This window comes from Cryptomeria japonica, chromosome 7 (assembly GCF_030272615.1).
Source record: "Cryptomeria japonica chromosome 7, Sugi_1.0, whole genome shotgun sequence".
Taxonomy (NCBI): domain Eukaryota; kingdom Viridiplantae; phylum Streptophyta; class Pinopsida; order Cupressales; family Cupressaceae; genus Cryptomeria; species Cryptomeria japonica.
In genome coordinates, this window is record NC_081411.1 from 825,839,671 (window position 1) to 825,983,849 (window position 144,179).

General features: G+C 37.5%; 1 protein-coding gene across 1 annotated transcript; it reads left to right on the forward strand.

Moving 5' to 3' along the window:
* The first annotated feature begins 25,640 nt into the window (after positions 1-25,640).
* LOC131038972 (U2 small nuclear ribonucleoprotein B'') lies at positions 25,641-118,899 on the forward strand. The gene is made up of 5 exons (XM_057971601.2): positions 25,641-26,018; positions 50,653-50,825; positions 51,523-51,616; positions 82,539-82,612; positions 118,234-118,899. Exons 1-5 carry the CDS (start codon positions 25,946-25,948, stop codon positions 118,522-118,524), a joined length of 705 nt encoding a protein of 234 aa, XP_057827584.1. The 5' UTR covers positions 25,641-25,945; the 3' UTR covers positions 118,525-118,899.
* Positions 118,900-144,179: the final 25,280 nt, after the last annotated feature.

The following is a 144,179-nucleotide window of genomic DNA, read 5'->3' on the forward strand; positions in this document are numbered from 1 at the left end:
AAAAAAATAATTGCATTGATCATGACAAATTTCATTAGATTGCATTTAATTAATTAAGTTCATTTCATCTTTTAAATCATTAGGTTTGCATGTTATCATAATCACCATGTCATTCACTATTCATCATTTATCAGATGCATTCATTTCAATTGCAATAGGTTTGCATTCATCATATCATTATTAGTTAGATTCATTTCTCATTATCATTTTTTTGCATCTAGTTATCATTAGTTTCATTTAGAACCATACACCCATTAGGTTCATTTAATTGCATTTAGAACCATTAACCATATTATTATTTCATCATGATTTATATATCTCATCATTTAATCATTATACGCATTTACATTTACATCCATAATCATAAAAATCAAAAATCAAATGCATTTCAAGTAAATCATTTCATCATCTTATCATCACATGCATATACATCAAGGAATAGAAATAAACATCCATTTCATATTTTCATCATTTTTCATATAGATCATGTCAAGCATATATAAATATCATTATCACATCATATAGATCATTTTCATATCATCAAGATAACATCATGGAATATAAAGGAAGGGAAAGATCACCATTACATCATCCATATAATCACTGCATATATAGATCAGTAAAGCATCATCCATGTAATCAATGCATATAGGTCATTGCCATCAAAGTAGAATGCATAATCAATCATGAATCATAACCATCATATAGATTCCATGCCCGCATATCATCATAAACAATAAACAGTCCAAGTATACAATGATATCAAAGAAATAATCAATAAAATACAATGTCCCATGATACAAATCAATGTCTCATATCAATATGTCAACTAGGACAAAGAGCAACACTCTATTTAGATGTTGTATGCCTCGTTGGTCCTCCTTCTCCCCCCTGGATGAATCAATACATATAGATCCTCCTGCAACATGATATCAACAAAATGTCAATTCTTAATCCAATCAATCGCTTTGATCAATCAATCAGCTATCATATCCGCTCACTTGATATTTCTATCAATCTCTTTGACCACATATTAGTGACGCTCATTCATCATGAGGTTACGCATCTAGTCTATCCAATCTTGAGTTTACATCATTGGCGTTCATCAATCATGAAGTCAATCAAACTTTATCCTATCAGATCATCAAAGCTTCGAGTTTATATCATTGACCCTCATCGATCATGAGGTCAATCAAACTCTATCAATCATCAAATCAAGCAGAATATCAAAGTAATTGAAGGGAAGACATTTTCATCAATCAAAGTTGCAGAAATTTAAATCAATTATCGTCAGATCAATCGCTCAATCAAAAAAATTCAACAAATTCACGATCAATCTCCCGAGGGGGCACACAATCAAGAGTTTTATCTTTGTTAGGGGCATTATCAAGACTTGATTTAATCTTTGAAACAATGTTTTCTCAACATCATTTCAAAGAGGGGCAAAATGTATACACATAAAATTGGCTATGAGCAATTAAATAAATATTTTATATTTATTTAATAATTATTCTTCTATTAAATAGTTAATTTGAAAATATTAATTTATTTAATTCGTTTCATATTCTTCTATTAATTAATTTAATTGAAATATTTTATTAATTAATTCATTTAGCTTTTCTTCTAACCCAATTAATTAAATATCTAATTTTTAATTATACTTCTATCCACTATCCTATGGTCTCATCAATTAAATAATTTTTTAATTATTTAATCTCCCTTTTCCAACTCCCCTCATCTCCACATCACTTCTTCTTTGCCAACTCATCCATCATGTGGCTAAAGATATTAATTTTTAATTAAAAAAATATTAATATGCATCATTATCTTCAACATTCATTCTATTCTTCAAATAATGTGTACGTACACACATTCCTTAATCTTCCTATATTCTCTCCAACCTTCCTACATCTTTGGAGGAGGTTGAGTCCACTTGTCCTCTTATTCCTAAATCTTCTCCAACTATCCTATATTTTCTCAGTCTTCATTCTTAGTCAATGTGAGATTAATGACACTTGACTTCTCTTTCCACCTTTTCCTCCATCATGTAGGTGTAGGAGGAACATCTTCCATCTTTCTCTCTCACATCTCATAGCCATCCAAATTGCAATATTTGATCATGATTGTTGATCTCTGCCACCTAATCTTATGCACTAAAAAATCTATAAATAGAGGTCTCCTAAGCCATTTTTGAAACTAATAGCTAATCACATAGTCTTCATTTTGCATTTGTGAGTTTTGACTTTAAAGTAATTTAGCATTTTAGGAGTTTTATCATAGCATATCATTATCTTTTCATATTAGCTTAATATCATTTAGCATATCAATCAGCAACCAGTTATCTGTCCATTTTTTAGATGCCATCTTGGAAGCTACCAGTGCTTGTCGGAGAGAAAAATCATCTGCAACCAAGAACAATGGGGTCAGGACACAATGAGACATAAATCATGAAGGTATAACAATTTCATTTGCTTTTTCATTTCATGTTGTTTCATTGGTTGAAGCTTGAGTCATATTTGCATGATAGACTAATGAGTTTGCAGGTTTAATCTCCGAGGTGAAACTTAAGTGGATACACATTATTTTCAACTCTAATGCACAATGCATTCTAATGCCACACAATAAAATTAATACATTACTTTTATGAATCATTTAATTCCCCTTTACACATGAAATGATGTATTCTCACAAAACATGATGCTTAATATATGCAATACAAGTGTAATGATTCATAATACATCATGAACATGAATCTTAATCTATCTCTATCACATCTAAATGTAATTCTATGCAGAAAATAATGCATTTCCCAATAAAAGATCAATCATAAATTGCTAATCTAAATCAAACAAAGAAAGAATCATGTCTACCATTAAGGAATACAGAAACAAGAGAGCGGTCAAGGACCACTAAGCATCAAAGATTGCATGAATTGGTCATCAAGGAGATCATCATACAATGGGAACTCCTTGAAACATAAGAGGGTCACATAAATCCAAACAATATACACTCATCAATCTATCATGCTAAGACAACCGGGAAACACCATCATCATCATCACCAAAACCATTCACACACACACTAGACACACAAAGGTCAAGAAAAGCTCACTCCCATGGAATAAGATGCTGACAACTGATACTTATCCTGCCATAATGGCTTTCGCATAGGGGTGTCTATCATTCCTGACTAGCAAAAGTACCTTGGAGGTGCTCTTCCTCAACAAGATGCACTACTTTAGTCCATTCATCTTGAAATCTCTATAACATGTTGAAAAGTGATGAGGGGAGATCAAGTGGAAAGCTTTACTCCCCTCAAGTGAGGGATGAAAGTTTCACAAAGGATTCCCTTCAACTTCTTGGGCACATTACATTTAAAAGAGGGGGGGGGTTGAATTCATTAGATCCAATCTCAAATGGAAAGAGTTTGAACGCGAAATGAATTGACAATGATTTGGAAAGTAAAGTAACCTCGTTTTAAATAGACAAGATGAATTAAATGAATTGAAACTAAGCATGAAGATGACAAAGAAATGATTATAACTTGAGATAGAGATACGGGATGAAGTTGTGCACCTGGAATTAGCAGTAAAATGTCGAGACGAAGCTCCCCTGCAAATTTGAGCAAAATTTGTCGGGACCGGGTTGAAAGTGCACTTGGTCCTCTGAAAAATCCATGCACCGAAAAGGTATTTCCGCCTTTGAAAATGAAGCCTAAACCTACAATTACAACTGGACACCTGCAACCTACACACAAAAAAGAGAGGAAATGTTGTTGGGATTGGGGGTTTGCCTTCAGGTCAAACCTCATTTTGGAATTAACCATATAATGAACAATACTTGCAAGTAAATGAAAGGAAATGTCTGAAGTAGAATTAACCTCAAGAGAGGATGTAATTGAAATGTAGATAGAGTTGTTTTAAAGGATATGTGGAATTGAATGTTTTGAATGTTGGCAGTGATCTCCTCTTTAATGGTTGAATCCTTGACTTGAATGCAACACCTATAATTGAAAGGAGACTCGAGATGCTTGAATGTTTGAACACTTGCACTTGATTTCACTTATCAAACTTATTGAACTTGATCGTACTTATGCAAATAGAAGGGAAAAACACTCCTTGTATACTTGCCAATTAAGGTTTTAAACTGATTTTTTGTCTTAGGCCGTATAGGAAAACTTTTCCCACTTGAAATTGACAAGCCCAATGCAGGAATAGGTCAAGGGAGCCCCAAAATAGGGTAGGGATAGGGGCGCCATGCCCATGTCCTGCCCTAATTCAGGACAAGAAGTGAGAGAAGGCAGTGCGGGGTGCAAGGAAATGCAAGTTTCAGGTGGTATGAGCATGTCTTGGGTCTCCATTCAGACTTAGGGATTTGTCTTCCAATGCAAAGACCCAAATGCAATCGAAAATTGCAGGGTCACAATTTTATGACGCTACACTCTCAAATTCCAATAAGGTACCCAAGAAAAAATCTACAAACTAACTCACCACTCTAACACTTAGACAACATAACACAATAATGACAACTACATGGACACCCATGTAATTAGAGACCCCAGTATTGCAAGATGGGCTCTACCCCCGGGAAGTATCCTTCCTATCACAAATAAGAAATAACCACAAGGCATAAATCTAAAGCCAAACTAAGGCAAACAAGCAATGAGAGATAGGTTCCAAGGAATATAATCCAAAAACACAAATCAGTAAGGATAACATTATGGTCTCATGCATGAAATAGGAGTACCCCGTTTATGAACATGGGCTTTGATACCAGATGTAATGCCCTGCCAAGGAACCTAGTGGAATTACAGCTAAACACTAGAATAATATAACATTTTTTTTTTCAAAATAATACATTAAAAAATCTATCAATACAACATAATGATAAACTATTATATTATTTAGCTGAAGACTTTTAAACTCTATTCACACAAATTCCTCTATGGGTTCCCTAATGTTGCTACTAGCAACATATCAAAACATGAACTAAATAACATTAGGATAATTCAATGAAGATATTGTCATTTCATTTCATTACATCACCAACATAATCATTTATAACTAGGTACATTCTTATTACTAAAATAAGTGGACATCCTTTCATTACCTCCATGGCCTAACATTAAACATTCATCATTGTATTCATTTTAAGCACCAAATTAAATATTTATAAGGTAATCTTTCAACATGAAGTAAACTCATTTTAAACATCACATTATACCTTTCACCTAAATGTTATTTCATCATCACAAGTTAATGAAATATATTAGTTCTAGTAGAATCACCTCCTTAAGGAGTGTTCCAAATATAATATCAAGTATAATTACATTTCCAAATACATTTGCTTCTAGAAGATACATAACAAATAACAACATAACGGTAGATCATCTTGCAATTGGGATATGAAGACACTGAAAAAGAACATGGTTAAGATCCCTCCAGCCACACACAAATAAGTACATCAAAATATTCCCAATGGATAAAAAAGCAACACCACCCAACCATGTGGAACCCATAGGTCCACCCCCTTGTGCTAGGAGATAGACACAAGGCCCCAAACACACAACACTTGACCTAGGCCAACATCTATACATCCAAGGGAATACAAATATACATAAGGAACAAACACATATAAGAACCAAAACATCACAAGGCATAGGCTCAACCACAAAATACAAACTCACCAAAGGCTTCCACACATCACAAAGGTTAAGGTACTAGGAAACATAAAGGGAAGAGTGTCAACACATGCCATCAACATGGGTTTACCTGGTAGTCTAACTCCTCTCCAAACTCTAGACCTCGATGCCCATTTGATGCACATATGGAGTCGAACAATCCTTCCATGGAGGAAAAGAAGTTTGATCTACCATACAAGCCTTCCCAATCTCATCCCAAGCCTAAATGAGCACTCTAGGCCATGATATCTTATCCTCTATCTATACAAGCACAGAGGCATGATTGGAGCACCAACAATTATCTTATTAATGTGTGTTCAACCCAACCCAGTTTATTTAATTTAATATTATCACTTGATTAACCAGCTCTCAATGAGATTCCTTGGCAGACACTTGAGGGCCCCGACACCCACTTAAGAACCACTCCCCCTAGTATGATCCTAAAACCTAGGGTAAAATAAGAGGATCACAACCATACATAAGGAACCATTACAACACCATATCATGATACAAGGATCCTATAAACTAAAATAGGACTTCCATAAGAACCTAATCAACATAGGGGTTAAGTCCCGAATCAACATCATAAGAATAGTCACTAATCCAATATCATCAAACATGGGATTGGGCCTATATACATTAATCCAAATACACAAATCTATACATGATAACATGAAAATCATAGAATCAAAACCATTGGTTCCATCACGTAAACTGAACCATAGTATCACTTTTGACCCACGAATCTTCCCTTAAACCAATAGCTCACAAAGAATCATTAATAAATAAAAAATTAATGAATGTGCACATGCAACTCGAAGAAAATTCATAAGTACTTCCCAACGCAACAATACAAACTCAAAAAATCAAGACATAAAAGCAAACTCCCCAACCCAAGCCTTTGGTCCGAACTAGACTGACATGAACCCCAAAAACTGATCCGAAGGGAAAAAATAGTAAAATAGAACATATGCAACATAAAGTGGTGGATACATTCTCTTTTTTGGCGCATTTACAACAAAAGCAAGATTGGGATTGCAAAACTGGTCCGTAGAGCCAAAATTATAAATTAACGCATTTGCCACCTAAAGTGGCTCATATGTCAAGTCTTTTAATGATTTTGAAACTTCTTTTAGCGCATTTGAAACATCTTTTGACACATTTTTACTCCATTTTAGTGCATTTGCAACATGATCAAGACTGTACACTTGGGTTGACTTTGGGCTCAAATCCCGACACCTAGACGACCAAAAATGAAAAAAATAATGAGGACCCATTTGATACGAGTGAGTTCCTACTCAAAAATGAAATTGGATCATACCCAAGACCAAAAATTAATTCACAAGACATTAAACACTGAAAATAACCCCTTAAAATAGCAAAATGAGGGCACCCGAAACAACCATTCAACAAAATAACAAAGAGAGAACCCAAAACTTTTCCAAAACATTTAAAAAACTATAAAAACATAAAATAAATTTTTTCATCTCACACAACCAAGAAATATTTAAGGATAAGTGCATACAGATTTAAAATCCTACCTTAGGTCCTATGGAGACAAACAAAACTGAAGTAGATTGATGAATAATGAAGACACAGACACAATCCACAGACCACCAGAAGATGTGAAGAAGTCACCGGTGAGGAGGGACCTCAAGAGATCAATCTGGACCAATCAACAAGAGAAAACACAATGGAAACACAAAGATATGATGGAGGCAATGCAGAGCATATTGATTTATTGCATGAAATTTGATTACATCCAACTAGTAACAACCGGGTTACAACATACCCACACACAAGCTTGGTAGAATAGGTCACATCGGGACCTTGAATCAAAAGATCTACCTTCTATGTACAGTCTAGCTATCTGATTCTCTTATTGATTTTAATTGATTGCAAATATATATATCGATCCAAAGGGATCAAAACACGAAGAACAAGACCTAACATGAAAAAAATAACCAAGGTCGGCCTTTGCCAAGAGATTCCTTCGGAAAATCCAAAGGATGAAACATAAAAGGTCAGCCACATGCCAAGGAACATCGAGATCAACATCCAAGGCTTTGCAAGCTTCAGAATGGGTCCTGATAGATCACCATAATAGGTCTCAAGCAATCGAAAACAAAGGAACAATCAGTAACAAGAAATTGTTAAGGAAACAGATAGCGATATCTTGTTAGAAAGAAATCCAAATGCGATGCCATCTGAAAGCAAGAAAGATGATCAAGTCTTCAAGTAGAATCCAACTCCACAGGATCCGGTGAGCTAAAACTGGGACACACAGAAAGGAAAACTGAAACTGCACACAGAAAATAAAACAGAAAGGAAAATGTTTTTTTTGGTTGATGCAAGATTGTTGTGAACCGAGGATACTCCTACATCAAGATGTCAATCAACATCAATCAAATTCAACAAAATAATTTCCCAACCAAACTCCCATTCATAATCCAAGCAATCTTTAGTGAATGATTAACCCACTCAACCACAGGTTCAAATCCTTAAGTAATTTTCATCTTCAGAATTCTCGTACAATTTCTAAAAAAAACTTTCCAACAAAAACCCCATCATGAAATCATGAATAATAATCAATGAAACACAATATAACTCATGAATCATCCCAAAGCTTGCACAAGAAGAAAAACAAACCTCCACTCAAAAAATCCCAAAAATCTCCAATAAATTATTAAAGCAAGATTATTAAATTAATATCCCCAATTAATAACCCCATAAAAATTACTTTTTGCTCTTAAAATATCGATTATATAATTACTATCCAACATATAAATAATTAATCCATAAAATAATAAATTAAAATTGAATAATTAATTTCCAACAATAAATATTTTTCTCCATAATAATAAATTATAAGAATATTTGGTAATAGGAATATATTTGTTATTAAGACATGAGCATAATAAAACATTAAATTAAATAATTATTAACATAACACTTAGGCTATAACTTATATCATTAATTTAAACAATGTAAAATGCCACTAACACATAAAAATTCACAACCTCATTAAATAATACCATTTAGGTATCAAATCAAAGACCAAGAACATAAACACAAAACAATAGAGTAAGAAGATATTGTCTCCACAACAAATCCAATAGGGTGGACTCAAAGTAAGGTAATTATCCCTGATTTGAGACAATGGCTAAGGCTAGGTACAAATTGGGCCTTAATGTTATCTCCACAATCATCATCGGGAATAAAGACACATTCATACCCGTGATACTAGGTGTAGTTGATGTATGGTACTTGCATCCTGCATAACACAAAACATCTTGCCAAACATATATATATACATATAAACCAATTCAAATCTAGTAAAAGGAAATCGTGACATCACATGGCTCTCGCGAATGAGTAATGCAATATCGTTCCTTTCACCCTAGCTATCAATACATAACACGGTAAAGATTTATTCTAATCATCAAATCCATATTCATTAAATAACATCATTAACCATCTAGCATATCCAATAGTATCACCTGCAACATAGGTTACCACATCATAATTCATCATGATAATAACACTAATAATAATAACATCATAAAACAATACCATCAGTGCATCCTCAACTATGAATCATTATATTAAAGTTGTTAGGAAATCATAATATCAATAATCAATAATTTCTAACATGATTAATAAATCCTAAATATTTAATCATCATGGGTAGTTTGTCATGATAATACCATATGTACATATCCCACACACACCAAATAGAGTTTCACATGCATACAAAGTCAAGCATATATCCAACCATTAAGTAGGCATGCAAACACAACATCACAATGGTTCCACAACTAGGTACACAGTAGTAAGCACTCATATCATGGCAACATTAAACTATTAAACAAAATCCATTACATTACTAAATCATAACCATCACAAAAATACATTAAAGCAAGAAATCAAACACACACATGTCACATAGAGCAAAAAGGTGTAGCGTCGTAAATTGTACGCACTTGCTAGGGTGGTACAATTTCACACCTAGTTTAGCACCCGCCTTGGCGCATTTTGCATTTTGCATTGCATTTCCCCTTTAGCACTTAATTAATTAAATTAATTAGGTCTAAGGTCCTATTTTATCATCTCCCATATCATAAAGTTGGGCCCTTTCATTAAAGTGTGCCCCTTTCATTTTATTCTTCCAATACATCATTTAATCAAAAACCCTAATTAGGTCCTATTTTGAACTTGGGGGCTTGATTTCGGGGGTCAAAACATCTCGAAATCACCTGTAACTTTGGGATTCTCTCTAAAATCATCATATCTGACGGCCCTGAAAATTTGGTGAAAAGTTGTCGGGACCATGGCGCCCGTGCAACATGGTCCCGGACATTTTTCCCGAAATTTTGGGAGCACGATCCAATCATAAATATAAAGCTTAACCCCAATAAATTGGCGGGATATTCAATCTCTAGGTCAGCCAAAATACGAATTTACAACCTAGGGTTTCATACATAAAAGCTCTCTTTCCTCATTGGAAAGGATCCGATTTTTGTTTCCAGGAACTTCATATGCAGCGAAAGAGCAGATCTTTGAAGACTTCAACAACACTCAACATCATTCTATCAAGCATCTATCAAATTCATTCATTCATCCAATTAGGGCTTGGAAGACATTGAAGAACAATAGGAGATTACCGACTGAAGATTGGCTTGTACTCCTCCCTTGAGGGTTGGGTATGATTTCATATTGTTTTCATGTCCTTACATAAGCTTTGATATATCATTTATTCATGCTTTAGATCACATTGCATCTTGATTTAGAGCATTTGCATTATCATTTACAAGCAATTAGGGTTTACTTTCTAGGTTGCTCTAGTTTGCTTTCTTGCATTTTGGACCTTGCACACACACTAGGTCTGCACACACAATACATTTTTACAAAACAACTTGGCTATTCGTGGAGGTGGAAATCACCAAAGCGGGGGTTTGACTAAGGCAAAACCCTATATAGCCGCCCCTCCCCCTTTTCAGATATTATTGCAGGTTTCAGGATTCGGACGACGCCGCAGGTTGCAGATCCGGGAGAAGCAGACTGAGACCGACCTTCCCACCAAATTTCAGAGAAAAAGACCAGGACAGGGGCGTGGGGCGCCCTGGTCCTGCCAGGACAGGGGCGTTGGGCACCCTGGTCCCTTCTGGGCGCCCTGGTCCCTACTGGGCGCCCTGGTCCCTGGGACAGGGGCGCTGGGCGCCCTGGTCCGACAACATTTTCAGCATTTTTGACAGCTTTTTCCAAAGTGCAAAAACAACAGTTTCCGGAGCAGTTTTAGGGGCAGAATCAGGACAGTGGCGCCCGCACCCCTGTCCCGAACATTTTCAGTCAAATTTTAACTCCGGGTATGCACCTGCATTCTTATTTCATCCTTGTATTTACAGCTTTCCATTGTTTAAGTTCAATTCTGCAATCTTGTTATTAGTTCATACTTGCACTTTGGGGTTAGGGATTGAACTTGCATCATTTGATCTTCCAATTTCAACAAAGGAATAGAAATCCTAATAGATATCCCGTGGCTCTCTCTTTCACAAAAAGAAGTAGCCAATTGTGCGATATCTCTAGGCTTTTTCGTATTCCGTAATGTGTGTCAAAAGGTAGGATTAGGGCATGTTAACCTACTCTCGCTTTTTCCCCTACACATTTTGGTGAACCCGACGTGAATCTATCATTGCTTCCTCTTGCATTGCATTTGTTAGATCTAGATCTAGATTTAGTGTGTTTTCATTTCATTTTCATTAAAAAGAAAAAAAAAAGTGTGTTTCTTTGCATTGTGTGTTTAAATTTTATGCAATTTCAAAATGTTAGATTTTTATTTGCAAGATGATCATATTTGTGATGATTATGAGTTAGAAGAAGCTTTAGATGAATTTTTGAAACCTAAATATACCAAACCTTCATTTTACCAAAAACTCATAAACCTTGTTACTATGCCATTTAGATGTGATGAGAAAGATAAGTCAAATGGTTCCTCTCAAGGGTACATTCCTATCAACTCTTCCACTGAATCTAGTAACATGGTTGTGTTCAATAATCCCCTCTATGAGGAAATATCTCCTTTTGAATCAAAAGATAAACCTTTTAATAGATATGATCATGCTTTGTGGGATGATGCCCTTGATGCCTTTGTGTCTCCTAAAAAATGCTCCCTTCATGAGGATCCTTGTGTGCAAGAAGATGACATTATCCCTACATTTCCTAGTGATGGCATTTCCTTTTCCAACAAAATTCCCACTAGAGATGATGAATTTATGATAAATGCTTACCCTTCTCCTAAAGTTTGTCTTACCCATAAGCATCCCTTAGAGAAAGAAGATGAAATAATAAGCAATTTCCTTAATTCTCTCTCCCCTAAAGATCATATTGAACATATTTTGAGGAAAGAGGATGAGTTTAACACATCTATTGATGCTCTCCCTTCTAAGGATGAGGAATTAATAAGCAATGTTATCTCCTCTCCCGAAATTGACAATATTTTAAACATTCCTTTCAATGACCTCACTATTTGGGATGAACCATTAGAAGAAGGTATAGATTATTCTCTATCCCTAGCCAAAGGGGATGAAATCAAGATTGGAAACTCCCTTGATAGTTTCTCCCCTTCCTTGAATCTCAATTATTCTCCCTCTAAAAATAAAGCATCTCCCTCTCCTCAACTTGGTTCTACTCATAAGGAAACCCTAGTTCAAAGCAAGATGGTTAACATTTCTTTCAAAGATCTCCCTCTCAAAAGTGAGACTTTAGAGAGTAGTGTTGATCCTTCTCCTAGAGAGTTTATTCCCCATGTAGATCCTTCGATGATAGAGGATGATATGACCTTTCCTCTTCTTACTAGAACATCAATGCTTACCCCTTGTCTCTCTCCTAAAATTGATTTAATCCGTGATAAGATTTTAGTGCAAGAGAAGACTATCAATAATTCTTCCAACACTTTTGTTCATTCCACTAAACCATCCTCAATCAATTTGATACATGTGAATGAGACACCTAACAAACCTCTCTTCACTGTCCAAGGTGCTTGTCCTTCTCAAAATTCTCAACCTTTAAATAAGCCTATCTTAGTGGTTCAAGGTGGTTATGCTAATGATTCTTTTTGCACTCCTAAGAAACCTATTATTACTGTGCAAGGAGGTTATTCTTCTAAGAGCCCTTATGAGTATGCTAAGCAACTGACTAGAGAGAGTTATCATGCGGTTGCTCATACCTATAACACAAGAAACAATAGGCAACCTAGTCCTCCTCCAGTTATCCCCACTTCACTTCCTCCTTCCCAACCTATTCTTCCTCAAGCGCCTCGTATTTCACAAATGCTTAGTAAGGACTATGATCTCATAGAACAACTTAAAGCTACCCCTGCTAAGATATCCCTTTGGGATTTGATCCAAACTTCTTCTGCTCATCATGGAATGTTACAAGATGCCTTGAAAGATTTGAATGTTCCTCCACCTAATACATCTAGTAATATAGTGTCTTTGGTTAACTCTGTGATGAATCCTAAAGCTCAAATTGTGTTTACCCAAGATGAGTTGCCTACTAGTGAAATTCAACAACAATATGATCCCTTGATGATTGTGGTTATCATAAATGACACTGCTATAAGACGAACACTGGTAGATAATGGCTCTGGCCTTAATGTGTGTAGCATTAATCTATTGCATAAGATGAATGTGGATACATCCCTTATTGAGCCTGACTCTCGTCCCATTCGAGGCTTTGATAATGTGGCTAAGTCTTCATTAGGTATTATCACCTTACCCGTCACAGTGGGACCTGTTACTTTGCCTACTCCTATCCATGTTATGTCAAGAAATCTAACATACAACTTGTTATTAGGGAGACCTTGGATTCACAGTATGCAAGTTGTCCCCTCTACATTGCATAGACAAGTTAAATTCATTTATAACAATAAGACATATACCTTGATAGGCGATACTAATCTTCAGGCTTGTTTGCAAACATCTACTTCCAAAGGGAGTTCTTCTAAGCCTTCCTCTTCTAGTAATGACTCTTTGAACAAGATACCTATGGATAAATCATCACCCTCTAATAATCAAAATTCTTTGGATGAGCCTAAAGCTCCTGAAGAAGATCCTTCTGGACTTGAGTCTACACATGAAAAGGCTTTTGATCCTGAGAAGGTTCTCGCGGAAGACGATTGGGGATCTCTTGATTTTAATCCCACCTTTGTAGGTGAATATAGGGTTCCTCCTAGAGATCTTAAAGGTAAAAAGAAGGAAGAAACTAGAGATCAATCAGTCTTACCTGAATCTATGAGCAATAATTTTGTGGCCGCTTCTCAAACTTCTTCTCCTCACACCTCTAATTATGAAGAGTTTGATTCTTTGTCTTATGAAAAACCACCTTCTCTTCTTGAAATGGCTGATCGTTATGGTCGTGGTTTTCGCATTTTTACTAAGCATGGGTATCATGGAAATGGTTGTGGCGCTCATGAACAAGGGATAAAAGTTCCTCTAGAGACTAATTTTCACAATTATGCCTTTGGACTCGGCTATAATCCCTGCAAACATACCAAAGTATCTAAAAGACCATCTCTCAATGTGAATGCTATATTTAGTAGTGATGATGATCTCACTTCAACTAAATCATCTTCTACTTCTATCATCTCTCATTCCCCTCATAAGGAAATCTTGGCGATGAACAAATCTCTTTATGATTCCCCTCAAATTTCTAAATCCACTTATGAATCTTTATCTCCTATTCATCATAAAGTCCTTTCCTCTAGGGATAAGACTCTAATAAATTACACTCATCCCTCTTCTAAGATTTATTGTGACTTTTCTTCTTCAATTTTTATCACTTTATACATGTTTTTGATCTCACTTATAGTTGAGCATTTAGCATGTCATATTCAAATACCTCATTCAATCTATCATGTCTTTAAATAACATTAATGGCTATTATGTTGCTCATCATTATGTGACATTGGTAGCTCATTTACTGGGGGCTCATTGTCATTCATGATGGTACAATGTCAAGTGCAATCATATTTTTTTTTTGAAGCAACATAATAGCCTAATTTTCTTGTTCCTATGGGGACAAGAGTGATTTCATATATCTCTTCTTTTGCTTATGTCCAAATCTCTCCCTAGAAGATTGTGTAAGTCCTTCTCATTGAGGCAATGATCTTTCCTTATTTTTATCTAAGGATCCACTTTTTTTCCTATTTCGTGGATGGTGTGAACTTTATTACTTGATGTTATTCCTTGTAGGCATTTGTTGTTTGTTCAAGGATTCTCTCTTACAAGAGGTGTAAGTCCTTGACTACAACCTCTTTTGCACTTGGTAAAATACATCTATAATGAATTCACTCTCCCAATTGCGTTAAAAGGAGCGTCATCCTTCATTAAGAATCACTTTCACCTCGCAAAAGAAGGAAGTATTGCATTCTTATTCTCTTCTTTGTCTTATTCTAGAAGATGTTATATTTGTCTAACTCATGGATCACCAATGTGTGTATTCATGCCTCTTTTTCCTTTCTTTTTCTTCTCTTTGCATTTTGTTTCCATGTACATCCTTCATCTTGTGTTAGAGAACTCTCAAATCCTCACACTCTTTGTTGTGTTGAAATTGAGATTTAGTCCTCTTTCTTACCAAATGATTCTCCATTAGTTTTTGATCTCATATCAAATCTTCTTGTGAGCATTTGTCATCAATATTCTTTAACAATTCGAAGTGGTAAACATGATACCCTGTTTCAACTCACTAAAATTAGCAAGCCGAAACAGGGGGGGGCATATAGCTACCCTCGAATTTTCATTACCTTCCTTAGTAAGCATTAGGTGATTTTGTGATCTAACGTGTGTTTTGTAGGGTGTGGTTCCTAACTGTGTACTGCAGATACCGCTGGGGGCTTCGTTCGACAGACTTATGGATATATCCTTTTTCAAATAATGTTTACTTTTCTGTACTTTAGCTTGCATATGCACGTAGTGTTCATATGACCGCTAAAGTGGGGGCTAAATGTAGCATCGTAAATTGTACGCACTTGCTAGGGTGGTACAATTTCACACCTAGTTTAGCACCCGCCTTGGCGCATTTTGCATTTTGCATTGCATTTCCCCTTTAGCACTTAATTAATTAAATTAATTAGGTCTAAGGTCCTATTTTATCATCTCCCATATCATAAAGTTGGGCCCTTTCATTAAAGTGTGCCCCTTTCATTTTATTCTTCCAATACATCATTTAATCAAAAACCCTAATTAGGTCCTATTTTGAACTTGGGGGCTTGATTTCGGGGGTCAAAACATCTCGAAATCACCTGTAACTTTGGGATTCTCTCTAAAATCATCATATCTGACGGCCCTGAAAATTTGGTGAAAAGTTGTCGGGACCATGGCGCCCGTGCAACATGGTCCCGGACATTTTTCCCGAAATTTTGGGAGCACGATCCAATCATAAATATAAAGCTTAACCCCAATAAATTGGCGGGATATTCAATCTCTAGGTCGGCCAAAATACGAATTTACAACCTAGGGTTTCATACATAAAAGCTCTCTTTCCTCATTGGAAAGGATCCGATTTTTGTTTCCAGGAACTTCATATGCAGCGAAAGAGCAGATCTTTGAAGACTTCAACAACACTCAACATCATTCTATCAAGCATCTATCAAATTCATTCATTCATCCAATTAGGGCTTGGAAGACATTGAAGAACAATAGGAGATTACCGACTGAAGATTGGCTTGTACTCCTCCCTTGAGGGTTGGGTATGATTTCATATTGTTTTCATGTCCTTACATAAGCTTTGATATATCATTTATTCATGCTTTAGATCACATTGCATCTTGATTTAGAGCATTTGCATTATCATTTACAAGCAATTAGGGTTTACTTTCTAGGTTGCTCTAGTTTGCTTTCTTGCATTTTGGACCTTGCACACACACTAGGTCTGCACACACAATACATTTTTACAAAACAACTTGGCTATTCGTGGAGGTGGAAATCACCAAAGCGGGGGTTTGACTAAGGCAAAACCCTATATAGCCGCCCCTCCCCCTTTTCAGATATTATTGCAGGTTTCAGGATTCGGACGACGCCGCAGGTTGCAGATCCGGGAGAAGCAGACTGAGACCGACCTTCCCACCAAATTTCAGAGAAAAAGACCAGGACAGGGGCGTGGGGCGCCCTGGTCCTGCCAGGACAGGGGCGTTGGGCGCCCTGGTCCCTTCTGGGCGCCCTGGTCCCTACTGGGCGCCCTGGTCCCTGGGACAGGGGCGCTGGGCGCCCTGGTCCGACAACATTTTCAGCATTTTTGACAGCTTTTTCCAAAGTGCAAAAACAACAGTTTCCGGAGCAGTTTTAGGGGCAGAATCAGGACAGTGGCACCCGCACCCCTGTCCCGAACATTTTCAGTCAAATTTTAACTCCGGGTATGCACCTGCATTCTTATTTCATCCTTGTATTTACAGCTTTCCATTGTTTAAGTTCAATTCTGCAATCTTGTTATTAGTTCATACTTGCACTTTGGGGTTAGGGATTGAACTTGCATCATTTGATCTTCCAATTTCAACAAAGGAATAGAAATCCTAATAGATATCCCGTGGCTCTCTCTTTCACAAAAAGAAGTAGCCAATTGTGCGATATCTCTAGGCTCTTTCGTATTCCGTAATGTGTGTCAAAAGGTAGGATTAGGGCATGTTAACCTAGTCTCGCTTTTTCCCCTACACAAAAGGAAGCATCAGAAAAGATCAAAGCATCACAAAGAGATCCACATTTGAACACCCAAGTGACACATCCTAACCAAAACCATACCAACAATGAGAAAAGTAGGGAAACAAAAGAGATGGGTATTACAAGAAATATGTTGCTTTCTAGGTATGATTAGAAATGAAGATGCATCACCACACATGACAAAGAGCCCACAATAAGGTTAAAACACTAGTGCCATAGGGTGAGGAGCAACATAATAAGGTGAATGGAGTGCTAAGGCACTGCCTCTTCACTAAGAAAAACAACAAGATTGGTTGTAAGAGCTATGAAGGCTTGATCATATTGGTCTTGAATAAATTCTTTAAAATATTTAAAATTTCCAAGATAATGAGAATAACTATGATGAAAGAGAAAATACACATCACCATATTTATTCTTATAATTATTGATAAGTCTTATGAAAGGAAATGTAACATTCTTATCATACTTCAATCTCCAAAAGATTCTTGTGGCTAATTTTCTTGATTCTCAACACGGGCAGGTCTTATCTCTTGAGATGTAGGACAATATGTGCTAGTAGAAGGAGAATGGATATTTACTATTATTTTGAGTGTTCCATCACCAATGAGTCCTTGCATTCCATTTTGAAAATCAGGACATTCATTTGCATGATGATCATTAGTTTGATGATGCGTGTGCATAGAAGCACCTTTAGATGGATAACAAAGTTTATGTTTTGCAAAACACTCATTAATATTTTGAACTTTAAGGAGATCATCCATAGGTGAGTGATGAGGATGTCCTAGCCCTTTTGTACTACCTTACGAGGGAGGGTTTATAGGGACTTTGATTCCTTATTCATGTTTTCCAAATCCTTGTCCATTATAACCTTTTTTTGAGGTTACATTATAACCAATCCTATAAGAATTTTTCAATTGTGAAGAAGAAGGAGCATTACCATGAATTTCTTTCAAATTTGTAGTGTAAGGACACATAGAGGAGTCAAAGGGACGAGTAGATGAGAAAGGAATGTCCTTTTTAGGGAATTTGTTCTTTCTATCATCATTCATGTCCTCTTTGATAGGTTGGAAAGTAGGATCCTTATCTTCTAAACCTTAATCTTTGTTTAATGTTATGTGAGGAGATAGGTCATGAATAAAAATGCATAACATCATCTTCCCTACAAATATGTTGATGGTTAAGATATGATCTTAGAGAATAAGGAGGATCTAACGAGATAGATAAACCCACATTTCAAATGATCTTGCCCCTCTTGCACTAGAGTATTCACATGGGAAGAAGATGGTGTCATGTTGCTCTTTAATGCTTGCTCTCAATTAGAGAGATCATTTATAGGATTATTGACTCTTTCTTCATTCATATTATATACCCTAGGAGAGGTACGAGTGTTAGCTTTTTCAATGTCATTTCTAGGATTATCATTATCTATAGAAGCTTTTATGCGATCTATGTATGTAATGCACAATTTGTTAAAAATATCATAATAAGACAACATACAAAATAGATAAAAGCTCTAAGAGATGATTTGCAAGTGGGAAATATCTTTGAAATTCTAAAGATGTTGTTAGAGTTATCATGTTGTGGCTAGTAATTATTTATTTAATTATTAGTATATTATACTCTACGCTTAAGCTAAACTTGGGCATTTAATAATATTGTAGGTATTTAATAATTAGAATAATTATTAAATACACATTATCCCTTTAGGGTTTCTTTAGGGTTGCACAATCTCCTTTTATAAGGATTGTATTGTACTTTTTTATTCATTCCCTCTCTGAATGATAATCTTTTTCTTCAGAGACATTATTGCCTTTTTTTCTCCATTCTTCTCTTGTGATAGGCATTTTGCTTCCAGGTGTTCTTGGGATCTTTGTATTTCTCAACTTCTTCATGGTATTAGAGCTTTCATCTACTGCTACTTGTTCCTAACTTTTCAGAAGATCTTTTGGAGCTTTGAGGGTTTCAGATTTAAGAGGCTTTCTTTTGGATATGGGGGTAGCAATTTTTTCTGGGTATTTTGAGCTCAAACAGACCACATGGTTGTGCTCAAAGCATCCCCAAACCCCTATTTCCATATATAATTTATCAAATTTGGACAAAGTTGACTTCTGGAGCAATTTTTTTTTTCTTAGGGCCATACAACCCCCCTTCTACACATGGATCGAGGCAATTTTTGCAAAAAGAAAAGTAAAATAAAAAATATTTTTTGGTAATTTTAACGACGTGCCCAGGCCGAGGTGGTCTCCTACCCACTACGGTCACCACGATTGCTGTCGACGATGGTTTATTCACTGCCATAGCTAGCAGCAGTGATAATCGCCACCAGTAGTGGCAGTGATCGTTAGCATTAATCCCCATCACCTACGGTCTCCGTAGTAGCATCTGCCTCACCGCAGCTTGGCCAAACTGCCACCGCCGCCTAGCTTGAGCGCCACCTCTGCCGACAGCTCCGCCCACTCACTGACAAACCCCTCTTGCAAGCCTTATGGACATGGGGGTGGTTTTTTTACCTCCATTCTTCTCTTGTGACAGGTATTTTGTTTGTAGGTGTTCTTGGGATCTCTGAAGTTGTATTTCTCAAAAAAATCTTTTTAAAAAGAAAATGGGAGGGGGGGCTCTGCCGATTCGTATGACCTCCTGGCCACCACCTTCCAGCCATCGTTGCCCAGGCCCCCAACCCACCAGATTGTTTTTCTGGCTAGGGCTCTTTTTTGACGCCAGTGGTGAATTACTTGGACATATGAGATCATGGAAGCTTCTTATTTGTGTGGGATGACTTCTTTTTTGCTGTTGTTCATGTATTTCCAGCCTTTTGTCTTCTTTGAGCATTGGATACATCATTTTGTAAGCATTTTCCTTTTTACAAACACACTAAGATAAAGTGCCACTGTGCATTGCATGCTTGGGATCTTGCACATCTTGTGCCTTATTGTACTCACACTCCATTATAAAGTGCCATGTGGGGTTTGATGTTTGCCTTTGTTTGCCATCTACCTTTGTCACATGAGTGTTCCTTCCATGACATTAGCCTCATGATGTGTGTCAAGTGAGTGTTCCTTCCACAATAGTAGCCTTTATATGTGTTTGTACTTTCTGCCGCACTCTTGATGTTCCTGGTTCTTCATCATGCAATTTTTCTTGGCATTCAGTTTCAGTGTACCTATCACCTCTCCCTTGTCATCATTATGGGGGGGTTTCTCCTGTTGGTTGTTGGTTCTTCATGCACTACATTATGGCTTTCAGATTCAGTGTACTCGTCATACCTCTCCCTTGTCAGCATTATGAGGGGGTTTCTATTGTTGGTGTTAATGATTCATTGGTTTCATATTGGAGTGAGCTATGTATTTAGTATTTGTTCATATGTACTAGGAGGATGCAACGACTGGTTACCCATGCATTTTAGTGTGATGGAATACTTACCATATGGACACTCTTTCATTCCTATTTTTGGAGGCAACCTTCCATCTTCGATTGATCAACTCTTCAGACTTTGGTGTTTTTTGCCATCTGTATCTTCGAGTCCAGTTGCTTGCCTTTGTTTGCCATCTGATTTGAGTAGTTTTATTTGTGGGCACTCATGAAGATTACAGTCTTCTCTACCTGACCATCTTCTATTGTAGTGGAGGTTCTTCAGTTCGACAATTATTCTTCAACAATGTTTGCAACTTCATGCTTCAATGGTGTTCTTCATGTTCATCCTTTGTTCCTATTTTCTGGAACATTCTCTAGTTTGGAGGCTTCTTTAGTCCTTCACTAGCCTTCATCTCTTTTTGGAGTAGAGTTTTTTCCCATGAGGTTTTCTCTATTTCTTCGCTTTACAAAGATCTTTCATACTTGGGTACCTCATCAGGCCTAGTTGTCGGGACCCATTGTTACTTTCTTGCATTTTGTTTACATGGATTTTTAGTCCTTAGTTGTTTTTAGCTACTCCCTAAGTTCATCTTAAGGGGGGTGTTAGAGTTATCATGTTGTAGATAATAATTATTTTAATTATTAGTCTATTATACTCTATGCTTAAGCTAAACTTAGGCATTTAATAATATTGTAGATATTTAATAATTAATCTTAATTATTAAATACACATTATCCCTTTAGGGTTTCTTTAGGGTTGCACAATCTCCTTTTATAAGGATTGTATTGTACTTTTCTATTCATTCCCTCTTTGAATGATAATCTTTTTCTTTAGAGCCATTATTGCCTTTTTGCCTCCATTCTTCTCTCGTGACAAGTATTTTGCTTGTAGGTGTTCTTGGGATCTCTGAAGTTGTATTTCTCAACTTCTTCGGATGCAATATGCAAAAGTACTATGGATGAAAAGAAGTAATGTAAAGTGAAAGAAACCATTATCCAACACATGATTTTGATACATGTAACTAAGAAATAATGTAATCATATGTGAAATGGAAAACCAATCAGATTTGGTAAATTCCATTATGAAATAGCCCAAATCAGATCCAAAAATACAAGTGAAAAATTATGCAACCCATAATTTTATCTTAGAATAATAAATTAGGTTTTTTATGAAATTTATGTAATTAAATTACAAATATGATTTATGAGTGCAAAATTTAATCTTGAAGTGCATACTAATCAAATCAAAGACCACAAATCAGAAATAAGCATGAAAGGAGTTAGGTTCACCAAAAATGTAATGGGTATAAAACTAGAGTTTCACAAATTAAAGTAATACAACCTCTAAGTTTACTCGGGGGAATATTACATTGAAAGAGGGGTGAATCCAATAGATATAGCTTCAATCAAAGTAAGGAAAAGGCTGAAATTTTGATTAGATTCACTAGTTTATGTGCCCCCTCTTTCTAGTTGAAACTTGGAAGTGAATTGTGAAACTAGGGCAAAACAAGGGATACATGAAGAGAGATACTGAAAACAGACTGCTATAGATGTCCCATGGAGCTACAAATTGGTGTCTAGGCAAAACAAAATGTCTATAATTTGTAGCTGAAAGTTTGGCTTGATTTTTTGGGACCAAGTAGTACAGATTTGCCCTAGTTCTTTAAATTTTGCTCTGTCCAAAGCTGAATCTATTTATCATTTTAAACTCAGTCAGAATTCTTGAGTACAACTCCTGAGTCAATTCCCTGCACATAGAAAGAAAGGAGATAGTGTTGAGGATAGGGGGGAATTAACCTTGACTTGAACAAATCTAAATACCGAAGTAAATGTTGGGAGATATAACTTTGATCTATAATGGTTGATAGAAGGATTGATGATACAATGCTCTTTGAATGTAATGGCATTAAAAACACATAAACATGGAAAACCTAATCACACATACATGCTTGCTTGAAGATTGGTGTAACTTTGCTCCATAATGCTCGAAGGATAAAATGCTATCTTGAATCTCTGAGAACACTTGATGACGAATGCTTAACAGATGCACAAACACTAGGTATAAAATCTTAGGTCAAAATGAATTGATAGGATGTCTTTATATAGGGTTCCATAGGTAAATTACTAATTAGGCTGACCTCCAATGGTCAAGTCTGAGAGTATATACATCTTTCTTTGCTTCATCACTACATTCAAAAAGTGGCTAGTCATTAGAAGATGAAGATCATGGCATGGAGAAAGAAGGTAAGAATTCCATGGTGAAGGACACATGATTGCCCAAAGGGAAAATCTATTCAGATCTTGCTAGACCTTCAAGTAGATTCACATGATGACATGATGTTGTTTCTTGGTAATTATTTCTATGCTTAGATTTGTTTATTTTCAATTATTGACAATGGTTTCTATGTAGTATGATTCTTATCGGTCACATATGATCTATTACTTTTCTTAATAATTATATTACTAATCATATTCGTAGTACAAGTATGAACCCAACCGATCCATAGGCTTTCATATACTTTTTTTTTTGAGTAGGTGCACAATTTGTAAACATTATCCTTTAGTTGTGTATGTTTTGATACCAAATGTAAGGACCTCCATAAAAAATATTTACATAATTCACAAATTACACAAAATAGCATAAATTAAAGACACATGTTTAATATCTATAGATAAATGACATATTACATTAATTACAAGAATGCTTAGTACAATAAGCCATTTACAAAGTAGTGCATAAGGAATCACAATCCTTTACAATAGACCATAAGGTCCATTAAATTGAATACATAAGAACATAACATGAAGGTCCTCCTAATAGGAACTCCTGGAACCTGACACCTATTGCGGACAAGAACATTGTCAGAGTGTGTTTCCACCATACCACAAAGTAATAACACTTCCCTAAAATCATCCCTGATACGAAGGATTCCTGGTCTAGCATGAGGAAGACTAGCAAGAGTAATAGAATTTTGACATTCTAAATGCAACATCCTATTTAATGATTTGAGATCCATTTCATACATGAGGATAAACACAATATCTTAATCATGATTTTCAAATCATTCCAAGAAGATGAACAAAGGTATAAGAGTATACAAGAGCATATAAATGCATACATGACCACATAAGAGCATAAAAGAACATGTTTCTATTCATTTTCTTACATGCATATGATCACCATTATGAATCTAATGCATATTTCTCCTACTTGTAAATTCGAGCAATGATACTACGCAAGATGATAACACACTATTTTACAAATAACAAGTAGTCTATATGTTAAAAGTGCAAGATAAACTTCTAGTATAAATATTTGTAAATCATCATGATTCAAATGCAAAAACAAATAAACTCATGCCTTAAAATATATAATGCATGTTTTTAAAATAACGAAATCTCCATTATTTCTATTTAGACACAAGTTTAAATTTATTTTTACATTTGAATCATGACGATTTACAAATGTTCATACTAGAAGTTTATCTTACACTCTTAACATATAGACTACGTGTCACTTATACGATAATATCATTGCTTGAGTTTACAAGTAGGAGAACTATGCATTATATTCATAATGATGATTATATGCATGTAAGCAAATTAATAGAAACATGCTCTTTTATGCTCTTATGTGATAATGTATGCATTTATATGCTCTTATATACTCTTATACCTCTGGAGTATTCTTGGAATGATTTGGAAATCATGATCAAATACTATCTTTATCCTTGTGTATGAGATAGATCTCAAATCATTAAATAGGATGTTGCATTTAGAATGTCAAAATTCTATTACTTTTGCCAGTATTACTTTGCTAGTCTTCCTCGTATTGGGTTATGAATCTTTTGTATCAGGACACTTCAACAATATTCTCATCTGCAGTAGGTGTTAGGCTTCAAAAGTTCCTACCAAGAGGACCTTCATGTTCTGCTCTTATGTATTCAAAGTAATCGACCTTATGGTCTATTGTAAATGATTATGATTCCTTATGTACTACTTTGTAAATGACTTATTGTACTAAATTTTATTGTAATTAATGTATTGTCTTTGATCTATAGATATTAGACACATGTCTTTAATTTGTGCTATTTTGTTTAATTTATGAATCAGGTAAATATTTATTTATGGAGGTCCTTACATTTGCAGACAAGATATTGATTTGTGTTAAATAAGTTGTATGTGGATCATTATATTTTAATTAAATTATCTCATTTTATGCTGATCATTATTCATGTGTGCTTAGTGCTCAAGTAGTGCTCATCATTACAATACTTGTCAAAATCAAATGTGTACTTACTATTTAAAGTATTTGGAAATCATATGAACAATTCAAACCCTTAATTAGACAGGGGATGATTAATATCTATAAGATCCTTTCACTCCCAATATCTTTATCAACTTTCCATACACTTAAACAATATCATCTCTTATATACTTCTGTTTCCTTAAAGCTTTGAGAGATTATCCTCTATCTAGACGATCCCATGCCAATGACTTGGTTTGCAACAAAAATAGAAACTTATTGACTTAGATAGGCATGCTATCAAAGACAATGACAATATCATACTTGATATTATGTTTCTTAAAGTTGATAATTTCTTTCATATCAATTATGGGAGGATTAAAGACAACACAAAAATATTTATTTTAGATGACATAATTCTAACATTGTCTACCAATAAATTCTTCACTATTTCACTTAATGCTTGCCTAATAGTCTCCATTTATAAAGACTGTTTGAATTTTTAAAAAATGATATATTCTTTAATTATAAAAATATTATAATATAAATCCTCACCTTTGATAGAATGAAAAAGTTAATGAAATTTTTCTTAGTTTCTCTTCTGATTTCAAATATATATTTCTATTTTCACAATGTATAGATGGAAGAGCTGCTACATTTGGTCTTCTCCTCCTACTTATACGAGTGGTTAGATTCACACTAACCAAACGATAAATTTTATTCACAAAGCTTCCATTGCGAAATAGGTTTCTGACAAGGAGCGGTTATATCCGCAATGAATGTTTAACATAGAGCGAAAAAAAACCGACCGTTAATTTTTTTTTTAAAACGCAGGCGAGCCAAGGAACTAAAGCCAAGATGACAGTCGCAGAGAGATATTGAATATCCATCCAGCCTTTTGGGCGATTGAATATCCTTGCCAGTTTCACTACATAGGCTAAAACAGCAAGTGTCAAAGATGATGTCCGCAGACATTCCTCCCAATCAAACGATTTACGTCAACAACCTCAATGAGAAGGTTAAAAAAGAAGGTATTTCTTTTTCTTGTTTTGTTTTCCTGTGTAAATTCTAGTGCTATTTGTTTCGCTTTGTCTATTTATCATGGCAGAGCTTGAAGAAGGGGAGAAAACAATTTGTTTTTTCAAACGTTATAAACCCTAGCTTGGTGTCTTATGGCTACATTTTTCTCATTGCAGCGTGATTTTTTATTGTCAATCGAGATCTCGGCCAACGCATATGTTAAACTAGCTGAGTTACCCTAGAATTCGACAAGCTTTACCGAATGTTTTCGTTTGGTTTATTTTCTACATATATATTATTATAAAAAAAAATCCAGTGGAAGTATTGGAAGCGATAGCTCTCATTTTTTTCCATTTTCTTATAAACGAAACAACAATCCACATATGTTATATATACCCCACACATTGCTATTGCTACCATTGAAGAACCTCACTCCGTTCTTGATGCTGGCCTATTCTGCTCATCATATTATATGAAATAACCTTCTTCTATTTCTGGCATTGTGTAAACTCTATTTCTGGCCTTGAAGCTATACATGTGGACAAACCTGCTGTCCATATCTGTAGAAAAACCATGCTTAACTGCAATTTAAAAAAATATTATGAGAAGATGACAGAACTTAGCTCTGATTTTAATAATGGTTTTTCTAGCCTAAAAAATCTCTTTTTTAAAAAGGAAAAGTATTTTTCTTTTTCAAAAATGTTTAATAACAATTTTTTCGGTTCTTCAGGGTAAACCAAGGGTACTTCCCTAGGACTCGGGATCTGACCTCACTATATCTCAATCCACTTGGAATGTGTCCACAGTCCTGCGGACAATCCCGGGCATATTGAAAAAAGGGCCATTCTTTTTTGGGTATGCCCGAAAGGGACGTTCCCAAACACGCTCAGTGCGGGTGTAACCCCCAAAAATGTAATGGTGATGGATCTGTAGTATTAGGGCTGACCTAGACAGGACTCAATCGGGAACCTATACTTGGATTTGCTCAGAATGGGTATGTCCTTGGAAAATGTAACTAGGAGTCTAGGATGAACCCTTAGTTTACCTAGGTGTGACCTATGCCCAAACCTATTTGGTATGCATACTGTTGATTACAAGGTGAAACTAAGCTACAATATTAACTAATGAATGCGTTCGCAAATCTGAAATTTAGATCACCAAATGAGATTATAGTGTTGCACATTCAAGTTTTCAACAATAATAAAAAAATCAGCAATATAAAATACACCTGATTTATGTGGAGAAACCCTTTCAGGGAAAACTCCACACAAGAAAGAGGGCAAGTATATTATCAATCTTCAACAAAGAGATACACTAGAATACTCTTCATTGCTATTTTCTGATCAATTTTACAACCCCCTGTTACCTGAAACTCAAAACCTAAGTTGCCGGTTTGGGTTCGGGATTTGGATTCGCGTGCGTGGCCAAATTTTTTTTTGAGGTTTTGGGTTCGTTAGTACAAAAACATATAAAAATAAAAAATATATACATAAATGCAATAGTAGTTAAGTTCAAAATACACCACTATGCTAATAGTCAAATAACCTAGCAAAATACACGACAATATTAATAGTCAAAACTCGATTGTCATGATGTATATACCAAACTGATGGGTGCTGCTGTGTAAACATGGTAGTTTAGTTGCTGCCTCTTGGGGATGTTATTCACTTCATCTTGTGGACCCTTGACCTGGAGTTGGAGCATTGATGGGTTTTGCAAGGGGAAACTCAAGAAAAAACCATGTTTTGATGGGCTGTACAGTTCCAGGCATGTTGTTTTAGCAGCAAATCACAAGCAGAACCGTAGATGGTTATTTAATGCAGAAAACTGAATGTTTTCAATCCTTCAATGAGTCTTGGTATGAGTTGGAGCTAATATTCGAGGTGCTGGTACAGGCTGAGGCTTTCTAGAGGGTTGTTGATGAATTTGGAAATTAGTCAGGTGAGTTTACTTCATTTCCTACCTGATACAGAGTGGTCGCTATCCTTTATTGTTCTATAGCTGTCCATTCTTGCATTTGGAGGGGTCTATTCAATGCTGGGTGTGTTCAAAAACTTATTGCAGACTTGTAACCCACTATTTGCTGCATATTGGAGACTTTGGGAGGTGCACCTTGAAGCATGGATGCCTTATGCCTTAAGGGGGTGTACAATTCAAAGCATCAACTGAACTTATCATATCAGACCTTTTTGGCCAAAAAAAAAACACTTTAAAAAAGTTAAAAAATTTGATTTCAATGCCAGATTCCATGGACAGGATCCTGTCCGAACCTAGAGGGAATTGGACCAGGACCCCAGGACCGGGGGGTCCCCCTGTAGATTTCAATAACTTAGCTCAAAACCTATGAAACTACTATTGCATGGCTCAAATTTATAGAAAATTGTGGGAGGGAAAACCACTGTGGTAACTTGAAACAAGAGGCATAAGCCACTTGCAAAAACCCACACTTAACATAGTAAAAAAATAATAAATTTCACTTGGCTTCCACATGGGTACCTAGCTTATAGCCAATCAACTTTTTGGCTTCTAAGATGCTCTGTAACTCCTTAATGGCTCTTTGGTTACATAATAGCTAAGTTGCCGAATCGGGAACGGGTTCGGGAACCGGTATGTAGGTATGTGTTGATGTGTCTTTTATACACAATCAAACACAAAATAAAATACCCAAAGGTACCTTATCCTCTCTTGAACAAAGTTTCCTCAAATGTTGAAGATTTCGTCTAATGATCAATCGAGGCAACTCCAAGGTTTTGGTATGTAGGTTCTCTACGTGTGGATAAGCACCAGTGTTCGTTGTGTTTGCTGTTTCATCAAGGGGCCTTACACACTTTCTATGAAAGCTGGTTCTTGCAACTACTCGACCAATGAGGAACTGGATTTTCCTAATACTAACCGATGTTTCAAAAAAAGGACAAAAAGATAAGGGATTAGGGAAGACTATGCTAAACTAGGCCTATGAATGACCAAATGGAGGGCAATCTTAGTGAAACTCTACCAATTTCAGTATTGCCATATAACAACAACTTTACTGGAATCGGTGCGATCTTCTAAGGGAATTCAAAGATTTTCAAATCATTCATGAACATAGATACCATCAATAGGGTGCATATCAACACTCATGTAGTGATTGAACTTTAAATAATTTCAATATCTCCAGTTGACCACACAGGGCACACTTACAATTAGTAAGAGGCTAGTGGTTTGGACTATCAGCTTCACTAAAAGATCAAGCACAACATTTATCACTCAATCTAATTCTAACATCTAAATACTATCTTCAATAAAGTGATTCAAGAAGATGAACAACCATGCAAGAAGCCACAAAGATTGCAATAAAACACCATAACTTCAATGTTTCATTAATCTCATAGCAAAATATAACAACAATTGTTCAACTTTCTCCCTTCACCAAATTTGCACTTTCTATGAATAACTACTCTTCTTCTCTGCTAATAACCTTTTTAACCTCCCAAATGAAATGAGTGAGAGCTTATATAGCATTCTCAAATACAATGAATGACCCAGATTTAAAGAAGATCAAGGGCTGAGATTTTGACACGTAAACCCTAATTAGGGTTTATTACAAAAATAACCCTATTTAGATAAGCATTATCATAACATAGCCAATAGAAACTGACACAAATAACGAGGAAGCATACTCCAATAGGGATTGAATTGCCACATCATTTCATAACAACTTTTCATCTAGAATTTTGTTCCCTTTTCTTTGTTCCTTTCTGGCATATTCAATGAATTTGGACGTAATCCCTTCAATCTCTGCAATGGGAATCTCTGCAATGGGAATCTCAGGCAGGTTCTTCATTCGTTCCTCCAAGTGAAGGACCTCATCAAAGGCCGCAAGAAGAGTCATCTCCCATCTGTGCTCCAATTCTTTTGTTCTCTCAATCAGGAACATAGTAGTATACATCTGATCTCGCTGCTCTTCTGTGATCACGCTGTCTTCTCTACAAAAGATGACCTTGATCCTGTCCTCCAACTTTTGTATATCCACATCTGTTTCAATCTCTATCCTTCTATCAAGGATTGCACATAGTACATCAAACACCTTATCTTGAATAGGATGGATAGTGTCCTCAACTTGGCTGCACCTACTATTGATGTCCTTGAATAGAACCTCCTTCATTTGGAGCAAAATTGACCATTGTAGGAGATTATGAGTTCCACCATCAACTATCCTTTCTTGTGCTAAAACCTGTCTTGATGTCTTCCTTACTACTTGCAATACTGGCATGCTTATATCTCTAGTGTGAGTGAATGCATCGATAGTTACCACTAGATTATGAATGATCTCAAGGACTTGGATGGCCTTGTGGATTGTTTTCATCATTCTTCTGACACATTCCTTGGCTACCATGTAGGATCTATCAATCCATGTATCCATGAGTTGGGCCTAGTTCTTCATCTTTTCTACCTGATTTATTGACTCAAGAGTGAGTGCCTGCAAGGGTGAGACTACTGGATCCTGTCGCCCTAATGGCTCATTAAGTTGATTAAAATAATTCCTTGAAGCATTAATCTCCCTTTCCAACCTTTTATTCTTTTCTATCTCTTCTTTTAGCTTATCACTGACTGCCCTCACTGAATCAGTCGCATCTTCCATGGCTTGCTTGGAGGTAGGTGGACCAAGATCAAAAGTCTCCAAATCATATTCTTCCGCCATGATCTCATCATCATATTTGTCCATCGCTGGTGTAGCTATCTGTATCTTTCTGGAGCTTGTATCATCTCTGATCACCTTAGATATCTTTGTAGCTTTCTTCTTTTCAATCCCCTCTTGAGACTTGCTTAGAAGACTTTCCAAATCAAATACTTGCTCCTCTTCTTCAACTACAACTACCCTTGTAAGCCTCTCTCTAAGCCAATCTGGAATGGAAGATTTTCCTTCTTTTACTTGCATTTCCTCAGGCAATGGCCGTTTGGCTCTAAAAGGAGATGTCGCTTCATCATCATTTCTTTCTTCTTGCTGACCATTATCACAAACTTGGAGAGGAAGAGACTGACTTGATGATTGTTGAGGTGTCCTTCCTTTGTCTTGTTTATCATTCTGTATTGTGGACTCCATGGACTCATCTATCTCATACACCTTCTCTCTTTGATCCTCTCCTTGACTTATCTCTTTTTCATGTCTGGAGGAAGCACTAGGAGGATGATCAGGATTTACTCTTTGTTTCTTCTTGGATGACTCTCTTTTCAGGTCCCTCCTTTCTCTTCGACCCCTTAGAATGAGAAGTGTTCTCACTTGCACTCACCTCTCCTTCTTCCGTTCTTGTTTCCAAGCTGAATGTCATAGCTATGTTTTGTTCTTTCAACTTTTGATGTTGGACATCCACCCATTTGCGAGTACAACTCAAAACTGGATCCATCAATGCTCTCAAGTCCGCGACCTCTTGTTCATCCCAATTGATCTTCACTTCTTTGTCTTCTTTCTCGTAGGAAGATTGAAGATATCTACCACTGTCCTGTGCTTGATCTGCTACTCTATAGATCTTACATTTCCTGATGAGATTGAGGGATAATCAAGAGCGCATCTTTCTCTTTACCTCTACATCATCCTGAACATTCATCCAAAAGTCTTCTACTTGAAATACATGCTTGTACTTCTTCCCTGCAGTTTCTTCCACATGACCATGAGGATCAAAATTATCTCGCGAAGCAAAAGATTTGAATGAATAGAGAGAGTTCCTTTTCTGCATCTTCAGCTGCTTGAAAGTTAGAACAAAGTTCAGTTGAATTTCCAAGTGAAATAGGTATAGGGATACCATTCCCATGCTTGTGTATTGATGCCTTAGCACACGCTGCCAACTGTCTAGTCACTTCAAGTAGTACTACCCTATCCGTAGGATACCTTGGCAACATATAAGGAGGTGAGGGACATCCACAAATTCTGATGTAGCTGAATTTAGGAAATTGAATGAACCATGCACCATGTTTCTTCACAAGCTCTTGTGCTTTTGGAGATATTTGTTGATGAATTCCTCCTTGTAGTGTCCTGGTGATATGCATTGTGAAAGTATCGTTGACTAGCTTGTAGTACTTCTTAGGTGGATGATATACTTGGGCAGAGGAATTACATACTCTTATCTCTCCGGGCCCTCTCCCAACAATGCCTCTGTGTGGTAGTCCCGCATACTCATAACATCTAGCTAAAGAATATATAATATATGAGCTCATGTGGAATGACTTAGTAGGGACTAACCTCCTCAACTGCACATCTAGGTGATTACTGATAATTCTGGCCCAGTTGAACATCCCTTTCCCTTGTACGATCACTTGTATAAAGAAAAACATCCACTTGTCGAAAAAGAAGGCTTGAGAGGCACCTACAACTCGATTAAGCATGGTTATCAAGTCTCTGAATTCTGTGAGGTGTATTGGGTATTTTATTTAGGCGAGGCCTACTCTTGAGCAACCAATTCTTATTGACGAAATTCAGACAAGTATCAGGATCATCTTCGTAGATAGACTTGGCTCCTTCTAGGCTGTTGTAGATCATATCCCTCTGCTTTGGAAGATGAAAAACTTCACTTATAGCTCCCTCTGAGAGATAGGCGAGGACAGTCCCATCCTTGGCCACAATTGTCCTTGAATGCGAATCATAGTGCTTGGCACATTCGATCATTAGCTCATGACACCTGACTGCGGGAGGGAAACCTGTCGCCTTGATGATTCCACTCTCAATTATCTTCTTGGCTATGGATGAAGACTTGCCGATGTAAGGTGCTTCTCGAAACTTCTTCACATTGAAGTTTCCTAAGTTGGTGTCTTCGACATTGCTCCACTTGGACGCGATCCTTGTCTCCAAGTCGTCACTCCTTTGATCTTACTTAATGAGGGCTTGCCGAGTAGAGGATCCACTTGCCTTGGGGTTTTCCATTTATCACCTATATAGATATTATTAAATTATAGTCTCAGTCGTAACACAGAAAACTAAATGTGTTTGTCTCAGCGCACAGAATACTAATTCTGTTATTTACGATTTAATTAACATTGGAATTTAGTTAGTGTTAACTAACAAATTCGCTTTGCAAACGTTTAAGTTTGGTTAAAGTAATGAACGCCGGTGTAGAGGATTGTGGCTCCACACAGGGGTCACGACCCTATGTGGAACCACGTGGTTCCACATAGGATCGCGACCCCCTGTGGGGGCACGATTCCATGAAGACAATCGCATATATACGCCATCCTCCCTATTGAACTAAGAGTGTTCGATGTGGATAACAAAAACCAGAAAGATATCGGTGACATATATATACATTTGCCTTCGTACCTACAGAGGCAAATCGATAAGAGACATAATCGATTTTCATTTCTTCGATTTGACTCTAACATACCAGATATTGAAGCTACAACAAATCTGATTGCACAGAAACAATAATAGTCTATTTTACATTTACATGGTATCAGAGCCTAACTACTTAAGATCCGAATAGACTAAAAGTGAAGTTTACATTGCAAATCGAAGATTTCTAAAATGGCGAACACAATCAGATTCGAGGACAGACTCGAAGGAGCAGCAAATTTTGTGGCTTGGAAAGTCAGAATTACGATAGTATTAAAAGAGAACAAAGTAATCAAATTCATAAAGAAGACAAGCCCGAACCTGCAGACGAACTTGAGAAAACTGTGTGGAATGAAGGAAATGATAAAGCTGTAAAAATCGTGATAGATGCAGTAAGGGATCACATAATACCACTTATATTAAAATATGGCAACGCTTATGAAATGTTCAAAACCCTTGAAAGGACGTATGAGATAAACAATCCGAGCAAAACCCTAGCTCTAAAAAGACAGTTGAACCACATAAGTATAAATAAAGGTGAAACAATAAACTCATACTTCATGAGGATAGGTTCACTCAGAGATCAACTGCAAAAACTTGATTATCATGTCGAGAAGCAAGAACTATCAATGATTACTCTAGATAGATTACCTGAATCCTGGGAATCATTCAAACAAGGCATAAATGCAAGGGATAAATTTACAGAATTTGATCGACTAAGGGATGACTGCCTCCTTGAAGAGTTAAGGCAAATGAAAGGGGGAAATCACAAAACTAAGGATGAGGACCTCCACATTCTGAATACCGACTCCCGTAAGAAAGGCAAGGAGAGAAACTTCAAGAAGAGAAAATCCCATCATGGGAAAAGCTTGCATAAGAAAGACATGTCAAAAATCCAATGTCATAGATGTGATCAGTACGGACACATGTCATTTAATTGTCCTGACAAAGTAAAACAGAAGGCATCATTCGCCAAAGTAGAGAGGAACACAGAACTTGAATCTGAGAAATTTGTATTATATTCAGCACTATCAAGTCAAGCTTCACCCAAGTCTAACACTTGGGTGATAGACAGTGGATCGTCAAGACATGTCATTGGATTGAGAGAATTACTAGACTCAATGGAAGAGGGATCAAATGAAGAGGTAATAATAGGGGATGACTCTGCACATCCTGTAAAAGGTGTCGGGACATGTACAATCAGACTGAAGTCTGGAATCTCAATCCAACTCACCGGGGTACTATTTGTACCAGGCATCAAAAGGAACTTAGTCTCTATCTCTGCACTTGAGGATGACGGATATAGAGTCTCATTCATAGAAGGAAAGGTAATGGCATGGCCAAAAACATTCACCTTCAAAAGAGCACAAGTGATTGGTTACAGACAAGGACACCTATATGAATTGTATAATGAGCCAAATCAAACCTTACTTCATGACGTCATAGACCGAGCGGAAATTTGGCATAGAAGACTAGGGCACTTACATTTTCATGCTCTACCCTCTATGGAGAAATTAGTCACAGGACTACCTAAACTAAAGCCAATTCATTCAGATGTTTGTAAAGGATGTGCACTAGGGAAAAACACTAAAAGCTCTTTTCCTTGCAGTTCTAGAAAAACTAAAGAAATACTAGAACTAGTTCACTCTGACTTATGTGGGCCTATGTCTGAACCATCACTAGGAAACACATTATACTATGTAATCTTTGTAGACAATTTTTCTAGGAAAACTTGGATTTATTTCCTTAAAAGTAAAGAGTCTGAAGATATTCTTAGGAAATTTAAAGAGTTCAAATCTATTACAGAAAATCACTCTGGTAGGAAAATCAAAACTCTTAGGACTGACAATGGTAGGGAATACACATCAGAAGTATTTAAAGAGTTTTGCAAAGATGCTAGGATTAAGAGGGAGTTCACTGTACCCTACAATCCTCAACAAAACGGGGTTGCTGAAAGAAAAAATAGAACAATAGTAGAAGCGGCAAGGGCTATGTTGTTAGATCAAAACCTAGAAACTGCACTTTAGGGAGAAGCCACTAATACCGCTGTATACATTCAAAACAATCAAAACAAATGTCCTCACTCTCATATTGGTGACAAAACTCCTGAAGAAGTCTTTACTGGAATTAAACCTGATATTAGCCATCTCAAAATATTTGGATGTCTTGTTTATATTCATGTACCTAAGGAGAAAAGAACTAAATTAGAACCTACTAGACAGAAAGGGATTTTTGTAGGATATAGTGAAACATCTAAAGCCTACCGAATATTCATCCCTGGTCAACGACAAATAGAATTAAGCAGAGATGTCATATTTGAGGAAGATATAGCTATTAACAAAACAAGGAGTTTCATCACACCTGAAATCCCAACTAATTCCATTAACTTGGAAGAAAATTCTCTTTTTGAAACTCAGGGGGAGCATCCTGAGGATAACACCTGGGAACTTGAGAACACTACAACAGAGAATCCCAGGAAGAGACCACTATGGGCCACTAAAACAGTACAGGAAGCAGAATCCTTTGCAGCACCTAGAGGAACAGTTAGAGAAAGCAAAAGACCTTCAAAGTTTTCTAGCTATGTTACTCTAATGACAGACCTCATAAATGCTGAACCTTCAAGCGCCGGAGAGGCTCTTAAACAACAAGTATGGAAGGATGCCATGATAGAGGAATATCAATCTATCTTAAAGAATGATATGTGGAAAATTGTGCCTAGACCTAAAGGAAAATCAGTTGTATCTTCTAAATGGCTCTTTAAAATTAAGTATGCTGCTGATGGCAGTATAGAAAAACATAAGGCAAGATTTGTTGCTCGAGGCTTCTCACAGAAGGAAGGAATTGACTATGAAGGAACATTTGCACTTGTTGCATGATACACTTCTGTCAGAACAATCCTGACTATTGCAGCATCTAAAGGATGGAAAGTTCATCAAATGGATGTAAAAACTGCATTTTTGAATGGAACAATTGAAGAAGAAGTATATCTAGAGCAACCTAAGGGATTTGAGGTAAATAATGCTAAAACACATGTATGCAAGTTAGAGAAAGCACTGTATGGATTAAAACAAGCTCCCAGAGCATGGTACCAAAGAATTGATAGTTACTTATTAGAGATAGGTTTCTCTAAGAACATTGCTGATCCAAATCTGTATTTCAAAATAATCAAAGGTGAAATGTTGATACTCATATTATATGTAGATGACTTATTAATTACAGGCGAAGATCATCTCATTGCAAAATGCAAACAGGGACTAGCTTCAGAGTTTGAGATGAAGGATTTAGGTCTACTCCATTATTTCCTTGGATTAGAAGTATAGCAAAAACCAGATGGTATTTATCTAAATCAAGGTAAATACACCATTGACATTCTGAAGAGATTTGGAATGATGAATTGTAAGCTAATGTCATCTCCTATGGAAACAAACCTACATAAACTAAAAGAAGCTATAGCAGATTCCAAATTTGCAGATCCAACATTATACAGACAAATTATTGGATCATTAATGTACCTAGTCAATACCAGACCTGATATATGTTATGCAGTAAATGCACTCAACCAACACATGGTTGAACCCAAAGAAATACATTTGGTTGCAGTAAAGCATATATTGAGATATCTACAAGGTACCTTGGACTATGGACTGCATTATGAACACACTGCATTGAACCTACATGGATACTCTGATTCAGACTGGGCTGGAAGCGTGATAGACAGGAAGAGCACTTCAGGATGCTGTTTTAGCTTAGGATCAGCTATGGTATCTTGGATCTGCAGAAAACAATCATTCGTAGCTCAGAGCTCCACAGAAGCTGAATATATAGCTGCATCCATGGCAGCTAAGGAAGCTGTATGGTTGAGGAAATTGATAGTAGGATTGTTTGGTGAAAGTCTGAATCCTACTATCATTCATTGTGACAATCAGAGCTGCATTAAACTTTCAGTGAATCCATTTTTTCATGATAGATCCTAGCACATTGAGATCCCATATCACTATGTAAGAGACATGACAAAGAGAAAGGTAATAAGACTGGAATATGTCAATACAGGAGATCAGACAGGTGACATTCTCACCAAACCCCTAGCAAGAGTGAAAATTGATCACTTCAGGAGGTATCTTGGTATGGTTAAAATGTAATTGATGTCTAAAATTATGTAAACTTCTCGGTCATATATTTTAGTATATGAAGTATGTAACCTTTCCCTGTGTTCATTCCTAAAGGATGACGATTCTTTAGTTAATGAACACTTGTATTTTAACATTGTAAGGTGACGATCTTATAAATGTTTGGAAGATCATATAAACTGAAAATCAGACAATTTGAATATCAGTAATATGATAAGTTATAGTAGACATTATGTAAGTGGATTAATGTCAGTGCACATACTATAACAGGGATATCAAAGTGAGTATATCCTTAGTATCATAGGCTGATACTTAAACTTGGATATCAAAGTGAGTATATCCTTAGTATCACACATTGATACTTCACACCTAGGTGATGTGATTCTCATGAGATTAGTGATGAGCTAAATTAAAGTTTTAGGCCTATACTCCTAAGACTAAGAGAGAGTGTTAAATTATAGTCTCAGTCGTAACATAGAAAACTAAACTTGTTTGTATCAGCACACAGAATACTAATTCTGTTATTTACGATTTAATTAACATTGGAATTTAGTTAGTGTTAACTAACAAATTCGCTTAGCAAACGTTTAAGTTTGGTTAAAGTAATGAATGCCGGTGTAGAGGATCGTGGCTCCACACAGGGGTCACGACCCTATGTGGAACCACGTGGTTCCACATAGGATCGCGACCCCCTGTGGGGGTACGATTCCATGAAGACAATCGCATATATACGCCATCCTCCATATTGAACTAAGAGTGTTCGATGTGGATAACAAAAACCAGAAAGATATTGGTTACATATATATACATTTGCCTTCGTACCTACAAAGGCAAATCGATAAGAGACATAATCGATTTTCATTTCTTCGATCTGACTCTAACATACCAGATATTGAAGCTACAGCAAATCTGATTGCACAGAAACAATAACAGTCTATTTTACATTTATAGATACCTTAAGTTAGAGTTTTAAAGGGATAGGTCACAAGTATGATCAATTCAAGACCTTAAAATAGCAACTATGCCTATACTATGAACTTCAATTTGAAAATCAAAAGAATAAGCTTTAAAATTACGAATTTTCAAATCGACATCACATATGAATCAAGCTATATCATGAAGACTTAACTTCTCAAAAATAATTGATATTGAACTGAATCAGATCTTCATTAAAACTCCCTCAAATAAATCAGATTGCACATACCTTAATCTTGATTTCAAAGATATTGACCTGAAAAAGATGGGTAAATGGTAAGTTGCTGTTGAATTCACCTCTCTTCCAAGTGATGCTTTCACAAGATAGCTTCCTTAAACAATTCAGACCTGCACCTTAAATATATCAGAGTCTCTTTAGAAGGATCGGTATTCTCTAAACTTACCCTCTCAAATCTGAAGCTTACCTCTCCACTCACCAATTTAGCTACTAAATCTGTCTTTAAGAAGATGGCTTGGCGAATAAAAAAAATATGAAGACTGCTGATAGGTCTGGAATTTGCTTCTTTACTGTTGGAAGATTCCTCTCATTAATCTGCTTTATTACACCAGGTATAGGCTAAGAAAAGATCGCTATCATGCCTTTGGAGTTCGCTTTCATCAATATATAAAATTCGGCCTTTGCACTTGTCAACTTTGGAATTCTCCTTCCAACTGCTGAGTATCGCCCTCTCAATCTGCTCTTAAATTTGCCTTAAAGAAAATTTGTTTGAATGAATGATAAATGGTCAATGATCAATCCTCCCTTATAGGTGCCTTCATGGGGAGATTTGCTTTCTAGATGAAAGCCAACTTGAATAAAACCCATCGCATTTCCTTTAACTTGGCCGACTTTCTAATCAAAATTTCAAACTTGCTTTGGCGCCAAAAGGTGAAATTGGTTTATCAATGCATCAATGTTCCTTAGCCAATTTATTTGCTCCTAGGCCGACTCGCATCTAGCCTCTTATCCATTTAGTCTTTACCATATGCTTTTGCCCTTTTTCCTTACGATGTATATGTGTTTAACAACAACATAGCTTGTGTACCTTAGAGAGGGACATGAGTGAAATTCTCTTCTTCAATGCATTTCGCTCTGGACCCTTTGGAAGGGTCCTGAGCAAATTTAGTCTTTTGCCCGATTCTTCTTCTATTTCTCATGATTTCGTCCTAGACTTGACCTTTGAAATCTTTTCCTATCAAGATCATGTTATTTTGCCCTCAAAATCTACTCCAAGTGGGATCCATTCAATGTCTTAGGTGGACTATTATGTCCTTCCAAGAAGTTCGCTCCTTTACCTTTGGAAGGGTCATGAGCGAAATTCTTCCTTTTGATGCCATTTATCTTCCATTGGTCATTACTTTGCCTTGAACTTAACTTATCCAACCCTCTTCTTATCATGATTATGTCAACTCGCCTCTATCTTAGCTTAAAACAAGATCCTTTTAGTTCATTAGGTGAAATAGGGAGTCCTAAGGATTTCACTCCTGTACCTTTGGAAAGGTCAGGAGCGAAATTCTTCCTCTAGACTTTATTCATACTCAACTTGCCTAGGACTTGTCTTTTCCACCCTCCTATCACCATCAAGTCAACTCGCCCTCAATTTAGCTTTGGATAGGATTCGTTCAATGTCTTAGGTGGGAAATTAGGATCTTTCAAAGATTTCGCTCCTTTACCTCAGAGAGGGTCAAGATTGAATTTGAGGGATTGGGCCTAGACGTCAATCAATCATACAATCTTCATCCTTACCCACGTTGCCTTAGTCTAAGCTCATGCTAACAAGTCACCTTTAGGTTTCCTTGCTCAAGTTCCGGGTCAAGGAGCAAATCTTAACAAATTCACTTAGGTACCTTTGGAAGGTACATGACCTCGAGGAATTCGCTCTGGACCCTTTGGAAGGGTCAGGAGTGAAATTTGCTTCTTGGCTCAAATTTCTCTCATTTTGGTTTTCAAGTTTGCTTCAGTTCATTTATAAGGCATGGATAGATCATTCTTCCTTCAATTGAGGCCTGGAAGCAAGGGTTAAAGTCCAAGTTAGGACCAAGAGAGGTTCTTAGGAGAATTTGCTCTGGACCTGTTGTGACCTTTTTCACACATCGCCCCATTGCAAATGGGGGCCCTCTCTTTTCTTGCTTTCTAGGATTTTGTTAGTATCCTGTGACCTTTTGCTGCAGTTTCACCAAGCCTTGTCCAGTTCAGAGCATTCCAGGCCCTGACAATCGAAAGTTAGTTTTTGCAAGTTATGTGATTCCAAAGTGTGAACACCACCAGAGTGCTTAGAGAGGCCAAAGGACGAAGATCGCAATTGATTTGGACGAATTTGGACAACTTTCTATTTTTAGAAAGTTTGCTTTTTTTGCCTTTTCCTATTTTTTAGGAAGTTTCGTTTTTGGCCTTTTTAGCCCAATCTCGGTATGGCTATTTTTAGAAAGTTTTCCCTATTTTTTAGGGATGTTTGCTTTTTGCTTTTTTCGGGATGCAAACCTAGGGTTTACACTTGCACCATCGACCAGCTCCGACCAGATCTCGAAAATTCCAAGTTTTGACCTAAAAAAGCTAAATCCCTAGATTTTAGGCTGTTTGCTTTTTCGGGATGCAAACCTAGGGTTTACACTTGTCCTATTGACCTGCCTCGACCGGAACTCGAAAATTCCAAGTTTTGACCTAAAAAAGCTAAATCCCTAGATTTTAGGCTTTTGCTTTTTCCGGGATGCAAACCTAGGGTTTACACTTGCACCATCGACCAGCTCCGACCAGATCTCGAAAATTCCAAGTTTTGACCTAAAAAAGCTAAATCCCTAGATTTTAGGCTTTTTGCTTTTTCGGGATGCAAACCTAGGGTTTACACTTGTACTACTGACCAGCTTCGACCGGAACCCGAAAATTCCAAGTTTTGATCTAAAAAGCTGAATCCCTAGATTTTAGGCTTTTTGCTTTTTCAGATGATCCACCTAAGAACGGATTTCAAATTTCAAGTTAATTCGGTTAAATTAGATTAAACTGTGAAATTTTTAAATTTCTTTGAAAATTCTTCTAAGTCTGGCTAACAAGGGTTTTGAAATGTTTCTGCAGGTTCAAACCCCATCACGAAGGTGAAGAGGCCATGAAGGAGCCTTGCATGAAGTCCGCCATGCCTTAGAAGGCTGTGTGGGTGCTCTCATCAAAGTCTGCCATGCCTTAGGGAGGCCACATGGGTGCCCACTCTAAAGTCCGCCCCACCTAAAGAGACCATGGAGGAGCAAGGGTTGAAGTCTGCCCAAGGCTTAGGAGACCAAGGAAGAGCAAGGCTTGAAGTCCGCCCAAGATCAAAGGAGGTCACATGGGTGCAAGGCTTGAAGTCCGCCCAAGGCATAAGAGGGGCCATGAGGAAGCAACCTCCAAAGTCCGCCCAGGCATAAGAGGGGCCATGAGGGAGCAACCTCCAAAGTCCGCCCAAGCAAGAAGAGGGGCCATGAAGGAGGTAACTCCAAAGTCCGCCCAAGCAAGAAGAGGGGCCATGAAGGAGGTAACTCCAAAGTCCGCCCAAGGCATAAGAGGGGCCATGAGGGAGCAACCTCCAAAGTCCGCCCAAGCAAGAAGAGGGGCCATGAAGGAGGTAACTCCAAAGTCCGCCCAAGCAAGAAGAGGGGCCATGAGGGAGCAACCTCCAAAGTCCGCCCAACCATGAAGAGGCCAAGGCTTGAAGTCCGCCCAAGGAGGAAGGAGACCATGAAGGTGTCAAGGCCCAAGCCCGCCAAAGATAAAGGAGCCATCAAGGAGGTCATGTGGGTGCTAGGCCCAAAGTCCGCCCCACCTAGAGAGACCATGGAGGAGTCAACACCAAAGTCCGCCAAGGTAAAGGAGACCTTGAAGGTGCTAAGGCTAAAGTCTGCCAAGGTGAAGAGATCATGTGGGAGCAAGGGTCAAAGTCCGCCCTAATGCCTTAGCCAAAATTTTTGCCATAATGGAGGCCAAGGAAGAGTTCTAGCCAGAGTCCGCCATACCCTGGAGATGTGTTTAAAGTCCGCCAAAGTTTGAAAAAAATGGAGATAAAATTCGAAAAAATCAACCTACACATGGAAGGTCAAACAAAGTCAACATGATGTCACAAAATCCACAGAGATTTCAAAATTAAATCCAAAATGAAGAAATATCTAAATAAAAAAAAAAAATTCTCAAAATAAATCCAAAATGGAAAGTTTTTTGAGAGAATATTAAAAGGTTTTTGAGATATTAATTCAAAATGGAAAGTTTTTTTTGAAAGGGAATATTGGAGGATTAATGAATATCTTCAAACTTAAATCAAAATGGAAAGTTTTTTTAGAATTAGAAGTATGAGTTGGATGATTTTAGGGGTTTTGCTTAAACCTTGTCTACAAATACTTCATTATCAAATTCATTATTACACCAAGAAGTTCAAAATTACTAAGGAGAGCTTAGTAAAGTATGTCGGTTTGAAGATCATTTGGAGGAAATTCTAGATATTGCTGGAAGTGGGATAATATTTTTGGCAGAAGGCTTACAGATTTCTGGAGAAAGGCATCTTTTCTGAATTTTCTCAATATCTTGGAGAAAAGTCTAGCCTTACTCCTATCCAAGTCAGAGGTGAAATTAAAATTGTGAATTTTTTGAATATTTTCCAGAATTTAATAAATGATTTTTTCGAAAATTTTGGAGAAAGAAAATCGTTTTTTTTTGCTAAGTATGAATTTTTTTTTAAAGTTTTGACACTTGATGGTGATTTCAAACAACCTCAAGGCAGAGGGTCTGGAGGTGAAAATTCAATTTTTTTGGCTAAGTATGAAGTTTTTTTGAAAGTTTTAACACTTGATGGTGACTTCAACCAGCCTCAAGGTTGAGGGTCTGGAGGTGAAAATTCAATTTTTGTGGCTAAGTATGAGAGTGAAAAATGGAAAATTTTCCAACACTTAGCCATTTCGTGGCCTCGTAGTTTTTTTTTTGAAATTTTGTAGAAATTTTCTAACTTAAAGTTTTCATCATTCATCTGCAGGTCTTGAGTACCATGAAGTTCCAGGTAGATAAAGATGCTCCTCCAGAGTCGAGGATGACTTCCAAGTGGAAGAACATCAACAACACCAACCTCGGACACATCAATCTGAGGGAGTTTAAGAAGCGAATGTTTGGTCTGGATAACCTTGTGCCTACCACCATTGCGCGAAAAATGATGAAGAGTGGTATTGTGCACGCTGCCGGCTTCCTCCCCACCATGCAGTGCAATGAACTAGTAGTTGAATGTGCCAAACACTACAATCCCATCAGTAAGGATATTGTTGCACCTAATGGAAGAGTGTTGGCGAATGTCAGCGATGAGGCCATCAGAGAGGCCTTCAGGATCCTTGAGTACCACAACACAGTATATATGACCAAGGATGAAGTTGACAGTCTGTACCATGATCACCTGGAAGAATATGATGCCATAGTTAATCATTCCCGGCTAGACAAGTCGAGGAAGGGCGCCTCCAAACTCCAGAGAAAGAGCCTAGTGCGAGCATACTTCAAGGAGGACATTGGGGACATGATTGTCTTGCTCAATAGAATGATAGGAAATCCTCAGGGAGCTCCATTCGAACCCTGGATGTATTATTTCATTAATGAAATAATCAATGGAGTAAAAATGATAGATTGGGCCCGTATGATCAGCGACAACCTAGACAGCCAGCTAAGGAATCTGGAGGCGAATAGGACTTTCTTCACGAGTTCTTACTTGTTCTATTCTTTAGCCAGGACCTACAGATACAAAGGTCTCACTTGTAGAGGAGAAGTTGGGAACAAGGAGAACCAATTTCCGGTATATGATTGCTATCCCCAGCTCCATATGGAGGAGAAGTTCCATTTCAAAAGGGTGAATGATGCCTTCCTGATGCACATTACCCGGATCCTTCAAGGTGGCTTGCACCAGAGGCTCTCTCAAGAGTCTATGGACTTCATCAGTTGGTTCGGGTGTTGGTACATCCAATATCCAAATTTCACTTACCTCCGAATTCAGGGATTCTCTAGTCCTCCATACATGCTTCCAGCTTACCCTACCAACCGAGTGGTGTTGCTCGAGGTTGTGAGACAATTGGAGGAGTATATAGTGATTCAAAGGGATAAGCAGACGAAGGCAGGGACATCCTCACTTACAATTGGTAATAGGCTGGAAACATGTCCATCATCACAGGCTGTAGCTACCGCTGAGAAAGAACTGGCCTGGTATCCCTTCTACCAATACAAGGCAAGAAAGGATTTCGATCCATTCCATAGGATAAAGAAGATCGAAGGGACAACGTTTGAGCACAGACTGGATCTGGAAGACCACTGGGCTAATGCAACCGATAGTTTCGAGATCCGGAAGAGGTTCTGGTCAAGAATTCCTTTAAGTATGGTTAGAGCAACGGAAGTATTCAAAGCTGCCGATTAGGTAGAAGAAAGCCTAGAACTTCAGCAGCCGGGTTTTGAGAAGATGAAGAATGAACCTTTAGTCTTGATAGACTGGACAGAGGGAGAAAAATCAGATCTAGCAGACCTCATGAGGTCGGTGGTTGAGTACTCAAGGTGGTGGGCGTCTGAAAAGACAAAATAGTTGAAGGCCAAAGGTGTGGTTCTAACTTATGAATTAATGGGAGTAGATGATACTCTGTTCGTCCATCCTTGTACCTCCATCGGTGATGCTCGGAATCCAGAAAGTGTTGGATCTCGAAAGAGAAAGGAGTTGGGTGGAAGCTCCACAAAGTGCACAGGGAAAAGGGCTGTAGTTGAGAGAAGAGAATCCAGCGAAAGTCACTCCATCCTAAGTGTTGCTTCCATTGCGCCTGATCAGAGTATAATTGGGGAACAAGAGATGAACATCTATGTGAGTGATGATGAAGTAAGAGTGCTTTCCTAGCCAGTTGAGGAAGTGGTGGAGAAGGTCTTCCGAATTCCAGACAAGGGGCAGGATGAAGCCCCTACAATCTTCTTGGATGGCATACCAGCGAACCCAGGAGAAGCAGACGATGAGTTTGATCGGAACACTGTAGAACAATCAACCATTCCTGATTGACTGAGAGCAAGGATAAAGGCCAAGGTTCCCAAGGATGTCCACTCAACTGAGGAGGTTACCACAACATTCTTGGAGAAGGTGAATGAACCCACCATAGCTAAACCGCCCAAACCAGCCAGGAAGTTCTCCCTGATTCAGAGAGACAGTGCCGGATTCAGGACAGTCCAGATAGCAGTGCCCAAAGAAGGGAAGACTAGGGACAATGTCACCGCAGATGACTACAAGATTACCACCATAGAGATGGGTAAGCCTACACAGGACCAGGAGATCCACTATTTTGACGACTCCTGTAATGTTCTAAAGACAAGGCTGGCTCATGAGAAAGAAAAGAGGAAGAAAGTGGAAGAAGAGAACCATCAGTGGAGGAAGTATGTTCTCCATCTTACCAGCCCGCTCAACCATGAAGTCCCAGCTACTCCACCACAGCCTCTTCAGCAGGGATCAATGAAGGACTATGATGAGATGAAGGGATCATACACTCATGAAAAGGAGTGGATTTCAGACGCTGTGATACGTGCTGACACCCTGGTAGAAAACTTAGTATCAGCACATGAGGCAACTTCTTTGTTGATTGATCGTATCTAGGATCTGTCATCCAATTGGGAAGAAGTGGATGAAATTCAGAATGAAATACTCCCTCACTTGAAGGTTATTCGAGGCATGTCAAAGAAGAGCTTAGTGGATGCAGGCATCATACAGACAGGAGACAGGTATGACTTCGGCACGTGGTACTATGCTTTGGTCACTCGGATTGAGGTTCTAAAGAAATCCGAGACCAAGTGTTTTGAGATGGAGGCAAGGGTTAGAGAGATCCTGGGCAAGGTATTCCGTGTAGCGTCAGAGATTTGGCAGAAGGAATGCCTAAGGGAGAAGCATTTACAAGAAGAGAACCTGAGAGCCAGGATTCAGACAAGCTTCTTCCGAGATTCAGGGATGATTAACAAAGGTGATCTTTCGAAGATTGCAAACTTCCTCTCCATCGATGACAACTTCCTCACCCAAGCAGTGGAATGGGAAGGCATCCTTGCCACATGCGTCGATGATGTGGATCTCATCGACTTCCAGATTGGCGGTTTGCCAAGTGTCACCATGGAGGAGGTCAAGCTCGTGGTGTCCAGATACGTTGAATCTCTGAAAGAGGAAAGTGGCCACTCACCTCAGTAAAATTAGCAGCTGCGCCACTTGTCACTCTTTCATTTGCTTGAACTGATAGTATTTCGGGAAACCCTAATTAGGGTTTAGGACTTTCAATCTTGGCCCTTGATCACCGTTTGATCTTGGCCATTCATTTATTTTTGAGAAACTATATAAGGTTGCCTCCTCTCATTTGAAAAGGGTGAGGTTTTTGATGTATTGCTGCTTAAGGTCATTTCCAGATAATATATTGCATGTGCGCTCCTTTGTAATCTCTATTATTTGAATGATTTGCATGGTTTCAATTGCCTCAACACTTAGTTAAAATTAACTTAGATTTGCTTTCATTATTGTTAATTCGAATGAAGGATTTGATAAGTGTCAATTGATGGTGTATCTCCGCTCATACTTTTGGTGTATGGATGATTTCCATCTCACTGTGCAAAGTTAGTCTGAGCCCATCCCTTGTGCATCCCAACATCTTGATCATAAGCACAACCCATTGAAGATTGCACCGGCCTTGTGTAGTTGTCCCTAGTGTGGCGAAGCAAGGTTTGGTTTTTTGAGAGCACCCATTTGATACCGTCTGCAGAATTCATAGGATTAGATTAGCCTTCCTGAACTCTTTTCCTTTTCTTTTGAAAGTCTAAATCCCAGAAAATCCCCCCAAAAAAAAGAAAGAAGAGCCTAAATTGCTATATCCATCTAAGTCCAGCAGTTCAAGAATACTTGTCAAACGTAAGTCCCCCTTGAAAATTTCAGCATACACTACCCAAGAAGCTATTCCACTAAAGTCGCTTGTTCGCACATATAGACCTTGGAATCAGTAGTGATTTTTCAAGAGAGGATAGAATACCTTCGGGTATCCTATCCTAATGTTTGGTAGATGATAAAACAGACACCAACAGGACCCTTTGGAAGGGTCAGGGGCGAAATTCTTCTTTAAGCTCAAATTCCAAATTTCTTCACTGTCTGAGTGTATTCAATTCGCTTTCAAGGCACTTTTCAAGGCATCAACATTTTTCCAATCGCCATGGGGCAAGGCTTTCAACTCAAACTAGGTGCAAGAAAGGACTCTAAAGAATTCACTCCTGTACCTTTGGAAGGGTCAGGAGCGAATTTGACTTTTGAGCTCAAATTCTTATCTTTCCAAAGCTAAGTTTGTTCAAAGGTACCTCCAAGGGTGGATTCAAGCTAATTTCTTTCCAATTCATGCCTTTCTAGAATGAGATTTCATCCAAATTAGGAGTGCAAAGAGAGTTTAGGAGGAATTCTCTCCTGTACCTTTGGAAGGGTTAGGAGCGAATTTGACATTTAAGTCCAAATTCTTAACTCTCTCTCAAATTTTCAAATCTATCTTTCACAATTACTCTCCTCCAAAGAGATAGGCAAGTGTATTAGCACCAAACAAGGTCTTGAAGCGTAAGAATCCATCCCAAATGAGGGTAATGATCTCTTTCTTAAGAGATTTGCTCCTATACTTTTGGAAGGGTTAGGAGCGATTTTGACAGTCTTTCAATCAACTTGCCCTTGAAATCTTTCATCGTTCGTGCCTACACTTCGATTATTGCTTCGTCATATTAACTCAAACTCCACAGAAGACAATACTCTGGCCTAACAACTTACAACTTGACCCACACCCTTGACTCATTTGGACTCAAACTCTCAAGACTTCCTTTATAAAATAGACATTCTTCAACTCTCTAAGGCAAGGCCTTACTAAAATTCACATCAGGATTCTAGGCATAGAACTATGACTTCCCCATTCTTAGGGCAGACTCGGCTCTAAAAGGAACCCTAGGGAGAATTATGAGGCAAGCTCTTCAAAAGAAACCCCAATTTACCTAACCTAGGTCATCACTAACTCACTCAAAACACCTAACAAGCAGAGAAAAGCCAAGCAAAGAGAAAGCAAGACCCAAAAAGAGAGGGGTCCCCATTTTGATGGGGCGATGTGTGAGATGGTCACAACAGTATGAAATGCTGGTACGGCAGAATTATGAGGCAAGCTCTTCAAAAGAAACCCCAATTTACCTAACCTAGGTCATCACTAACTCACTCAAAACACCTAACAAGCAGAGAAAAGCCAAGCAAAGAGAAAGCAAGACCCAAAAAGAGAGGGGTCCCCATTTTGATGGGGCGATGTGTGAGATGGTCACAACAGTATGAAACGCTGGTATGGCAGAATTTTTTTGGGGAGTTGGGTATGTTTTCAGTACGTTCATACAAAAATAATATATATATATATATATAGGTATGTATGTATGTATGTATATGTATGTATAGGTATATGTATGTATGTAAACAATAGAATTAAGCTTAGAATGTCAGATACCAATATATATGCCTAACAAAACTGTTACAAATTTCAAATTTTGAAACATAACAATACTAATATAAATTTAGTTTTTAACATCAAAAAGATCAAACTAGAATCACTAAACATTTTTGGAAACATTTCGGCATCTAAAAACACGAACCCCGGACGTACCCACAGGAGATTATTTTTAGAATCCGATTCCGGTCTGTTTCATACTCAGGATCGCCCAAAAAACCCGACGATTCAGCAACTTAGCATAATAGGATGACCTTTCATTTTCCAAACTTGGGTGCCCAACTCATGACTTTTCATCTTTCCAAAGGGGATGCCTAAGAAGAAAATTCTCCCATTGTGCTTTGTAACAGCAACTGAAATGTGTTCACCTCTTTGAAATACAATTACAATTTGTCATAGAAAATAAATATTAAATGTTTTGACTCTCATGTCCTCTAGAAAAATGTTTCTTATTGCATGTTTCCTTATTGACAAGTTGAGATTATTGCCACATAGGATGGCCTGATACAACTTTTCTCAATAATAATATATCCACAATTTATGCATACTACATTCAAATCATTCATAGACTTATCTTGTAGAAGGGATAACATTATGATCCATCATTGATTTACAGTGTTTGTGTTTTGGATGCTGCGGAGTGAATGCTTGTGGCTTGAAATGGATGTGCCTTCCCCTAGATTAGAACTTATGTGGTGTTTATGATAAATATGCAAGTCTCTGTTTAGTATATAAAACTTAAGATGTATATCTGAACAATGTTGTTTGATAGTTGGATATTGCTAGAGTACTGTTTATATAAGTCCTAGTTTATTTTCCAAGTCGTTGATTTTGGTAAGGGGTGATTCTGGTGGCCCAAGTATCTTGCAAAGTAACTGATACTAATGTTCATCTGATGAATTCCCCTATCAATGAAGGAGGTGCCACCATGGGAAGAGGTAAGAATCACGTGGCTTTCGTAACTTCATTAGTAATTCTACTAATAGTTCAATTTCATTCTCAGATTTTGAAAGGTTGCTGAGCAGAGACCTTATTAGGAGCAGACATAAGATTATTTGACAGGGATAAAGGACCTATGAGGCGAGCCCTTTGCTTTTGGCCTATTTGGATATTGATGATGTCATTTTAGAAGAAAACTAGTGGAAGGCTTAAGGGTCTTGCATGAACCTGCACCTTTGCAAATTTTTTCTTAGGAGGGGGCTAAGGTGGCTAAGGTTTAATATTTACCTGGTTTAAAGTTGTAAGATGATGATTCTGGGTATTTCTTTAGTATATTAAAATGAGATATAGGTAATGATGTGCTACATACTTACAAGTATTTCTTTATAATGTTTACCATTTAAAATACCACTAGCTGATGATGGTTCCAGGTATTTCTTTTGCATGGTTAAAATACTCCTAGCTTAATGATGGTTAGAAACTAAAAACATTTCTTTACTATGTTTAAAATTGCTCTAGCTGATAAGGGCTTCTAGTATTGCTTATTAGGATGAAGACGACCCAGCTGAAAGAATACTTGGAATGGGTTAAGGGATACTTAGCTGGCTTTCTTTTTTATATCTTCCTTTGTTTAATCTTTTTTTTTTTAATATTTTTTGTATGAAAAACTTTTGTCTATATATTTGTTTTGGAAGCTTGTTATATTGTCTACTGTTGCTTCTTATTTGAAGTGAGCATCATACTTGATTGAATTATTTATCCAAATCTTCATTCTATGTAAATTTCTTGGTCCAATTTAACTTTCGTACTGAGCAGAGCTCAAGAAATCCCTTTATGCGGCCTTCTCTCAATTTGGAAGGATAGTCGATATTGTTGCTCTAAAGACTATGAAGCTGAGGGGTCAAGCATTCATTGTTTTTGATGAAGTTACAGCTGCCAGCAATGCACTTCGACAAATGCAGGGCTTCCCATTCTATGATAAACCAATGGTAGGTTAATGGTCACTGCAAAATTTTGTTTTTCATATACTCCTTTCTGCTAAACCCTTTTTGTTTCTGCTAATTTTTTATTCCTTAAAGACTTTAAAATATTGACTAGCATTGATTACCAAACATAAATTATTTGTGGTGCTTATACGCATTAATTGTTTTGAGCCTGCTTTTTCTACCATGTAGGATATGCTTGGCTTATTGTTGGAACTGGTTGCTGTATATCCATCACATAGAAAAATGCTTGAGATTAGTCTGTTATTTCTTCAATATAGGCAATGTCAGGCTTGAATGTCGAGTGTGAATTCTTATTACAAAGCTATTAGTAGTAGTGCTACCAGTAAATTCAAGTATCCCTAGGTAAACTGATACGCTTGAATGCCAAGTATGAATGCTTATTATAAAGCTGTTAGTAGTAGTGCTACCAGTAAATTTAAGTTATTGGTGCCACTAGTAAAATGATGCACGTAAAGCAATTAATAAATTTAAAGTGATTGTATTTGTTGCAGCTTTGCAGTATCTCTTTGCTGAAAGCCATTCAAATAATGCTATAACAGCTACTGTGTATTTTATCTTCTTTGTAGATATGTCTCTCTTGCACTTAGTGTGTGACATGCTTGGAAAAGTGTATTCAAATATCAAGCCAACGAGTGTTGTTTGTCCCTATAATTCTGACTCATTATTTTTTGTGTGGCAGAGGATACAGTATGGAAAGTCAAAATCAGATACTATAGCAAAGGCAGAAGGTACATTTGTACCGAGGGAAAAGAGGAAAAAACAGGAAGAAAAAGGTTTGGGGACTCTTTGTTTTTATATTTGTCTGTTACAAGTTCTAAAATGCTGATTAGAAAGCTTCTGTCAGATAACTTTGTGAATTGCAGATCTAAGTTAAAAAGAATTGGGGAGTGGGGGTCAGGAAGAGGCACGTAACATGAGGGTCCTATAGGCACAAGAAACAAAAAAAGTTATGGTATAATATCTAAAAGAAATCTAAATAAAGAAAAGGATGACATAAATTGCTAATTTTGGAATATTGAGAAAGTACGAATCCAATTTGTCTTACCATAGTCAAAGCCACAATTGATGAGTGTTGATGTGCGTTTTGTGACCACACACAGAATAAAGTCTCCCAACGGTCACCTTATCCTCTCTTGATCAAAATCAAATGTATGCTAAGATAGCAGGAAGATAATACTTTGACTCCAAGGTTCCAATTGTGTACTAGTGTCTTTATGTGGATATAGGCTCGTGTGGTGGATGTTTGCTGGTAATTCAAGGGGGCTTAGGTCAGGATCATTCTTTCACTTCTTTGCTGTGGCTGGAACTTCACCATCGAATATAGCAATTTTGTGATGCTTCTACTTTCAATGAACTGAATTAGAATGAACTAAAATTAAAGGCGAAAGGGTTTAGGAAGACTAAGCTAAATCTAGGAACTCAGTAGATAGCAATGTCTAGGATAGGATCAACCACACCTCACTTTGCCACTTTGAGACAACTACATGAAGCGGGTGCAATCTTTAAGGGTTGTGTTTGAAAGATTTCAAATCATCAATGAATACCATCAGAGAACAATATCCATTTAATAATTTGGATTAAATGCACATATAAAATAGCTCAGTCCAACCTTGCACTGTTAATAACAATCAGCTATCAACAAAAGGTATGAACAACAACTACACAAGAAATGGTATCAAAGTTGTTGAATAAGCTAATTGAGGCCATCATATTAATCATTGGATCAAAGTTTATTTTGGCTTGGCTGTCTAGGTTGTCGTCTACATTCATTCTCTCTTTTGCCATATTGTTATGCTCTGCAATGGGTTTTGTAGGAGATGATTTAGTTTCTGCACTCTCTACAAATCAGCCTTGTTTCCTAATCTCCCTCAAGTGATATCTAGTTGCTTTGTCACCTTACTGTAAAAAACTAAAATATGCAAATTTGAACTCTGAATACATAAGTTGGCAAGATCACCAGCTTTGATACCTTTTTAATGTCTCAAGCCAAAACAATAATGCAAATCTGATTCATAACCTTCCACTAACATTTATTATTTGAATAACGACACTATTGGCCCTAGCATTCACTCAAATCTTAGACACCTCAATTTAAAATTACTGTTTATGTATCAACAATATCATTATATTTCGAACAATAAATGACAAATAACTTTTGATCTTCTTTTTTTTTTGGTCAGTAATAATTTGTATTTTATTGCATTATAATATATAGAAATTACAACAAAAATTCGGGCTTCCAGACTGCAAAATAGCCCTACTATGGATATTATCCTTACATTCTTTAACACTTAAGCATCAAACCCTTAGACTCAAAAAACATCATTTACAACAGACCTTTTCCCATTCTGTTAGATTTTCTCGCTTCTTCACACAGGGTGAACTGCATTCCCTATCCTTATATAACCAAAAACCACCCAAACCCTATTACATCTTGCAGAAAGTTGATCCAACTATAAATCACCATACTACACTAAGCACTTTAAAAACCAACTGAAATGATCTTACGACACTTTATAAGACATATTTATATAATAAAACCTTCAACTTAGTCTAAACCGGAGCAGCCCCAACGTTATCTGTGAAGCTTGCCTCAGTCATTCTTCGTTTCCTCACCCCTGACCGCTTGCCTTTAGGAATCATCTCTGGCCATGCCCGTGTCAGTTCATTGCCTTCCTTCTCATGACTCAGAATTATCCCCTTGAGTTTTTCCCAGGTTCGCGCCCTTTCCAAAACATAGGCCTCCTTATCCACCTTCCCAATCCACCGAACAAAGGAAACTATGCCGAATTCATCAACATTCTTAGCCTCTTCAAGACCCTCTGAGTAGTCAAAACCAACCCCAAGCACCACCCACTCCAAAATGGAGTCCAAATCCTCGAGCATTGCATCTTCGAAAATGGATGTAACTGCCCATTTTACCGTTTCTGTGTTTTCACCAATTTCCAGACCCCAAGCTATAACCATTGAAATAATATCCAAATTCACCTTCCACCTTGAAAAATTCTCCATCACCGTGTTAACTGCCTCTGCTTCCTTGAATCTTAAAAGCTCCGTCATTCTATCTTTGCTCACAGCTCCTTTAAAACCCTTCTGCTGCTTTTTAGTGGTTACTGTGAAATTTGCCTCCATATTTTTAAATTTACGAGCACCTCCACTCTGCAAATTCGCCTCCTCCCTACCCTAATATGCTCATGAATATTATCTCTTTGTTCTTTGTCAATATTAACCTGGCTAACTTCATCTTTTTATAGGCCATTCGCAGTTCTTGATTATTGATTTGACATGCCACCCTGCTAATCATGTCGTCGCACTTCCATTATCCTTGGGGAGTCATTACATCTGCCACCTATCTTAACTTGCTCGTCAATCTTTGCATAAGATTTTAAATGTTTATATCCAAGAAAACCTTAATCATTAAAGATTGGGCATCCCATAAACGCTGCCACTTCCATCTGTAGTTGCCAATTCTGATCAGATCATCGTTTCAATTCCTGTGTGAGATTTCAAATCAACTTTCCTAGAGAGGGAGCCGCACAAATTTTTTTGCAAGATGACATCACCCTCCTGACATCACCCATCCCACGCCTGAAAACCACTCATTGCACTGTCACATCTTCCAGTGTTGAGATCCCTTGGAAATCTTCCAGTCTAACTTCACCTTCTAATTCAAAGGACAGAGCCCATTTGGAAAGTCTGTCAACAGTCTGATTACCTTCTCTTCAGATGTGGCTAATTTTGAAATTTTGAAATTTTTTTAACTCCTCTTTAATCAGAGCGATAAATCCTTGAAGATGCCATGCTTTGATCTCCCCATTCATTATAGCCTGAACTATAATTAGGGAGTCCCCTTTGAGATGGAGATTTCAAACACCTTGGATTCTAGCCAATCTAATTGCTAGTAGAGCACCTTGCACATCAGCCTCATTATTCATGCATCTCCTTAGTCTTTTGGCTCCACAATTAATTAAATCTCCATTATCATTCCACATAACAAAACCTGCTTCTACCACACTTCTGCTAGATTGGGTCGCCTCGTCAAAATTTACTTTAAACCAACCCTTTTCAAGAGGTTTCCACCGAGCTTCCAAAGCTTTCTTATTCTGCCCCCTATTATTTGCTTCTGAATATTTTGCCTGATTTTGATTCCCGGCCAGGCTTTCTGAATATTTTGCCTGATTTTGATTCCCGGCCAGGCTTTCTGAATATTCCTGTCCATTAAGGTGAAGGGGGAAGTCACCGAAAAGGATTGGGAAGTAGCTGAGCCTACAACGTCTTCAATAGCCCTATTAATTCTAAGCAGTAGTCTACTTACACCCTCAACCTTATCCTGAAAGATTTTGCGGTTTCGCTCTTTCCAGATCTCCCATATGACTAAAGAGGGGCTTATTCTCCATACACTTGAGAGGGTCGACTTACTTGGTTGCCTTGGCCACTAGAGTTTACATCCAATGAAGCTTAAATATGAACTCTTATGTTGTCACCCTTCAAAACCATTAGGGTTTTGTCCTGAATATGAGTGATCAAAATGGATTCTAGAAGGAATTTCATTTAGTGTAGATGATCATTTGGATGAAATAATGTCCTCTTTTATATAGTCCACAAACATAATAGGTTGGCCTCCAAACTTCAAATTTGAACAATGATCTTGGGTAGGAAAGACTCCAGTTTGGAAGTGGTGGCCCCAAAAAAAGACTATCGGGAATAATACAACACATGTTGGGAAGATAGGTGGGGAATGAAGATAGAAGAAGAGATATTGGGGTTTGGGGGTTAGCCATATCATAAGGTTCAAACTATTGGATGATGCGATGGGCATGATAAGAGGGAGAAGTTTAACAAATACAACAACAAAGTGGGCGATAGACAAAAGGCATGACAAGACAGAGAAGTCTGAAACCCTAATAGGACGAAGGGAACAATGGAGTTGGAAAAAAAGACATACGAAGGGAAGTCACATAATAGACAAAAATAGGGAAGACACAAGTATAGACCTAATAAGTATAGACTTTGATTGATTGAAAGAGGGACATGATAATTGGTCACTTGACTTTTGTTGAATTTTTGATTTATTTGCTATTGATGATGAGCTTGGAATTATGAAAGAGGCATTAGTATCAAAGGAGAGGAAATCTTTGAAGAAGGCCATGGATGAGAAGATGTTTGCCTTGTAGAAGAATTAGACATTGAAGCTGGTTCAATTGTCTAAAGGGAGGAAACTTGTTGGAAGCAATTGGGTTTTCAAGCAGTTTAGTTTTGATGGAATCTTAAAAAATACAAGGCACAATTGGTGGCAAATGGTTGTTTTGAGGTTGAGAGAATACATTTTGGTGAGATTCTCCCACTATTGCAAAGTTAATTTCCATTGGATTTTTATTGTTTGTTGTTGTTGCATATGACCTTGAGGTTGAACGTATGGATGTTAAGACAACATTTTTGCATGGGGATTCGGAAGAGGAACTCTAGATGGCATAACTAGATCACATTATGGTTAAAAGGAAAGGAAAATAAGTTTGCAGGTTGAAGAGGTCTTTCTATGGCTTGAAAAAGTCATGTAGGGTGTGCTGTTAGAAATTAAATACCTATGTTTTCAACTTGGGATTTGTTAGAGAAAACTTTGATTATTGTGTTTATATTAAGCAAGTTGATCATCAATTTATTGTTATCATGTTATATGTTTATGATATTAGTAACATTACGAAAATGAATAAAGTGCTCAAATCTTAGCTTTAATTATAAATTTACATGAAAGATTTAAGAGTTATTTGTTCATTCTAGGAATGGAGATCAAGAGAGATAAAGAGTTAATTGGAAACTTTAGTTTAGCCAAATGAATTATGTTAACTAGCATTTCAAGATGTAGGACTTTAAGCTAGTGAATGTTTCTATTCTAGTGAGAACAATGTTGTTAATGGAAGAGTTTCTCAAGACACAAGATTGAGAAAGAGAACATAAGGCATGTTTGATATGTTAATGTTGTTGGAAGCCTTATGTCTGCAATGATTTGTAGAAGATTAGATATTGTCCAAGCAATGGAAGTCTTGAGTAGGTTTATGTCTAACTTGGACAAGGAACATTGGTTTGTAGATAAGAGGGTCTTAGCTACCAATGAGGGCCTAATTTGGATATAGAGTTGAATCGATGAGGGTCTAATTTGGACATGGAGTTGAATAAACATGGCTTTGTTGACACAAACTGGGTTGGTGGAATAACAATAGGAGGTCCACTAGTGGTTATGTGTTTAATTTGTTTCTCTTTTGACCATAGAAGTTGAGTTCATGGTAGATACTCATGTTTTTAAGGAGGCTTTGTGGCTCAAATGTTGTCTTTAGATGCTGGATTTATATTAGATGTACTAAGGATTGATTGTAATAGTTTGAGTACTATTAGTTTGGCCAAGAATCCTACTTACATTGATGTTCAATATTATCACATGGTAGAGGACAAGAAGGTGTTGATAGAGAAGGTTGACACTTCAGTTAATGTCGATTTTTTTTGGTGAAGCTAGTGAGCGTTACAATTTTTTTGGTGTAGATTTGTTATGGGCATATTTTTGACCCTAGCTTCTCGATTAAGCAAAACAAAAAACAAGCGATTGAGTGAATGAAGAAATCCATCAAATAGAAAAAGGGAGTTGTCAACTAATTCCAAACCAAAAGTAAACACCTTGAAGGAATCAATGAGTACAACCAAAAGATAAACTCCATTTAAACAAAGGATTGGAATAATAGTGATCTTAGGAAGGAGATTGGAAATCGGGTTGTGGGTGCTACTTGAAGAGAGAAGCCTCCCTAACAAGCAATACACCTAAATTTAAGTCTTTAGGACAATTATTAACTTTTGAGGAAAAACGAAATAAACCAACCCCATTATTAGCCGATCCTTTAGCCATATAATTGCCTTAATGAAAGCAATGCTTAAATTCAATTAACTGAAAACCTTCTTGAATATTTTTTATTTTTTTCAATCATACTCTTTAAGTTCATAAGTGCTTGGACCTCATATAAATTGTTGACTAATTGAGTAGATAAAGAATGGAGGACAAAGATAAGAGGAGAAAGACTTAAATGGTAGGTGTTTCTTCTTAGCGACTTGCTTGGTAAAAGAGGAGAAAGACTTGAATTTTCATAATAACCCTTGGTTTATGGGCTCCATTGATTTCTACTTGAATCACTAGATGATTGATTTTGACCCAATAGAAGATACACCCTTAGAGTGCTAGTATGGGTAAGATTCCCCGTTGATGCATTTTTTATGCACTTCGAGCACAAAATAAAATACTAAGCATTCTATCCTCTTTTGAACAAGGAAACTAACTTACTCAAACAAAGAAATATCAAAAGGGAAAGGTTTAGGACAATGATGATAATGAATAATGCTTTGATAGACAAACTCCTTCAAACCAAACTCCTTCAAACTACACAAAACTGATGCGATTCCAAGGTAATGAAAGATTTTCTTACTGTGAACCATTCATTCAAATACTCAATGCTGACACAACTTGAACAAGTATTCACAATCAAACTTAGCCACAATTACAAGGTTCAAACTAGCTTTACACTGCAGCTTACAATCAGCAAACAACAAAAAGTATGAACCAAGGAATTCATCACATATCACCGCATTGCTCCATTATAATCAATAAACTTTTATTTAAAATTTTAATTTAAACTTGAGAAGTAGAAACTATGCAACATGTTTAAATAACACATGAAAATTCACCATATCTTCAATGAAAATAGTATGTTTATTACATCATGTTCTAATAACAATCTCTGTCTTCCCTTCTACTCTACTCCTATTGCTCTCATCTATTAACTTCTAACTCTATTAACCTCGTATCCCTTATAAATGAAAAGTCAAAGCCTTTTATAGACATCCCAATTACAATTCAAGGGCTAGGATTGATTACAAATCAATGGCTGAGATTACATGATGAAACCCTAATTAGGGTTAGTTACAACTAACTCCTCTTCGCCCAAGGAGATCATTACAACATTTTGGACACACGTCCTTTTAGGTGAAGGCCCAATGAGAAAATTGAGTTTTTACATACAATTCAATGCCTTCCACATGTATTGTTGTCTTCTTGGGATGAGTCAGGTTCAATGCACTTGGATGCCTTGACTTGTCATGAATTGATTGGTTGAGTATGAGTTGTCGCCACCTCAGCTACTTGCACGCCCTGCAGAATTGATATCCCATTGCAAGCAATATCTCTTGATACTCAACATTACCCAAGCCTTTGACGAATGTGATTGGTCATATTCCCAAATTATATGATCTTTATGACCAAATTTCATCGTCACATCTCCATACTTGGGAATCCCTCTTCTTGTGATGCCTCTATTCCCCGCATGTCCAGTCTCATGTTTGGAAATCCACCTTGTGTTTGCTACTGTTATGAAATCTTCTTTATGTTTGAGCTAGTCCTCATCTTCACTTTGGAACCTTTGTCTTGAAAATACTAGGTTTCCTTCTTGTTGTTGTAGAGTCATTCATCATGAACTTGGATTTGTATATTCCTCATGATGTAATGCAATCCCTTGGCTTATGCATCATGATGTCACCTTGCATTGTTGGAGTGTTCTTTTTAAAGTTTTGCCACCACACTCCTCCAATGACTTGAAATTGTTGATCTTCATGTGGTAATGTCTTGTGTGCATAGTATCGAGCATCCTTGATGTTGTCTTCATCTATCAGCCTCTTTGCTTGACTTGATCTCCTTTCAGGTTGTAAAGTTGAGTTCTAGGATTCTAGAGCAATAGTTTTGGAACCCAACAGGCTGCATTTCTTGGCAACACCTGTCACTAAAATTGGCATAAATGACCCATGAGTGATTTTGGTGTGTCTTTGCCATTGAGAATTTGGTAGAGAACAGAAAGGAGTGCTCTTCTACCACTTAAAAACTTACCAAACACATTCTAGGTGCCTATTTAGACCCTTTAAACCACTTCACTTTGAAATTACCCTTAAGAAGCACTTCGGGACTATCTCTACCATTTAAACTGGCAAAGAAATGCCATGAGGGCTCTTTTGTTATGTCCGCGACTCAAAAGTTGGCTCTAATTAATGAGGAGCTCTCTTTGACACTTTAAGCCACTTGAAAGGAGGTTATAACTTTCGGTGAGTGCTCCTAGATGATCCTAGGTGCCCTTCTAGAACCTCTTAGCCACTTTTCAATGCCCTAGTCCAAATTTTAAAATTTCTCTTGTTGAAGCTCCAATTTATGTCTTGTTTGGTGTGTTGGAAGGCTCTTTTTGCTAGCTATGAAATGAAACTAGTCCAAACTTATAAGCACAATACCCAAGCACATGGGAGACAAGTATTCCAAGATAACTTTTTAGAGGGGAAAGTCTTGCATCAGATTGGAAATCAAAATTAATGCATAAATTTTTGTATTGGTGCAACAAAATGGAGGTACTTAATTTGATAACAAGTGCATTTTCTATGAGGTACTAGTTGTGAGGGAAGCTAATAATTTTCAAGCCTAATGTGCAGGGAACCTTGTTAGCCCTTTTAAAACTTTTAATTTCTCTATTTTGAGATTGATGATCATTACAATAACCAATAAATTGGCTTACAAATACAAAAATCTTGTACCTTCACATTTTTTCATTTTAGTGGGTACCTTTGTTGAAAATGACATCAACATATCAGATTCACTAGGAATAGACTTGCCCACAAAACCTTTCCACACTTTAGATTCAAGTAGAATGTCTAAGACTTTAGATGCAAAACTAAAGGCCAATTTAACAAAGGAAACCCTCCATCCATTAAAAAATCATCAGAGAATTATAGAACATGTGCACTTTAATTAAACAAGTGCACTAAGAGATATTAGTTGAGGTGTCAAACTAAGCTCCAAGGTAACCTACAACTCATTGCAGTGACAATCATTTTGACTAATCAGTCAACTCGTAATCGAAGTAGTTGAGATTGACTTATATTGATGACTCATTCAAGTCTTAAGTAGCTACCTACCTTAACTAGATGATTAGGATATTTAAGATATATGCAATGTAAATTATTACAAATAAATTCCTAAATTATTATAAACTAGGGTGTAAAGAATAAACTGTAAGAGAGCTGAAGAATGAGGATGAATTGTGGACTATCTGCCCTAAGTGATAGCTTCATTTCTCTATTAGCATTGGCCAAAGCTGAATATAATTGGTTTTATCCAAGGGTTTGATAAAAAATTCAGCAACATAATCCTTGGTGCAACAATATTTAAGATTGATTACTTGAATATAGGTGTGTTTTATATGAAGTGCAAATGGATCTCTATATGTTTGGTGCATTGGGGTTCAACTGGATTGCAAGAGATGTAGATGAGACTCTGATTATCACATCAAAGAGAAGTTGAATTCTGTTGAGGAAGTATCCACAAGGCTTGTAGACATGCTCTGCAATTCTTTATCTCTGTTAAATATAGAGCAAGAGCTGATTGCTTCTTGCAATGCCGAGTGACAAGGTGGGAGCCAAGGAGATAGGCAGTCTGATGTGGACTTCCTATCATCAACATCACCTGCCCAATTGGAGTTAGTGTAGCCCATAATGTGTGTAGAATCCTCAAATGTATATTCAATGCCAAAGTGAATAATACCTCAGATATATTGAAGTACAGTTTTTGCTACTTTCTAATAGCCCTCATGACTATTTAGTGCAAAGGGAGAGAGAAGGTCAGCGACTCGGCAACAAAGGAAAGATCAGGACAACTATGATAGGGATATAGTGGACTTCCACCAGCTGCTTTTATAAAGTAGCATGAACTATTAATGTGGAAACGGCAGACAATGATTCTTTCAACTGAAAATGAATCTTAGCAGGTTTTGACTTAGGCATGTGAAAACAATGAAGCAGGTCCAAGGCATATTTTTGCTGTGAAATGCTGATCCTAGACGAGAAAATTGTGAAGTACACCCAGATCTTACATTTTGAATTTCTCCATCAAGCTGAAACTGACCACTATATCAAGGTGGTGGATCTAAGTCATCAAGATAAAGCACAAGATTTAAGAGTTCATCATCCACCTTATTATAAACATTGGATTTGATCTGGGGTCTTCATCGAGTTCATATAGAGATTGTCCAAGTCTGCAGACTAGGGAAGAGTCCTGAATATATATAGGCATTAGCTCAATGCAGATTTCTTCTTGAAGATTGTTGTGTGGGAGGACACTCTTCACATGCATTTGGTGCACTTTCCAACAATGTGATGTAGCAAAAGAAAGAACAAGGCAAATAGAGGTCATTTTAGCACAAGTTCAAATGTCTATGAGTTGTCAATACGCTCAACTTGGGAGAATCCCTTCGCATATAAGAAGGCCTTGTACTTGTCAACTGATCCATCTGCTACATACTTTGTTTGGTGTATCGACATCCCATTTGCATTGAACCATTCCTCTTCCTAAAGGAAGAGGAACTAATTTCCAAGTGCGATACCTATCAAGAAAGAATAGTCATCAGCCATAGCTTCAGCGAACTTACCATTCCAATTGCGTCTCTGAAATTCTGTGGATTCTGTGAAATTCCATATGCATCAATACTCACTCTAGTTGTTTGAGATAAAGTGCATTGAGCATTTGTTGGCTCACCTCAGAAACTAGTAAATTAAGAAATGCGATAGAATCTTCAAAAACGCCCATATCTTCACAATCCAAAAGGTCATCATCATGAGAGATAGAAGAAGCAGGTTGAGTAGGAGAAGTAAAGAAGATGTTAGCTTGCAGATAGTGTTTGTTTGTCAACTTGAACATCTTTTCTAAAGAAAACTTCTTGATAATGGTGAAGAATCCTCAAGTTTAACATCTTCACAATAGCCAACAAAGATCAAGGGTAGGATTTCTTTTTGCAATTTTATATTAGTAATAACTTCTGCTAAATGCTCAAAAGTTTGAAACATCAGGTTTGTCATGACTTGAAGCCTTGTGCAGAGTGTTACTTCCACTGCAAGGTGAGTAACGCAGTTCTAGATCTAATTCAGACAATTGATGGCTGGCCCAAAGGCAAGGGTCATGTTCTTGCAAGGGTCACGTTTGGCTCAAATCAGACAATTGGTCATTTCCTTTAGTCTGCAAATCTTCCTTTCCACTACTCATTCTATTGAAGAGTGTGTGGAACAGTGTGCTCCATTGAAATACCATGAAGGGTGTAGAAATCACTTATTTCTTTTTCTAATATTATCCCATATTATTTGTATGGAGTTGCTTGATCTAATATCCTAATTGCTTCTCGACAAATGCCCTGAATTTGTTAAGATGTTAAAAGACTTAACTCTTGCACATACAAAAGTATAGCAATGTGCGCCTTGAGAACTCATTAATGAAAGTTGCATGTGCTAGGATCGTGAAAAGGAAGGTGTTGGAGGGGGTAACATGTTACTGTGAACCAGATGAGGCAGAGCCTTGGCACTCCAAGCCTTTCCGTTTAAAATTTTCCCCATTTATTTTTGCCAAGAACGTAACCATTATAAACATCATCTTTTTAGTTAACCTTAGGAAGACCCTGTACCATATGTTGTATGCAGTGTTACAAGACTTGGACTCGGACTCGGACTCGGCAAAAACTCAGCAAATTGAAAAACCGAAGAAATTCAGAGATTTTCACAAGTATACATTGATCACATAAGTATAAACACAAATTGATCATCACACTCTGAGAATCTGTTGAGACCTTGCTAGACTTGGTCAGACTCGAGAGTGTGTTGACACTCTGCTAGCCTCGGCCAGACTCGAATAGTTTGAGTCTCGTGGCTCGTGGACTCTGCCATGCTGCCTCGCCTCAGGAATCGGGTGGAATCGGCGATTCTGGTAGATTCTTGTAACACTGGTTTTAATGATGGCTTGTAAGCACCAAGTATGTACAATTGAACCAAATCATCAACAAACCCAAAAAATCCACTATTTGATTGGTGCTTGAGTGACAAATCAGGTTGATGGAGAGAAGGTTGACAGAAATATTAGGTACATAGAGAACATCATTGAATTTACCTTCATTTTGACTGTCTTGGATCTCCTTCAATGTAGAGATCTGATTGAGGTGAAATTGGATAGGATCTTTTGGAGGTTTTCAATGATATTGACCATGTTGGTTCAACTAGAATTTTTCCAGCATACTTAAAAACTATCAAATCTGAGAGCACCTCCATCTTTAAGTAGAATCTTGGCAGCGCTTAACAAGGAAAGTTAATGATACAGTCCAAGATCGGGTACCTGCAAGGTTAGCTGAACTAGGCAGCTTATATCACCAGTATTAATGAAACAAAAAAACCCTTCTTCACCATGTTGTCCTCATTTTTGAATTTTCAAAAATGTGACAACCCCCCTACAAATTTTCCCCTACAAATCTGCCTAAAATATGAGCATTAACTTCACCTAGTGTGCCCTCCTTGGTGCCTAAGATGGATGAAGTCCACCCTTGGTTGAATGTAAGGTGCATGAGGTTAATGAACTCTGCCCTCACCTCCCCCCTAAAATTTTTTGCTTAAAATGTGTCATTTTTGTCTCTATGACACATTTTACGAGGTGCAAAACTCACATTTGTTAGTGTCAAATCATCAGGGATTGTCTTTGCCATCGTTGTCCAAGTTTTGGTGAGTTTTGGCCTTCATTTTCCTAGTTTTCTGTGCAATTTCGGGTTTCAAAGAAGTCTCTGCAAGTTGGAGATTTTACTCAAGGCATGCTTTTTGAGGCAAAATTCTTGCTTCTTTCTGAACTGGACTGATCTTCGGTTCATCCTTGATCCATGTTTCAAATTTCATCGCATTCTGAGTTCGTTTGTTTGGTCTTTCCTCCAAAATCGGGTTTTGATCTTTGAACTGCGAGTGGGAAATTTTCCTTCTTTTGCAAGTAAAAGAGAATTTTGCTTTTAATATAATAGGAACTTTTTCAAACAGTTACAAGTGAAATCTTATAAAGATGTGTAACTTGTAAGTTGTTGTTCCTTTCCATTCCTATTATTTGTCTTTTAAGTTACTCTGTAGGGACTTTTTGATCATATTACAAGTGAATTTAAAATTACAAGTTTATAAGAACTTGTAATTACCCTTTAAAGTTCTTACTCTTTCCTTTATTTTTCTTTGTTTTGTAAGTTTTAAAACTTGTAATTGGGTTTCTAAAACCCGATTACAAGTCTTTTGGTGAGTTTTATTTATTATTCTTAAAAGTAACTTGTAATGAGTCATGAAAAACCCGATTTGCTTCAAGTAAAGAATTACAAGTCATTTTAAACTTGTGAAGAGTCTTTCCAAACCTGAAATCAGTTTTGTAACTGATTTTTACTTGCTCTTGCTCATTCAAACCCCTATTAGAGAGATTTTTGGCATGTAGAACACTTGGCAAGGTCTGCAACTTTATTGAATCCCCATTTTTGCTCTACCTTTGCCATGTTTTTGCAGATTTGGTTTTGGTTTTCTCTTCTTTCCTTGACCACGTGAAGACTTGGTGCTTGTTTCATTGTCATTATTTGATCTTTCAAAGCGTGGGCAGATATGATGGCTTTCATGCCTATTGTTGTTGTTTCCTCTTTATTATGCCCTCAAGTTTCATTTTGGGTTTCAAAAGGGTGATTGCAAGTTCATAATTCATGGCTTTCGTCACTTGCAGTCGGGTCTCTGAGACCCGATTGCAAGTGATTTCAAGAGTTTTAAAACATTGTTTGCCTCCACAAATTCCCATGTTCTAAAGGTTTTCCCACATGATTGCAAGCTCATACCCAATCAAAGTGCTGAAGTTGCATGTTTGTTCTCCACAATTGCAAGTTAATGCTCTTGTTTTTCCACACATGTAATGCAGTTTCTAGAACCCGAAATTCACGTGTGAGCCCATTTTTGCATCAATTTATCCCTTACCTTGTCAATTTTGTTTGCACCCACGATCTATCAAACCAACAAATCAAGGCATGAGCATTGTTTTATAACAATATCATCTTGAATAAGGTGTTATGGGTTCTTCATCAATGAACAAAAGAGGAAGAGATATAACAACAATTCATGGATGCAAATTATAGAACGCTTTCAAGATAGAGATGGTTATAACATGAAAAGAGGAAGGCATCCCTTTCCCTCTTGAAGAAATGGTACTACCCCAAGCATGTGAGAGGTTGAAGTTCGCTGGTTAAAGACACAAAGACTATCAAGGGTGCAAGTTCTTGTTCCAGTTCAAGATGTCATTTACCTCGATCATAATGTGTCTTGTAGCAGCATGAAGATTCTCAAAACAGAGGATGATGTAGTTAGAGTTGTTGATTTTAGATCAGACTGAAAGCAACAAACAGAAAATGACACAATGAACACAAAGAACACAGCAGTACCCTGGGAAAACCTCACTCTCGGAGGTTAAAAAACCAGCAACAAATTTAGATCTTTATTAAATATCAATCAGCATACAACATTACACAATTACTTCAACTCTTGAAGTAGTATATAAGTCAAAGCATCATCATAATGAATCTGAACTAGGGCATAATCAGAATCCTGACAACTTATCTGCTATCACTCAGAATACAAATCAATGTATATCTGATTGGGCATTGATACTGAGAGATAGTTTGCTGATCAGAAGTACAGATCGCCACTTGGGCAGAGGAATCACAGCCTCAAGTAGAAGTTCACTGTCCTTAGGTTTGCATTTGCCTGGTGTAGACCATTCGCTTGTTCTGAAGATGTCTTGCAGCCCTTAGAGCAAGTTTGCTTACCTTGTAGGTAAATTCGTTAGCCCTAGATAATGTCTAGGATGAATTCGCTGCACAAGAGGGTTGATATGCTGGAGTAATTCACTGACCATAAGCAGAGGTAATTTTTTGAAGTATCTATTTGATGCTTGCAATGACTTGTATTTATGTGTGTCCAGTCCGCCCATGCACCTTAGGTCGGCCTTAATATGAATTTATTCTTGGCGCCAAAACATAGGGTCAGACCCATAACAATTCACAAGTTACATGGGATAGGGTCTGCCCTATTTCATTCACAAGTTAAAAGTTTTATTGCCCATTATGGGGCTATCATAAATTACAATTTACATCGCCCAATTAGGGTCAGACCTGAATAATAGTTATACATTGAACTTTGCAAGATATTGTGGCTAAGGCCGTGTTGACGTGTATTTTGTACACAATCATACACAGAATAAAATACCCAAAGGCATCTTATCCTCTCTTGAATAAAGTCTCTAACTGCTGAAGATATCGCAAGAAGGATCAGTTAGGGTGACTCCAATGTTCTTGTAAGTAGGGTCTCTACGTGTGGATAAACACCAGTGGTCGTTGTGATTGCTGTGTCATCAAGGGGCCTTACGTTTCCGAAGAATTTTCTAAACTAAACAAGCTCTCAAAAATATCAAAGGGCAGGGTTTGCAAGAGATCTAATCTAGTCTAACCCTAAGAATGACTCCATGTAGACGAGACTTGGCAAGATTCTACCAACTGCAATATTGCCATAAATTAACAACTCAATTGAAATTGATGCGATCTTCTAAGGTAACAAATGATTTTTCAATACATCAAGTATCAAGGACACTACCACGAAGGTACATATCCAAGATACAACAACGATTGAAGGTTTAAGCGATTCAAATATCTCCAGTCGACCACGCAAGGCGTTCCTACAATTAGCAAGAAGCTAGTGGTTTGGAAAGCGAATCCTACCAAAGATCAAGTCCAACACTTTGTCCTTCGAATTAACACACTACTTTGATTGAGAATGATTCAAGAAAATGAACAACCATGAAGATAACCACGAGAATTGCAATAAAACACCATAACTTCAATATTTTATTGATCTCAAAGCCATCATGTACAACAATTGTTTGAAATTCCTCCCTCAAAGCTCAATCTTGCTACAAAAACAACTTGCTTCTAATCTCTCTGGTTTCTCCTTAATCTCTAATTTTTCTAGTTCTAGTTACAAAATGAAAAGAAATGAGGGTATATATAGCATCCTCAATTACAATGAACGGTCCAGATCAAAAGAAGATCAATGGCCAAGATTATGACACCTAAACCCTAATTAGGGTTTTATTACAAAAGTTCCCCTTTTATTGCACAACATTAAATGCATAGCCAAATATTAAATTTGGCACGAAAATCTAGGAGACATAGACCAATGACAATTAAGGTGCCACATCATCTATAACAACCTCTCATCTAGAATCTTATTCCCTTTCCAATGCTCCTTTTTAGCATATGCAATGAATCTAGATACGATTCCTTCGATCTCAGCAATTGGAATCTCGGGAAGATTCTTTATTCGTTCTTCTAAGTGGATGACCTGATCAAATGCCTTGAGAAGAGCAGCGTCCCAACCAGGTTCAAGTTCCTTGGTCTTCTCAATCAGGAGCATGGTGGCAAACATCTGATCTCGTTGCTCATTTGTAATAACATTCTCATCTTTGCAAAAGATGACCTTGACTCTATCTTCCAATTCCTGCAAATCCACATCTGTCTCAACTTCGATCCTCCTGCCAAGGATAGTACGTAGTACCTCAAACACTCTGTCCTGGATCGGGTGGATAACCTCTTCAACATGATTGCATCTGGTACTGATGTCCTCGAAGAGAACTTCCTTCATCTGGAGTAAAGTCGACCACTGAAGTAAACTATGAGGTCCTCCATCCATTATCTTTTCTTGCACTAGGACCTTCCTTGATGTTTGTCTGATTACTTGCAAGACAGGAATGATAACATCCTTAGTATGAGCAAAAGCAGCTACAGTTATCATCAAGTTGTGGATGACCTCAAGAACCTGAATAGCTCGGTGAATGGTCTGCATCATCCTTGTTGCAAATTCAATAGCAACTGTATGGGATTTGTCAATCCATGAGCTCATAAGCTGAACCAAACTCCTGACTCTCTCTGCCTCGCCAACTGATTCAAGGGGAAGTGCCTGTGTAGGAGATACTGCTGGATCCTGACGTCTCAAAGGCTGATTGAGATGGCTAAAGTAGCCTCTCCAAGCACTGACCTCTCGCTCAAGCTTCCTATTCTTTTCCATTTCTTCCCTAAGCTTGTCCTTAAGTGCCTCAAATGAATCAATGGCATCATCCAACGTCTGTTCGGCTGTGGGTGGACCAAGCTCAAATGTCTCTACATCAAATTCTTCTGCAAGGATCTCACCTTCATACTTGTCCACGGCCGGTGTAGCTATCTGCAATATTCTGGATCCAGTCTCATTTCTAATCATCTTGGACATCTTAGTAGCCTTCCTCTTCTCTGTCACTTCCTGGGAATGTCCAACGAGACTCTCCAAATCAATCACATTGTCCTCATCCTCGACCACAATTACCTTCGTTAATCTTTCCTTTAACCAATCTGGGATGGCAGATCTTGTTTCTTTAACCTGAATCTCCTTAGGCAATTCTTCTTTTCTGGGAGGAGATGTCACTTCGTTATCTTCCCTATCTTCATGCAACTCATTATCTTGGAGAGATCCACCTGGTGACCTTCGAGGTGCCTGTCCTTCTTTATCATTCTGTACCATTGATTCCATGGATTCCTCTATCTCAAATGTCCTCTTCTCCTGTCGAGAAGATGTGCCGGATGAACGATCTCGGTTGGCCTCTTGCTTCTTCTTGGAGGATTCCCTTTTCTCAGGTCTTTCTTTCCTCTTCGAGCCTCTAGGATGGAGATTGCCTTCACTTGCGCTTCGAAGGTTGCCTTCACTTGTATTTCTGGGATTAGGATTACCTTCGCTTACACTTGCCCCACCTTCAACTGGTCTCTCCTCCAAGGTGAAAGTCATAGCTATGCCCTGTTCTCTCAACTTTTGATGCTGCACATCAACCCATTTGCGAGTACAAGACAAGACTAGAGCCATCAAAGCATCCAGATCCGCAACCTCGGGTTCATTCCAATCTAACCTCACCGTTTTACTTTCTCGATCATAGGATGATTGGAGATGTCTGCCACTATCCTGAGCTTGGTCGGCCACTCTGTAAATCTTGCATTTCCTGATGAAATCCAAAGGCAATCTAGAATGCATCTTTCTTTTCACTTTAAGATCATCTAAGAGATTCATCATAAAATCTTCTATCTGAAACTCATGCTTATATTTCCTACCGACTGTCTCTTCTATATATCCATGTGGATCAAAGCTCTCTCTCAAGGCAAAGAATGAAAATGAATACAAAGCTAACTCCTTCTCTGCGTCATCCATGGCTAGAGCATTAGGACATACCTCAATTGAATTTCCTAATATGATAGGTACAGGAACTCCATTTCCATGTCTGTGTCTGAATGCCTTCGCATAAGCTGCCAACTGCCTAGTTACTTCAAGTAACACTATTCTGTCTGTCGGATATCTCGGCAACATGTTTGGAGGTGAAGGACATCCATGAACTCTAATATAAGTAAATTTCGGAAATTGGATGAACCAAGCACCGTACCTCTTTACTAGCTCTTGTGCATCCTGTGATAGCCTATTGTGAATCCCGCCTTGCAACGTCCTGGTGATGTTCATCGTGAAGGTATTGTTGACGTGTATTTTGTACACCATCATACACAGAATAAAATACCAATAGGCATCTTATCCTCTCTTGAGAAAATAGTCTCTAACTGCTGAAGATTCGCGTAAAGGATCAGTTAGGTAGACTCCAAGGTTCTTTGATGTAGGGTCTCTACGTGTGGACAAGCTCCAGTGGTATGATGTGATTTGCTGGAATCACAAGGGGACTTACATATGATGATTGAACTTCCGATCTGCTTTGCTGGACACAGGCTCTTACTAACTTAGATTTGGAAAAAAGAATGAAAAAAGGATAAGGGCGAAGAGAGGATCTAATCTTAATACTAAGAATGTAGGAGCAATGACTTGATTTTTGATGAAACTCTAACTAGATCTTGTTTTGACATCAATGGAACATCTACACAAGGCTAGTGCGATCTTCTAAGGGGAGCTTTATGATGTTCAAATGATCACCGCAGGCATCGATACCATCCAAGTTGATGCATATCAATGAAGAGGCAACAAATTGAAATTGAGCTTAAGCTGAACAATTCCAGTTGACTACACAAGGCAAGTCTGCAATCAACAAATTGCTAGTAGTATGGATATACGAATTCCACCATCAATCAATCACATTTCCTCCATTCATCTAATCATCTACCATCTAGGATTGAAGACTCAACAAGAAACCATGCAAATTGCAAGAAAACGACATATTTCACCATTACTTCAATGAAAATGGAATTTGTTTACAATCAATGGCAACAATTTCTTGCCTTGTCCTCCTATTCTACTCTAATTGTTTCCAACTATTCTCTAACTATTCTAACTATTTACATACTATCTCTAACAATTGCTAATTAGCCTTTACAAATGAAATGCCTGGGCTTATATAGTGCCCACAATACAATTTGATGGCTTAGATCAATTCAAGATCAATGGCCAAGATTCAACAATGAAAACCCTAATTAGGGTTTGTTACAACCATTACATAACATTTAATGTTTGACCAATGATAAAATTGTATTGCTTGGACACATGTCCCTTCTAGAAAAATCGACCAATGGATAGCCAGGGTAGGTACATCGGAGTTTGTGCCACCTTCTATGAGTTAAGTACATTGAATCTGAACACGCTGAGGTGGACCACACTGACTGGAGGAGTGATGACTAGGATGCCACCTCATCTGACACTTGTAGCTTGCTAGATATTCAATTTGATGTCGTTGAGAGGCTATCTTTAATTAACTCTTGTCCTAACTCCTTTTGTCCTTGATTTGCAAGATGATGATGTACTTGGAACGCTGGATTGAAAGAGGTCGCCCATGTCCTGGCGAAGACCGTCCTTGATCCGGCTTGATTTTCCTTGATGAGATCTCCATTTGATGCCTACACAACATTTCAAAATTAGTAACATGATTTTGCAATGAATAGCATAGATTAAATTAATTTTTAGGAAACTTCATGATAAGTCTTTGAGTTATCATTTCCTAAAATAAAACGATTGAGCTAGGAATTCAAAATTCAAAATATTAAAATTTAAAATATGACGATGAATGAATAAAAGCAATAAAATCAAATCGCCATACCTCAAAAGAGAGCTAACTCTAGAATGCAAAAAAAAAAAATTCGCCTAGGCAAAATTGAGGTATAAATGATCTTCAATGTTATCTCCTCAAAAGATCAACTTCGCCACCTTTGTCTTCAACGTGATCTTCAAGTTCGCCTTTGATGTGGTCTTCAACTCTTGGCAAATTCACTCAAATGAAGTATCGCACCACCTTTGATGTATTAGCGCCACCTTTGGTTTGAATGGAATTCGCACCCCTTCAAGCACACTTCGCACTATCTTCGTTTTCCTCAATTCGCATGTAGAAGGATAAAAATAATGATGTGAAAATAATAGTTTTCACCCCCCTATATATAGCGCTTGCACCTCAATTCATCCCTTAGGCCGACTTGATAAAATATAGCAATTTTGAACGATTTTTAAATGATTTTTAATTAAATAACAAGGCCGACCTACATGCCAAAGCGCTCCAATTCAATTTTTTATAGATTAATTAATAATTAATTAAATGCCTTTCGTTTTTAATTTATAAATTTCGATTTTTTTAATAAAGGCAAAATAATTAATAAATGATCAACGCCATATTAAATGCTAATTTAAATAGGATTTTCAATTTTATCGAACTTAGCATTTGAAATGTTTATTTGGCGCCAAAATTATGAAAATGAAAGGGACGTACCTCATCGCCCTGGTCCCTTGGAGAGGGACAGGAGCGATTCATGATTTTTGTTTTGATTCTTGCAACTTCAATGTTCATCTCCTTCCTTTCCATGTTCAATATCGATCATTTTGATGGGTCCTTTGAGTTAGATCGTCTTGCATGTGTGCTTAAGTGCCTTAGGATGTATTATCGCCCTGGTCCCTTGGAGAGGGACAGGAGCGATCCTCATAATTTCTCCTTAATCTTTGTGACTTCGAACTTTAATCTTTGTTGTGATGGACAAACAATGCTATTCTTTCGTTCCCCTTTCGTTCCACTTGAATTCTACAAGGCGTTTAGACATTGAAAGGATCATCGCCCTTGTCCCTTGGAGAGGGACAGGAGCGATCCATGTCTTGGCTCAAATTACTTCGTTCTTGATCTTAACTCTACGTTCATCATCTTCCTAATAGCATCTTTGACGTTGCCTATCCTTGCCTTGTCATGATTTTGATGGAACATGAAAGATTTTATGCAAATCGCTCTGGTCCCTTCCTGAGGGACAGGAGCGATATGAGTTCCTTGGCTTAATTGATAGCATTTTGACGTTTGGAACTTTTGTAAATCACCTTCAAATGACACCTTAGACCTTGTATGACCCCACAAAACCTTGACCTTACGTAAATCTTGCATGAAGTGGCCAATATATCCAACATCGCTCTGGTCCCTTCCTGAGGGACAGGAGCGAAGTTCATCATTATGTGCTTGTTCTTGTTTTTACCAACTTACAATTATCTTCAACGCGTGTAATGACGTCCTTTCGATCCTTGTGGTAGCTTGAAACTTGTTTGCCTTTTGAAATTTACGCCATTATAGAGATATCACTCTGGTCCCTTCCTGAGGGACAGGAGCGATCTGGGTCTTAGAGTGTAAATCTCTTCATTGTGATGACCTTTAAGTGCTTGTGCTCGATGAAGATGTCTTGAAATGTCCTTGCCACCCTCGTTCCTTGTCTTAGAAGGTCTTGAACTTGGAGGAACGGCCTTGAACCACTGTATCGCCCTGGTCCCTTGGAGAGGGCCAGGAGCGATCCATCCCTTGTGGCCTTCATTCCACTTTGTCAGGTCCCAAATTTATATTCAACGGACTCGTCATGCTCTACCCCATTCATCCATGCCTTGATATCATCTGCAACTTGGCAAGAAAATCAATTATAACAAAAATCGCTCTGGTCCCTTCCTGAGGGACAGGAGCGAACTAGGCCTTTTGGGACCCTTGCAGACGTTTTAAAATCTTCAATTTGTATTCAATGAGTTCATCTCACACTCTTCCTTGCCTTTGAACGTAAACTTGTCTTGATTTTTGCCTGGATTTTGCCCAATGAAGGACATCGCTCTGGTCCCTGGGAGAGGGACAGGAGCTATAAGGTACTTCGCTCTGGTCCCTTCCTGAGGGACAGGAGTGAACTTTGCATTCTGGACCATTCTCCTTCGTGTTTGCATCTCAAATTATATTCATCTGGTAAAGCATCTCCCTTTGGACCCCTTCAAATCATCAAGTCGTCGAAATCTCGCAAGGACAAGGCAAAATTTGATTTGTAGCTCCGGTCCTTCACTGAGGGACAGGAGCGATTTTCCTCCTGGAGGCATTTCTGTGTTCATGAAAATCTTCAATTTATATTCAATGGAAAGATCTCGCCTTTCTCCATTACTCCCAACTCGAAATTCATCTTGACTCTGCAGGGACAGTAAGATATTTGAAAACGAGCTCCCGTCCTTCACAGAGGGACAGGAGCGATTTTGCTCCTACAGGCCAAAATAACATGATTTTACACATTTTAACACTTCACAAGGCGACAACAAGTCATTTCCAATGCCTAGGATCAAAATCAAAAAAGGTCAAAATTTGGTCAAAAATATTCAATCGGACTAAAAATTCACATTTCACTTTCAACACTTAGACAAATTAAGCTTTGCATCAACATTCCAATTGAAAATTAGACCATTCTGGCGAATTTATTGCATTCAAAATTAGCATCCTTCGAAAAGGAAGCTCAAAAGCCCTCAAAACGATTGGATTCTGGCCTGAAAAGACAAAAATAAAAACCCTAAGGGCTGACCCTAAATCCAGACAACTGACTAACTAACAAAATCCTAAAAAACGAAGCAAAAGGCGAGCAAAAAGAGGGGGTCCCCATTTGCAATGGGGCGATGTGTGAAAACGTCACAACAGGTATCATTAACTAACTTTTAGTTGCTTCCTGGAGGATGATGCAAGTGGACATAGGAATCACAAACTCTGACCTCACCGGGTCCCCTTCCAATCACTCCTCTGTGATGTAATCCTGCGTACTCGAAGCTCCTGATCAAGGCATATACGACGTATGAACTCATGTGGAATGACTTGGTAGCCTTCAGTCTCCTTAACTGTACGTCCAAGCAATGGCTAATCATTCTAGCCCAATGGATTGTTCCTTTCCCCTGAACTATCACTTGGATGAAGTAGAACATCCACTTCTCAAAATAGAAGGCTTGAGGAGCCCCTATGACTCGGTTGAGTAGTGTTATCAAATCTCTGTACTCCTCCTGGAAGTCGATCCTATGTGGTGTATTCGGAATCTTGCTCAGGCGAGGACGACTCTTAAGTAACCAATTCTTGTTGATGATGCTTAGGCAAGCATCTGGATCATCTTCGTACATGGACCTGGCTCCTTCTATACTTTTATAAATCATATCTTTATGTTCTGGCAACTGAAGAGCTTCACTTATAGCCTCCTCTGAAAGATAAGCAAAAGTGTCTCCCTCCTTGGACACGATCGTTCTGGACTGAGGATCATAATGGCGAGCACACTCGATCATCAACTCATGGCACCGGACTGCTGGAGGGAAGCCGGCCGCCTTAATGATGCCACTTTCAATTATCCTCCTGGCGACAGGTGATGGCTTGCCAATATAAGGGACCTCTCGAAACTTCTTCGTACTGAAGTTGCCCAAGTTGGTATCTCCAATGTTGCTCCACTTAGACACGATCTTGGTCTCCAGTTCTTCGTTCTTTTGATCTTCTTTCATAAGAGCTGGACGACTGGTGGATGCTCCCGCCTTCGGGGTTGCCATCGTAACACCTACACAACATTTCATAATAAGTAATAGATTTTGCAATGTATAACTACATATTAGAGATTAAATTTAGGAAACTTCATGATAAGTCTTTGAGTTATCATTTCCTAAAAACGATTAAGCTAATGGAATTTCAAAATTTCAAAATTCAAAATTTAAACTATGATGATCAAAATTCAAAATTAAGACAAGGGATCTTCGCCATACCTCTCTTGCGAGCTAACTCTAAAAATGCAAAATAAGGCGATTTGTCTAGACAAAAATTGGAGTTTTGAAGATTTCAACGTGATCTTCCTCAAGCGAACACCTTCCTTAGTAACTTTGCCAACCTTAGGGGTCTTCAACGTGATGATGGCAAATTCGCTTCACTTCAAACCAAATGCGCACTCTCCTTGGATGGAATTTCGCACTTCTCCTTGTCTTCCAAATCGCATATGAAAGGATGATAAAATGATGATTTAAAATGAGATATCACACCCCCTTTTATAGGCGCTTACCTCTCCAATCCCCATGGGCCGACTTTTGCAAATAAATAAATTTTAAATAAAAAGAGGAGGCCGACTATTACAAAATATAGAAAACAAAACCCAAGCGCTCCAATTTATTTTTTATTTAAAATTAATAATTAATTAAAAATGCCTTCGTAATTAATTAATTCGATCTTTTAAAGGCAAAAATAATTAATTAAATGTTTTGCGCAATTTTTTAAATGCTAATTTTAATTGGATATTTCAAACTTCATCGATTTTTAGCATTTAATATAATTCAAACTTCATTGGCGCCAAAACATGAGAGAGGTAAGGGTACAAACCATATCGCTCTGGTCCCTGACTGAGGGACAGGAGTGAACTTCATTTCCTAGCTCAAATTTGCGATTTTTAAATATTCACTGCTTGTTTGTTACCTTTCAAATGACGATTTCAACCTTGTGTAACTTCGCCTTGCCATCGTTTTTTGAAGGAAATGGCCAACTTAGTGAATATCGCCCTGGTCCTTGCCTGAAGGACAGGAGCGATCTTTGGTGTCTTGGGCTCATTCTTGTTCCTATCAACTCGCAATTGCCTTCACAGTGTAAAATGAGGTCCCTTGATCCTTCTTGAACGTATGAAATGGGATTGATATTCAAAATTTAAGCACACCTAGAGATTTCGCTCTGGTCCCTGGGAGAGGGACAGGAGCGAACTTAGGCATTTCATCATATTTGGCGATCTTTGCAACTTCGTTTCTCTTGAAGCACCTTCAAAACTTCATTGCCTCCTCGTACCTTGGTTTGGAGTGATTTTAAACTTGTAAGGAAGGCAACATAACTAATATTTCGCCCTGGTCCTTGGCTGAGGGACAGGGGCGAACTTGTACTTGTAGGCTCAATCACTTTTTGCCAATGCTTAAAACTATCTTCAACGGACTTGTCATGCTTCCTTTCATTCACCTTTGACATGGAATTCATTTCATCTTGGCGAGAAATTTGTCTAGGGAAGAAATCGCTCTGGTCCCTGGCTGGGGGACAGGAGCGCCTAGGACAACATAGGCCTCACTTGGCGTTTTACAATCTTCAAATTATCTTCAACGGGTTCGTTACGCCTCCTTTGCTTGCCTCAAAGTTAAAACTTACTTGATCTTTGCCTAAATCTTGCCTTATAAGGAAATTCGCTCTGGTCCCTGAGAGAGGGACGGGAGCTACCACTAAAATTCGCCCTGGTCCCTGGGAGAGGGACAGGAGCGATTTTGCTTCTATGGTCCATTTTCCTCATGATGACATTTTCAAGTTATATTCAACTGATAAGATGTATCTCCTTTGTTCCTCTCAAATCGTGAAATCGTTCAAATGTTGCAAGGGCAAGGCAATTTTGGATTTTAAGCTCCAGTCCTTCAATGAGGGACAGGAGCGATTTTTGCTCCTGGCACATTTCCATGTTTGCAAATTTCCTCAAATTATATTCACTGGAAAGAACATGCCTCCCTTTATCTCTTCCAATCCAAAATTCGTCTTGATCCTGCAAGGATAGTAAAATTTTGAGAAACAAGCTCCGGTCCTTCAGTGAGGGACAGGAGCGATTTTTGTCCCTGAGGGCAAACGTTCAACTTTTGTTGCAAATGGCTAAGTCCTGGCGTTCCATCATGTTTATTCCATCTTTCATCACGTCCTTGACGTTTTAGCTTGATCCAAATGAAGTCAGAATGGTCCAGACAAGACATTTCGCCCTGGTCCCTGACTGAGGGACAGGAGCGATTTGTCCTCAAACTCCAAAAATTCGCCATTTTCAAATCTCAAAATCTTCAAAGCCTCCAATTTGCGTTCAACTGCATCTCCTGGCGACCCTGCACAAGATAAATGAAACAAATTAATAACCAGGATGCATAAAATATCACTTTCGCCCTGGTCCCTGACTGAGGGACAGGAGCGATTTTGCTTCCCTAGGCCAAAATATCATGATTTTAGAGTTTTAATCACTTGACAAGGCAACAATAAGACTTTTCCAATGTCTGGAATCAATTATCAAAATTTTCAAAATTTGGTCAAAATCATTCAATCAGACAAAATTCCATAATTCCATCATCAACACTTAGGCAAAATTTGGACTTATATTTCAAAATTCCGACTGAACCTAGACCAACCTACTCGACCTCCGACGAATTTACCCCACTTCAAAATTGCATCCTACGAGAGGAAGCTCAACAATCTCTCAAAATTGGACTGGACTCTGGCTTAAAATCATCAAAACGGAAACCCTAAGGCTTGACCCTAATCCAGACGACTCAAAAACCCTAAAAGCAGAGAGAGAAACAGGCAAAACTGAGCAAAAAGAGGGGGTCCCCATTTTAATGGGGCGATGTGTGAAATGGTCACAACAGGCCGACAAGCCAATTAGCCACCCAAAAGTGCTAGGTCGGCCCAAGAAGGAATCTGACCTAGCTATAACATCAATACTTCCTCTTAGTTAGGGAGGAGTCCTTCTCAACATAGAGGTCACATAGTGACATCCACCGTGTCTACTCCCAGAGGGTGGGTCCATCATGGCTACTCCCATGGATGGAAAAACAAATGAACACAAGTGCCCACCGCGGAATCCTCAACGTGATGTCATCATCTCATCATGACGTTCACCATAGCTACTCGCAGAGGGTGAATAAACACAAGTGCCAAGTCATGGAGTCTCTCACATGACATCCACCATACCTACTCGTAGAACAAAGGCTTTCACCTCAAACTTCTCTCGCAGAGAAGAATGCACTAAGAAGGGCTTGCACCTCAAACTTCTCTTGCAGAGAAGAATGCACTAACAAGGGCCTGCACCTCAAACTTCTCTCCCAAAGAAGAATGCATTAACAAGGGCTTGCACCTCAAACTTCTCTCGTAGAGAAGAATGCATCTTGAAGACGATGTGGCTCCCTCTAAAGCTGGAATGCTAGGCTCCCTCTGAAACTGAAATGTCAGGCTCCATCTGAAGCTGAAACAACATTTCCTCCTTTTAGAACAAGAACCCTTCTGAGTTGACATTTGACTGTGGCTCCTCCTGAGGTGTCCCTATGTCAACTTCCGCAAAAGAAGGTAGAGGAGTAGACCTAAATTTGCACTCTCGAGCAATGTGGCCATACTTGTCACGCCTAAAACATTGAATGTGAGATAAGTCCTTTTTCGGAACAGGATCTGGATCTCTATCTCTATCCCTCTTTCTTCTTTTGACTCTTTCCATAGAAGTGTGTGTAGCAAGGATTTGATTTTCTACATCATAATGATTATGCTCAATTCCTCTTGATATCAACTTTGACTCTTGTTGAATACAATCAGCACGAAGGCGATCAAATTAGGGAAATTTGGTTCTCCCACTTATGCCTTGGATAAATGTCTCCCAAGAGTGAGGAAGGCCATTCAACGCTAGCATGACAAGATCCTTGTCCACAACTTCATCTCCAATGGCGCTAAGGTGATCTCTCAATTCTGCAATCTTCATGAAGAAGGATATGACTGATTCTCCCTTTGCCATCTTGACTTGATGAAGTTGCTGTCTCAATGCAAGTGCTCTACTTGTGTTGTTTATCTCGTACATCCCTTCCAATGTCCTTAACATATCTCTGGCTGAAGACATCTTGGAAATGATAGGCACAAGGTGATCCTTCACGGAGTCAATCAGGATCTTCTTTGCTTTGACAACATTCTTCTTGAATTGGAGTTTCTCTTCTTGATTTTCAGGCTCAGGCTGATCTTTTCCTTCTACAAACTGAAGTAGATCATTCTTTTCGAGTGCAATAAGAACTCTCACCTTCCACGAGGTGAAGTTCAAAGCTCCGTCAAGTCTATCTTCAACCTTTAAACCAGTCACCATCTTCAATGCTGGAAATTTGCTTGATGAAGGTGAAGAGTGCTTCGCTGCTATCAGACAGTTTGATCACAATCGCTTCAAACCTTTCTCTGATACCATGTTGATTTTAGATCAGACTGAAAGCAACAAACAGAAAATGACACAATGAACACAAAGAACACAGCAGTACCCTGGGAAAACCTCCCTCTTGGAGGTAAAAAAACCCAGCAACAAATTTAGATCTTTATTAGACATCAATTAGCATGCAGCATTACACAATTACGTCAACACTTGAAGTAGTAAATAACTCGAAGCATCATCATAATGAATCTGAACTAGGGCATAATCGGAATCATGACAACTTATCTGCTATCACTCAAAATACAAATCAATGTATATCTGATTGGGCGCTGATCCTGAGAGATAGTTTGCTGATCAGAAGTGCAGATCACTACCTGGGAAGAGGAATCGCAGTCTGAAGTAGAAGTTTGCTGTCCTTAGGTTTGCATTCACCTGGTGTAGACCATTCGCTTGATCTGAAGATGTGTTGCAGCCCTTAGAGGAAGTTTGCTGATCTTGTAGGTGAATTCGATAGCCCTAGATAATGTCTAGGATGAATTCGCTGCACAAGAGAGCTGATATGCTAGAGTAATTTGCTGACCATAAGCAGAGGTAATTTTCTGAAGTATCTATTTGATGCTTGCAATGACTTGTATATATATGTGTCCAGTCCACCCATACACCTTAGGTCTGCCTTAATATGAATTTATTCTTGGCGCCAAAACATAGGGTCAGACCCATAACAATTCACAAGTTACATGGATAGGCTCTGCCCTATTTCATTCACAAGTTACAAGTTTTATTGCGCTATTTCTATGTTTGTGCATAAGAGGTGCATCATGTAGTTAGACTTTGAGCTGCTACATACTGTGCTTAGTTATTAGAAAATCATCTAAAAAGGTTGATAGGAGAGTAGATAGTAGAAGACTTTGAGCTTTCTTTCTGTTTTCCCACCCTGGAGAAGCAACGGAGGACTTTGAGCTTTGGAAACTTTGCTTCTTTATTTAGTTTATTTCATTAATCATTTGTGCTTTCAGCTGTGATTCTTTTTTGAAAGAAGAGAAAAGAATAAGTGTCTTTTCTGAAAAAAGAGAACAAGATAGTGTTTCACCCAGATTTAGAATAGATTTAGAGTTGGAGTTTATTTTTGAATTGTGAAAGTATAAAGCAAGGGGGGGAGCCCTTCCCTAAATTAGGAGAGTTTTATACCCACACACTGTGCCTGAAACCACAATTTTGCACATCTTCCCAGGTGTTGAAAAGTTTCAACCAACATACCATTTACTGAATGAAATTGTAAACTCAGACAATAGCAGCATGCACACATTTTATTTTATTAAGGTTTTCTTTAAAAAAGACACATCAGTTTCCTATTGGCGTTTCGTCCTGCAACAGAAAAATTGAAAGACCAAGTTCCTCTGAAAAAGTGCAAAATAAAATTTGGAACCAGATATTTCTGGTCAGTACAGGTTTACTGTTACTTCTCTTTGCAAAACTGCAAATCATTCTTTTTAACTGAACCACCATTGGACTTCTCATCATTTTCCAATTTTTTCTTCTCTTTAAAAAATTAGCACCTATAAATAAGCTAATACTGTACCCTGGGCTTGTGGTCAACAAAACCAGACTGAAACATGTTTGATGACCCAAATTGGGCTTGACTACAATCTAGATTTTATAATTACAAACTGACAACTGTTACAATTGCAGGTTGTACATTGACCACAACAGCTGTTACAAAATAATATCCATGTCCACTCCACGCTTAGTAACTGCCAAGCTAAGTTTAGAATGTGCCAGTGGAATACCTTTGTGATGTCATAGCTCCATGTTGCTACCGAGTTTAGAACTTGCTGCCTAGAAGGCGGATCAGATAATTAAATAAGGTTGATAATCACGCGCATGGCTGCAATAAGAACCTTTCAAAAATCAAAATACGTCTGGGACCTGCAACACCAGAAAACAACAGAACAGAAATGGTCATTGGAAAGGTGAGAACGATGCCCCTGCGTCAGTTAAAGGTCAATTTTAAAAGTAAATTCTATTAATAAAAAATACATAGGATAATACAAAGTATCTAATCAAGAGATAATGGGTGAGGTGCCAAGTAAAGCTTACAACTTACTGGAGTGACTGTCTGACTAACCAATCAACCTAGTCTATAACAGCTGACTTTTTTTAATCAAAGTACTTGAGACCGAGTTACATCAACAGTTTACACAAGTCTCAAGTAGTTAACTACCCTAATTAGATGACTATGATATTTGTCATTTAAATTATTAGAAATATAATAATATTCCCGAATTATTACAAATTGGGGTGTAAAAAATAAACCAAGGTGCATGAAATACGTGAACCATCTTCAGTTTTAAAAGTTACAATTTGTTTTTGTTGAAAGATATTTGTTGATGCTTCTTTCTTCGCTAAAGCTTTTTCTTCTATGGGTTAATAGTTACAGATGGCTGTCTATTGACGTATATAAATATTATAATCTAGATTAGACAGCTCTGTACTTCACTATGAGATCTGGTAAAGGTATTTATATTGGAATACATGTCTCTGTTTGCAGCTGAGAGGAAGCGGAAAGACCATGAATCTCAACATACTGGGAATGGACCTGCATCTGGTTATGGGGCAACTCCTGTAAGTTTCATGTCCTTTATGTTTCTGATGGAAAATTTTTTATTCACATCTTAAAAATAAAATTTGTTTTTAGTTGAATGCAGAGAGAAACATGATCATGTTATGTTTAAGCTTTAAAGTTTTGCTGTGTTTTGCACTCTGCGTTATGAAACATGCACACGATGTTGTTTTTTGCAATTCTGGGAAACAGGTACACACCATTAAGTGTATATGGATGACAGAAAAAAAGACAATTCAGGAAAAGTACTATTATAGTAATAGAACCATTCAAAATGGAAGGCAATATGAGTGCATTATGAATAATTTTTGGATATAGTGGCATTTGAAAAATGTTACATCAGTGGTAAATATTGAATTTGATTATGGCCTAGTTACATGGTCCGTATGATACAAAAATAGAAGATATTGTGAAACTTCACATTATTTATATCATGTACCTAGTATTTTCATAGATGTAGGAGCTAGTTGGCACTATAGAACCTATAAAAAGCCTTCAACAAATTGAAGTCTTTACTCCTTGGAATACACTTCCTAGTACATGGCCTCATATAGCTTTGTGTTTTGCACTCTGCATTGTGAAACATGCACACGGTGTTTTTGTTGCAATTCTGGGAAACAGGTAGACACCATTAAGTGTATATTGATAGACAGAAAATAAGAGGATTCATGAAAAGTACTATTATAGTAATAGAACCATTCAAAATGGAAGGCAATATGAGTGCATTATGAATAATTTTTGGATATAGTGGCATTTGAAAAGTGTTAGATCAGTGATAAATATTGAATTTGATTAGGGCCTAGTTGCCTGGTCCATATGATAAAAAATAGAAGATATTGTGAAATTTTACATTTTATATATGTACCTAGTACATTCATAGATGTAGGGGCTAGTTTGCACTATAGAACCTGTAGAAAGCCTTCAACCAATTGAAGTATTTACTCTTTAGAATACACTTCCTAGTACATGGCCTCATATAGCTAGCTCATGGCCTCATGGAGATTTTATAATGTCTTGTGCTAAGTTGAGGGAAACTATACAACTTTACCCTAAAATTGGAGCCATGCAAACCCTAAAATTGTATCAATGTTTACTTGTGACAATACAACTTTATAAAACCCTAGATTATATTAAATGTTTACACAACAACCAAATTTTTTTGATGTTCTACTTCAGACTTCTTTATTGAGCACCAAATGGAAAACACTAATCTAGTCTTTCCAACCCTAGCAGACCCAAAACATTCTCCTTTTTTAATTTTAACTATCAATAGTGAACCTTGATGTTGTAGACAACTCACAAGATGAGGATGAAATGTAGTTTTTATACATTTATCATAGTATTAGTTCAGATCTCAATACCAAATTGACATTAATAGTAGAAATGAAGTTTATGAGGGTTGTTGAGGCTTGAAAAGTGGATTTTTCCAACTTCTGTCACAATAACGTGTTAGGGAGACAACCCATGTGCTGTAACAAAACACCAAAGCAATGGAAAATATAGGTTTTAATGCTGGACAACCGCAAGTGCTAAGTAATAGGGTATTAGTTGTTGTTGCCACTGTTAATGTTTGACTAGACCTTTGGGTGAGTTTTCTCCTTCAATTCAAGGGTTCCTTTCCTTTGATGTGAGATCTGTAGGAGTTTCATCCTTCAATCTCCACAAATCTATGAGTTTCTTGTCCTCATATTTGAACACCTGAACGACGTATGCTCATTGTGATTTTTGTTAAGGTTTGTTTGGGGTTTTTTGTCATGATCTCTTCTATCTTTTCTTTCGGCATGTTATAAGCTTAGAAAGGGTGTCAAAACTTGTGACATTGGCCTCCATCCCAAGACTTGTATGACACCAGGGTTGTCCATACCTCTTGAGTGATGTTTTGCTTCAAATCATGCTTGGTATGGTCCTTTCATGTGCAAAAATTTGTTTGGGCAGCATGGAAAAATGTTCCTTGCAAATTGTAATCATCTTCAAAAAAATGGCTAGGATCTCTTGGGGTTTGAAAGCCTATCAACCTTATTAATGGCATTCAAAGTTTTCTTCTTTGTTTTCACAACTAGGTCTACACATGAACCCATGTCCCCAAGTAAATAATGTTGCTAGTGATATGGAACCACAACTAGATCCACTTGTTAAGAATAAGCATTATGATAGGTGGTAGATGGGATGAATAGTGAGAAATGGTAGGAGAGGTCAGAGTGGAATGACAGGATGAACTTGTCTGATGGCTCAATAGGAGAAACGAATCAAGGCGGGGGACAATTGTGAGATATACTTGAATGGGGTAGTTCGAAGCCCCAATTAGAGTATAGAAGAATGCATACATGGGAGGAAAGTTATGCCAAGAAGGGAAACTCCACAAATTTGGTGACTTAGTTTGACTTAGAAAATTGATGATGATTCCATACTTAAAAACTTTGGGATCTTAAGCAAATATATAGGGAATGAAGGGAACAAACTCGTACACAAATTTGGATCAAGGAGAAAAATTGTGATAGGCAATGCGCATTTTGGACCACAACATATATTATGGAAAAAGGGGACATGCCAAGTTTGCCTCGCTCAAATTTCCTTGCTCTCAAGCAACTCTAAGTTCTATTCTACACCTATTATTCTCTGAACTAGCTTCCTTTGTAGGAATGTTCCTCCATTCAACTAGACACCTAAATTCACACATACTCGACCACATCTGATTTTACCCCATTGTATTCAATCAAATAAATTATTTATTTATTTAAGTAATCCATCCTTTACCTCTATCTCATCCTTAATTGAATAAAGTTACATTTGTTTAATTAAGTTTAATACTGCACCTTAATCCCTCACTTTTAATTAAATAAATTTATTTTTAGTTAAGTCTAGCCTTATGCCCCCAAATCCTCCAACTACCTTTCTAGAAGTCACAACCAAAAGGGATATCACACTAACTTTTACAAACTGATTCACAAGCCTAACCACCCATGACGCCAAGAACATGTCTAGAACAAAACATTCATAATAGTGACCTCTTCAGATATAACATCTCCACCCTGATGACTAAGACCAGCACAATATACAAGAACTCAACTCTAAATCCTCATGTCCATTTCATTCTCCAACATAATCTCAAAAATGACTAGGAACAACTAGAAAATGATTATCAAGTTTTCCACTCACAAAAAGAGTTTCAAAACAAGAAAGAACATTGTCGTTACCAAACTGCAATCGTGTCACACTTTTAAAAAAAAACGGCACCTATTAAAAATAGGTATGTAACTCAGACACCATCGAATATTTTTATAGCCTGTGCAAATCAGAAATACATGTCAAATTGTGCAAAAGAAGCAAAGACATTTTTAAATAAAAATTGTAGACAACCAACCACCAAGACAATTTAAGAACCAGTCGTGAGCTATCCGCCAACAAAGATGTTTTTTTTTTTAAAAGTCGGGCACTCAATATTGGAGTATATCATAATCCATTTTGTTAAAAGATATCCAGATGTCCAAGACCCGTTTCAAAGTGCTTATGGAAAGATTACATACTACACCAAACACTTCGACATGAAAAAGGTATTCACCATAATGTATTCCATAGATAATCGAAACAGAATCGAGATAGGTGTATCTTTTCACGTCACTGAAAAACGTATGCACCAAAAACACAAGAAAAGACCAAAACAATTTATAATGAAGTGCAGATATAATACTATCTCTTGGACCATACCCACGCTGTGTCTATAGACTCTATACCTCATCTGACATACATTGCACCTTCTTAGACAATAATTATCGGGAATAATTTCCAATCACACACATAAATAGTATATAGAGGATACTGTTGACAAGTGTTTTGTGACCACCCCAACACAGAGAAAAGTTTCCCAACGGTTACCTTATCTTCTCTTGATCAAAATCATATGTATGCTAAGATTGCAGGAAGATCATACAATGACTCCAAGGTTCCAACTGCGTACTAGCGACGTCCTGATGGATATAGGCTCGTTTGGCTTTGATGTTTGCTAGTAATCCAAGGGAACTTACGTTTGGATCATTCTTTTACTTATTTGTTGTGGCTGGAACTTCATCATCAGATATAGACATTTTGTGACGCTTCTACTTCAAACGAACTGAACTGGAATGAACTGAAATTTAAAGGGGGAAGGGTTTAGGAAGAATAAGCTAAATCTAAGAACTCAATAGATAGCAATGCTTCGGATGAGATCAACCACACTTTACTTCGCCACTAGCAGACAACTACATAAAGCGAGTGCAATCTTCAAAAGTTGTGTTTGTGAGATTTTAAACCATTGATGAACACTATTAGAGGACAATGTTCATCCGACAATTTAAATTAAGTGCATACATAGAAAAGCTCAGTCCAACCTTGCACTGCCAATAGAAATCATCTATTAACAAAAGGTATGAGCAAGCGATCTTCACCTTAAAACATTGCAATCAACTTTGTTCATCTAACTGCTTGGAAAATAAAATTCTACTCTAAGTGAGGAAGGTGAAACCATGCAATTTTGAAAAATAACTTAAGTGAACGCCATCCGAGAACAATGTATCACTGTTATTATCTCAATAACTTATCGCAACAATTTCATACAATCTCCCCCTCTTCACAAATGAAGGGGTGAACCCCTTTTATAGGCGTCCATGAGGAAAATGGACGACCTTGATTACAAACTGATCAATGGCTAAGATTCAACATGCAAACCCTAATTACGGTTTGACCAATAAATTCCCAAATACACGACGTCGAGTAGTGGGAGAGTCATAAACGAGGAATCTCGCTTTACATTAATTATCCGTTGCTCAAAATGGTGCCCATAATGCATTAATTACCCATTACATCTAAACTCGCCCAACATGCAATAAATGAACCATCACTTCTTGGAATATGATAGCCGCCATGCATTAAGTATGCCACTACTCGGTCAAATATTCCCCAACAATAAATGCGCCACCATGCACACAATAGACCCTTGCCATGCAAATGGACCCTGTCGTCATAAGAACTTTTATAATTTTTTGGGTTGTGCTTCATTAATGCAAAATATTCTTTTTGCATGTCACCAACTCATCTTTTGCAAGAATCTTTCCATTCTAGGTTCACAAAAGACATTTTGGAAGATTTTCCTGACTTAGCAATCTTTTCCACTTCTTAAGGATTCTTGTACGTCTAGAATTTTAGGAGAGAGAAAATCTTTGTAGAGAGATTTTTTGACTTGAAGGAAAATTTTTCAATCAACTAACCACTTTTTCCATGTGCAAAGAATTGTCTTGTCCTAAATTTTGGAGAAAGAATTCCCACACAGTCAAATTTCTTCGTGCCTTGAGCAATCTTTTCCACTTCTGAAGGATTCTTGTATATCTAGAATTCTAGGAGAGAAAATTTTTGTAGAGAGATTTTTTGTCTTGAAGGAAATTTTTTCAATCAACTGACCACTTTTTCCACGTTCAAGGAATTTTATCTTGTCCTAAGTCTAGGAGAGAGAAAATTCCCACAACCAATTTTCCTCGTGCCTTGAAATTCTTCACCATGGGCGCATTTCTTCCTTGAGGAAGGAATTTTGAATTTTTTTTCCTTAGCCATGAATTTCTCTCAATTCTATCATTGGGCGCTATTTCCATCTGATGAAGGAATTTTGTTTGGAGGAGAAAGTTCCTCCTCTTCCTTGATTTGACGCCTACTTCCAAGTGTGGGCGAAATTTACACATGGAGGAGGATTTTTACTTTTGGAAGGCATTCCTTCCTGACCTTGATTTGGTGCCCTGATCTCAACTTGCGCAGAATTTTGACCCTGTGGAGGAATTTGTTGCATGGAGGAAAATTCCTCCACTACCCTGTTTTGGCGCCCCGATCAATCTTTGGCGGAATTTCCACTAGGAGGATTTCTTGCATTGGAGGAAAATTCCTCCTCTATGATATTTTGGTGCTCTCTAGTTTGGGCACCATTTCCACCATGTGCAAGATTTTTCACTTTGGAGGAAAATTCTTCCTCATTGATTTGGCGCCCATCTCCTTGTTTGGGCGGGGTTCTACCTTGGTGAAGGAATTTTGCTTGGAGGAGAAAATTCCTCTAGCTCTTTTCAGCGCCCCTCCTTGTCCTAGAGTGCTATTTCAACATGGAACATAATTTTGCTTTGCACTTGGAAATTCCTCCTGTTTAGTATTTTGGTGCTCTCCTTCAACATTGGGCGCTAATTACCTAGTGTGTAAGAATTTGGCTTGGAGGATGCAATATCTCCTACACCTTACTTTGGCACTCACCTTCTAGTCTTGGGCGGAAATTTGCTATGGTGAAGGATTTCTTGCCTTGAGGAAAATTTCCTCCTATACCCTCATTTGGCGCCCTGTCTCATGTTTGGGTGGAATTTTGTCTTGCAGGAGGATTTTGAACTTTTCAAACTTTTCCTCCACCTTGCCATTTTGGCACTCATCCTTTAGTTTGGGCACAATTTCTATAGCATTCAAGAATCTAGCCTTGGAAGGAAAAATCCTTCAGTACCCCATTTTGGCGCTCTAACATTGACTTGGGCACAATTTAGACCCTGTGGAGGAATTTGTTACATGGAGGAAAATTCCTCCTGCCTTGATTTGGTGCCCATGCTCAACTTAAGCGCATTTTTAATGTGATGGAGGATTTTTGAAGTTTCAAGGAATTCCTCCTTGACCTCAATTTGGTGCCCCCTTTCCCGATTTGGGTGCATTTTTGCCATGGTAAAGAAGCTTGGATTTCTTCTTGACTTGTCCACTTTTGTTTATCATCTGGATTTGGGGGTCATTTCTGGAATGAAGTAGATCTCTCTACCTTAGACTGATTTTTCATTCTTTTTCTACTTTAGGAAAGGATTTTGTACTTAGCCATTTTTTTGATCAAATGCCTGTTTTTTGAACTTTCCTGATTTAGACTTTGGATTTTCAGGAATGCTTTGCCTTCAATGTCGTGACCATTGCCTGAGATGAACTTGCAAAAAATAGACTTACTAGAAATAGTAAGTGCTTCAAATCATCAAATTAGGGCAAATTGGGACAGGGTGACACTAAAAATAGAAACTTTTAAAAATAGTAAGTTTGATTTTTGGCAAAATTAGGCCAATCCAGGATGCAATGAAACTTACTAAAAATAGTAAGTGCTCAAAATTCTCTCAAATTTCACTGGTAGCTTTCTTGAGGGGCTTCGATTGCAACGTTCAGATTTTCAAAAACCCTAAGGAAAAGACCTCAAACCTAAGTTTGAAGGGAAAAACCCTAAAATAGGCAAAACAATTTGCAGACAGCCAAATTCTCTCCAATGACTTGCAGACTCGATCAAATTTCGTCAAAAACACTTGCGAACCGGGGAGATCAAAGGGATCACAGCAAAAAGACCCAAAGAACCAAAACCAAATGGTCAAGAGGACCTAAAATGTAGGGGGTTCCCATTTGCAATGGGGTGATGTGTGAAAACGTCACAACAGATACAACATAAAAACGATAACTCCTTCCAAATACGTGTAAGAAAGATATGACGTGTCACTTCCAAAAAGACAAGCAAACAACTGATGTAAACACACAATCAGCTTATGCTGACAAGCAAGGAGCTCATTCAGCCAGGCAGGGAGCTCAACCAGCCAGTAGACACCTCAAAGAAGCACCCAAGCAACTCAAGCAGACAACTAGGCAGCTCAAGCAAGCAACTAGGTAGCTCAATCTCTGAATCTCAACAATGGACCTTTCACATCAATGACAAAATGTTCAACAAAAACAATCCTCTATAATGTAGAACTAAGTCACCGAGTTCGAGTTCGAGTTCAAATTCGCCAACAATAAAATTCAGATGAAGTTCGACAAGAGAAAAAATTTCGAAAAATTTCGATATTAAATTCGCTTTATATAAATTTGATTTTTTAGAAAATATAAATAATATATTTAAAAAATATCAGAATAAACAATATTAAATTTGTTTAATTTAGTTTATATATTTTATTTTAAATTTGTCAAATTTTGTATATTAATAATTCAAAATTTGAATTAAATGTTCTTAAATATTTAATTTTTAATATATTAAATTTTAAATCCGACAACATTTGTAGTAAATGTTAATAAATTAAATGTTTATCAAGTTAGACTTTATATTTATATCCATTAAGTTTTGCTTTAATTTTTTAATATTAATTAACATTTATATTAGGCAGCAACTGTTATATTTAAATCTGACAACTTTACAAAGTCTTTTTAATTTTAACATTTATATTAAACATTTATATCCCCCATCTAATTTTTCTGACGAGGCCATCAACAAATCCTACTAGTCGCAAGGCATCACGTCGGCCTGCTGCAACCCTCATACTTCCCAATGACAACTGTGAACTAGTCATCCGTCAACAGAAAATACCTATGCCTATTATCCTATGAATTTAAGACAATTTTTAATAAGTTTGCCGAATTTCGAACTTGAAGCCAAAAATTTGGCGAACGTAGTGACTAAGATGTAGGATATGGAAATGCTATAAATATGTAAAATATATAGAATGGAATAAGAGGAATAGAAGCACAGCATTATGTGTGGAAATTTTAAGGCTTCTATTTGTCTCTGCACAAATTTTCTTGTATGTACTCCAGTTCTACTTAAATGAAGAGGAATTAGCAACCTATAGGGGCAAAAAATTGTAAATCAAACTTCGAATTTGAACATAATTCTTCTATTACTTTAAAAAATGAAAAAAATCCAACTTTAGAGAGTACAATAAAAATTAAGAAACTTGCTATAAAACTATGAATCGAAAGTTGCAGTAGTGACATCGATCAGGGTATTTTTTCCATCCGTGGGCATGTGTCAAGTTTTTTTCCATTTGTGAGCAATTTCTACACAAACCAGTGAATAGTAAGCAATGTTTGACAATTTTTTGGTGATTACTTGTCAGCTAGGGTTATTTGAAGTCAAAAAGTAAAAAAATCAAGAAAAGGGTGCTTGACTGTGGAATTGCATCAAAATCTTCATAGAAATGCCATGTCCACATTGTATTCACCGAGGTCAACCAGCCATGGCAGGAAACCTATCAGCCCTAGTCATCATCTTGTAATCTGATTATGCTCAAGCTGTCTAAAGACATTTTTAGTAGGTATTGGTTAGGAACAACTTTGTTCTGTTGTGATTTATAGCTGTTTTTGGCATACATGGCTGGGGTTCGATGTTACATTCTATTATCTATTTCCATGCTATGCTTCTCACTTTCCTTCCTGAATAAGCAGTAAGGAACAATGAAAGCTAAATGGATGTTATCAAAAGTGGAAAGAAATTTCCATGAATTTCATTACAAGGCTACCAAAATGAGAAGGAAAGGATGCCATCTTGGTGTGGTGTATAGACTTTCCAAGCGTGAACATTTTTGTGGGACTGAAGCAATTCTTATAGTTTGTTGAGCAGCAGGGAAATCAAACGTTTCATGAGTTCCCTAAGGTGATAGCAGTTGACAAGCTAAGTTCACTGGTAATATCTTGAAAGTATCTTTTCATGCATTGTGGAACAACCATGGTTATGAGTTTTACTTATCACCCTCAACAAATCAATTTTTATTTTGGTTTTGAGGCTCTCTATGGGTATCTACCTTGTGGCATCACATCTGGTTTGTAGGGTTCTAAAGGTCCAAGCAGTTAATGACTATTTGTAGAAAACTCATATGATTCTGTTGAGACTAAAGGGTAAACCTTCGGTTGGCCCAAGAAAAGGGTGAAGCAATAGGCAAACCAGCACTACAGTGAAGTGGCAATTCTTCGCTGGTAAATGGCTCCATCTCTAACTTCATCTTTACAAAAGTCCAATCACAATCAAGTAGTATCAGGAACACATTCCAACTTTTCATGGTCCCTAAAAGGTCATTCACAAGATTGTTGAAATCATAGCAGCATTAATTGTTTGGGGAATTAATTAGCAAATCAAAAGTATAAGATTTTTTGAAAAAATAGGGAAAAAATTGGATTTATAAAAAAAATGTAAAAATTTGAAAAAAAAAACAGTCAAAATCTATTTTTTTTATATATTTAAGGTCATTTCCATAGGATTGAGATATTGTAAGAAAATAAAATAAAAGATTCAACACTTGAATTGTAGAAAATAGATTTTCATTGTTTATATTCGTATCGCTGATTACATTGCACAAAACATGCTATAATAACTAGATGGTGACAGTTGTCAAAATGTCAATTACAATATAGTTTCTGACTTTGTACAAAGTCAACCTATATACTAAGTACAAAGTTCCAAAAAATCAAATGTAGCCAATGACATGGTAAAGGGCAGAAGGTACTGATGATGAAGCTCTTGGGTGAGAGTCTGTCTTAGCTTGTTCAATTTCATGAGGATCCAAGCTCACCTACCCCAAGATATCCCAATCATCAGACTCAAGAAAATCATCATCGGTAGCAATCCACTCACACTCTGGATCAATCTCATCAAGATCAATTGGCTCGTGTGAGATAAAGTGATCAGTCAAGATACTTAGGACATGTAAATTTAGTTTACAGATTATAGGACAAGAAATCAAATACTCATATAGTAATCATAATTTCATCTAACATTATTAGGAGTTCATGACATACCCCATGACATTAGAAGAAGGTTGATACTCTTCTATGATGCTTTAGAAGAGGAAGAGAAACAAATATTCTTGGATATAGTTTGTTTCTTTATTGCCAAAGACATCAAGACTGCAATTGCAATATGGGATCAGGTTGGAATGGCATGTACTTATGGGAGAGACTTGCCAACAATTGTCTTGTTCACCTCAATGGATTTAGGAAGGGAAATAGCAAATATTCAGTCACCCTATCATCTCTGGTCTTGTTGTGACCTATTTCACACATTGCCCCATCGCAAATGGGGACCCCCTGGTTTTGCTTGTAGGGTTTTGTTCTAGCTCTGCAATTTCGTAAATCCATCTTCTTTGAGAGTTTTGAGTTAGGGTTTTTGAGAAGTCATCTCGAGCCAAGTAGAGAGTTCATGCTCGAAATAATGTTTGAATGTTGTCAAAGTGCTTAGAAGGTTTGAAGGATGAGGATCGCAATTGCTTTGAGTCATTTCTGACAACTTTCTATTTTTTAGGAATTTTTGCTTTTTCCTAAATTTAGAAAGTTTTGTTTTTGGCACTTTGGGCCCAATCCAGAAATCAACTTTTTTGGCTTGCTTTTTGCTTTTTTCTGTTTTTTTAAAAGTGAGATTAGGGTTTTGTTCCTCAGGTCATATGATTAGTGCCCATGTTCTGAGAATTGAAAAATTATGTCTCCTAGTGTAAAAAGCAAGGTGAAAACCCAAATCTAGGGTTTTGTTCCAGATGATCCTGGTATGAACATGGCAGATCCAAATTGAACATGGCAGATCCAATGAAGATAGTTTGAAAGGAATTTTGGAATACAAAGAATCAAGTTCGTTAGGCATAAGGAGGAGATTAAAAGAAAAGCATTGTCCAAACAACCTTATTGCTAGACATAGGCAAAGTCCACCTTGTCTAATGAGCCTCCAACCCCACCATGCCAAAGAGGAGATGGCAAGACATTGTTAAAGTCCGCCTTGGCTAGGAAAATTATATAAAATTTGTAAGTTGGCAAGACACTAACCAAGCTCGCCTAAGGGAAAAGCAAAGGGTTTGGCATAAAACAAAAGGTTGCCAAGAAAGAAATATGGAAAGAAGTTAAGATGGATGTCCATACATTCATGAAGTCCGACTTGCTTGAGCCAAAGATGACCAACACACTTCAAAGTCTGTTCAAGAAGAAAATAAAATTTGCCAAGATAAATTGCACAAAGTTTGCCAACATGAATAGACACAGACATTCAAAGTTTGCCTAGGCATAAATGAAATATGTGAAGATGCCTAAACAAGATGAAAATTCGCCCATGACCTATGAGTAAGACATAAAGACGATCAACTTACCATGGCCAAGAAAGAAAGAAAAATAAATTCGACAAAATAAGCACATGAAATCAAGGGTCAATCAAACGAATGGGTTGGAAAAAAAATAAATTTTGACACATGAATATTCTCCAACACTTTGAATTTTTTTTTAGAGAATAATTTCAACACTTGGAATTATTTTTGAAAATTCAAGAAAATTTTGGAACTGGAGAGAAAGTTCTAGAAGATTTTTTGCTTTTTTAGCTAAGGATGAAATTTGGAAGAAAAATAAAACTCTACATTTTGGAAAGATTTAAAACATTAAACCACAAAAAAAATAATAAAAATAATATTAAAAAATAAAAACACTAAAACATGGAGCTTCTAAAATTAAAATTCTTAGCTCTATATATCTTCAACCAGTCACTTTCACATTCATTATCAGGTTGGAAGATTGGAGTGCAATTGAGAAGAGGTTTTCTCTCTCTCAGATTTTGTGGAAAATTAATTTTCAAGAGGGAATTTTAAAGAATTAGATTTTTTCCAACTGTTGGAAGGAAGAAAATAAGTGCTTTTTCTGAGTTTTAGAAAGAATTTTCAGAATTTAAGGCAAAATTTCATCAAAATCAGTCAAAGAAAACTCTAGAGGTTCAAGAAATTCATGTTCTTGACTGATTTCTTATGTCTAAACCATTTATTTCTCAGAATTTACTAAGTACTTGACCAATTTCATCCACTTTCAGTTTGATTTTTCACAGATATTTAGCTTTTTAACAAGCTGAAAGTGAAATTTTTAAAGTAAAAGGGTCTAAAATCAGAGATAAAATCTTCAAGTTTTCTTGAAAATAAAATTAAGTTTTCATGTGTTTTGCAGGTTAAAGACCACCAAATGAATTCCTTCCAAGAAAGCTTAAGATGAAGTTCGGCAGCAAAGGATTGCAGCTGGAATCAAAGATCAAATCCAAGTGGAAGAATGTCACAGATAATGACCTTGGGCATGTGGATTTCGAAGACTTCAAAAAGAGAATGTATGGCCATGATGGATACCTGCCAACACCCATTGCTCGCCTGATGATGAGGAATGGCATCGTCCAAGCAGCCTGATTTCCACCAGCTAAATAATGCACTGAGCTGATGGTTGAATGTGTTATGCACTATTTTACCCAAGAAAGAGCGATCATTGCACCTGATGGAAGGGTATTAGCTAATCTTTCAGAGTTAGCCATTCTAGAAGCGTTTGGAATACCAAGCTACAATAAAACCTCATATAAAACTAAAGAAGATACCCAAAAGATCTATGATGACCAGTTTGAACTTTGTGCAACAAATATCAAGAAGTCATTGTTAGAAAAGACAAAACCTTCCCAAAAGAAAATGCCAAAAAAGTTGCCGATAGTCCTTACCGACTTTCGATCTATCCCACCAATAGAATGGTCCTACTAGAAGTACTTAGATAGTTGGAGACTTATCAAGGCTTCAAAAGAATAAGGCGGAAGGCGGCTATTTCCTTCCTATTATTTATTGGAAATATGCTGGAGTCTTGTCCAATGACACATGCAGCTAAAGTGCCAGGCTAGAGATGCAATGGTATCCCTTCACATTCTACCAGTCTATGATTGTCACGGTAATATTGGGATAGTAAATGGAGAGAGATACAAGCACATTATAGACTTGGAAGATTTTTTGGCAGATCAATTTGACATCAGGAAGAGATTATGGTCCAGACTACCAGTAAGCTTGATCAGAATAACTTAACTTCTTCGTGTACTTGATTAGTTGGAAGATAATGTAGAATACACTCAGCCACACTTTGACGAGAATACACCTCTTCTGCCTATCAGATGGTCAGAACCTGAGCATGCAGACTTGGCTACTTTAATGTGGCCAGTTGTGAAGTATTCTCATTGGTGGGTCGATTAGCAAATTCATGTGCTAAGACGGAGAAATCTAACCTTGACTTATGACCTGATGGGTGAAGCAGAAGAATGTTCTTCAAATGCAAAAGCGTCTCAATGTGCCAGATCGATTGAAAGTGCTAAAAAGAAAGGAGAAGTAGGAAACTCTTCAAGAACAAAAGGGAAGGCAGTTGTAAATGAAGGACCTGCTCAGAAGAAACAAAGGATAAAACCATCTTGTTTTGCCGCATCAGGGAATATAATTGATACATTGGCTATTGATGAGTCATTGGTAGACATGGAGATTCCTTCCTCAGTTCATGGAGGAAATGTAGAGTCAGTCCATGAAAAAGATGAAGAGCCCCCGTTTCCTACAGGCACAAAAAAAATTGGACTCAAATAATGAAATGAATATTCTGGGCAATGAATTTCAGGAGGGAATGATTTCCACTCTTCAAGGAGGCCAAAATATGCCACGCGAAGAGAATGATCAGGAGGTGGAAGGCGTTGAACAACCTACAGTTCCTGATTGGCTAAAGGAAAGATTGAAAGAAAAGATACAAGTAATAGAAGTTCAAGAAGAAGATGATATGGCCGACTTCTTGGCCAGATTAGAACAAGGTGCTGTAAAGAAGCCAACCAAAAGGTTTTCTACCATCCAGAGAGATGAAGCCGGCTATCGCACGGTGCAGATTGCTTTGCCAAAAGTAGATAAGGCAAAAGGAGATATTGCTTCTCATGAATATGCAATCACTACAATCAATTTGGGACCAACTACTAAGAGTCAGGAAGTTGAAGACTTGAATAATTTATTCGCTTCCATGAATGCAAGACTGGACAAAGAAGTGGGAAAGAAAAAGGAATACAAAAGAGAAGTTGAGCGCCTAAAGAGAATACATTCAGCATTTGACCAAGCCACTCAACCAAGCCAATCCAAAAGTTCCTCCACTTTTAAATTCACAGGAGACAGTCAGATATTCCGAGGAAGAAGCAGTTATAGCCAGAGAAACTAAAGAATGGATGGAGAGCATAAGTAAAGAAGCAACCACATTTGTGGAAGGGTTAGCATTGGCATATGGACAAACCTCCTCTTTACTCTCGAGGATTGCAAGTATGGCAGAAGCATGGGCTGACCTTCGGGACATTGAAGACATAATTATTCCATGCCATAGAGAGTTGAAAGGAGTTCCAAAACAAGAGTTAATTGATGGAAATATAATTGAAGCAGGAGTTGCATATGACTTCAGCATTTGGCACTGGACATTGGTTGCATGGTATGAAGTCTTGGAGCACGTGAAAGCTGAAGAACAAATAAAAGAAATTCAGGATAAGATTTTCCTTGTAGCTGTAGAAGTGCTTGAGAAAGAAACTATCCAAGAGAAGGATATGTAGCTGGAGAATCTAAAGATCAATACACAAGAGATCTTCACGATTGCTGGACCAGTCTTGAAGCAAAGTTTGGCTAAGGCATCAAACCTCTTTTCCATCCAAGATGCTTTCCAGAGAGAGGAGTTGGAGTGGGAAATTGCTGTTGCTGTATGTGCTGACGATCTGGATGGATTGGAATTTAGGGTCGAAATGCTGCCACATGCCACGATGGAGGAGGTTGATCAGATTGTGTCCAAGTTCATTGACCACTCTACTTCTCAACAAGAAGGGGGTGCAATCCTAAAAATAGCACCTTGTGCCACTTGTCTTGCATGCACTGGCTCCTAGTTTTATTTTGGGAAACCCTAATTAGGGTTGTGTTGTTTTAATCTTGACCGTTGATCTTAGATTGATCTCGGGCATTCATTTATTTTTCAGAACTCTATATAAACTCTCATTCTATCATTTCATTGCTGTGGAGAGATTTATGAAATTGTTGCTTAGAGCTACTTGAATATTAAAATTTCATTTGCAAGTATTTGCCTTGAAATCTTCTTGTTATTAAGTGGTTGCATGGTTGCATATCTTTCTTCAACAATAGAATAGAATATAATAGATTTGCTTAAAGTAATTTGCTTTGCAGTTGTTAGATGAATGAAGGATTGATAGTTTAGATTGGTGAAACTTTTGCTCATACTTTCTTTGGATGGATGATTTTCGTTCAATGTGTAAAGTTAGCCTAAGCTTTGATGTGGATGCTTAACTTCTACTTTGAGTAATATTGTTCAAATGTTGCTATTATTCATAAGTATGAAAATCTTGAGTAGAACCTTAGAAGATTGCACCCGCTTTGAATAGTTGTCCAAGAGTGGCGAAACAAAGTGTGGTTTTTGGTTTCACTCAGTCTTTACTGTCTCTTGAGTTAATAGGAATACCTTAGAAGTAGCATAGAACTCTTGAACCCTTATCCTTTTTATCCTTTTTTTGAGGAAATTAAACTTTAAAATTCCCCCCCCCCCAAAAAGAGAGAACATTCATTGCCATATTTGTCTAAGTCCTAGCTTGTGAATGATATTAGTCAAGCGTAAGTCCCCCTTGTATTTCAACATACATAACCAAGGAAGCTATCCAACATAAAGTTGCCTGTTCGCACATATAGACCTTGGAGTCGCCTTGTGGTCTTTCTCGCAATCTTGGCACAAGTAGTGATTTTGTTTAGGAGACGATAGAGTATCCTTGGATATTTTATTTTAATGTTCGGTATATGATAAAACGTACACCAACAAGTCTCCAATTCAGATTACTAGCATTCAAAAACAATCAGAGGTGAACTTAATACATTCTTTTCTATGCAATTACTAATCATGGAATGGATTTTACTTTTCCTGTTATATTTTTCTCCACTTATTAAATGTTCCTTGCTTTTTCTTTTCAGTGTAATCTTGAAAGAGTCCACATGGGAATAATGATATTGGATACAAAAACTGATTATGGTCACAAAATTAATAAGTTTATTTATATAATGTAATTTATAATTTTTTTAAAAATAGAATAGAAAGCAAGTCTAACTTTAACGTCATTAATATTGAAATCATATCAACATGAAATATATTGTGTAATTTATTTCTTTAAGATATAAAATTAATACAATTTTATTATTTTAAACAAATATAATAGGATAATGTTGTGACCTTTTCGCACATCGCCCCTATTGCTAACGGGGGCCCCCCCTTCTTGCTTTTTGTGTCTTGTATTATTAGTGTTTTGGCAATCAAGCGACAATTTTGAGCTTTCAATGCCCGACTTTCAAGTTTTGATGTGATCATGCCTAAAGTGCCATTAGGTTTTCGAGTTTTGAGTAGGATCAAGCATATAAAATGTTAAATTGTTAGTGTGTCCTAATTTTGTCAGTGTCTGGATTTTGAGTGTAAATGAGTTTAAATGTGTCTAGTTGATGACATTTTTGTGCCTAAGATTAAAGAGATCCTTTAGGGGTTGCTTTTTCGCCCCTAGTAGGTAAATTAAGTTAAATTTGCACTAAGTCCTAATGAAATCCCTATTTTCTCGCTCAAATTCAGATAATTTTGACTTAGTCCCAGTGCATAATGATGAAATTTGATATGTCTAGATGCTTAGTGGTTCGAAAGTCATTATATCCCCGATGGAAAACATTGAATTGAGGTCTAGAAGTCAGTAATCCTAATGGATGGCATTTTTCCATAAGCTTTTTGGACAAATTTCCGATGACCCATGATTTTCCCCACTCAAATTCCTGATGAGGGGCATTTTTCTCCAAGTGTATTGAGTTTTGTCCTGATGGACCGCGTTTGTCCACGAGGAGGCCCAAATTTTGTCTAAGTGTTGGAAATTTTCCTGATGAGGGTAGAATATCCCCAAGAATGAAGTATGAAGTTTAATGCGGATGAAATTGATTGTCCTGATGGGGGTCGATTTTCCTCAAGTCAATTCATGAGCGAATTTAATGGAAGTAAGTGTGGATGATTGTCCTCATGGGTGGCGAATCTCCCCAAAATGGGGTGTGATTTCCCCCAAAGTGGATTTTTGACTTAGTGAGCGAAATGAAAGAATTTTAATGCATCTAGATGGGGGTCGATTTTCCCCAAAGGGCAATTGTTATGAGTTATGACGATTTTTAATGAGGATTTTTATCCAGAGATGGGGCAATTTTCCCCAATTGACCAAAATTCAATGAAATTGAAAGATTTCATATGCAAGTGTGGTTGAATATAATTGTTTTTGTCATAGCAATAATTATTTCTTGTTCAACAACAATTATTTAATGCCGGGAAGCAATTATTTAATGATTAAAATATTTTTCGAAGGCAAATTGATTTTCCCAAGGCAAGTATAAGAAGGCTAGTATTATCCCACATTGCTTGTGTTGTGAAATGTTGAGGTGAAAACTAGTTTAAATATGCCCAGCCAACAATATAATATTATTATTTTTGCTGATGTGACTGATTGAAGACATTATTTGGAGGCTGATTGGTGTTCCCAACTGGGCGATTTTTGCCCAAGTATCATTTTTGACAGTATTGTTGAGGTGGAGTTGCAGACTGAAGGGATTATTTGCCCAATCAGACCTGGGCTTTGCACCGAGTTTGGTGGTTGATTAAGCCACATTTCTCTGAATTTGAGGGTGGCGCCATTATTGGGAAGCTGCGATTTTTGTTTGTGAGGCAGATTGCCCCACATTTTGGGCAATTTTGGTGATAGTCTTGGGCACCATTGTTGAAGGAAGGGCTGAAACCACACTCAGATCAGAATTCTACGCCATAGCTGGAGGTGGTTTTGGCATCATTGTTGGCTGGAACATCACATTTTCAGACTTATTTTTCATCTCCAGCCACCTTCATACTTAGGCGATTTCATTTGTGCATCAATTTTTGGAAGTTTTGGGGCATATTGTGTAGACACCATCGCTGCTACACTCTGAAATACCACTTGTTCTTGCCCAAACGTGGCCATTTTCAACCTTGGAGAGGTAAAATATATCAAATGCAAACACTTCATATGGCTGCAAGTACTTCAAAACGCTGATTCATGTTAGTTGCAGGTTGTCTTCAGACTTTGGACAGCCATTGTTGACCTTGGAAGGGTGTCTTCAGACATTGAAATTGAAAATCAAACCTTTGCAAACCTTTTCCAAAGGGAATTGGGCTTGTGGTATGCTTCCAAACACCATTTTTGACAATTTTTCTGAGATGCCAGCTTGTCTTTAGACTTAGTTTTTATAATCAGATCTTATACAAGTCCGAAAGCGATGGTTTTATGAGGGTTTTGTACCCTATTTTCATCAAATTTTCATTCTATTTTCAAAATTCGTGATGAATAACGCTAGAATTTCTGATTTTCATTTCTAAATTTGTCAAAATCATTAAAAATCAGAACCCATACAATTCTGAAAATAAGTTATTTAAATATTTTTTCCATGATATTGACTTTGAGTTTCATACAGGTACCATGTCAAAAGCCGAGATCATTGCGAGGAAGGATCACTTGAAGATAGTACAAGAAAGTTTCTATTCGGATTCACAGTTGTCATCTCGATGCAAGAGAATTATGGATACAAACATGGAGCTCTTGGACATGGAGCGGATGTGACAGAGGATGTTCAGAATGAAGAATCAACTTCCTTCCACATTTTCCACCAATATAATGAAGAGTGGCATATACCAGGCTGCTGGCTTTCCTCCATCCATATAGTGCAGTGAGCTAATTGTGGAGTGTGCAAAGCACTATGACCCAATGACCCGAATGATTAGAACAGCTAAAGGGGCCGTGCTTGCATACGTGGTCAAAGATGCGATCGTGGAAGTGTTTGGAATCCCCAGGAGTACGGATATGCGAGATAAAACTAAGGATTAATATGAAGTTAAGTTCTTGAAGAAGGCGGATGCATGCATGACAACTGTAAATAAAGAGTGGATGATTGAACCAAGGCCTCACCATTCAAAGATGCCCAAGAGGGTCATGTGTACGGATTGTAAGGATGAGTATAGTGACTTGTTGTTTCTACTCAATTGAGTGATGGGGATGCCTCAAGGTGCTTTGTTTGAGGGCTGGATGTTCTAATTTATCCAGGATTGGATAAGAGGATTTGTGGTTAATTGGGCCAAGATTATAAGTGATAATCTAGGTTTTAAGTTGGATTAGGACAATACAGAGTTTACAAATGCTATCCGCAACTTCATATGCACAAAATTGAACACTATAGGAGGGTGAACGATTCTTTCACCATGTACGTCTCATGGTTACTGCAGGGGGGAGTCCACAAGCGGTTGTCCAAGGCGGCAACAAAACTTATTGAACAATATGGATTGTGGTATATTTAGTTTCCCACCTTCACATACCTATGGATTCAGGGATTCAGATCCAAACCTTACATACTTCTGAGGTATCTTATAGACAAAATGATCCTACTTGAGGTGGTAAGACAACTTTTGGAATTTGATTTCATCCAGAAGAAGCACAAAACATGGATACATCTCCCTATTGCATTAGGGAAAACTTTAAAGGTGTGCCACAACACAGTTGCAGTTAGTTTGGTCATTGATGAACTTGCGTTTTATCGCCTTGGAACTTATAAGAGCAGGGCTCGATTTGATCCACATAATAATGTTGTGAAGATTAGAGGAGAAAAGTTCATACATAAGGTTGACATTGAGGATTACTGGGCTAATCTCATGGATGAGCATGCGGTAAAAAAGAAAATGTGGGCCTCGAATGTCAGTGGATTTCATAAGGAAATGTGAACTCTTTTCTATTCCTGATCAAGTGGTTGATGATAGTGATCATACTCATCTGCAGTATGAAAATGAAGTGAGTAAGCCCATCTTATTGCCTAGTTGGACACAGCCTATGGTGGTGGACTTGAATGAACTTATGAGAGAAGTTATTGATTTCTCCAAGGAATGGGTGGACAAATATGTGAACCAATTGATAGAAATGGGTGTCACCCTCACCTATGATAAAATGAGGCAAGTGGTGCCTTCTCTTGATGATGATGATGATGACGATGATGATGATGAAAGAACACCTATAGATATGGGAATACATGCAGATGAGGAGACTCATGCTCCTAAAAGAAGGGTATGCCTCGAGAATCCAAAATGAAGAGCAAGGAGACATTTAGTCAACAACCAAAGAAGAAGAAGCAATCGCCTAGCACTCCTTTACCCACCACGAATTCCTCATCAATAAAGGAATTTGGAATGCTAGAGAGTAGTAAAGAGTTTGAACAATGTTTCAATACGGAGATCTTGCAAGAGAACATTCAAGAATTACAGGCTACAACACAGTCAACACCTCAGAATGACGAGGAAGAGCAACTTGGATCGTCCACAGTCCATTTGAATATTAGTTTGGGCAACCATGTTTATGATTTGACTAAAGATAAGGAAGAGGGTGATGATGTCATCTTGGCATTGAGAGGACTTGATCAAGAGATGTGACTTGATGATGGAATGGGTATTACCACCATTCCCGATTGGCTATTACAGAGCATGGAGAAAAGAAAAATGATAGGAGCACAGCCTATTGAGAACATTGATGATGTCTTAGCAAGGACAAACAAAGAGAAAAGAGTAGAAGAAGGCCAAGATATTTTCCAATGTGGCTAGAGATGAAACAGGTGTGCCAATTGCACAAGTGGCTATCTCAATGGTTGATGTGACTAAAGATGTAGGCACTCCCATGGATTATCAGATCACTTTGATTGCCCTTGGACGAACTACAAAGACACAGTTTTTCTAGGAATTTGATGATACAGTCCAGAGAATCAAGGTGCGATTGGATAGGGAGATTGAGAAGAAAAATATGTATAAGGAAGAGAATATGAGACTTAAGGAACATATTGCAGGGATGAGTTCCCATGGGCGTGAAGATCCCACTTTTGTCTCTTCTATTGCAGTTGATCACGGATTTCATTTTGATCATGAGGTAGTGAGGTATACACAGAATTTGGAAAGTGGATTTTTTATGTGACAAAACAAGCGAATGATTTCCTAACTCAATTTGTCTAAGCATTTGACAAATTGTCAATGCTCATGTTTTGGATGCAGTATTTGGAGGGAGTTTGGGGTGATTTCCAGCTAGTACAAGAGAAGACAATTCCCCACCTCAGGGTGTTGAAGCGAATCCCGATGCCCACATTGTTCCATGAGGGAGATATTTATGATTTTCAAGGATGGTATTGTTCATTAGCCATGTGGAAGTCTACTTATGATCATGCCAGGAAAGATTGTGCAGAGATGGAGGGATCGATCAATGCGATTCAATCCAAAAGCCTTTTATATATTGAAGAATTGTTAGGGGTAGATGTCAATGCTTCTAGTGATTTGCACTTAGAATAATTGAGAGGAAAGATGAAGTTCATGTACTTCAGCCAGTTAGATTCTTTGAAGAAGAATCAAATTGATGTTTTAGTTTCACTGTTGATTCACGTCCACAGTTTGCAAAAGCCTATGCTAGATTGGGAGAATGTTTTTGATACTTGTTCAGATGCATTAGATGTGATAGATACCTAGTAGGAGGATTTGCCCAACATTACCATGGAGGAGCTAGATTCAGTACTTGCCAGATTCTTGGAATATGCTGCTATAGAGAGGAGTGCATGCCAAAATCTTCTAGAAGATTCCCTATTTGATGACTAGGTGTCATTCCATTGGATCACATGTTGGCGATTCCTTTTTTGATGTAAACCCTAATTAGGACAAATTTAGGGCTGTGTTGGCATGGTCTTGGTTCTTGATTTTAAATGAATCTCGGCTATTCATTTTTGTTGAGACTATATATACTCCATTGCCTCTCATTTGTAAGGGAGAGATTTTTGAGAATTGTTGTCTATATGCTGTAGATTTGAATACAATCATTGAAGTTTGGTGATTTGTTTAAGTGTTGTATGCATTTGTGGTTCTCATTGCCTCCAAGTTAAATTAAAATTTGTTTCAAGCATTTTAGATTGAATGAAAGAGTTATTGAATGCTTTTGTGTGGAATTTATTTAATCCATACCACTAGCTTCTTGCTGATTGTAAGTTTGCCTTGTGAGGTCAACTGGAATTCAAAATTGAACTTAACTTCAATTGTTGCACTTCCATTGGTATACATTGCCTTAATGGTATCAATGCTTGATGGTGATAATTTGAACATCTATGAAATTTGCCTTATATGATTGCACTAAACTTGTGTCAAATTGTTCATTGATGGTGAGACCTTGCCTAGTAGGATTCCATTGAATTTGTTCGTTGCCTCTTGCATTCTTGGTTAGAACAAAACTTCTAAACCCTATTTCGTTTGTCCATTTTTAAAAATCCTTGTTAGATTAGATTAAGAGCTCAATTTCAAAATCCTAAGTTATCGGCATAACCCATTCCAATTCCAAATCCATGAAAAGATCTCTACATTTGAACAATTATTTAATTCCCTGAGTGAAAACAACATATCACATCAAGCCATTGAGTTAGCCACATGTCAAGAACTGATTGTAGAAACCTTGGAATCGTCTTGGTTGATCAAATATTTAGCATTTGAGGTCATTTTGTTCAAGAGAGGGTAAAATACTTTTAATAGGTAACTAAAACACACATTAATAGGTAACTAAACAAATTATTTGTAATACTTGCCATAAAAAAACACTAATAATTGAGTCTACATTTAGGCCCTATTATCACATGTAGATAGGTTTGTCGTCATAGTGTACATAAATAATGTGCTAAAGGGTGCGATTGACAACATAGCTGAAGGGTGAGATTCACAATGGTGAACTAAAATTGTTACCATTTTTGGTGTGTGTTTACACGTCTCTAGATTGTGAAACGAATTCATGATTTATTAGGTTGCAGCTTTAATGGTAGACTTTAATGACTGAGACGTCGTGCAGCAGAGTCCCCCCAAAGTTCTACTCTTCCACGACCACGAATGCATCTGAGACAACGTGCAATGTCAATTATTATTCTCTGGTGTCTTTTTTTTCTAGTTTTTTAACGGGTTTTAGGGTTTTGTGACATGTTTAGTTTTTTTTTTTTTTTTATTCTGCTATTTTTGGGAGAGTAATCATGCGTTAAAAATTGTGGCCACTGCTGATTCCCGATTAATTGCAAGCAGTTGCGATTTTTTCGTGACTTCTACTTTTATGGTTGATATAACTTAGGAATTGGAGTTGCCCTCTATTTGTTCACTCATAAAGCTTTCAATGTTACCTGTTCTTGCAGCTAAAGTCGGATTTCAACTCCCTCCGGTCAACACAGAATAGAATGCTGAGTATCCTATCCTCTCTTGAATAAGGAAATTTATAATGTTTTTTATGATCAAAGGGGACGATCTCAAGGTTCCAAATGTCAGGTCTTGACTGCGGGATAACTCAACGGTTTGATGCGTCTTGCTGGTAACACAAGGGGCTTATGTTTACAACAAGTTGGCCTGCATCTGACGATGCTGCGATTCTCAGATTGGGGGAAATAAAAGCAAAAGGATAGGGTTTACGAGACCTAAGTACAATGATAGAAATGACTGGTGTTGTGGGTAGACAGATCTCCTTAAACTAATCTCTGCTTCGCTAGAGATATACTCACAACTTCATAGGGGTAGTGCAAGCTCCAAAGGAATGAAGGATTTTCAGACTGCATGAATTCATTTAGGCAACCAATTCTGGCATACCCTGAGACAAACACCTACAGTTGAACTAAGCACAATAGTGAGGTTCAGACTAACCATACACGGTGACCTACAATCAGTAGACCCCCAATGGTATGAATTGGAAACCTCATCAAATACCCTCACAATTTATTGTTAAAATCACTGAACTCTAACTAACCAATTGAAGGGAAACCATGCAAACAGAAGAAAACAAAATGATAAACACCATCTTTCAATATTCATATATTGATTTCAATTGTCCTTACAACAATTTCTTCTAGCAGTCCTATTCTACTCCTATTCTGCTAACTACCAGGATTGAAACCATCTAATGGCTAGGATTGAAACCATCTGATGGCTGCAATCTGCCCTCTAGAAGCCTGGCAGCTTTAGCCCATGCCTAGTAATCGTCAGCTGTCCTCCCAACCACCTTCTCAGCTACCTACAATTGTTTGGCATCAATTTGGTCAATCAGGTAGCTGAGGAATAACTAACCTGTGTACCCTTGTTTTAAATGCATTACATGGGGCCACATGCAGTCCTTTTACAATAAAGAAAATTTTATTTTTTATAAATAAGCTGATTTTCTGGAATCCTCTGTTATGTGATTTTTGAGTGTGCATACTTCTGCAGCATTCTAAGTGTAATCACGAGCCTTTAATCTCGAAACAATGTTGCTTTGATATTTCTGCGTTGTGGTTGTATCCTTTGTCTGGTTGAATTAATGATCACCATGCTTGTGCTTCGCCTTCACTTTCTAGCTTGATCACGATCACATCTTCAATCTGTGCTTTAGGTTTCCTCCTAATTCCTTGCAGCAACATCGACCTACAAAAGCGAATTCAAATTGAATTAATCACCTTGAAAAATTGAAGTAATTTTGACAAATATTAATTGTTTTCAAGGCGACGCTGGGCTTCGAAAATGAAATATGTTTGCTTTTAAAACAATTTGTATACCCTTTACTTCATTTTGCTTTTGACTTAAAGATCGCACCATCTTACAAGGGAAAACCTAGGCAATTTTAGGCAAATGTGCAAGATGTTTCCTTTATAATTTAACTTAATGTTTTCCTTTTAAGGGGATTTTTAGGCGATTAGAGGCAATGTGCGAGAAGGCCTTTAAAATTTCATTCAATCTCCCTAAGGGAAAACTTACGTGATTTGAGGCCAATGTGAGAAATTCGACTTAGAGGTTTCACTTTACTTCCTTTATCATTTTGCTTTTAGTTAAAAGTTTGGCTTAGAGAAGTAATTTGTGAATTTTCAATGAAATGTTTTGGCAAATCCTTTCATTTTGTTGACTCGAGGAGAAAGTTTGGCCTTGGGAGTCAAAATGCGAAAAACACTTTATAATGCCAAGTTTGTCGAATTTACCAAAACTTTCGAACGAACTTAGCACTTTGCCTTTGAAAGGGTAAAACTCGGCTTTTTAAGGAAAAGTGTCAGAAGACACTTTAGCATTTGAGTCCCATGACCTATCGAACCCCCCCGGTTCGCTTTTCACTTTTCTGATACTTAATGCTTTGCACTCAGGGAGACTTTTCGGCCTTTTGGACAAAAGTAACAAAAGTTCCTTTTTGAAATCACTTAACGTTTTCTCCTTTAGGAAAAACTTCAGCATTTTAAGGAGAAAACTCAAATCGCTTCTTTTTCTTTTAGAACATTCTCCGCTTATTTTCTAGTTCGTTACTTGGCCAATTAAAGGGGGAATCTTCAAAGATATTAGGAGGATTGTAAAAGGCGCTTATATTTTATATGGGCAAATGAAAATGATTTCTCATTTTTCGAACTTTCATTGGCTTGACTTTTGCCCTATCGCAAGTCTCTTGGTGCTTGAAGGCGAAATGAGAAAATCGCAATGCACTGAGATTACATGAACTATGTTTTTCTTATCCTCGATTTTGACCCTTTGCACTCAAAACACCCGTCGGGATTATTTCGGGTATTTTGCTTGGACATTTTGAGAACGATTTTTGGCGAATACAAGGAAATTGCCACTTCATTTTGCTTCATTTCGTTTTTCCATGGGGCAAACTGGAAGGGTTATTCTTGGGATTTTGAAGGAGACATGAAAGATATTGAACTTCCTTTCATTCAACCCTTCTACAATCATCCTTAGCATTTCTTCTTCGATTCTCTCTAGCACTTCGGGTAAGGTTTTGTTGTGACCTAATCACACTTTACCCCATTAAAAATGGGGACTCCCTCCTTTTTAAGCTCTCTTGGTCTTTTGGTCTTGGTTTTAAGGGTCTTTTCGCGGCAGTCTCTTCAATGGGGACTCCCTCCTTTTTAAGCTCTCTTGGTCTTTTGGTCTTGGTTTTAAGGGTCTTTTCGCGGCAGTCTCTTCAGTCTCTCTCTTTTGTGAGTGAGAAGGGTTAATTTTATCAAATCTGCTTATCGTTTGAACAATTTTGGATAAGTCTAGGGCTTGTTTTGTTTGTTTTAGGGTTTTTCCTTCAGTCCTAGATTTTAGGGTTTTTGAAAACTGAACGTGGCATTGGAATTGGGACCCTTTGAGGAACCTCCTAGTGAAATTTGAATGAATTATGAGAAACTTTATATTTTTAGAAAGTTCCTATTTTTTAGGGATTTCATTGCCTCTCGGATTGTCTTCGTTTTGCCAAAAATCAAACTTACTATTTTTAGTAAGTGTCCCTGCGCCTTGTTTTGCTTTTACTCTGACATTTTGAAACACTTTCTATTTTTTGAAAGTCTTTTTTGGCAGATTCTTCATAGCCAGACACTGAAGACTAAGTATTCCTGAGCATTCCAAATTCGAAAAAGACAAAAAGCAAGCTCAAAGGATGAAAATTCAATTCCTCAAAATGGTGTCTTGATTCGGAAATGATCAAAATCAACTAAATCTGGAAAGGAAGTAGTGAAATTCCTTGGCATGATGATTTTGGCGCCCAAGATTAGGTATGGTCGCCAAATTGAAGGCATCATGGAAATGCAAAAAAAGATCAAATTCCATCACCAAGGCAAAATAACGACCGAGTCAGGTGTTGGGTGCTAAAATCAAAGAGCCATGGATAAGTAAAAAATATGAAAATTCTTTGCCCAAGTGAAATTAGCACCTCAGTCAGGTGTTGGGCACCAGATTGAGATAGGCATGGAAAAGTGTGCCAAGGTCAAAATTTCTTTTATGAAGTGATTTTGATGCCCAAGTCAGGGGTTGGGTGCCAAACAGGGGTCCCCAAGGAAAAATTCGAAATTGTAAATTCCTTGATGAAGTGTTTTCAGCGCTAAAGGTAGTTATAGGGCACCAAATCAAGAGGGGCATGGAAAAGTTGAAAAAGGTGAAAAATCCTTCCTCATAGCATTTTAGTGCCCAGGTCTAGAGAGGGGTGCCAAAGTCAGATGGCCATGGAAGGTGAAAAAACTCCAATTTTCGTTCACTTAGTATGATCAATGCCCAGGTGCATTGGAGGGTGCCAAAACAAGGTAGCCATGGAAAACTTGAAAAATGTGAAATTCCTTGGCAGGAGCAAAACAACGCCCAAGTATGGTGAAGAGCATTAAATCTAAGAGGGCATTGAAAATGAACAAAACACCAAGTTCCTTGACCAAGTGAAAATAGTGCCATAGTTAGGAGAAAAGCACTAAAATGGGAGTGACAAGGAAAGTTGAAGAATTCAAAATTCCTCCACAGAAGTGATTCAGCACCCAAGCCAAGGAAGGGACGCCAAAAGCAAGGTGCCGGGGAAAATCCACGAAAGTCAAAATCTCCTCTATAGCATGAATTCCACACCCAAGGCGAAGTTGGAGAAAGTTTTCTAAGGCATGGAAATTCAAGGGTCAAGGATGAACCAAAACAGAAAATTCCCCTTGGTAAAAATTGTGAAAAATCCATTTTCGGGCATTAAATCTCATCCAAATTTCAAAATTCTTTAAGATTTGGTTTCGTTTGAGAATTTTCTCTCATGGACCCAAAACCCTAATTTTTGGAAAATCCCTAAAAAATAGGAGATGGTGGAAAATCATTGAGAATCTCCTCCAGAGCAAGGAAAGTTCGAAAAACTTCAAGAAAATTCTTCTTGAGTCAAAGTTTCTCTCCTAAAGTTTGAAGAATCTCAAGTCAATCTTTTAAAAATCCCTCCAAAATTCAAAAAATGGAAGGTTGGCAAGTTGGCAAGAGAATATTTCAGATCATGACGCACAACTCAAGGCATTAAAAGAAATTTCCATTTTGGCACTTAACTACGATGGTAGAGCTCGTTTGTATGGTGTGTTGGAAAGGAAACTATGACGCATAATTAAAAAATTGCCCAAAATGACCTTTGCAAACTTAGCAGCATATTAGAGAAATTCTATATAAATGTGCAAGTACAATTCATCTCTCATGTGCGAATTTGGAGAAAGAAGAGTTGGAGAGAGTGCAAATAAAGTAAGACTTGGAGAATTTCCATTCCTTTCAAGAAGCTTTGTTCGTAGGAGGTGTTAGTTTATTCCTAGAATGGCAGAATCAAGCAAGGCGACAACCATAACCAGGCAGGCATAGATAAAAGTTGAGATGAAAGGCTTCCTTCCGAAGTCCAAGATGGTATCCAGGTGGAAGGAGGTCAGTGATACAAATTTAGGAACATTCAACATGTCTGCCTTCCGAATCAGGATGTTTGGGACAGCTGGACATAATGCATCACCTACTGTTGCTAGGATTGTCAAAAGCGAAATTGTTGTGATAGTAGGTTTTCCTCTGCCTATTCAATGTTCGGAGTTGATATTGGAATGCACAAAACACTACAATTTTGAGAGAAGGGCTATTTTAACAAGTGGTAAGCTATTGGTCAACTTGACCTTGGAGGCTATTGGTGAAACCTTTGGAATTCCTTCACATCATTCCATGAGCTATAGGACTATGAATGGAGGTAAGCCAGTATATGATGCAGGTCCTGATAGATGTGCGAAGATCATCAACAAGAGCTGGTTGTAGAAGCCTAGGCCTCACATCTCCAAAATGCTTAAGACGCTCACCATTTTTGAATTCAAGTAGAGTATGTGGATTTGATAACGATGTTAAGCAAGATAATGGGGTGTCCAGATGCCATAAATTTTGAATCATGGATGTATTTCTACATTGGCGAAGTCATGAATGTCAATGGAATAGTGGACTGGGCTCGGTTAATCAACCATTATGTGCATGAACAACTGAAGGATTTGGAAGAGAAGAAGAGCCAATCCTTCTATATGAGTTCTTACGTGATTTATTCACTTGTAAGGATGGGTCGCTTCGATGGTTTGCTGGGAAAAGGGGTCATAGGTTGCGAACGAGCACAGTTGAAAGTTCATGAATGTTATCCTCAGCTGCACCTCTACAATACTAATTCTTTCAAACTGGCAAATAACACTTTTACTATGCACTTGACTAGATTTATGCAAAACAAACTTCACAAGAGATTGTCGCCAGAAGCCAGGGCTTTGGTATAGAAATTTGGGGCTCCATTCTTGTAGTTTCCATAGTTCCTTTATATCAGGACACAATGATTTTCATACCAGCCATATAAATTACTGAGGTATCCATCCAATAAACTGGTGCTGCTAGAGCTTGTGAGGCAATTGATTACCTACGACCAAATTTAGAAGAAGAAAATAAAACTGTCTATTGAATTTCTAGTTGTTCTCGGTGATTATGGAGAAGTGTGCCCGAACATGGGAACAACTGAGAAAGCAGCAGAGGAATTGGCATTCTACTGCTTGACATTTTACACGTCTAGATCTCATTATGATCCATATAGTAAAATCAGGAAGGTTGCTGGATTAAAACTTGTGCACATGTTTCACCTAGAAGATTATTGGGTAGGTGCCAAGGATGACCTTGAGGTCAAGAAGAAAATGTTTTCCAGGCTACCCCTTGACACAATTAGGGTAGGTGAAATAATGCAAGTGCCAGATCAAGTCAAAGAGGACTCGAACTTCATGCAACCAAAATTTGAAAAGGTGAAAGATCAACCCATTCAGCTTCCAGATTGTTCAGAGCTAGAAGTTGATGATCTGGACATTTTGGCCAGGCTCGTACTGAAATTCACTAGACGTTAGGTTGAACGACATCTCAGAAAGCTGAAACAAGGAAATGTTTGCCTAAGTTGCTAGTTGATGGGAAATTTGGATTCCCATAGTGAAGCCACTGAAGGATCTTCACAAGCTCAGGCTGAGGAAGGAGAAATTCAACAGAAAGAAGCGGAGCCTAGTAAAGGAAAAAGTGTTCCTAAGAGGCCAAAAACAATAAGGAAAAAAGAAGTCCGACCGGAGATTCAACAAGAAGAGCCATCGCAAAAAAGGGCGAGAGTGGAAGGGATTCAATCATTGGCTAGCTCTTCTAGTGTTGTGGGAGGTAGAAATATTTGCACAAGAAAATCCCGCAAATCCGCTACTGGGCAATCTTCTTGACAGTGCTCCAGCATAGGATGGTCTCTGTATCAACACATCACACAGGCCAAATCAGCCAAGGATGCAAAGGCAAGAACTTTCCTCTCATCAAGAAGAGCCACGTCAGGACAGTTTCGTAGAGATGATCCTTGAAGAAATGGAGGATACTTCACAGGAACATGTGCAAAAGGAGATTTAGGATCAATCAATTTCCACTCCTGATTGGCTGAGAGATAGACTGAGGAAGGAACTAGAAAAGGAAATTGATCCAATACGAGAATTGGAAGAACTTTTGTTGAAGAGAATGGATCAACCAGCAGAGAAGAAGGCTGCCTAGAAGTTTTCCAAGATCACGAAAGGTGAGTTTGGATCCAGGACTCTACATTTATTTGAGCCTGCGACAGATAAGGACATAAATGAAATTGCGCCAAGTGATTATGTTATCAGTGAAATTGATTTGGGGCGTACACAGGTCGTGGAAGACTTCGAAGGATCTTCCTTGGCTATGAAAGAGAAGATGCAAAAAATGAAGGAAAAATGTAAAAGGTTGAAAAATTAAAACAGTGCCTTGTGTGAGTATATTAAAAGTCTCAAACATCTTCTTAGGGAAGCAGATCCATCATTTATTCCTCTTCCCTCTCTTCCTAAGAGGTCATTGATGACGTCGAAACAATCAGGGAAATAGCTTTGTATTCCAGGAATGGGTGGAAGATGTCTTCGCTACAATTGGAAAATTCATTGAAGACTTTTGCTCGTCTTCACTCTAGATTTGTTTCCCTTCTAAATAGGCTGGAAGTGGCGGATGGTCTATGGGAGGATGTTCACATTTATCAGGGTCTGACCATTCCACAACTCAGAGCCCCTAATGAAAGTTCCAAAGAATGTGCTAATTGATGGGAAAGTGATTCAAGAAAATGAGGTTTATGATTTTCCATGATGGTTCTGTGCCGTTTGCTCTGGAAAGGATATCTTTGAAAGGTTCAACATGGAGTCTTTAACTTTAAAAGACTCAATCAGAAGGGTACTTGAGGAAATTATCAGCGTGATTGAGGCATTATTTGTGAAGAAATTGAATGAGGGCGGAGTAATAGTGAACTTCCTGAGAGCTCAGTTGCATGAATTCTTCTTCATAGGGTCATTTTCCAAGGAGCATTTTGAGAATGTTTTTTCATTTTCCAGCACAATGAAGAAAACTCAGGAAATAATGTTTGAGTGGGAGAACCTTTTCTCCAAGTGCGAAGAGGAGATTACCTTGATGGAGTTCAAGATTGAAAGTGTGCCAAGTGTCTCCGTAGGAGAATTGGAGGCTGTGATCGCCAAATTCATCACTTATGCCATTAATGAGCAAGACAACGGTCGTACACTTTCAGACGAAAATCTTTTGACTGAGTAGTGGTGGCACACTTATTGTTGGAATAATTTGACTAAGTAGCGGCCCGGTCAATGCATGTTGAATTTATGAAGAATCTTTTGCATGCAGCCGCCACATTTATGATTTTATGATAAATTCCTTTCGCATGTTGCCATCACATGAAAGAATGATGGGCATTTATGGCAGCATTTTACGACTTTTGCATGGGATATTCATTGCATATAGGGCGAACTTAATGTAATTGGTGCATTTAATGCACAAATGGATGCTATTTTAGGCATGTTTGAATTAATTGTATATGGGTTTTATGGGCATTTATTGTAGATTCCCACCTTATTGCATCATGTGCGGGGAATCTTTTGGGGGAAAACCCTAATTTGCATGTCCTCATGGTTCGAGGCCTATATAAAGGGGTGATCCCCCTCATTTGTAGGGGACGAGAGATTGCTTTCGAGATTATTGCTATAAGTTTTGAAGCAGATAACTTAATACATTGTTCGATTTGTTGGTGTATTCTTGTGCTGTTTTATGACTTGCATGGTCTCACTCTCTTCACATAGATTAGATTTGCTTGACAAACAGGATTTGATGAGATTGTTTATAGTGTAGACCCTCACTCATACCTTTGGTTGGTAGTTGATTATTATTAATTGTGCAAGGTTAATTTGAGCTTTTTTCTACGTGGAAACTTAACTTCGATCATTGGTGGACATTGTTTGTTGATGGTGTGCATTGGTGATTTGAAAATATTTCACACAACCTTTGAAGATTGCACTGCCTCTGTGTAGTTGTCTCCTAGTGGCGAAGCAGAGAGTGTTTTGGTCTTACTTGAGCAATCCTTGTCTCCTTGTTCTCATCTCTAGATTAAGTTAATCTAGCTTTTTATACCCTTCCCTATTTACTTTTTGCAAATTTTAAACCCAAAAATCCTAAAAACGAGCCATTCAAAGCTAAATCATTCGCAAGTCAATTCCTTGAAGTTGCCAAATTGTCCGATCTTCTTTGAAAGTACATAAGGCCCCTTGGATTACCAGTATATCACATCATGCATGAAGGAATCTTGGAGTCAATTGTCTGAACTTCTCGTAATCTTAGCTTACAATCACACTTTGATCAAGAGAGAGTAAGGTGACTGTTGGTAATTTTATTCTGTGTTAGACGCTGTCCTAAAAAACATGTCAACAGGTCTTCTATCGAGGATTTGCTTGGGTTAGTGGAGGGTCTCAAAAGGCTCGATTTCACTTGCAGAGCCTCCCTTTCACGCATAGACACCAAGAGGGGGTCCCCATCTAGGGCGGGGTGTGATGTGAATACAACATTACCTATAAGAGTTTTTTAATGGAACATTCCAGAAAAGACTGAACTTCCCAAATTTTATGTGTAGGTGAAGCTGATTCCTAATCTTGAAGCACTCATTGTCTCAGGAATAAGCTTATAAAATATACTTCATCAAGCAGGAGGTTTCTCTATAGTACATGGGAGTTGGGGTTGCCTTCCGTTTGTGCATTCACAAAGTTTTCAATGTCATCTACAAGAAGTATTTAACAAAAGATTCAAGAAAAGATAGCTTGTTAAATTGGATATGAAGGGAAAGTTGACTGTTAAAAATGAAGCACATATTGTCTTAGGAATAAGCTTATAAAAGAACACATCATCAAGATTATTTTTCTTATTCGTATTATTATTTGTATTACTATATTTGTATGCATATTCATATTATTATTTTTCTTATTTATAAATGAGATTATGCAGTGGTTGCCATGTGGTGCATATGACATTTACTTAATTTCAGTTAGGTAGTGGTTATGCTTGGTTTTGTCAGCTAGGGTTGTCGCCACACTAATGGTAGTAGGCTAAGGGTTTTCTGCGTCCTTATAAGTTCCGCCAATTCATAGGGATCTCGTACTGTATCATTCTCCTTGTGTTATGCTGTGATGTAATTAGTATGGTCGGCCTTTCCATTGGCTTATTGCTCTTAATGTATTAGGGAGTTTGTACCTCAAACTTCAAAGTGTCATGACTCATGATTATAACACATCCACTCATCATTTGCCATGGTAACTCTCCTGTAAATATATTGTGGCTTCTCATATTTTGAAGATGCGAAATAACTTATTGTCAAGGTTAGGGAAACATCAGAGAGAATCTGTCACTAGTTCCCAACACTGTGCTCATGCTGGTGTCTAATGAGATGAATGTGTATAGCATTTTGTAACAATGCAATAACTGAATCATTAGCTAAAATAAGTGAAGCGTGTGGCTAATTGAGGTAAGGCTTTAAAATGCTCGACTGAAGTGGTGGAAGTATCACCTATTCTTACAAACAAGATGAAAATCCAACTAGAAGATATGCTCAAACTGAAACACCCACTAGAATTTCTTTTAAACATTTTAAGATAGATATGTACATGTACAATAGTACAGAGCATCATAGTGATTGTTAGATAGTCTTCAAATAAAGGCGCACACTGATAAATCTGTATGGTATACTTAAAGATTGTGTTCCTTACTATAAATAATAAGAGTTACATTTGCTCAAAAAATTTAATATACAGATAAAAGATAGAAGGTGAAACTGTAAACAAGAAACATAAAATACAAGATGAAAAAAATGAACTAACATTTACTATTGACAAAAGACTCGCTCACCTGCTTGTAAAGAAGTGAAAGAAAATGGTCAAAGAATTTATTACAAGGAATGATGGAATTGCATTAAAATGTATAGAAACTGGACAACCAAAAATATTGTTAACTCTATACCATTACAGTGTTTGCCTAGAAATGGTAAAAATGTATTACACTTTTTGGAAGCTTTGATTGTCGTGCAGATATATGACTGCATTATCTTCACTCAAACGAAGATACGAGTCCTGAAAGAATTAGTGTCCAGATCCTTAGCATGACATAAAATTATTTTCCTGGCAGTCCAAATGCTAATCAAACATGTGTCATCAAGCTGTAATTTATTTTATATTATTTGCCTATAAAATTTAAATAAAATGTAGTACACTATCTTGTACGCTATCTGTGAATTGTTTGGGAATTTTGGAAATTTTTGCAAATATACAAGTACATTATCTTTACTGGATGAAGATATGGATCTTGAAACAATTGTAGTGTCCAGATCCTAGCATGACTAAATTTTTTTCCCATCTAGACTCCAAATGCTACAAACGTATATGTGTTGTCTTTTCATGAAAAAAATGCAATAGTAATGACTTAATTTGTTACTTAATGAACTAGCTGTTAAAATCCCCTATGTTGCTTTTCAAACCTAGTTGTTCTATATGGGGTACTACCAGGTGATTTGAAAGAATAGTGATATGCAATGCACATTATCTGAAATATATCCCTTTTTTATTTCTTGTATTACTTGTGCACGTCTTACATATAGCCGATTCTCAAATTTTGCTTTGGTTGCACCATGCTTGTGAAGTTCAGAAGAAATCAACTGGCAACTTCCCATTGGCTAAAATATCAATGTTTGTTTATTTGTAGTGCATGTAGTGTGTGCTAGGTGGCGATAATTAATAAAATACATTTTATTGTTCATGGATTGATCTGACTTTTTAAGTGCATTCATTTGTTACTGTTTTCACAGGCTTCTCATTCACAGTTTCAACAAGGCAAACCTAGTTCACATGAGGCGCCTGCCCCACCTAACAATATTCTATTCATCCAGAATCTGCCATATGAGACAACCACTATGATGCTACAGATGTTGTTCCAGCAGTACCCTGGTTTCAAGGAAGTCCGTATGATTGAGGCAAAACCTGGCATTGCCTTTGTGGAGTATGGAGATGAAATGCAATCTTCTGTAGCAATGCAATCTCTTCAAGGCTTTAAAATCACTCCCCAAAACCCAATGCTTATCAGTTATGCCAAGAAGTAGTTCTTTCATAAATAACCAGAAATCCTGAACAGATTATTTTAACTGTCACAGAAAATTGAAAATCCCATAATGTTAGACTGTCCCATCTAGTCTTTGAAAAGGGTGTGCAATTTTTCATACAGCTATCTTGAAAACAGGTGGCACACCCTGCATTGAAAATAGGCAGATGCAGATATGTGAATCTGTTCATAGATGGATTTAACTTCTCCCTATATCTGTTTTTAGAATGGTTATTTTGTAAAGAATGATGACCATATGAGCTGGTTGAGTAAAATTGTCCTATAGCGTTGGCAATTTTTGTTTTGTTTTAGGTGTCCTGTTTTGATGTTAGTACAACATGCCAGAAATAAGAAGGTAAAATGATTTGAGAACAAAGAGTAGCTCATATTTGGGACATGTGATTGCGCTAGGGTGGTGATTAGTGCTTGCAGTGCTAACTGTATTTTTAATTTTTTTTAACAGCTTACCAATGCTTTCCGTGTTCTTTTTGTAAAATGTATTGTGTTTTCATTAGAATGATTAGTTAAAATGCGGGTTAACTACTGCATTCAACTAAGAAATGTCTGTTAGATAAACACATTTCAAGATTCCGATTCTTAAGTTTTTAAAAAGATCTTACCAATGCTTTCTGTGTTCTTTTTGTAAAATGTATTGTGTTTTCGTTAGAATGATTACTTAAAATGCGGGTTAATTACTGCATTCAACTGAGAAATGTCTGTTAGATAAACACATTTCTCAATTCCTGCAACAATTTATTTGATAACTCTGTGTCTACCCTGTTTATGCCCTTATTTTTGGATGCATTTCCCAACTTTCATGCATTTAAGAAGCAATAAATTGCTACTCCACCTCTAATACATTTAATTTTTTAAAAATTAGCTGAATCTCATGAAATCAACAAAATTAATTTACCATGTACCACCATATATAGCTATGAAGATACGTCCATGTTTTCTACACAAATGCCATTAAATTCACTTTATTTTGGTTAGATGTTTCATTTTGCAAATCAATAACATTGACTCCAAGGAACAAGTCCCCATGATCATTCAAATGTTGTGGTGCTTACACACATGGATGCACACAGAAAAACAAAATAATCAAACATATAGCCTAAAAGATAAGTGCATATGACTATACGCTCCCTCCATGGATATTGTTAACTTCACTCTATTTCATTGATGAATTTTTTTACGTAGTCAAACCCAAAAATATTACCAAGCTTATATTATGGACTCTTAAAATTTCATGATTTTATTAGAGAATAAGTGTTAGTATGATATATGTTTATTGTTTGTTGTACTTAATTAATGTACATCTTAATATAACTAAATAAGGTTTTGATTAGATAAGCACGAAAAAGGGCTTAGACTTGTTATAGTTAAATCAGCCTTAAAGGCAAACATGACGAATCTTACAAACAGTGAGATTGAGTGAACCACTCAGACAAAAAAACTTTTGACATGAGCAAAAAATTGGTAGCAAACAAGGGTCCCAACTTCTCTTTCTTAACACAAGAAAGCATATGGGGAGCGATAGAAGGACCTTTCCTCATATGAACTATAGTTCAAGTAATGCTATTAACCATGATCCCACTACAAGGGGAAACACAAGGAGACTCTCCTACTAGGGGACCAACAAGAAGGGAAGTAATTGAATGACAAGGTGATAGGCAAGTATCGACCTTGCTAGAAGATGAAAGCTGAGAGGAGACCATTGATTCTAGACGAATCTTGGGAGGAGTCATCATCAAGAGAGATTGGATCCTCAATTGTCAGATAATCATCATTAGCTTTCTTCCACCTAGTATAAATTCTTTTTAGTGTAAAAGAGAATAATTCGAAGCCAAATGTTGGAAAGTAAAACATTGACAACATCCCCAACTATTGCATCCAAGGCCTATCCTCAACCATCTAGACCACATCCCCTTGAAGAGGCTTGGAGATGTTGATATACACCAAAATGCGAGCGAAGGTAGAATGCCCCATATGCGAATTCAATCATCAACCTTAAAAAATGACTAATAGAATTGTCGATGGCCTCAAAATAGGGATCTTGCGAAAATTGAAGGGGAAGGTTTGGTAGTCTAACCCACACCAAATGCATATTGAGTGGTTCAATAAGAGGATTAAAGGAAGCAAACTAAGGTTTGATCGAGAGAGAGTGCTCCCCCAAGCCCATAGTTGACCTAGAATCAAGTTGTGGTCCTTTGAAGAGGAAAAATAAGCAATGAAGCCTTTAGCATAGAAAAGAGTTCTATCTTACTAGCCATGAGGGGCTTCAAAGAATCTTGAACATAGTTGTGTAAATTGAGAGGAGAGCCAATAGTTGAAAAAACAGTACACTAGACCTCTATGTTGGTAGAAGTCCACGTTTTCAACCACATCCTTATTGCAAACTACTATTGAGATGGTTTGGTACAAGAAAGGGGGTGAGACATACGTAGAGGATGAGTAGAAGCCCAATCTAGCAATTGAAGAATAGCTAATCCCCACAAAATCACAAGGAGGGATAGTGTTGATGTCAGGAACAACCTCTACAACCAGCGAAGGAGACCTTGGCCAGCCAAGAGTGGCATCAAAAATAGAGGAAGGCAAATGGGAAACTTCCAAGATCCCAGGTAAGACCTAATGGACCAACAATTGGATACAATAGAGGTGAGAGAAGCCCAATCGTGCAACAATCTCTACATCAGGTGGTAGAGGTGGGATAAGCTTGTTTGAATCTAAAGACCTTGGCTAACTAGTTGCAATGCTAAGTTGAGAGGAAGATGCTAGGGCATGATAAACCATAGAGACCTAGATTGAGATAGCAAAAACCCATTTGACCCAGATCCAAGAAGTGATAGCATGGGCAACATACCATTTGCAAGCTTCTCTGCATTTAGACATGGTAGAAGCGGGGTATCCTCGTTTGAATCTCATGTTGGAGGTAGCAAGGGTGTGAGTGGGAGTGACGACACTGTTTATATGTGCTAAGTAGAATTTTAATAACTAAGTAAATAAGGTTAATAGTTAAATAAATAAATAATAAGTATTAGTTTAGAAATAATTATTATTAGCATATAATTAGTTGTGTTGGTGTAAAAAGTGTTGTATCTAGTCATGTCTAAAGTTTACATTTATCACCAAGTTTATTTAATGACCATTTTAGGAACATTCCTACTATAAATGGAGTTCCCACCTTTGGTGGATTTATCACACTATCATTTATCCACCTCATATGGACGATTTATTATCATTTGCATAAGATTATACCACTTGTCAACATCTTATCTTCATTTCACCTTGCCTTTATATGCAAGGTCTATTGTGTGGCGTACACTTTTTGGGAGACAGGAGCTTTGTTTGATACGCAGGCATCGGTTCACTTCTTCACTCTTCATCGCCAGGATTTGACAATTTTATAGTCTTGGAGCTACGTCTACTGTTTAGTAGCGTACCATATTTTGACAACGGCTTGAGGTTTTAAGTGGGCCTCATATCTCTGTTGAAAATAATTTTTCCGCAGCTCGCTTAGTTGTCAGGCCCAAATTCAATGGTTATCGGCCCACTATATTGACGTCGTCCTTTGTATTGTACTCCGATTTGGCAGTTTATTAGATTCGTGGTAAGTTGACTTGTGTGCAGATCAACAGTTTGTATGGTGTCAGGGTTTCTTGTTTGGTGCTATCTCTACCTGCTAGTATTTCATCTGTTCGCTTGTACTTGGCTTCATATTATTCGTTTGTGGGGGGAATTTGCAAACGATCGGGTGAGCCTTGGTTGAGTTGGTTTTTCATAGTTATTGCTGGCTCATTCCACAACATATTTTTGCCTTTTTTGGCTGGCTCGTGAGCTGTGTGATTGGTGGCCTCACATTTATCAAAAGCCTGTGTTGTATGGTGAGCATTAACTCAGTAAGGTCGTGCATTTGTTCTCCACCAACGAGTTGGGGCTTTACATTTTTGGGCGCAAGTCTTTGTCGTTCATTTCTTTTGCATGGAGGTCATATTTCTAATCTGATCAAGCCGTTTTGCATTTGTGGCAATTGTAGGTCTTACTTTTTGGTCCAGTGTGTTTATATGGTCGAGGGTTTCAGCCTATTGGTATTGGTTGGCTCTCTCTTTGCCGTGCAATGCGTGGTATATTTTGGTCTTAGACTTTGGCCAGTTTTCTATCGAGTAGGCTACAGGTTTATTTTTTGAGGTCCTTTATCTGTCCCACATTAGAGTTGGCAGACCTTGTTTAAGCCTCTAGTTGTTGTGTTTCGCTTCGAGAGTGCCTAAAATAGGCCTTTTTTGAGGCTGATGTAACTTGCTCATGCAAAGGTGGTTTTTTTTCAAATGAGATACTAATAAAAAGCTGATTCTGTCAAACTTTGTAGCAGTGAAGGTATTTTTTAGTTATTTTATTGTTTAATGTTAATTTTTGGATGTTAAAGTTAGATTTTGTTCTTGCACTTTCAAGTTCAATATAACTTTTGGCTTTTATCCCTGATTCTTGCGATTCATGTGGCATTGGAAAGGTTTTAAGGAGCTCTTCAAAGCCATCCATGTACACATTTTCCAGATTATGTCTGAGGTAAATACATGATATAGTTTTGCATTTTTTGTATGATGGTGGATTCCTCGATGTTTTGATAGTTGCGAAGGTGCTTCTTTGATCTAGTTAATTCATTTCAGCTATATTTTATTTTGTTGATCTCTATTCATGATGTGAGGTGTGTATCATTGTTGTAAATAATGGGTTATGCAACACATCCTTCTTTTATCTCTTTAATTAAAGACAATTATGTCATGAGCAAAAGGCATTATTACACATTGCAGGTGGTCTAATCTCTTCACTCATCTTTATGGACTCATTCCTAAGCCAAAGACCAAATGAAAGCAATTAGTTTGGGGTAATAGAAATGATCATATCATAGGGTTGATTGGTTGTCGCATTAGTAAAACCTTCTTCCATGCCATCTATCCCAAGTTTAGAGGTATTTAGTGTCCATGCACAGTTTGGACCATTATTTGGGATATTTTTGGAGATCCTCACGTTCCTCTATGCCCAAATGATCCTCTATTTGATTCTCATTACACTTGATGATGTTGATAGTATTTCCTTTGATGATGGTACCTTAGAGGAGTTTAAATATGAATCAACACTTGAAAGTTATGATGATCTAGAAACTCCACATACAACTCCTACTTCTGAGATCACCTTTCATCTTTTGTTGGTGATTCATTGACTACTAGTAGTGATTCATTATCAATGGTATCTATTTGCCTTCCTAATTAAGATTCCTATTTGATACACATTGGTTCATTGTTTGTGGAGTCCCACATTTTAGACTTGGAGGACACATTTGCAGATTTATCTTTCCTATTTGATGATATTGTCACTTCATCTATCTTTTGAGCTTGTTCAAAATTAGTTTCCATTAGTTCCTTTCTTCTCACCTTCTATTGTGATTGGGCGTGCACCTAATTAGTTTGTGGCATCTTCATCATCCAAGGACTTGGCAATGTATGAGCATATTTTAGAGATATGATCATTCTACATTTGGATTCCATTTCCTAATTCCTATCCAAAATGGGAAGCTTTCTTGCATTTGTACTTGGCTTATCTTCTTCCTAGGGGGAGAAATGTTGTTTGTAGACATTGAACAATGTTTTGTCTTCAAGAACAATATTTTTGTAGGACATCTTCATTAAGGGGGGGCTATATAGTCTCCTTTCCTTCCTATGAGGAGATATTTGATTCTATATACATGATTTATGTAGTCCTTGGAGAGTTTTGAGTCCTCCATGCATCATCATTTGTTTGTTTCTTTTCTCTCTTTTGGAGAGGATTTTTGTCCCGTTGGGTTTTCTTCTTTACTTAGTTTGTTAGAGATTGCATTGCATTTGTACATGAGTACTTAACATGGCCTAGTAGCTGAGACCCATATTGCATAATAATGTACTCTCTAAGTTGAACTTAAGGGAGGTGTTGTAGTTAAGTGTTTTACCTATTCATGCTTTCACTAAGGTCTACATTACACTTTCACTTAAGTTTACTTAGTGACCACTTTAGGAACATTTCCACTATAAGCGAAGTTCCTACCTTTGGTTGATGTATTACACTATCACTTATCCACCTTATGTGGATACTAGTTTATCATTTGCATAGGATTATGACACTTGTCAACATCTTGTCTAATCTTTCATTTCACCTTTCTTTTATATGCAAGGTCTATTATGTATATTCACATATCCATTAGCAATATTCAGGAATCTTGCATTGTTGAAGCAATCTTTCTTGCCATTATCTCTTGTGGAAGTTATTTTGGTCTTTAGAGATCATAGGGGTGTTGTAGAGTCACCAAATACTCTAATAAGTTGTCTTCCCATTGAGGAAGTTTAGGAAATTATTTTGGGAATAACTAGTTTATAAGCCATATTGTAGCAATGTAAAAATGATTAAAGAAGACTGAATATATTAAAATATTGACTACATTTTTGTTTTATTATTTTGTTATGCAATTGTAGTGTAGTTTCTTTTCAATTCCGTTTTTTTTCCTCTACCATTTTCAATATAGTATTAGAGAAAGAATTTGTGTTGTGTTATGAAATACCAATGATAAATACCTTAATACAAGAAGAATGCATTGGATAAAGGTGCTTAAACTTCTATATTGTTTGATCAATATTTAAATCCTTGCTATTCACAACTTGCTATTTCCTTGCACCTTTTGTAGTAAAGAAAAAGAAAAAGGGAAAGCACACGATTTTTGATATTTCCTATGGCAACACAAAAACCAATAAAAGGAGATGACAACATAAAATAAATTTACAATAGGAACTGAATTAGAGGCACCAAAAGATGTAGTAGATTGGAAAAAAATAGATACTCCAACATCTAAATAACAATTCATCAAAATGCCTAGAAAACTTAGATATATTCTTGTGTATTATTTTCTTCCTTGCAAATTGATTCCCAATGCTTTGTTGTACTATAAAGCTTACATTATTGCAAGCATTGGAGTTGGAACACTTGTTGAAAAATGAATTCAAAAGAAAGCTATAGGGGATGAAAGGATTATCTAGGAAAGTCTAGTAGTGAAAAAATTCCTATATTCTTTTTTGAGAAAGAACTATTTATTGTCTTACAACATTGAAGGGTTGAATTGGCAACTTCTTAGGAGGAATTTGTGGAAAGTGGCTAAGCATCTACTAGCTTAAGTATACATTATTTTAGTTTATTTTATTATTCTACCAAACCATACTCATTAGTCTTAATTCAATTTATTTTTCAAGAGATAAAAATGAGTTGTGAAATGTGATTCAGGTTCCCCAAGTTTAAATAGGTATAAATATTTTGGTGCTTATTAGTGATATGAGTTTAATGAGGGATTAATTTTAATTCAAGTGAAAAATTTACAAGTTCATGTCATATAACATATGTTGATCTCGATTAATCAAACGCTCCTGATGGCTCCCACTCCTACAACGAGAAGTTTTTTTAAACATCCAATTGCTTCTCCCACCCATGCCCCTAGACATGCTTCCGTGGGATCATCTTTTGTTTGTGGGTTTGTCTCTAGTTCTCGTGAGGGCTTTGGGTATGCGCCAACTATAGACGTGCCTCCTCTGCTTCCTACCACAACCATTGCTAGGTCTACTACAGTGCTACTCAGGGATCTTGCAAATTTGGTGTGTGATGAGGTTCCCCTTCTTGTTGTTGTCTCTGATGTCATGGCTATTGGGGTCCCTCTTCCAAAGCTTGTTTTTATTGTTGGTGAAGGAAGCTTGGCGTGTGTTGCCAAATCTATTGTTGTCCTTCCTCCAAAAGGGAAATCTCATCCTCTTGCTTGTGCCAAGACATCCCCTATTGTTGTCTGTGGCCAAGATGTGATATAAAATGTGGACTTCCGCCAATGCTAGAGACTGGTGTGTAGATTTGTTGGTCTTTGACCTTCTCTCCCGAATCTTCATCAATGGGTGATGGATTCTTGGAAGCCTTTAGTTTCGGGTAACATTGAGCTTTTACCTTGCACTAAGAGTTTTTTATTGCTTCTTTTGTTTTTGTTGCTGATTGTGATTTGGTTTTGAGCAAGTTGTGGATCTAGGGTATCCACTCTCTCTCAGTCAAACCATGGACAAACTCCTTTAACCCTTTTATTGAACTCCTTAGTGTGCGTCTAATGTGGGTTCATTCCCAATCTTCCCCTTCATTTTTGGGAAGATTCTTGTTTTGAAGCCATTGGCAAATCTATCAACCGTTTCTTGAAGGTAGACGATACCACTTTCTTAATGGGTCTTTCTACTTTTGCATGCATGTTGATCAATATTGACATCTCCATGCCTCTTCTTGGGGATGCAATATGGTTCTCATGGTTGGGGTTAGGCCATGGACATTGGATTATGAGAGCCTCCCCTTTCGATGTCGTCATTGCTTATCTACTAGTCACTTGGCCACACATTTCTTTCTTGAGGCATAAAGGCACTACCACTTGGTGTAGGGATGCTAATGGTGATCACCTAACTATCCTAGCTTTTGATTCTTCCTCTAATGACACTTCACATGCTGTTGACGATTCCTCCCAAGATGATGGCTTACCTTTTGCTATTGGCCTGGCCTCCTTAGGCCTTGTGGATCCTCCTCCACCTCTTGCTATTGGTGTGGCCCCCTTTAGACCTATGGAACCTTCTTCATTTGTTGCTCATGTTCTATCCCAACTTCCAGTGGACGATTTGTTGCCTTGTCAACATTTTGCTCATGGTGCTGATAGTCTCACTATGGGGTTCCCCGCTCTTGGTCCCCCTTGCGATGGTGTTCCAAATGATAGTATTGCTTGGATTATTGTTTATTGATGGAGGAAAGATCGTTCTTCCTCATCTCCCCAAACTCTCCCTAAGGTTGTGTGCAATTTTTTTACCCACCTTTGATGTGGGCAACTAGCTATTCTGCGAGTGTGTTGCAAATGGTCTGTTTTGGCCTTTGCTATCAAAACTTGTTTTTGACTAGTCAAGTTTACAGTCATTTTAGGTTATCTTTGTATAGGGTCAACACCCTTGTTTTGTTGCTTTTAATATATAAAACATATTTTGATTTCACTTTGAATATTGTATTTTGGGAGACAAGTTTTCTGAGGGGTTATTAATATGAAGAGTGCATTTAAGAGGAGATTCATTTATGAATCATAATGACTCTTTTTATACACGATAAAGCCATATTGTAAAAGGTGCATATTTTATGGAAACTGACACTTAATGTCTATGTATGGTTTCTATTTTATTTTATGTCTGATTGTCAAAGAAACCTTGCCTTTACATTTTGACTACATGGTGGTACTTGGTATACTTGATTACATTTTATTCGGTGTTTAGTGTTGCTTATGATATAAACAATAAAATATTAAAAATAGTTATGAATAAAACCTCAAATATAATGAAGAAGATAAAAGGGGAAGGATTTATTGGATGAAGCATAACCTTTTAAATTGGAGGTTGGAGGATTTTCATCATTGAGCTAGTTCTCGCATACAGATGATACTTTGCAAGAGAAGCTCCCGTTTCATTTTTTTTTCTCTTCATGAAGCAAGAGGGGCTTGACACTTTTGACATAACTTGTGGATAGTGTAATCCTTGAAATAGGGTGGGATTAGTATATTTACATTGATATAATTTCTTTAATACATTAAAGGAGGGATATAGTTTTCATAGCATTAGAGGAGGGATATTGACACTTCTAGCAGAAAATAGATTTTGAAGGAGAGTTGTTCTCTCATTTACATGCATCAAAGGAGGGATTTTATTCTCATAGCATTGGAGGAGGGGTTTTGACACTTTCAAAGGAAAGTGTACTTTTAGATGAGAGTTGAGCTCTCTGATGTAGACACTAGAAGAGGGATTTTGGCACAGTCAAAGGAGTTATTTTTCACTATGCATAGAAGATAGCTTTTCATGTGGTACAAAGGATTTGCAAATTTGAAAGTGAAGCTTGGGGATCACTCAACATTGATTCCTTTTCTTCCCTTTCTCTAGGAGAAAAAAGAGGAAAGAAAGGAACCATTGAAGGTTGAGAGATAGAAGATGTTGGGTATTTTTCTCTTTGCCCTTTATAGGATTTTGTAGGTGGAACCACAACATATGGAGGAGGAATAATATGATTAGGAAGGAGTCTCGGACTAGGATGTGGATCACTCATGACCTGTGAGTTAGGAAGAGTTACTTCTATATCCATGGACAATGAAGGATCGTTAGGAGTGAGAGTTGAAGAATAATCTTTACAACTCTTATTTTTTTTCTACAAGTAATAAGTTTTTTTTGTTGAATTTCCTTGTATTGGTGGTGAATCTTCCTTTAAATTTTAAAGATCTCATTGTCATTACAGTCATAAATTTATAGAAAAAAATCATTTTCACATGTATACGATTGATATCATAAACACGAATATGAGCATAAATAAATTAAAAAATACAAATTTATGAAATTACTACAAACCAAATACAAAAATATTACATATTTTACAATATACTTTTCTATAACATAGTATCTCTCCTAGAAACTTCACTTCCATTTCCATCAGATGGCCATAATCAATTAACCCTAGTTCTAGTACCATGAGAGGAACTTGAGTTTGAGAATGATGATTATGTGGAGAGCATCATAGAGTAAAAAACCAAACTTAAAGGACAAACTAGACGCCAAGCCACAGCTGTAAAAATCTTCAAGCTTGTCTTGAATGCGAAAAGAAGAGAACCAGAACCAGGTCAGTTAAACCAATGAAACGATATAATCAAGGACACGAAACCCTATCTCCAGAGCCCGTATCATTGCAACGCATTTTTAATCGGAGGGAGGTATCATCAAATCAGCTGCTACGATGAAATTCAACATGGAGGGCACAATACTTGGCCACGACCAGCAGAAAATAATTACATTTATGAAGAAAGCAAAGCAACCCACAATCATGTAAACAACAAGAATTTGGTGTTTGTCGAAATCATCCTTCCGAGCAATATTGGAATCAAGGAATACTGTTGACACCACCAAAATGCCGCCAATTAGTTGTAGCTTCGCCCAAATGTTAACGTTATTGCTGAGAATTGTTTTGTTTCAAGATCATGGATCGAGGATGCCATCTGCAAAATGTTTACCCATAAAAACTGTCAACATTTACATCAATTTTAAAACATTAAGCCACATAATTGAAAAAGAAGAAACCAACTACTCAATAGTCAAAGAGTCAAAGCAACTAATAGTTGGCATCCTTCCAACCATATTATTTTCACTGTGTAATTCAAACAAAATGATACAGTCATGGAGCATAGGCATAGCTCAACTATGCCCAAGTAAACTGAAAATACTTGATAAATCCGTAGATGGAAACCTAAAGAGTTTCAATGTATTACGTTAGTTTTTTTGTATAAGGAAAATCATATATAATGTTTTACATTAATCTAAATAGCCAAACGAAGAAATCCTACAATGACTGACACAGATTTTTTGCTCCTACACTCAACCCTACACTGTAGAATAACGATGGAAGGAGAGGACGATTTGTTAAGGAGATAAAATTAAGGATAGAACGATGCTTCTTACCTTATCAAATCGTGGTGTTCAAATGGAGCCTGCCCTTTTCTAATTGTTTTGAATTTATGTACAGTCGTGTCTTCATTTATAAGCTGCAAGAATTCGTAAACGAAAAGCCTTGCTAATCCTAAAACTAAGCTTTAAAGCTTAAAAAATCAAGCTGTCCCAATCTCATAACTCAGTTTTAAAGCTAAAAGAATCTGAATGCTTTCTCTGATTTATGCTTGAAAAATCAAGGCGTTCCAAATCCGTAAGTCAATTTTAAAGCTAAAAAGCTGCTCCTAACCCATAAGTCAGTTTTAAGCCTAAAAACTCTAATTCATACGAGTTGGTAGTTAATTTATTCTTATCTGCTTCTTAGTCATTATTTAAATGACAGTGACACTAATTGGCACTGTAGTGTTCCCTATGTGAGATGAACTATCTGTTTTCTTTAATCAATGGTTCAAAATATCCCTAGACATGCAAGATTGATAGAATAAATTTTGCCTCTTCATTGTTCTTTAACTTTTTTTGGTATCGTGGTTGTTATCACTTTTTGATATCGCCTTCTGGATGGCTTAAACTTCTAGACTTAAAAGTGTTAAACACTCAGAATTGATCTCTAGACTTAATATGTTGCTTAGTGTGTGTGGTTTAAGGCTGGCCCCCTCCGTCCCGATGATTTTATTTTCCATTCTTTCTATAATCTTCGTTCAGTCCTCACACATGGGTGGTTTCCAGATGTCTGACTTATGTTTCACAAAGAACAATGAATTTGCTTCCCTTGTTAATAAGATATTTGAGGGATCAAAACATAAAATATTTGTAACTACAATATTTGACACGTTGTTTAGAATTGTACTAAATGGCAAGTTGAATTTTGTAGAGGAGAGACTACCAAGCTCCAAAATTGCATAGGACATGACATTTTCATTAAATATGTATAAGCTTACAAAATATTTATTGAATTGACTTTGTTGCAATTGATTTGTTGTATATTCTTTCTCACTTCTCTTATTTGTACATATTTCTCACCTTTGGGAGTCTTAGATTACTTTATGCCATTATTTTTAATCTATCCAAACTTGCTTTGCTGCATTTCTACATACACCTTATGGATATGAAGATACTATTTTGATTATATGTTCTTGATCCCATTACAAGGTGAATTAATCATGAGGCCCATCCATCCTCACATCCTTTTAGCGACTTTTCTGTGTTGATAATCACATTCTAAAATGAATTAACATTAAATTTGATTTTCTATCAAACAATTGTATTAAGTTTAATTTAATCTAAATCATTCAATTATCTATAAGTTATTTATAAATTTAATTACTAACTAAAATAAATATTATTTCTATGATTATATATTTCTAGTTTTTAGACTATAGATTTCTATTTTTTTCTATTTGATTGAAAACAATGCACATCCTACAATTATTACATACCATGAGATAACAAATATGTTACCCCTCTTTGAACAAATATTATACCCCTTGTCGAACAAATATATAATATAAAAATTTCTTTTCCAAATTACCATTTACTTTTCTTACGCGGAGGTGAATTTATTTTATAAAGAGGTTCCAAAACTTTTACCATTATCGACTTCCTTTTGAAATAAATTAACCCATAGTAAGAAGTTTACTCATGGACACAACAGGCTAAATAGTAAAATTATAAAAACAGATGGACAATGATGCTTCTACCTCTATAGTCAATAAGTCTTGATAGAAAATCAAACATAAATCCCATCATAGGCATAAAATATGGACTTTCTTGTCTAGTTGTACCATAGAGCAATAGATTCCAACTTCTAATCAACTCGTTCATAATCATCAAGTTGTTCAAATCTAGGATCTCTTGCAACTTCTACCATTAAATACAACATTATAGCTTATAAAATGATGGTGGAATTTGGTTTGTGAATTCATTTGCTATTGCACAAATCAAGCATTGTTAGAACTTTCTTGAAATTTCTCCAAACAACTTTAGTGTTTTAATAGGCATTATATTTGTAGGTATTCCTATAGTCCACAACTCCTACATCTCATCTCTCCCTTTCCTTCTCTCCATATCCCTCTCCTCCATCTCTATCTCTATCTCCTTCTCTATTCCTATCTTCCTTTCTATCTCTATCCTCTAAATCTATTTCCTTACCCCTCTCTATCTCTCACTCTTCCCCCTCTCTGTCTCTTACTCTTCCCTCCGCTCTCTTTATATCTATTCATATCTCCCCCTCTTTAGCCTATTGGTAATGGAGCTTTACTATATATTTAATTCAAAAGTTTTGTTTCTATTGTATTTGGATCTTTGTAAGTAGCTTAATTGATTTGAAGCTATCGCTTCTCCATCAAGACCTTTGTTGCACAAACAATATCATTTTTTAAATGGCCTATCAATTCAACTTAGGTAATACTCAAATGCATGCCACTAACAAACCATTTTTTTTCCCTTACTGACCTTTCACACCTCTTTGGTGTACCTATTGCACACCAAGGTACAATTTCTAATTTTATTACAGTGAAGTTGTTCCCTATGAAAAAAATAAACCTTCACTTGAACATCCGACATCTATTAATGACTATTAAATTTACCTTTTAAGTAAATTGTCACATAGCAAAAATATGACATAAAAAATAAGAATGAATGAATCTCAAAAAATCTAGAATTTATTACCCATATGTATTTATTTTTGAGAAAGTGGATGTATTTACTTTTGAGATTCTAATGGGTCTACTTTTAGAGTTTGATATTTCTTATTCTCCATTTACTACATTTAATACTTTCATATGCTTTTATTATTTTTTATTTGTTTTACAAATTTTTTTAGATTTGTTTTGTTTTGACACAGAAATGCAGAAAAAAATTTGAGTTTCAAATGCACTTTCATACTATAATGAAAGTATCAACTTTTAAATCAAATTATATTTTATTATATTAATATTCATTTTCTAATATAAAAATAAGTATATTAGTAGTAAATCTATTAAAGCTATAAATTAGTTTATTAATAAATTAATTATATTTTATATTCTCTAAATAATAATATAGATCAAATTTTATGATTCATCAAAATTGTTTACTCCTTGTCAATTAATCTTAAATTTATTATTTAAATTTGTTGGTGTTGGAAATAAGCCACACTCGGACCAACGATGGACTGGTCCAAGAGGAGCTAGTAGCTTAGTGGTAGAGCACTCCAGTAGGGTATGGAAGGTCCTAGGTTAGAGTCCTAGCTAGTGCATGTCTCAACATGGTATTAGAGCCAGGTCTAGGGTAGGAGCCCCAAGCACACAAGAGGTGTGGCTTAAGGGGGGGTGTTGGTGTTGGAAATAAGCCACACCCGGACCAACGATGGACTGGTCCAAGAGGTGCCAGTAGCTCAGTGGTAGAGCACTCCAACAACGTATGGAAGGTCCTATGTTCGATTCCTAGCTGGTCAATGTCTCAACAAAATTAAATTTATCTATTTATTATTATCTATCATATTTAATTTAACATAATATTAATTATTAAATATGTTTTAAAAATGCTTTATTGAAAATCAGAATCAAGAATTACAAAAGAGAACCAGAGCCTTAAAGCTCCAGAAAGGAACCACAAGCCCAACCAAAGATTAGCCAACTTCATAACTATCCATATCCTCAACACAGATCTTATGCAAGTCCTGATAGTAATCCAAGGAGAGATGCTCCCAACCTTCAACTTTCTAATCATCACCATGTTCCGAGGCCTACTTAGGCAACCAATCAGCTTCTGTATTCCATTCATGAGGAATGTGGATGAAAGACACCTTCTCCATAATAGTACTAATTTGTAGAATTTGGTGAACAATCCCTACCAGCTGCCAATGAATCCCACTCACCTTCTTCTCAATCAATAGGTTAACAATAATTTGCGAATCCGATTCGCAGATAACCTTCCGCCATCCCAACTCCAAGGCATGCTCCAGGGCATAGAAAATTTCTATTCCCTCCATTAAGTTATTAGACTCCTGCCCTTTATGCACCGAGAAGAAGAAAACCACCTCCCCCATACTATCCCTACCAACACCACCAATCTCAACAGGGCCCAGATTACCCCTAGTAGAGCCATTGATGTTAATCTTGATAGACTCATCCTGAGGGGGCATCCACCTTCCCACCCTTTGAACCTTCTTCATAGCACGTCTACCTCTCCTGACACAAGCTGAGGCGGGAGACATCTCCCGCAAACCCAACCTACTCACAATATCAACCTCACCTCTATCAAAAGGAAAATTCACCTCACATTTAGCTTCCACCGTCTCCCAAATCATAAAAATGATTCTATTCCACACTCGCTGAACTAACAGTCTGACCTCCCTAAAGATCCTCCTATTTCTCTCTAGCCAGATTTGCCACAGTATGAAAATGGGCCCAATATGCCAGACAGTCTGGAGAAAGGAGGACAAAATAGGAGGCCTGCCCAAATTGCTCCAAAACTCCACCAAAGAATCTGCGTGAACACAAGGATGCTTCCACACCCCCCACCAGTAATGCCAAATAAGCAGAGAGAAAGGGCATCTGAAGAACAGGTGTGAGGAATCCTCCTCCCCATTACCACACAATACATAGATGGAAGGCCCAAGGAATCCCTGCTTGCGAATATTGTCCCAAGTTAGACATCTATTCAAAGCCAAAGTCCAAGTGAAACAGTTACACTTCGGCCAAGAAAAATTATTCCACACATGTTTCCACCACTGTACCTCCCTCCCTTCCAATCTACGGGACAACAACTCCTAGTACCCACTAGCCACATTAAAGAAGCCCTTAGGATTTAGGGACGAAGCAAGTCTATCCCTACCCTTGAGAGAACTACAGTGTCTACTTGCCAAAATGCCATGTAGCTCAACACACTCTTCATCCATCCCAACAACCGGCCATTCATTAGGAGCCTTCCACCGCTCCAACTCCAATCGCCCACACCTATAAACAACCTTAAAGTCGCTCACCCTAGACCACCCTGCGTCCAAGAACCTCTAGCAAAGATTCCTAAGGTTAGGAAATTGATCAATGATGGGGGGGTATCCATCCCAAGAGTCAAACCATAAAAGAACCTCTTCCCTCCTCTTACATATCCAAAAAAGTCATTCCTTTATAAGAGAAGCCCCTTTCTTGAGAGTACTCCAAATTGTTGAGCCTTTTCCCTCAAGCGGGTATCTTGGGATTTCCTCTGGGATCCTCTGCATATATTTGTAGGCCAAAATCCTAGCCCAGCCTCGATCCTCTTCAACACACCACCTCTAGTACAATTTAGCCACCAAAGCCTGCCCAAATGAAATAGATTGCCTTAAGCCAAGCCCACTTGACTGTTTCGAGCTACACACCAAGTCCCAATTGACAAGACACCATTTGTAGGAGGACAGGTTGCCTACCCATAAGAATTGCCTTGCTAGAGAATCCTATCCCTTCAAGAACCACTTAGGGGCCACTTGGAGTATACATCGATAAATCAGAAGAGCCTGAACCACTGACTAGATCAATTGAACCCGCCCAACAAAGGATAACCGTCTGTGTATCCAGTGTTCAACCTTCATGAATTATTTTTCAAAGATACCCTACCACGAATCCCTGGGAGGATTACCAGAAGAGATAGGAATACCCAGGTAAGTCAAGGGAAGAGAATCGACCTAGAATCTCAAGATATGAGCAATCCTCCTCTGAATAGTTCTAGGTGTGTTGAAGAAGAGAATGAAAGATTCATCCTCATTGATCAACTGGCCTGAAGTTGCAAGATAAACATCCAAAAATTTACGCAGATTTGTGGCTTCTCTGATTCGAGCTAATCCCATTAGGGCCGTGTCATCAACAAAATGCAAATGGGAGTACGGATGCAGGTCATTACACCAACTCCAACCTTGAATAATACCCAGACCCACATTATGCTTAATCAACCTCAACAGACCCTCAATCAAAAGAATGAATAAGTACAGGGAGAGGGTGTCTCCTTGGCGAAGACCCCTAGATGAACCAAACAACTCATTATGATCTCCATTAATTAGCACAGAGAAGGAGGTAAACATAACACAACTCATTACCCACTGGGTCCATTCATCAGCAAAGCCAAAAGGCCTAAGGATCTTCTGGAGAAAGGACCAACATACTCTATCATAAGCCTTAGCCATATCCAGCTTAATAAACATAGCTTTTTCCTTGGAGGTTGCCATAGAATGAACGGTCTCAGTAGCAATCATCACACCATCCAATATTTGGCAACCTTCCACGAACCCACTCCACTCCTTATAAATGACATCCCAAGCCAATTCTTCAATGTTTCTACTATCAACTTAGAAATGATCTTATAAATCACATTACAAAGAGAGATAGGGCAGAACTGGCCTAACCGATCAACCCCATCACACTTGGGGATTAGTGCAATGAAAGTCACATTCAAAGCCCAAACCATTTTCTTATTCCTTTGGGACTCTTGGACCACTTCCAATAAGTCCAAATTGATAATATCCCAAAAATCTTGAAAGAACTCAACCGGGAACCCATCCGATCCAGGAGATTTTCCTTTCCTCATGTGAAAAACAATCCTCTCGAGTTCTTCCAACAAAATAGGACCCATAAGCTGCTCATTCATCTCCCTATTAACTAGAGAAGGAATGCAAGCAAGAACCTGATTCTCCTCTTCCGATTCCCCCTGAGTATCCTCACTAAAGAGGGACCAAAAATACTATAAAGACTCTCTAGAAATCTCCTGCAAGGATAAACACTGCTCACCTCTATCATTGACCAGAATAAGGGAATTGCCATGTCTTCTTGCTTTCACTGAATTGAAGAAGAACACAATATTCTTGTTCCCCGCTTGAAGCCAATCAATACTAGCTATATGTTTCAAGTAGATTTCCTCCCTAAGCTCCCATTCCTCTAAAGCCTTGACTGCCCTGTCTTCCTCCCTAAGCAAGGCTTGAGACAAACCATTCTCTCTTATTTTACTGGTAATGCCATTCAACACTATTTGAGCAGCTATCTTAGCATGAAAATTTTTCCCGAAACACTGGCATTTCCACCGTTTAAGCTGAAACTTAATAAATTGCAGCTTCTTGGCAAAAGTGTACATAGAAGTGCCAAAGGCTAGCCTCCCTTTCCTCCACCACTCCGCAATATGATCTTGCAAAGAAGGATCTCGTAACCACATAAGCTAGAATTTGAGTGAAGGAGTGTGAGCAACCCAAGAAGAAGAAGACACCAACTTTATGGGCTAGTGGTACGACCCTCTCCAGTCTAGTATCTCAAAACATGTGGACCACCCCCCACCAACCCCAAAACTAGAAACCAGAAAGAAATCCAACCTCTCCGCAATCCAATACTCCCCTACCCTCCTATTGTTCCAAGTGAACAAACTATTACCAGGCTTAATGTCAACAAGATGCAAAGATGATATACTATCCCGAAGAAGGAAATAAGAAGGTTCCAATCGCATAACACCACCCTTCTTCTCACTCAACTCTAAGATGGCATTGAAATCAATCGCCATAATTTATGGATGAAAAGGGAACAACCCTTGCATAAAATAAATATAAGACTATAAATTTTGCTTACCCTAAAGATCAGTGGGGGCATAAATGTTAGTAAACAAGATATATTCCCCAGTCTCAAGACTAGAGACAATCCCAGATAAAAAAGATCTGGAAGCAAACCACCAAATTGGATGAATCCTCAAGGGGTTCCAAAGACAAGCCACTCCTCCAGAGGAGCCAACTGCCCCAATACACTGAGACTGGCTTCTCCCCCATAGCTTTGGCACCAAACCCAATATACTTTCCACATAAAGTTTAGTTTCTTGCAAGAAAAGGACATCAAGAGAATGACTCCTTATCAACTCCCAAACAACTTTTTGTCTAGGGCCACTGTTCAAGCCCCTCACATTCCATGATAGCACAATCATTTTGGGTGATTGGAAAAATGAGAATCCAGAGTCTTTACTGACTCCAAATCAACCAAATTCTCCCCCATCAATTTGATCTTATCCAAATTCATCTTTTTGCCAACCATCAAAATCTTCTCCGTTGATCCTTTCTTAATGTCTTTTCTAATGAAGACCCAAATGTAAGGAGATCTTGTTACTTTTGACCCGAGCAGGTTCCAATTTCTGAGCTGCAGGAGAACCATTCCCTCCAGCCAACTTCACTTTAGCACTAGAAATGGGTCCCAATTGAGCCACTACTAGCTGATCCATCTCCATTTGCTGACTCCCAACTACTTGTAGAGCCTGGGTAGAGTCAGAATTCACACTATCAGGGACCAACCCTGATGCACCCTGATCCAAAGGAATTAACCCCGAGTTCACCTCTTGTTGGCTAAGGTCGTCCAAGGATTCAAATATGTTAAAGGTATCCTCCTTATGTCTCTCCGGCAGGGCCCTCTTTTGTTCTTTGTCTTAACTAGGACAAAACCATCAACACCCACTACCCTCATCAGACATGGAAAATTTTCCTTTATCAGCCCCATCTAGGTTACGGGTTGACTGTTGAGGTTGGCACACCACCGGTTTATACCTAGGACACTTGCGCTGTAAATAACCATACTGATGACACAAACGACACCAAAATGGTAAAGTCTCATAATCTAATTGCTGAACCCAAGAATAAGAGCCCGCACACATATTTATAGCATATGGCAAGGGCTTACTAAGATCAATTTCAACACAGATACGAGCGAAAGTAATTACCTTTCTCCCAAGGTTTGCATTGAAGGTCCAACTGGCTTCCCAAGCAATGAAGCGAGCATCCGCAACACATCCCCCCAACAACATTCCACCGGAAAACACAGTAAATGAACCCACACTGAGACTCTATTTGGGAGCTCCTCCGAAGGGTTAAACCCCACATGCCAAGGTTTGATGAACAACCCCACCTGGTTGTAAAAATATGTGCCTCCTTCAAAAACCCTATTGTGATCCTCCATGCAGTTGAATGTAACCATGAAGTAGTTGTTTGCCAGTAGCATAATCTCCATTTCTCCTCCTAGTGCCCAAGTCCTCTGAGCCCAACTCTCCAAAAACTGTAGAGAAACCCTCATCCCCCAAAACTTGCAATATAACGAGTGTTTTGAAAAGTATTCAACATCTTTAGCTATCATCTCCAAAGGAATAACCAACCTCAGCCTCTCACTGCATCTCTCCAGACAACCATTAATCTTCGTAATCCGATTGCCACCAGCACTACCAAACCCTGAATCTAAGACAAAAAAATAATTATCAAAAGTCTTGACACTTTGGGATGGGGATTTTGAACCCACCGCAACACAGAAATCCATGTTGGGAGATGCCTTCGAGGCCTCTCCACCAATACTAGACATTGCACCTCACGATAAACCCACACCCCAAAGGGAGATGAGCAAGGGATCCACACACCCCTCCAAGGTACTAAACACCCACCCCTCCCAAGCTCCACCAAAGGGCAGATTGGACCACAACCCCCCTTCCCCATAGGGTATCCACGAACCCGCAGGGAAACCCGAGCCCCAGCCACACGAAGCACCTACCCACCTCCCACATGCCACCACACCTCCACCTACACCCGCTACCCCATAAGCAGATCCTCCCCTCCTTGCACGAACACCCACCGCCCTCCCCCTGACGCACTAGCAAGCAGATACTGCTCACGAGCTAGGGCTTCAATGCCCTAGCTCGAACCTTGCAACCGTCCTTTGCGCATGACTCTATCCAATGGAAAGAAAAATCCTAAAAATGTTATTATATTATAAAATTTTATATTTTATTAGCTATCTTACATTTTAATGTGTTTTCATTTTATTTATTAGTAGTGATAGCAAGTTTACCATTTATTTAATGTTTAATTGTTACATATTAACTAGCATCCATATCCTTATTATCTAAAAACTTCTAGATTAGATTGTGTAGAATTTTTTTATATTGTTTTGGATCACACTCTGTGATCCATCATCAAGATGATAGAGAGAGTTGAAGGATAATTTTTTTTTTCTCCTTCAACTCTCTTTATCATCCCGATCGATCACAGAGTGTGATCTGAAACATTGATGTAAAAAAAATCTACACAATGTAATCCAGAAGTTTTTTGGTAATTATTCTATGGATTGTGGAAACTTGATATCATTAATCCATATCTTAACAAATATACATAAATCATCAAGAGAGAGATAATTATCAAGGCTTCTATTAAATTTTCTCCACTAATCCACTTAAATAATACATTTTTATAATTGTATATAGTAATTTTTTTACCATGAATATATTATTTTATCAATGCAAATATTTTATTACTAGCATACCTAAATTTTTAAAAATTAAGTAAAATACACGAGAAATATCAAGGTTGAAAATATTTGTAATGAGATTGAATTGAAACATTTGATATATTTATTTTCTATAAAAAAGAAAAGATTGTTGTAAATTTAATACCACAATTGTGAACCACTAACAAAGTAAAATTATGTAAATTCAAATTTCATTGAAATTGGAATATTTCCAAAATAATTTGTGTTAGCTAACCATTTATGTGTTGGTAATAAGTTTGAACCAACATTTATAAAACAACAATAATACTTTGAGAAGCAAGTCTGCACCCATTTTTATGTATTATGTGACATCTTGCTCACTTGCATCAAAATTATTATTAGTTTATCAACCTTGAAAATATTTGTAATGAGATTGAATTGAAAATATAAATATTTAACATTTGATATATTTATTTTCTTAAAAAAAAGAGATTGTTGTAAGGTTAATACCGCAATTATGAACCATTAACAAAGTAAAATGATTTGACATATCGCTGGCCCTCCCTAGGGATGATGTTTCTTATGGTCGGGGATAGGCCTTGGACTCAACTGCTGGATTATGAGGGCCTCCCGTTTCAAAGGTGCTGCTGACTGTTCTCTCTCTCGTCACAAAGGTGCTGCTACTTGGTGGAAGGATGCTACAGATGACCACTTGACGATTAATGCTTCAGATTCTGTTTCGGTTGATTCATCTCAAGATGAGGTGCCCCTTACTGCTGATGAAGCCTTGGTTGATGTTACTATTGTTGCGACCCCTTCCGCCCCCTTGGATCCTCCTGCTGCTTCTCCTCCTCACTTTCACTCTGCTCTTGGCGTCTCTTCTCTTGTTGCTACTCCGCTGCATCAGCCTGTTGCCACTTTGCAACAACAAGTCTGGCAGTGACTCTGTAGGGTATTCCCTGCTTGTTTCTTCTTCGAAAGTTCCTACTGACAATGTTGCCTGGACGATTGTTTGTCATAGGCGGAAAGGAAAATCTAACTACCTTTCCCAAGCCCTCCTTTCTCAAGATTTAGGGTTTTCTCCCCCCTCTTGATTTGGATTGGGTGTTGATGGTTTGACAGGTTGGTTAGGTTGGTCCGACTTTGTCCTTTTGGGGTTTGCACTTTTGTAAAGGGTCAACGCCCTTCTTAATGCTGCTTTGTTTTGAAAACAATTAGCAATTGTTATCACTAATTGTAGAGGGATTATGGTCTCTTTGTTAAGGGTCAACGCCCTAGTTAACGCTGCTTTTTTAATAAAAAACAAAGTAAAATTATTTATATTCAAATTTTATTGTAATTGGATTCGTACAATCAAATGTCAAATAACATTTTCAAAATATTTGTGTTAGCTAACCATTTATGCATTGGTAATAAATTTGAACCAACATTTGAACAATAGCAATAATACTTTGAGAAGCAAGTATACACCCATTTTTGTGTATTATGTGACATCTTTCTCACTTGCATCAAAATTACTATTAGTTTTTACATTAATATTAAATAGGTAAAGATATAAATTTTCCAAACTTATTACAAAGTCGTATATATGATTTTAAAATTTAAAGAAATATATGTTTTGATTAATTAAAAACAGGTTTTTGAAAGGAACCCGGAACCTTGTTACATAGCAGGAGACAGATAAAGCGTTAAAGAGGCAAGAAATAACAGTGCTTGGACACCCATACAAGGAACAAATCCCAATTAAAACAAAAAGGGATTACAAGACAAAGAGAACAACACAAGACAACCTAAGGACAACACAAAGACAACACCGAGACAACACAAGGCCAAGGACATCTAGATGTTTCTTATGAGTTCTTTCGCATGAACCACCATCTGCTTCATATTGACCGCAGAGTTTCTCATATCATCCAACTCTTTTTCCTTGATACCAATTTGATTCCGAGTGTTGGCCCTTGTTCTTTTTTCATGACCCTTCTTCTTAGTCTGATCCTTCTCATCCTCCTTGCCTTTAATTTGTTCAAATTTATTTATCAACATGTTAACATGGTCAACCGTGGCCTTAAGGATCTGGAAGTTTTGCTCAACAATACTCTTCATAGTGAGCTCCATCTTATCCACTCTATTGACCAGATTGTTCAGGTTAGTTTCCAAACCCTTATCATCTCGGATCCCTTCCACCTCCTTCACCTTCATTTCCATTTCCAGAATTTTGCTAACCATAGCCTCAATTGCTTCAGCTTTGTTAATAGCAACCATTAATTCTTTAATGTTCTCAGAAAGAGGCTTCTCACCCATAGTTGCCTTTTTGATCATATTGAGATCAGTCTTCAAGTCACCAATCTCTTTCGCCATTTTGCTAATGACCTCACAGAAACCCTTGATGCTGTCATTACCAATGGCACCATGAAAGACATTTTGATTGCCCATGTTGTTCTCCGGACCCTCATTCTGTATTCTCTGTGTGTTCAGATTCTCCCCATGGTCACCATCCAACATTTCATCTTCCTCCTTACCCTTATTATTGTCAATTTTTTCGACCTCAGGATCCTCATCAGAAGAAATAATAATCTTCCTTTTCACCTTATTTATCCTCTTACTGGTCTTCTTGGTCCTTTGGGTTTGCGTACCCATTCCCTTTCTCTTCTTGCTTTTTATGATTTTATCATCAAAAGACTCATCCTCGGAGTCCGAAGGGTTAGAATCCACAACATTCCCCTTGCACTTTCCCTTGGTCTTCCCCTTGTTGCTAAAATCCTTAGACTCACCCTCAATTTCAGAATAGAGATTGAACCCACTATTCTCACTTTCAGTATCATCATCCCTAATTTGTCCGCCTTTACTAATGGGTTTCTCAACAAGTTTCCCCTTCAACATCTTATAAACTAAAACCATTAAACCCTGGTGGAGGGCGTGATCTCTTTGAGAATTTTTCTGCATTTCACGAATAGTATGATCCATAGAGCAGGCAAGATAGTAAGGCAAACTAACCTTGTCACCATGGCGAAAGTGGTTGAGCAGCACAAAGTGATGCCCATAAGCACTTGTGAATCTCCCGTCCAGAGTGATGTAGTTGATGGTGGCAAACAACACAAACCTCCACGACTTGCAAATACGCTTAGGGGAATAGTAGGGATTATTCGCCTTCACCACTTTCCTTTTTCCTCCATCCGTGACAGGAAACCTATCCACGACCTTGTCAGACACACTTTGGTCTCTGTAAAATTTCATACCTTCTTTCACCATACCCGTAGCTTCAGCAATGACATCTTCGTCCACTTGCATCATCTGGGTGCCAACAAGAACCTTACCATTCTTCCAGTTTTTTATGAAATGCTTAGTGATAGTAGGGTCTTTGTCACAGAGCCTTTCCATAAAAACATTCAAACCTCCTTCTTGAAGAATCTCCCAGACTTCATTATTTTTCTTCCAATCCAAGCAAGAAGCTGGTTCAAACCTCTTTTTATTACCCCCCATTTTATCCTTAAATTCCCAATTCTTCCTTATCGCAACTCTGTTATTTTCTCTGCAGTCTCTGTGAAAAAACCTAACAATTTTATTGTTGTTATGAAGAGTCACCCATAATCCGTGCCAAGTAAACATGATATGACAAATAAGACAAGCCTCGCTGCCGTTGTGATCAATCATAGAAAAATGAGGAAAAGGCATTAGAAATTATGATTAGCTAAGACACGTTGCTTCATCTGGATACGGTCCAGTTCAATAAGAGATTTCACCTCACAATTGAGATTACTCTCACCATAAAGGCCAATGATTTTGTCAGAGCGGTAAGCCAGGTTGGCAACCCAGTCAACACACTTGTTGGCTTCTCTATATGCATGTGTGAAAATACACATTTCAAAGGTTTTACTTATATCCTTCACAGTTTT

Coding starts and splice junctions, on each gene's coding strand:
- LOC131038972 (XM_057971601.2), top strand. CDS start 25,946: ATGATGTCCGCAGACATTCCTCCCAATCAAACGATTTACGTCAACAAC. Junction 26,019..50,652: donor TGAGAAGGTTAAAAAAGAAG/GTATTTCTTTTT, acceptor CGTACTGAGCAG/AGCTCAAGAAATCCCTTTAT. Junction 50,826..51,522: donor CATTCTATGATAAACCAATG/GTAGGTTAATGG, acceptor TTTGTGTGGCAG/AGGATACAGTATGGAAAGTC.